The sequence below is a fragment of the Monodon monoceros genome, unplaced genomic scaffold (assembly GCF_005190385.1).
Source record: "Monodon monoceros isolate NGI ecotype Baffin Bay Population unplaced genomic scaffold, NGI_Narwhal_1 Super_Scaffold_8, whole genome shotgun sequence".
Taxonomy (NCBI): domain Eukaryota; kingdom Metazoa; phylum Chordata; class Mammalia; order Artiodactyla; family Monodontidae; genus Monodon; species Monodon monoceros.
Window position 1 is genome coordinate 33,982,083 of NW_021703785.1, and position 144,179 is coordinate 34,126,261.

Sequence of the window (144,179 nt, forward strand, 5' to 3'; positions counted from 1 at the left end):
GGAGCCTGTGCTCCGCAACGGGAGAGGCCACGTCAGTGAGAGGCCCGCATACCGCAAAAACAAACAAACAAACAAAAAACAGAAGATGGGAGATTGAGTCAAAATTCTCATGGCAGCCGGGTTTTGAATAAGCCTCAATAAGATCATAATTTAGGATAGTGATTATGGAAATGTGGATTTTAAAAGAAAATGAGATTTATGCCATGCACAGGGGCTGTTGTAGGCACATTAGTTCACTGCAACCTAAACTTGCAGAAAATCAAAAACAAACAATAAAAAATTATATATGTATACACTTTTATATATATACTTCCATATATATATATATATATATATATATACTTCCACATATGTTCTCCATAATGAAGGTATTTCCAATTGTACTACTTATTTTTGCTATCCAAATAGGTGTAAAATAATGGCAAGAGCACGAATCCTGGAATCTGAAAATTTGGGTTCTGAAGCTACGACTGTTCTGTAATGGGGTATATAACACTAATGAGGTTACTTAACCTCTCCAGGTCCTTTTTCTCAACAGGGAAATTTGTAACCGAAATTTTCCCTGAAATTTCTTTGTAAACTTGGAATCAGGATGTTCCCAGGCTTGTGTATACAGTGGTCTGTAAACTCTAAAATATTTTACAACTGCTTGGTATGGTGATGATAGTATGCTTTAGAAAGTGTTGATTTGCATCAGCCTAAAGGCGCCCTGTCCACCATAACTAACTGTAATTTTTACTTTTTGTGCATCAAAAGTAAAGAGCATCAGGCACTACACATTTTCTTTCTTTCTTTCTTTCTTTCTCTTTCTTTCTTTCTTTCTTTCTTTCTTTCTTTCTTTCTCTTTCTTCATTCCTTCCTATCTCTCTCTCTTTCTTTCTTTCTTTTTCTTTCTTTCTTCATTCCTTTCTCTCTCTCTCTCTCTCTCTCTCTCTCTTTCTTTCTTTCTTTCTTTTTTAATTCTTCTCAACAGCTTTCCACACATGGCAGAACTATATACGAGGGGGAAATCACCCCTTTGTGATCTCCAGCAATGTGTCTTCTGAAATGAATGGCTTAATTTTATAAAGGATTTACAAAATAATTCAAAATAAGTAGTGAAGAGAGAAACTCATTTAGTTATTCTTTGTCACATAATCACTCATGGAAGTGTGGTTTAGGTTACAGCCATATAAAATATCTAACTTTATTGAATGGTCTTAGAAAAAAAATATTTTTAAAGGTCTATTTTGTTCATGTCACTAAGTGATAAAAATCATCATGAATTAGACCCCAATCTTTTGTTACACCTAAAAGAGGAAAAGAATTCCGAGGGAGAAGTTCCTGAAAAAATTCAGATTTCCCTAAAACCATAAAAAGAAAAAGATTTTAACAGAAATTTAAGGATTTTTCAAAATGTCATTGATATTTCTCAAAATGATAATACAAAGGAGAAGCTTCCTTGTTTTGTTATTTCCATTTAAAATAAATAAGGGTTTCCCTGGTGGTGCAGTGGGTGAGAGTCCACCTGCCAATGCAGGTGACACGGGGTCATGCCCCGGTCCGGGAAGATACCACATGCCGTGGAGCGGCTGGGCCCGTGAGCCAGGGCCGCTGAGCCTGCGTGTCTGGAGCCTGTGCTCTGCAACAGGAGAGCCACAACAGTGAGAGGCCTGCGTACCACAAATAAATAAATAAATAAAATAATACTTGAAATGGGTTTACTCCTCATAGAGATTTGGGAGCAAGAAATTTTAAGGAAAGGGACATTTCCTGGGAGATTGAATTGATTTAAAAAAATTTTAAGAGTATTTAGGAAATTGTTATCCATAATTCTAAAGAAATTAAAACCTTTACCCTAGGTATATTAAGAAAAAGATTTAGAATTATATGGGGGAGTAAACAACTTCATGTACTGAGGTTACATTTATAATAGGAAAATTTGGCTAAGACACATATGTCTGTTACCATCTTTTTTTCAAAGCAATTTTAAGGACAGGGAAAAATGTTTTCAATTTTGTATATTAATAGAGGCAAAATATAAACTATTTGTAATATAAAAATATTTCTATATATAGTGTGAAAGATTAGAAAGATATACAATGTAATAACAAGGTTCTGTTTGAATGGTAGTATTGTGTACAATGAATATTTTAATTTTTTAATTTATACTTTTCCACACTTTAAAGAGTTCCTATATTTTACAAATCCAGTATTTTAAATTGAGTGCTTATTAAATGTCTAGCAATGCACTGGCAACTTCATTTAACATGGTGAAAGGGAACTAATTATATTTGGTAAGAAAATATACCTTTGTTAAATATTATACTAACAATTCTCTTTCGATGTAACTAAAATCTAGCTTGTGTTTCAGAAGTGTGTGTTGCTATTATGTTTTTTGCAATAATTGATCTGCATCCAGTTAGTTGTGACATAATCTAGTGCTTTTATAAATAATGATTGGTGGTGAGTATAAAGAATGACTTCCCACTTGCAGAAGTTCTCAAATGCAAAAGTTGCATTTTTATTATTATGAAATAACAGAATAATCCTCAAAATGTATAAAACTTTGGTATTACAGAAAGCAGCAGAGGTGAAATAAATATTTTAGGTTTTCTAAAAACCTATTTAATTGTGCACAATAATCTGAACCCAGCAAAACACATGTGTAAGGACCATTATGCATTTACCATACTTGCCTCATTAGACTCAGCATTCAAAAGAGATCAATGACTTGGCTGAATTGACAAAATATGCACTTTCCCTTTTGCTGATGTGTTACCTAAGACAGATAGGAAATATTGCTTTCTTTTTTTTTTTCATTCCTTTAAAGCATTTCAACTTTCATTTCTGTAAGTGTTATCACATTCAATGACTTCAACACACTCTCCATTTCACTAGCAATCTGTTAGTGATCTGTTCCTTTCATCTCTCCACAGATTTGTCCTAATGAAATCATTATGGCTGAACTGTTGTTTTTCATCTGCTTTTATTCCATCTTTCTATGATAATAATGATCTCATTTTATTTTCAGAAACACTGACACAACCACAGTTTTGAGTCGTTATTTTTGTTTCTTAAAAGAAAAGTAATTGATTCTCTAAATATTTTTGTTTTGTATATTTAAGGCAAATACAAGATTACATTTATTCTGAAAGGTGGTAGAATGGTGTGGTTAGTAGATGACTTTGCATTCAGAATGAACTGGGTTCAAATCTTCTCTCTGCTACTTAGAACTATGTGTTCTTAACATGTAGCTTAATTCATTAATCTTCAGCTAATTCATAGGCTTGCTGTGAGTATTAAATGAGACAATGCATAGAGAATAATTAGTTGAATCCCCAGTACGTAGATGTCAAGCTAAATGCTTTACAAGAATAGACCTGCTCTTATGACTCAAGGCCATTATCATAGATGCATGCATTTAAGTCATGCTCTAATACTGAGATACACATGCATTTTTATATGTCTTTACCTGTCAATATCAACTTATTTTTTTTAGATCTTCTGCCACAATACCTAATTAAGAGACTAAAGGATCTTCTAATCTGTTGCCATTGATCTTTAGTAAACTTAAAAACATACAATCACATTTACATAAAGGATACTTTAAATAAGTGTTATTACTATGTTGAATATGAGCTTGAGGATCTGGATTAAAGATGGAGGCATCAGGACATACAAAACTCTGTTCATGTAAATCTGATTTTTTCCCCTCAAATTTTCTTTTGCCTCTTTGTAAGCTTTCACTCCCACCCATCCCCACCCTACGTCTCTCCCTTTCCCCACACATTCACTCATAGGCTCCCTATCAAAATAGATTAGTTTGCATTTATAGAATTTTATACAAGTGGAATTATATAGTATGTACCATTTATCCGTCTCACCTCTATTGTATAATTATTTTGAGATTCATCCATGTATTATGATATAGCAATAGTTCATTTAATGGCTATATAGTATTCCTTTGTGAGATATAACCAAATTTGTTTATCCATTCAAGATTTAGGTTGTTTCCAGTTTTTGCCCATTGCAAATAAAGCTGCTATAAATGTTTGCAAACCAGTCTTTGTTTTAAAATTTGCTTTCTTTTCTTTTGAATAAAAAGAAATGGAGTGGGATGGCTAGGAATGGAAAGGCTGGATTACATGGCAATTTTAAAGAAACTATCAAACTGTTTCCACAGTGGTTATATAATTTTACATTCCCACTAGCCATGTATGAGAGTTTGTGTAGAATTGGTAATATTTCTTTCTTAAATGTTTGGTAGAATTTACCGGTAAAGCTTTCTGACCTTAAGAGTTTTCTCAGTATTCACGTGGGAAGGTTTTTAACTACGTATCAAATTCTTTAATAGTTAAAGGACTATTCAATTAATATATTTCTTCTTGAATGAGCTTTGGTAGTGTGTGTTTTTCAAGGATTTGTCCTTTACATATACGTTCATAGAGTTGTTGATGATACCCTCTTATTACCCTTTTAATAGCTGGGTCAGCTCTCTCATTTCTTATATTGGTAATTTGTGGCTTTTCTCTTCTTTTGAAGATCAATCTGACTAAAGGTTTATCAATTTAATTGATCTTCTAAAATAACCAGCTTTGATTTCATTGCTTTTTCCTGTTTTTCTGTTTTTAATTTTTGTTCTAAGCTTTATTTTTTGTCAGCTTATTTTAGATTTATTTTTTTATTTTAAATTTTTGTTTCTTAAAGTGGAATCAGATTACTGAATTGAGATATTCCTTTTCTAATATTAGCAGTTAGTGCTAAAACTTTGCCCATGGTGCTACTTTAGTAGCATCATCTCATCACACTACTTTTGATATATTTTTTTCTTTTCATTCAGTTCAAAATGCTGTTTAATTTCTTTTAAAAATGCCTTCTTTTGGGAGCTTCCCTGGTGGCGCAGTGGTTGAGAGTCTGCCTGCCGATGCAGGGCACACGGGTTCGTACCCTGGTCCAGGAGGATCCCGTGTGCCATGGAGCAGCTGGGCCCGTGAGCCATGGCCGCTGGGCCTGCGTGTCCGGAGCCTGTGCTCCGCAGCGGGAGAGGCCGCGGCAGTGAGAGGCCCACCTACTGCAAAAAAAAAAAAAAAAAGCCTTCTTTTACCAATGTATCATTTATAAGTGTTTTTTTTGTTTTTAGTGTCCACATATTTAGGGATTTTCAGATGTTTTTCTCCATTGTCTTCCAGCTTGCTCTATTCTGTTTTAATTTACATTGTTTATAATGAGTTATCTGCTGTCATCCTTATCTTTGCTGCTATTTGCATAACATGTATTTTTGTTTTCTGGTTGCTTTTAATATTTTCTGTTTTCACTGGTTTGGGGCAATTTTATTATGCTGTACTTTTTTTTTTTTAATGTTCCTTGTGCTTGGGGTTTGTTGAGTTTCTCAGATCTGTCTGTGTGATTATTTTATTTACTGGATTTTTGCAAATTGGAAAATTTTAGACATTATTTTTTCAAATATTTCTCTGTTCCTTTTCTCCCTTTTGGTATTGACAATTATATTTAGAGCAGACTGCGTAAAGTTGTTCCACATTTCACTGATGTCCTTTTCTTTATTATTATTTTTTTAAATTTTTTCTCTGTGTTTTAGTTTGGATAATTTCTATTGCTATGTACCCAAGTTCACTACCATTTTTATTGTGTTATGCCTAACCTGCCATTAGTCTTATCAATTGTATTTTTCAATCCAGACATTGCAGTTTTCTTCTCTAGAAGTTTGATTTGTGTCTTTTTAAACCTTCCATCTTAATTTTTGAACATATGGAGTTCATAATGACTGTTTTAATGCCCTTGTCTGTTAAGTTTATTATCTGTGTCTGTTCTGAGTTGATTATGACTGATTGATTTGTCTCCTTATTATGGTTTGTAGTTTCCTACTTCTTTGCGTTCCTTGTAATATTTGATTGGAAACCACACATTGTAAATTTTAACTTCTTAGGTGATCAATATTTTTGTATGCTGAATGTTTTTGTGTTCATATTAATATTCTTTAGCATTGTTCTGGGTCATAGTTCAGTTACGTGGAAACAGGTTGATCATTTTGGGTCTTGCTTTTAAGATTTGTTAGGTAGAACAAGAGCAGTGCTTAGTCTAAGGCTAATTGTTTCTCACTACTGAGACAAAATGATCTGGAATACCATCAATGCTTTGTGAATCAAGTTTCCCTATCAGATGGTGGGAAAAGACTGTTCCTAGACTTGTGTGACTGTTGTGAACTGTTCCTCTAATCTTTTTAGATGATTGTTTCCTTGGCCTGAAGCACTTTAGTTATACAAATGCACTGATTAATACTTAGTTGAATACACAAGGGGAACCCTCTGCAGTCACATTTCTATCTTCCTGCAGTGATTCTTCTCTCTGAATCTCTGTCCAGAAAACTCTAGACACCTTGATTTCCTCAGATCTCAACTCTGTTTTCTCAGTTCAGGCAGTGCACTGGCTCCTTCTGTGTTCCTCTTTCCTGCTCCTTAACATGGAAATTCTTTCAAAGAATTGATTGCTGGAGTAATCATAAGACTCAATGAGGTTTTTTCATGATTACAGATCATTTCATGATTACAGATCATTTTTCTGTTAGTGTTTTCAAAACAATTGTTTTATTTATTTTATCCTTCTTCTTCTTTTTTTTTTTTGTGGTGTTTCAGGTGGGAAGTTAAATCCAGTATCTATCACTCCATCTTCTAAGCCTGGTTTTGAATCTGTTTGTTTGCTCATTTGTTTGTTGCATTTGAAACCAGGACAAGTACAGTTGTATTACAGTTGTGGGTCATTCATATATGTTATAAATATTAGTATTTTCTAGAAACATTGCAAGCATTAGATTGTTTTCTGTGTTTTGAAGTATGGGCAGTACCTATATTTTAATTTTCTAATGGCCAATTTTTATAAATTGATAAATAAATGTAAAGTTAGATGTGGATATTATTAGGAAACATTAAATGACCCACAGAATATAAATAGAGCTGGAATTTTTAAAAATTAATTTTCTCAAATGTATCATAAACAAATCTGAACCTATAAATTTAAAGTATTAAACATTTAGAAAAAATGGAAACTTTAATCAAATTTTGTGATTCTTTTAAATACTTAAAGTGATATACAAATGTGAAAATAATTTACCAAATATTCTATTTCTATCCAGAAATTTGATATTAGCAACTGACAAAATAATTTTCAAGAAAACAGAAAATATCTGATACCAACTGAACTATTAATATTAGCCATTCTTGTTCTTTGATACAGGAAAAATGTTAGCTAGTCTTTGGAACTTAAGTTTAGAGACAGTGATGGGGAATCTGTAAATAGTGAACATAACCACAAACAGCAAAATAGTCCTTACACCTAATAAGAATTTTTTTTCATTAAACACAGATAATAACTGTAATTATAATATTTTAATATAAAGAAAAATATATTAGGGAATATATATGACTAATCTTCAAAAAAATAATGGCTTTTTCCCCCAAAAAGGAAATTTTTAGCCATTTCATTTATTTTTACTCTATTTGCTCATTCTTAAAAACAAGTACTCATCTGTATTTATTTAACAATATTATTTTAGAAGAGCACAGATGATGTTTGGTGCTCTAACTTTTTCAAGCCAAGAAGTAGTCTACTTAAAACTGGCTTCAGTTTTCTTTTCTGTTGTATATTTTTACTACATTTTCATGGTATGTTCTACTTAAAATACAAACACACAGATGGCAAGATACCGTTACCAGCCATAATGTTGAAGTATGTTTGTGTGTGTTGGTGGAAAATATCTATAAAATGAAGTACTTGTAGACGACAAACAAAATCCATTCCCTGTAGATATTTTATAATATAGCTACATATGGAGCACTTTAATGACCACAATAATATGCTTCTAAAATTAGGCTTGTTTACTTCAGTGAAAAATTATACAATCAGACCAAATCCAAAATTTGCCTCCAATTTTTCAGCAAGATCAAAGAAAAGATTTTGCTAAGTATAACCTAAGGAAATGAAAAGAAAAAAGGAAAGGGTTTAAAGTTGAAGTTATTTGACATAATCTGACATATATTTAAACTATTTGGTGTTGTTCATGTCTTTATGTAAATAAAGTGACTTTTAGGCAGACACATATTTTAAAAGGAATCCATTTTCTTTAACGTGATAACAATGAAACATTTTAAAACATCCACTGGCTTATTATGCTAATTTCTTTCCAATTCAACATTAATTATTGCCATACAAACAGAGCGAATTCTAATGGAGAAGCTATGTTTGTTCCTAAAACATAAAATTAATTAATTTAAGCATTTTTGGTTGCAAGATTGCAAACATCTGGATTGTTTCAAAATGATTTAACTTAAAGAAGAAAGAAGAGAGACAACCATACCATACAAAGGACATGGTTAACTTTCAGAGAAATCATCAGTATAAAATTTGGCCTCCAGATTTACAGTATTGGTAAATGATATATACAGAAATAATTGATTCAATAGCTGAGACAGAAACTAAACAGAAATGTAGTGGAAAATATAAGATTAATTTATTATTGGGGTAACAATGAAACATGAAGAAAAATCAAAGCAATCAGTTATATTTGCTAAAAATATTGCTATTATCAGTTTGCATTTAAACCTCTTATTGCTTGATGTGAGACCCATTAAAATTTTAATAGTGAACTTTTTATTTTTAATCCAAATATTTCTCTTTTTCTCAACAACAAACAACTTTAAATGAGTCATTGAGATTTTAACCATGATTTCAATTTCTTTGATTTTATCATTTATGCCTCTATGTTTAATGGTCAAGTTTCATCATAGAAATAGAAAATTATGTACCTCTTTATAATTAACTTTTTTCCTTGTTTATCTACTTTATCTCAGATTTTAGCTACATACAATACTTTGCATTTTAGCTTGTTTCCAGTAACAAAGAATAGTCAATATATAAATAACTAGATGTATTTTAGAACAAAAAATAAATACCTTGTTATTTTGATGGAGTCATTGGATAATTGCCTAATTGTGTCTGGAGGTAATCATTATATTTATTCAAGTGCATTTTATCCTTCTTTCCTTCGTGTTTTTTTATGGATTATATTAATCTTTAGAACTTGGAAAATGTATATATTAAACCTACTAATTGCTATTTCCCCACAGGTTTTTCTTTTTCTTAAACTCAATAACTGACTCTGTGGAAATTAGCTTGCAATTTGAATGATATATTGCTGTTGAATTACAATTCAATGATAAATGTTAATTGGTAACAAAAATCAAAGCCAAAAGTCATCAGTTTGCTTTTTGCTTAGTTTGGTTTATCTGTGACCTCTCAGAATCTGACAAGTAGATGGGACATATCATCTTTCTATTGCATTTCTTTTTTTTTTTTGTCTTATATTACTCCTCAGGCTCACCAACACAATCAAACCCTCAAAATATATTAATAGCCTTCCAAGTAAGTGAAATAGAAAGGCTTGGATATGAAATGATATGAAGGACACTGAGGAATTTCCCCCACAGCTCCTCAAATTCTACCTTTAGGCATTCATCGCTTTAGGTAAATCATTGCTTCTTCTCACCTCTCCTCACCAGAACTTTCCCAGGACTCCACTCAAAGGAATTGATTTCACTTTAGAGTGAATTCATTTATCATACCATTTTCTTTGTGATATAGGAAACCAAGAGAGCATAACAAGTTCAGATTGTTAAGAGGCAGAAAAAAGAATGTGCTGATAGCTGGAAAGAATAGGCTAAATTTGCTTTTTCATAATTTTGTGGAACTTTCTTAATATGACTTCAGTTTGGATTGGAATCATTTCCCACCTTGATGCTGTAAAACTGAGATTAACTTGTAGACACAATGGGGCTCTAAATAAAGGCAGATATACTCTGCAAGAGGGGAGTGAATCTCCTCTGGAGCTAGTAAACAGTCCTCACTTCTTTCTACCTTCTATAATTCTGAACCAAAAGGGAAAAACAGGCTGAATAAATTAATATGTTTATGTAACTTGTAGCATGTAAAATAACCTCAAATTAAATATCTTTCCTCATAATTACATGCATTTTCTCTTTTAAATAAACCTGTGCATCATTATTTCTATCATCATGATCATCCTCATTATTATTAATGAATTTTGCATCCATTTTTGGGACTAAACTCAGTGATGCGTTGGCCTCTGTACTGATCCATGGAGGCAGGTGGCCTGTCTGACAATGACTGTAACCCTCATAATACTCCCAGTCAATTGTGCAGGAAGTCATTCCCTCCCAATTTCTGCAATGAGCAACTTATTCCCTAAAGTGTGAGATTTGATTACATTTTCTCAGCATGCATTCAGACAAATGTTATTATTGGTCATAAAATTATCCAGCCCAGTGACCTATGGTGACAGTGAATTTCACAAGGTGACTGCCTGCTGAGTGAAGCATCTCCTTTCATTTCTTCTAAATATTTTATATTATGGAGCTTGAAAATAAAGGAAGAAACTTCAGATGTTTAAATACAGTGACTCTAGCATAGCAAGGTGGTGATATTTTAATATCTACATCTTTCATTTGCCTTCATTGAGTAGAGTTGTCAAATTTAGCAAATAAAAATACAAAATTCCCAGTTAAATTTGAATTTATGATAAAAAATGATTTTAGTAACAGTATGTTCCATGCAATATTTGGGACATATTTATACTAAAATACGAAATGTGTAGTTTATCTGAAATTCAAACTTAACAACTTCACTTAAGGTGTTCTGCAGTTTATTGGGTTTCATTTTAACATTTGCTTCACCAGATACCATTTGTATTTACTATAGGTTGTCTTTATGTAAATCACTGATTCAATTAACTGTTTAAAGTGTTGTATACAAAGAAATGTTATAATTTGTAATTTCCCTTTGAATAACTCAGAAATTAGATACGGTGGAATGCTTGCTAGAAATATTTTAAGTTCAAAACCCAAATCTATTTGTTAAAAAAAAAAGAGAATGGGCAAGAGCAAGTCAAATAAGATTTTTTTCTTTTAATAGATTCTTTCAGGCAGTCACTGAAACACTAGCTCTGAATTAAAATATCCACTTTCTTTTCCTCCCTTTTTGGAACTATTCTCATGCATGGCTTTGTATGTAAAATTCATAAATGATTGCATCACTGAATCCAGATTTAACTGTTGCCTGAATGAAATTGTCACCACAGGGAAATCCATGTAGCACTGGAAAGGTCATGAGAGCACCTGCCCAGATATCAGCACATTGTGATCCTTTGTGCTGCAACCTTGGTTAGTAGAGATTATCTGTGGAGAAAAACACTAATATTTACTCTCAGAGGAAGTTGCTGAACAAGACAGCTCACTTGGCGGGTACTCTGTTAGCAGTGGATAAACCAGTGTGCAAATATTTATTATCTCAACAGAAAAAGATGGGAATTTTCTACTTGAGCAAAATTCTGTAAGTGGGGCATTTGGAGTAATAGAATTCCATGCATACCTATGTGGGAGAAAATGTATTTCAATAACAGACCATAAACCTTTGGAAAAAAGCTAGAGGTCTTTCTATAGTGACTGCCAAGCTGTAGTAATTGCTTATGGCATTGTCAGCATAAAGTAAGAAAGTCACTATAGAACCTCTTTGGAACATGGCCAAGCAGATTCTCAAAATTCTCTAGAGAAATCCAGATGTCTCAGTGTAATTTTTGTCCGGTTTGTTCCCTATATCAACTTTAGCTATAAGTAAAGAAAACAGTAATTACTCTGAGCAGAGGATGTCAAGTACTTCATAAACATATAACATTGTATTTCCTAGTCCTGACTCAAAGTTAGACCCAAGGGAAGACACAGTTGGGTCTTTGATCACACCTTTTGCATGAGACTCAAGAATCTTACTTAGCTTTGAATCTATAGAATTCTATTTTATTTATTTTATTTATTTATTTATTTTTTATTGTGGTACGCGGGCCTCCCACTGTTGTGTCCTCTCCCATTGAGGAGCACAGGCTCCGGATGCGCAGGCTCAGCGGCCATGGCTCACGGGCCCAGCCGCTCCGTGGCATGTGGGATCTTCCCAGACCGGGGCACGTACCCGTGTCCCCTGCATTGGCAGGCGGACTCTCAACTACTGCGCCACCAGGAAGCCCTAGAATTCTATTTTAGAACAAAAAAATTTATAAAAATGAACAATGTATCATGCACAGTGGTGGATGTTACAGCAAAGAGGTGAAAAGCAGACCAACACCACTGCTGTCAGTGTAGCTGATGTTATGAAGAGGCCCATGAGCATATGATGTTGTATAGACTGTGTGCAAAAGATTTTCAATAATCGTACTTCTTTTTGGTAGGAGGTCACAATCTAAAACCAGGGAGTGGAGAACTGGACACTCAAAAGAAGGCCTTAGAAATAGATAACTAAATACCTCAAAAGTTTCAGCACAAATGAGGAAGGCAAAAAATCTTTTTTGGTGTATTTTCTCCTTTTTTTAGGAAGTATAATCAATGATGATGGTTACTGTTTGTTAAGGGCATACTGCAGGCTTTGTGTACATTATCTTTTTATCCCTATCATTGTTAGAGATAATGCAGGTAGAGATGAAGTAGTGGATTGTTATTTCTAATTTACAAATGGGTATCTTGTTTGAGTTCACACATTAAGTTATAGGATCAAGAGCAAAAGTAAGACTGAAGTAAAAAAAAAAAAAAAAAAGAATCAAACTAAGTAAAAGACACATTCTTTCTTCCATACCTTGTAACCAGTGGGTCTGGACAGGGGACTGTTTTGCCCCTGAAAGCCGATTTGGCACTGTCTGGAGATACTTTTGGTTGCCACAACTGTGGGGAGGGGAGAGGAAGGATGTTAGGCATCTATTGGGTAGGGGACAGGAAGATGCTAAACATCCTATAGTGTGCAGGAAAGTCCCCACAACAAACAGCATCTGGCCCAGATGCCAAGGTTGAGCAACGCTGGTTTAAAAGAAGCCTTCTATTAAGCTGCTTTGATACCTGTGTCAGTTTTATCATTTAAAAAAGAAAATTCTCTGTTATACTCCACAATTATTTAGGTAATGACCACAGAGACCAAGAACTCAAATATTCCTGCTATTCTACCTACTAGATGTGTGAATTTGGGTAAATATTCCTAAAGTACAGGTTTGGTGCTATTGTGATTCAACCATTTTTATGACCCAGTTGCTTTCACCAAGGAAATGGGTGAATTATAACTAATAAAATTGTTGCAATTCTAATAGCCGTCATAATCAGGTCATACACACACACACACACACACACACACACACACACACACACACCTCATTATTTTCCCAAACTTTTAGGCTCCAGTACTATTCTAGTCACCTAGACTCAAAACCATATATATATTCATCCTGTCCCTCAGGCATGAACCTTATTGTCACCGGTCTTGTTTTAGAGACTTACTTGTGTGTTTTTCAAAAGGATCTTTTTTAGTCCAGTCTGGTCTATGCACACAAACTCTTGACTATGTCATTCTCTGGTTTAACAAACAAAAAAAGAGGCAAACGAAAAACAGTTTGTCTCTGAATTACTTTTATCTGCAAGTGACACAAAACAACACAACAGTGGCTAAAACAGTTCAGAGCTCTGTTTCATGAAGTTCTCAGGGATCCAGACTACTTCCAATTCACTATTTTGTTCTTATAGTATAGCCTTTGTCTCAAGGAAAAAGATGGATAGTCCAGATCCAGATTTCTGATCCATGTACAGGCAACAAGGAGAGGAAAGGACAAAGAAGGACATAGCTCTTTCTTTGAGAACACTTCTTGGAATTTGCACACAAAACCTTTGCCTTTCTATCATTGGAAGTAATGTAGTCATATGATGGCATCCAGCTACAAGGGAGGCTAGGAAACGTAGTTTTTATTTTGGGTAGCCACACAACAGGGGCTCAGTTGTTAAAGGAAGAAGAGGAGCATGGAGAAGGAAAGGTATGTACACAAACAAAAAAGTAATTCCCCTTTGACAAGACGTAAGTGTCAAATTATCAACATGACTATGGAGGCTTCTAAAATAAGCCTTGCCTTAGCTTTTCAGCCTCCTTTTCCACAATTTACAGGTTTTACTACTGCTAAACCTTCTTTAAATGCACCATTATTACTAGAGTTCCTTCTTTTCAGCCTTTCAATTTTGTTACTTCTTGTTTTCCAAAGTCAGGCTATCCATATTTAGAAGCTGAGCTTAGATTTTTACCATTACCCTCTATGTCTTCCTGTTAGTCCCTTACGGAAAGAATCTCTTCTCCTCTGTGTTCCTCTAGCTCTTGGTGTTCCTATCATAGTTCTTCCATCATTTGTCAGAGCATTTTCTATTCTCTTATCCCTTCTACTCACCTGTAAACTTTAAGAGAGGTTAGTCCTGTTCAGTGTTTTCATGCTTGAATAGTCCTTTCTGAAAGCACTATTTACATTAAATATGACTGAACTACAAAACCTGGTAAAAAAAAGTCTTTACTAAGTTTTGACTATGGTGAAGAGAAGTTGAATACTTTGGAACAAAATAGTACTAAACCTTATCTGGCGTTCCCTCAGTTAATCAACCTAATATCTCTTTCTCCTTTGCTTTCCTTCAGTTTGATCACATTCCAAAAAAGCATTTTCCATGTCATCTTCACAGTTTTATTTTTGCTCTCCATCAACAGCTTTGTAAAAACCGTATATTTTTTAAACTTTTCCTTCTCAATCAGTAAAGGTAAACATTTTCTTCAAATTTGAATTCTAAACTCAATTTCTGACTTCAAAGAAAGTTTAGCTTAACTAATGTGGTGACAGTCAAACCTCGATTAGGAACTGCCTCAGTTCAGGCTGCTATAACAAAATGTAATAGACCCAGTGGATTAAACAAGTATTTATTTATTTATTTATTTACACTCTAGGCTGCTTTTACTTTTTTTAAAAAAAATTAGGTTAATTGTTTTATTGCACTATAGTTGATTTACAATGTTGTATTAGTTTCTTCTGTACACCAAAGTGAGTCAGTTATACATACACATATATCCACTCTTTCTTAGATTCTATTCCCATGTAGGTCATTACAGAGTATTGAATAGAGTTCCCTGTGCTATTCAGTAGGTTCTTATTAGTTATCTATTCTATATATAATAGTGTGTATATGTTAATCCCAGTCTCAGTTTCCTTCTACATGTTTGTTTTCTATATTTGTGACTCAACTTCTGTTCTGTAAATAGTTTCATTTGTACCATTTGCACTTATTTCTCACAGTTCTGGAGGCTCAAAAGTATAACATCAAGGTGCCAGCAATTCTTTGCCTGGTGAGGGCTCTCTTCCTGATTTGCAGATGTCTGTCTTCTGGCAATATTGTTCAGTGGCCTAGAAAGAGTTCTCAGGTCTCTTCTTCTTTTTACAAGAGAATTAATTTTATCACAATGGTCTCATTCTCATCACCTAATCTAAATGTAATTGCCTTCCAAAGGCCCCAAGTCCAAATACCACTGTACTGGGGATTAGGACTTCATTTTATGAAGTGGGCAGGTGGGAGGCAGCAAAAGCATTCAGTTCATAGCAGAAATATATCAGTTAGAACTGAAAGTGACCTCATGTGCCATAACAAATTGGCATTTGAAAGTCAGGGGTTCAGAGCAAGAAGTTTTGGGGTAGGAAGGCAAATAGATCAAAAGACATAATATCTTGATTCATGGGGTATGAAAAGAGAATGAGTCCAAAGAAATTTGTTCTTAGATCACGCCTAAAATTTTTAAACAGACAGAGGTTTTATTAATATATGATAGAAAGTTTATAAAATGCAGTTTGTTATTATAAATTTACATTTTTTTAGAGCAGTGGTTTTTTTTCAAACTTGTTTTCATTGTTGCACCCTAAGGAGAAGTTTTCCTTATTTTTTTCCTAATCATTCTCACCATCAAGAAAGCTTAATATCACAGATATACTATATATCTATTCATGTACTGTAACCCTTTGGAGGGCCACAGATTATTATAATATCTTTCTTCTCCCAAGAACCACTTTCCTCTCCTAGGTGACAATATCACTTCACTAAAGAATGCTTGTTGTTAAATGAAATAATTAAATTAAATAACTCATAAATATAACACTGTTTAAATTTAAACATCTTAACTTGTCATTGAAAAACTTTCAATTTCTTCCCCCAAGCTGTTGCCTATAAGGTAATATTTAGGTGACATTAAGTTTGAAATTTTAAAACTGGGAGGAATCAAGTTGGTATAACTTTGAAATCATTTTCAGGGTGCCCCTTCCATACCACTATCACCTTTGGTGACACTACTCTAGTGAGACTTGCCTCCTGGATCCCCCTAGGCCCTAATGAGCCAGGTACTTTTTAATCTAAAGCAGTTTCTCTCTCTTCTTTTTTCATGCCACTGACTTTAGGCAGAAACCGCGTTAGTTTTTCTATGGAATGTCCCACATTCTGCATTTGTGACTATGGTACTTTGTGGTATATTTACCTCATTTCTCTATCTTCCAAATTTAATAAAATGAAAAATTAAATCCAGAGGCTTGGTGTTGCTTCAGGTTTAACTTGCTTTTTTTCCGCAAGAACAACCTAAGGTGTGTGCTACATGTTGCCTCACATCAGAAAGTACATAGTATCTGATTATCTCACTTTTAGTGATAATTAATCAAAGGGTGTACTGATTGAGAATGAAGAGATAATACTGTCATTATTTGCAGATGAAGGAGTGTCTACGTAAAACATCCAAAAGCATCAACAACATCTCTTGGAACAAAGAAATGCTTAGAGCAGGACACACGGTTAATGTTACAAAAGTCAATCACTTTCCTATAAACCAGCAATGAACAAGTACAACTAAAACCATAATGCCATTTACATTAGCTAATGTAACCCCCCAAAAAGAAATACTTAAGTATAAATCTAACATAATATGTACAAAATCTACAAAAGGAAAACTACAAAACTCTGATGAAAGAAAGCAAAGAAGAACTAAATAATTGGAGAGATATTTCATGTTCATGGATAGGAAGACTCAATAATATCAAGATGTCAGTTCTTTCCAACTTTATCTGTAGATTCAGTGCAATCTCAGTCAAAATCCCAGTAAGTTATTTTGTGGTTACTGAGAAACAGATCAATGGAACATAATAAAGAGCCCAGAAATAGACCCACATAAACATAGTTAACTGATCTCTGACAAAGGAGCAAAGGCAATACAATGGAACAAGGACAGTATCTTCAAAAAATGGTGCTGGAGTAACTGGACATCCACATGTAATCAAATGAATCTAGATACATTCCTTATACCTTTCATGAAACCTAATTCAAAATGGATCACAAATCTAAATGTAAAATGAAAAACTATAAAACTCCTAGAAGATTAAATGAGAGAAAATCTAGATGGCCTTGGATTTAATGATGACTTTTTAGGTACAATGCCAAAGACATAATCCAAGAAAGAAAGAATTGATAAGCTAGATCTCATTAGAATTAAAAGCTTATGTGCTGTGAAAGACACTGGCAAGAGAATAAAAATGTCACAATTTTAGAGAAAACATTTACAAATATATATCTGATAAATAACTGATATATAATATATACATAAGAACTCTTAAAACAATAACAAAAAAGTAAACAAGCAATTAAAAATTGGCTAAAGACTTTAACAAACATCTCAACAAACAGTATATATAGATGACAAACATATGAAATGATGTTCCACATCATTTGTCATCAGAAATGCAAATTAAAACAACAATGAGATACTGTTATATACCTATTAGAATGAGGAAATCTGGAACACTGATGACACTTAAATGATGATGAGGACATAGAATAACAGAAACTCTCATTCATTGATGGCAAGAATGCAAAGTGGTACAGCCACTTTGGAAGACAATTTGGCAGTTCTTATAAAACTAAATATATTCTTACCATATGATACGACAGTTATGCTCCTTGATATTGCCCAAAAGAGTTGAAAATTTATGTTCACATAAAACCTGCACATGGAGGATTATAGCAGCTTTATTCATAATTGCCAAAACTTGGAAGCAACCAAAATGTCCTTCAGTAGGTGAATGAATAAATAAACTATGATACATCCTGACAATAGAATATTATTTAACACCATAAAGAAATGAACTAACAAGTCATGAAAAGACATAGAGGAAACTTAAATGCCTATTACTAAGAGAAAAGACACTAATCTCAAAAGACTATACACTGTATGACTCCAATTATATGACATTCTGTGAAAGGCAAAATTATGAAGACAGTAAAAAGAATAGCAGTTGCCAGGGATTGGGGGAAGGGTAGGGATGAATAGGCAAAAAACAGATGTTTAGGGCAGTGAAACTACTATGATAATATAATGGCATATACTTATTATATATTGGGTCAAACTCATAGAACATACAACATGAAGAGTGAATCCTGATGTAAACTATGGACTTTGAGTGATGATGTATCACTGTAGGTTCATCAGTAATAAATATACCACTCTGGTGTGGGATGTTAATAATAAGGGCAGTTATGCATGTGTGGGAAAAGAGGGGATATGGGAAACCCCTGTATCTTCTACTCAATCATGGTATAAATCTGAAAGTTTTCTAAAAAGTAAAATCTATTAAAAATTTGCCAGTGAGTCACTAGGGGTAATAGTAGGTGGTGCCACTCCCACTTGTACCCCCTGATTCCTGGTCCCATGAGTCCTGGCTGTAGGAGAAACAACACCGTATATTGGACACTGACTCAGAGCACATACAGCCTTCTGGAGAACCTTGCCCTCATCCTGCAAAGTAGTGCCACCTAGCTGTCAGTCTAACTGAGTCTCCCAAAAGCCATTCTGCCATTCTATCAAGCCAGCTGCCTCATGATGGGGAACATGATAAAGTCACCAGCAAAACTCATTAACAATTTCCAGGGAGTAAAAATAGATTCTGGGTAATAAAGTCCAACCATTTTTTCCTTTGTGCTTAGTCTAGTCTCACTTGCTCATAGGGTACCATGTGAAGAAGCTTTGCACCTGGCACTTCAGACCTGAGTTCCTAAGTGTGGAATGGCTGCACCTACAACTCAATTCATGATTGTGTACAGAAGAGCCAGCAGTGTGCCATACTCAATTCAAGATGACGGTGGTGGGCCTTGTGCAGAGACGCTGCACGGGGACTGCGATCTGGAGTGTGAGCGGCGCAGCCACGCCTGCGCCTGGCCCATGAGAGCTCCAGCCCTCCCCGCTGAGGAGAACCCTAAAAAGCAGCCCCGCCCAAGGCCTGTGAAAGAGAGCAGCTGCTAAAGAGAGGCCTGTGAAAGGAGCTTGAGCTCCTCTGCCTCTCCATTCTTTGATGCAAGAATAAAGATTTCCTTTGCTTCTGAACCGAACTTGGTCTCCTTCTATTTGTGCAGGAGGACTCTTGTTGAGGACTGACTCTGGAAGGTAAGTAACAATAAGACCAGTGAATTCCATGAGCATGGGCCGATTGCCATGTTAATTCACTATGAAGTGAATTACTTGATCAGAAGAAATGCTGTGTGGAATACCATGCTGATGGATAAGACGTTCTTTAAGTCCACAGCGATAGTTTGTGCAGAAGCAGTGCAGTTAGGGGAGGAAAATTCATAACCATAGTAACTATCTATTCCAGTAAGAACAAACCGTTACCGAACCAAACTTGGGTCTGCTTGCACACATGCAGTAAAGCCAATATACCGCCACCAAGTTTTGGTGAAGGAAGGCACAGCTTTTATTGTAAGGTGCCAGACAAGGAGTCTGGGGCAGCTAATGCTCAAAAAACTCAAACTTCCTGATGGGTTTCAGAGAAAAAGCTTCTATTGACAAAACTGGGGGGAGGGGTGGGTTTCAGAGTGTGTAACCCTTCTCCAATTGGTTGGTGGAGAGGTAACTGGGTGGTGTTTCAAGAAACTCAGTCGTCAGCCTTCTAGTTCCATCCAGCCTGGGGTCCACGTGCTTGTGCTCAGCCTGAAGATACTATCCTCCACCTGGGTAGGGGCCTTTGTTCCTGTAAAAGAACTCAGAGGTAAGTATCAAATTGTTATATACATCCCCTGAAGAGAAACCAGGACCAGGCCCCACTGCTGCACTCATTTTTTTCTGCATTTCCTCATGCCTCTAATTACTAACTGAATCTGCCCTTTGAAACTCAGAAAAGATCTAGAAGGCTAAAACCTTTTTCCTACAAACAAGAAATAGGGGACACATGAAAGGCCTTTTTATTTGGAAGGGCCCCACAGGGTCCTGCATGGCTTCAAGATTACTGCTCTCTCCATGATGGAAGCAGTCCAGTGTAATCGACTGATCACCAAGTTGCTGGCTAATCACCCAGGTAAGTAGTGCCCTATCAGAGACTCAGTGCTGAGTTCTAATGTTGACAGATTAGGCACTCAGTGGTAGTTGTAGTTAAGTCAGCCTTGGGGAGTGGAAGTCATGTTGCTGAATCCATGCATAACCTCCATCCCTGACATTATGGCCACTTTGTTCATAGGACTATTCGGTGATGACAAGGGTCACTGGGGAAGGGTGCTGACTGGTATCTACACAATGGGTCATCTTTCCACCTTATTATTAAAGTCATTCAGGTCTTTTCTTTCTCTATCAGTTGATTGTGGGAAACTCCTTATGAGGCCATAGGCACAGGCTAGGAGAGAGAAGGTAGTTTAGCAGGAGTGGGGACCATGGGCATTTGGGCCACTTCATGTAATTTACTTGTGCCTTTAGGGACTGCTTGGGCCAGATTTCATTTATACCTCATTATTTGATGATTGACTGCTACTATGTACACCCAACTTTATGGCTTGGTGAGTCATATAACACCTAGTTCCTTATGGGTAGCTCACTTCATATGGTAACTTGTTGGCTCATGGGTAAGCATTCCACTAAGGCCCAGTGGTAAGCCAAAAGCTATTTCTCAAAAAGAAAGTAGCTACCTGCAGAAAAAATGACAGGACCCTTTTCCAAAATTTTAAGGCCCTCCTGAAGGGTACTGCCAGAGGCTCCAAATCTGCCACTGACACTTTAAGCACCATTGTATCTGCTGAATCTTATGGCTCAAGTACCAGGGCAGTTTGCACAATAGCCTGGAACTGTTTCAGAGCTCTCTCTTCTTCTGGACCTCACTCAAAACTAGCATCTATTTTGGGTGATTTGTTAAATGAGCAAGAATAACACAACCAAACAAGGAGTATGCTGCCTCCAAAATCCAAGGAGGTCTCCTTTAGGGCACATAATAGCATTCCAGTCACTTATGCAGTACTTGAGCTAAGAATTTGAGTCACCAGTGATTTTAGGAGCAACCAGCCAATCTTATTATATTCATTATTTTGCCAAAAATGTTTGAGAGTATCATATACATGGTCACCCAGATCCTTCCTTCTTATAAATGTTTGATTAGTAGTATACAGTGGTGATATTTTGTCACATTCTATTACCAGATCACAGTATGGACTATCAGTGCTCTCTTTACAACTGAAAATAAAGTCATTAGCATATTTAAATTTTATCAGGTTAGAGAGCCAATTCCAGAGCCAATTCGTGGCTTTCTATACAAAGAGAGATTTATTTATTTATTATAAGAAATTGGTTCCCACAGTTATAGAGGTTGATGAGTCCTAATATTTGCAGTTCGCAAACTGGAGAGCCAGGTGAACCAATGATGTAGTCCCAGTATAAGTTCTGGAAGGCTTGAGACCCTGGAAGAGCTGATGTTTCAGATAGAGTACAAAAGCAGGAAGAAAAACTGACGTGCCAGCTCCAAGGCGGTCAAGCAGGAGTTCCTCTTACTCGTAGGAGGTTCAGCTTTTTGTTCTATTCAAACTTTCAATTGTTTAATTGAGGCTCATCCACATTAGTGAGGGTAATCTACTTTATTCAGTCTAAATCTACTGATGTATATGTGTAGCTGATTCACTTTGTTATAAAGCAGAAACTAACACACACTTGTAAAGCAATTATACTCCAATAAAGATGTTAAAAAGAAAGTCAAATGTTAATATCATCTGGAAACATCTTCATAGACACACCCAGAATAATGGTGGAGCAAATGTCTGAGCACTCTGATCTAGTCAAATTGACACATAAAATTGCCCCTCATACTCCCAGCCTAAAATTCTCTACTATAAACCTTTTATTTATTGTTTGTAACTATTTTTGCTCATTGACTGTGCTAATTATTTCTTTAAAGTTTGCAAAATAAATACTTGTTTACTTCAACATTCCTTCTCTAAAGAGAATTTTCCTTTATCATCTAGAGCTATTAGGTAACTCTTAAATGCAGTTCACTCAGAAAAGATAAGATAGATGTTTTTGTACTTTCTACTTGGTGTCTTAGCATAAGGAGTTTGTTCCCAAGTTATGTTCAGTTGTTGTTGCCTTTTTTGTTTCCTTTCTGTCTTTTTTAAAAAGCATATATATAAACTCCTGGGTTTTATTAATCATTGTTTCCATCACTTGTAATCATCAGTTTTTAATGCTTTAATTGTCTCATCTTTGGCTAGAGTGAGCCCTTTATGTTGAATTCTGTATTTTTTTGTATAACCAATTGGTTTTTGAATGCTTTCCATGCTTTCTTGAGCAACAATATTTAGAAGTCTTGTATTCTTCCAGCCCCAGAACTAAAATCGGCCACTCCTCAAGTAGTTCTGGTTCCCTGGTATTTAGAGACAATAATTTGGGTGTTGATGATGTTTATTACTATAAGGTAGTCATTGCTTTCAAGGTTTTTTAATCCATATTTTTAAAAGGAAATAAGTTCATAGTGGTATTTATGGGTTGGCCAAAAAGTTCATTCAGGTTCCTCTATAAGATGTTACAGAAAAAACCCAAATGGACTTTTTGGCCAACCCAAATACTATTCGAGTTCAGTATGATTATATTATAAGTATGTGTAAGAACAAATAGTTGCAAAATATCTTAAAACTAATTCAATATTCATATTTTAGTAGTAATATAGGTGTTTATATTTAAGACTATTTCATATATGGTAGGATAATTCATCATTTGAAACTGAACTCAATGTTATTTCCTCCTACAAAAGTGCCCCATGATCCTTGAAGCTGGCTTTTAGCAAAGTGCACCCAAAAGCTATGGAGTCAGGCTGCTTGGGTAAACTTCTAAGTATGCTATCAATAAGAGATACAATCTTGGACAAACAACTCAAGTATCAGAGTCCCAGTTTCTTCAGATGGAAAACTATAAAGAATAATAGTATCTATCCATCTTACATAATTGAGGTAAGGACTAAATGAGATAATATACAGTAAAATATTGGAGCAGAGCCTGGCAAACAATAAACATTGGGTAAAGGTTAGTAATTCTTAAGTATGAAACATTCTAAACTGAATTATATTCTAACTAAAATTATTTATGTGCATTAAAATCATTTTTAGTATACTTTAAGCTTCCTGATGGCAAAGTCTACATTTAAATCATCAATATATTCTTGCCTATAATCCCAAATAAGTTATCTGAGTTCCTTTGCAGGATACCTTGCACACAGTGCATACTCAGTAGTACATGAATGGGATTCTGTGTGTCTGTGAATACATATGTATATTTATGTGGGAAACAAAACACAAGAAACAGAAAGACAGAGTTGGGGGAAGAAAAGGAGGGGAGAATACAAGGGAAAAGAAAAGAAGGAGGAAGAAAGGGAGAGAGGGAGAGAAAGATCAACTTTGAAGTTTGCTTGCCCCTTTCCTTGTTAAAAGTTCACTAGAGTGCTATCCAATATTTACATGGAGATTAATCCACATAAAAATGCAGAATTTCAAAGCCATTTTTTGTAATGTTTCTTCAGGTAGATTGGTAGAATGTTTAGCTTACCTGCTGTGCAAAGAAGGGCAAATTCTCAGACAGCTCTCACAGCTGACCTTGAGCAACAAAACTCACTAAGGATAGCTCATGCAGACGTGGTCATCAAGACAGCTCATCAAGACATTATCTTGATTCTGAAATTGACATTTATAAATTTTATGGAGATTTTTATACTATTGCCACATGTCTCTGAGCCCCCAAATATACACATTTTTCTATAATAGTAACTTATGGTGTATATCTTTCTGCAACTTTAATTTGCCAAAAAAAAAAAAAAGCTGTGAGATTAAATTATGTTGATACACGTATCATTAGTGATTCATTTCCATTTTCCATACTGTTTTTCATTATATAAATATGTCACAATTTGTCAATCTATTTATATTCTGTTTGTAGACATTTAGGGTATTACCACATTTTGATATTAAATGCAATGCTCCAAAGAACATTCTTATATAAGTTTCTTTGTATACAAGTGTTTCTCTAGTATTTATACCTAATAATTGCTGAGCCCTAAAGTACATAAATTTTAACCTTTACTAGCTATTTCTAGATTACTTTCCAAGGTTGTTTTTAAATCAATTTACAACTACAAACCAACAGTGCATAAAGTTTTCTATCATTCTTCAGATTTATCAACAACATATTGTCATACTTTTAAAAATTTACCAATCTGATGAATCTGAAATAGTATATTTATTGTGGTTAACTTGAATTTCCACAATTACTATAAGACTGAGATTTTTGTACCTTTTCATTACCATATCATGTGCTTTATTTATTTTTACTATTAGGATGTCTGTCTTATTTAAATTATTATTATTATATATTTTTTTTTTTTGCAGTACGCAGGCCTCTCACTGTTGTGGCCTCTCCCGTTGCGGAGCACAGGCTCCAGACGCGCAGGCTCAGTGCCCATGGCTCACGGGCCCAGCTGCTCCGCAGCATGTGGGATCTTCCCGGACTGGGTCACGAACCCGTGTCCCCTGCATTGGCAGACGGACTCTCAATCACTGCGCTACCAGGGAAGCCCTTATTTAAATTATTTATGGGAATTCTTCATAAATTCAGATACCAATCTTTTATTTTATGCGTTGTGAATATCTGCCTCTGATTTTTTTTTGTATGATTTTATCACTAAGAAGTTTTAATTTCAAAGCAATCAAGTTTATCCATCTTTTTAATTGTTTGTACATTTTATATCTTGTTTAAGAATTTCTTTATCTCCTGAGGTTATCAAGATATTCTCCTGTTATTTGTACAAAAGTTTTTAAAGCTTAGTTTCACATTTAGGTCTTATAGTCCACACGGAATTTATTTTTGCCTATGGCTTGAAACAAGATTCCTAAGTTATTTAGTTCACATGGATAACTAAGATAATTGACTAGTGCATTATTTTCCCACTGATCTGTAACACTAAGTCTTTGATTTGTCAGGTGTCCCTATGGGCAAACACAAAAACGATCATTGTCAAATCAGACTTACTTAAATCATAGATCTGACCCAGGATTAAGCTTTACAAATAATTCTAAAACCACCAATAATTCAGTAACTCAAGTGAAACAAGCAACGGATATGTAAATGGTTCTTGTGACCATGAGTATTTATGAGGTCTCTCAAAGGGGTTGGCAGTCATGTCACTTACAAAGATGAGCTGTATCAGTCATGGAACAGCTCCATTTTATACTCAAAAAGTTACACTTCCTAGGGATCCAAGGCTTCTAAATCCATAGATTCCAAATTTATTGCCCATAAGTCACCTAGACAGATTAAGAAATAACATTTCCTCCCTCATGAGCTAATATCTTTCCTGTGTTTGCCAGAAGATTGTTCATTAAGCTGTTTATGAGGAAATTTGATAAGATCACTTTCCTTCTTTCCTTTCTCGGAGCATCAGCCTCATGAGTTTGATGATGAATCTCAGCCCTTTTCTTTCTATCCTTTTCTAACCTGCTGTTAACTTTTCTTTCTATCAGGCCTAAGTGAATGGGGTTTCTGTAGCTCTATTATCTTCTGACAATCTGTCAATTCCTGTACCAAAATTAATAAGGACACAAGAAAGTGTATGTTTCCTAATTTATTCTTGGTGCATAGGTATTAAATTTATTTTTGTATATTGTTATTATATCCATTGGTTGAACTCTCATTAATTTCTTAATTTGTCTATTTTCTTTGATTATTTCATGAAGACAACCATTATTTATGAACAATGATATCTTCTTCCATCCTTTCCAATTATTTTACATTTTATATATTTTCCTTATTTTGTTGAGTTATCTAGGATTTATAGTGCATTGTTGAATAAAGCTCTTTCTTCTTGACTGTAAAGACAACCCTTACATTGTTTTACTCTAAGGAATATATGCATTTGTTTGTTAACTCCTTCTGTCAGATTAAGAAGATTCTTTTTACTCATAGTTTGTAATGAGGTATGAATATGTTTTAAATTATTTCAAATACATTTTCTGTATATTCTGAGGTAATTCTTTAATTTGGTAATGTAGCAGATTTCATTAATAGATTTTCAATTAGATATTCTGTTATATTTCTAGATAAGCCAAAATTGGTCATGTCATGTTATTTTGTTTGATAATTCTGTTTGCTAATATTTAAGTTAGATTTTTGTATTTATGTTTATGACAGATTTTATTAATTTACATAGTATCCTCTAATTTTGTATCAAGGGTATAGTAGTGTCATAAAACAAATAGGGGAGCAATTTTATACCTGCATTATATGAAAGAATGTGTTTAAATTTGACACTGTCTACAACTTAAACATTTGACAGCACTTGTAAGAAACCTTGGCTCTTAAGTGTATATATGAAGATAGTAGATTATTGATTCAACATTTTAAAATTTCATGAGTTAATTTTAGGAAGGTACAGTGTTCTGAAGTTTGTCCATTTTATGTAAGCTCAAAAATTTACTGATAGAAAGTCCTTCAGGGGATTTCTCTAATTATGAACACTTGTCACTGGTCATATTATTTATTTCTGAAATCTATTAACCTACTATGGTATATGAATTTCATTTTCACTTGATTCAAGGGGCATTCTTGAATTGTTTTGGCTGAATTCATCCCATAAATATGCTTGCTCATTTTGAAAATCTTATTTACCAATTTTTAGCCTGATTTATATACAAATAAATAAGAAATTTATATTAAAATACCACACCATCATTATGGCTTTAAAACCTTTCCTTAATAATATTCTTGAGTTTTGGTTTCGCTTCACATTTTATGAGGCTTTTTAGTAGGTGCACCAAAGTTCAGAATTGTTTTTGTTTCTTTGTTTTTATCGGGGTATAGTTGTTTTACAATGTTCTGTTAGTTTCTACGGTACAGTGAAGTGGAGTTCCCTGTGCTATACAGTGTGTTCTCATTAGTTATCTATTTTATACCTATTAGTGTATATATGTCAGTCTCAATCTCCCAATGCATACCACCTCCCCTTCCCCCCATAGTGTCCATACATTTGTTCTCTACATCTGTGTCTCTATTTCTGCCTTGCAAATTGGTTCACCTCTACTATTTTCTAGATTCCACATATATGGGTTAATATATGATATTTGCTTTTCTCTTTCTGACTTGCTTCACTCTGTATGACAGTCCATAGGTCCATCCACATCTCTACAAATGACCCAATTTCTTTCTTTTTCATGGCTGAGTAATATTCCATTGTATATATGTACAACATCTTCTTTATCCATTCGTCTGTCCATACACATTTAGGTTGCTTCCATGACTTGGAATAGTGCTGCAATAAATATTGCGGTGCATGTTCCTTTTTAAATTATGGTTTTCTCTGGGTATATGCCCAGTAGTGGGATTGCAGGGTCATATGGTAATTCTGTTTTTAGTTTTTTAAGGAATCTCCATATTGTTCTCCATAGTGGCTGTATCAGGTTACATTCCCACCAACAGTGCAAAGAGGGTTCCGTTTTATCCACACCCTCTCTGGGATTTATTCTTTGTAGATTTTCTGATGATACCCATTTTAACTGGTGTGAGCTGATACCTCATTGTAGATTTGATTTGCATTTCTCTACTAATTAGTGATGTTGAGCAGCTTTCCATGTACTTCTTGACCATTGGTATGTCTGCTGTGGAGAAATGTCTATTTAGGTCTTCTGCCCATTTTTGGATTGGGTTGTTTGTTTTTTTGATATTGAGTTGCAGGAGCTGCTTGTACATTTTGGAGATTAATACTTTGTCAGTTGCTTCCTTGGCAACTATTTTCTCCAATTCTGAGGGTTGTCTTTTCGTCTTGCTTATGTTTTCCTTTGCTATGCAAAAGCTTTGAAGTTTCATTAGGTCCCATTTGTTTATTTTTGTTTTTATTTCCACTACTTTAGGAGGTGGGTCAAAAAAGATCTTGCTGTGATTTATGTCAAAGAGTGTTCTTCCTAAGTTTTCCTCTAAGAGTTTTATAATGTCCAGTCTTACATTTAGGTCTTTAATCCATTTTGAGTCTCTTTTTGTGTATGGTGTTACGGAGTATTCTAATTTCACTTTTTTACATGTAGCTGCCCAGTTTTCCCAGCATCACTTGCTGAAGATACTGTCTTTTCTCCATTGTATATCCTTGCCTCCTTTTTCACAGATTAGTTGACCATAGGTGTGGGTTTATCTCTGGGCTTTCCAGCCTGTTCCATTGATCCATAGTTTTGTTTTTGTGCCAGTACCATATTGTCTTGATTATTGTAGTTTTGCAGTACAGTCTGAAGTCAGGGAGTCTGATTCCTCCAGCTCCGTTTTTCTTTCTCAAGATTGCTTTGGTTATTCAGGGTCGTTTTTGTCTCCATACAGATTTTAAGATTTTTTTTTTTGTTCTAGTTCTGTGAAAAATGACATTGGTAATTTGATAGGGAGTGCATTGAATCTGTAGATTGCTTTAGGTAGCATAGAAAATTTCACAATATTGATTCTTCCAGTCCAAGAACATGGTATATCTCTCCATCTGTTGGTGTCATCTTTGATTTCTTTCATGAGTGTCTTATAGTTTTCTGAGTACAGGTCTTTTGCCTCCTTAGGTAGGTTTATTCCTAGGTATTTTATTCTTTTTGTTGCAGTGGTGAAGGGGATTGTTTCCTTAATTTCTCTTTCTGATCTTTCATTATTAGTGTATAGGAATGCAAGAGATTTTTGTGCCTTAACTTTGTATCCTGCAACTTTACCAAATTCATAGATTAGCTCTAGTTGTTTTCTGGTGGCATCTTTAGGATTTTCTATGTATAGTATCTTGTCATCTGCAAAGAGTGACAGTTTTACTTCTTCTTTTCCAATTTGGATTCCTTTTATATCTTTTTCTTCTCTGATTGCAGTGGCTAGGGCTTCCAAAATTATGTTCAATAATAGTGGTGAGAATGGGCATCCTTGTCTTGTTCCTGATCTTAGAGGAAATGCTTTCAGTTTTTCAACATTGAGAATGATGTTGGCTATGGGTTTGTCATTTATGGCCTTTATTATGTTGAGGTAGGTTTCCTCTATGCCCACTTTCTGGAGAGTTTTTATCATAAATGGATGTTAAATTTTGTCAAAAGATTTTCTGCATCTATTGAGATGATAGCATAGGTTTTATTCTTCAATTTGTTAATGTGGTGTATCACATTGATTGATTTGCATATATTGAAGAATCCTTGCATCCCTAGGATAAATCCCACTTGATCATGGTGCATGATCCTTTTAACATGTTGTTGGATTCATTTGCTAGTATTTTGTTGAGGATTTTTGCATTTATATTCATCAGTGATATTCTTCTGCAATCTTCTTTTTTTGTAATATCCTTGTCTGGTTTTGGTATCAGGGTGATGGTGGCCTTGTAGAATGAATTTGTGTAGTTTCCTTCCTCTGCAATTTCGTGGAAGAGTTTGAGAAGGATGGGTGTTAGCTCTTCTCTAAATGTTTGATAGAATTCACCTGGAAGCTATCTGTTCCTGGACTTTCGTTTGCTGGAAGATTTTTAATCACAGTTTCAATTTCATTACTTGTGATTGGTTTGTTCATATTTTCTATCTCTTCCTGGTTCAGTCTTGGAAGGTTATACCTTTCTAAGAATTCATCCATTTCTTCCAGGTTGTCCATTTTATTTGCATGGTGTTGCTTATAATAGTCTCTTATGATTCTTTGTGTTTCTGTGGTGCCCATTGTAACTTCTCCTTTTTCGTTTCTAATTTTATTGATTTGAGACCTCTCACTCTTTTTCTTGATGAGTCTGGCTAATGGTTTATAAATTTTGCTTATCTCCTCAGAAGAACTAGCTTTTAGTTTTATTGATCTTTGCTACTGTTTTCTTTGTTTCTATGTCATTTATTTCTGCTCTGATGCTTATGCTTCCGTTCCTTCTACTCACTTTGGGTTTTGTTTGTTCTTTAGTTCCTTTAGGTGTACTGTTAGATGGTTTATTTGAGATTCTGTTTGTTTCCTGAGGTAGGATTGTATTGCTATAAACTTCCCTCTTAGAACTGCTTTTGCTGCATCCCATAGGGTTGGGGTTGTCGTGTTTTCATTGCCATTTGTCTCTAGATGTTTATTGATCTCCTCTTTGATTTCTTCAGTGATCTCTTGGTTATTTAGTATTTAGCATATTGTTTAGCTTCTGTGTGTTTGTGTTTTTTACAGTTTTTTTTTCCTGTAACTGATTTCTAATCTCATAGTGTTGTGGTCAGAGAAGACACTTGTTATGATTTCAGTTTTCTTAAATTTACCAAGGCTTGATGTGATCTGTCTTGAAGAATATTCCATGTGTAGAATAAAGTAGAATCTGCTGTTTTCGGATGGAATGTTCTATAAATATTAATTAAATCTATCTGGTCCATTGTGTCATTTAAAGCTGTGTTTCCTTATTAATTTTCTGTCTGGATAACCTGTCCATTGGTGTAAGTAAGGTGTTAAAGTCCCCCACTATTATTGTGTTACTGTCAATTTCCCCTTTTATAGCTGTTAGCAGTTGCTTTATGTATTGAGGTGCTCCTATTTTGGGTGCATATATATATTTATAATTGTTATATCTTCTTCTTGGATTGATCCCTTGATCATTATGTAGTGTTCTCCTTGTCTCTTGTAACATTCTTTATTTTAAAGTCTTTATCTGATATGTGTTTTACTACTCCACCTTTCTTTTTTTTCCATTTGCATGGAATATTGTTCCATCCCCTCACTTTCAGCCTGTATGTGTCCCGAGGTCTGAAGTGGGTCTTTTGTAGACAGCATATATATGGTCTTGTTTTTGAATCCATTCACTCGGTCTGTGTCTTTTGGTTGAAGCATTTAATCTATTCACATTTAAGGTAATTATCAATATGTGTGTTCCTATTACCATTTCTTAATTGTTTTGGATTTGTTTTTGTAGGTCCTTTTCTTCTCTTGTGTTTTCTGCTTAGAGAAGTTCCTTTACCATTTGTTTTAGAGCTGGTTTTGTGGTGCTGAATTCTCTTAGCTTTTTCTTGTCTGTAATGCTTTTGATTTCTCTGTAGAATCTGAATGAGATCCTTGCCTGGTAGAGTAATCTTGGTTGTAGGTGTTTCCCTTTCATCACTTTAAATATATACTGCCACCCCCTTCTAGTTTGCAGAGTTTCTGTTGAAAAATCACCTGATAACCTTATAGGTATCCCCTTGTATAATGTTTGTTGCTTTTCCCTTGCTGCTTTTAATATTTTTTCTTTGTATTTAATTTCTGATAGTTTGATTAATATGTGTCTGACATGTTTCTCCTTGGATTTATCCTGGAGATAATCCAGGACTCTCTGCACTTCCTGGACTTTATTAATTATTTCCTTTCCCATGTTAGGGAAGTTTTTGACTATAATCTCTTCAAATATTTTCTCAGACCCATTCTCTTTCTCTTCTTCTTCTGGGACCCCTATAATTTGAAAGTTGGTGCATTTAATGTTGTCCCAGAGGTCTCTGAGACTGTCCTCAATTCTTTTCATTCTTTTTCTTATTTTTTCTTTATTCTGCTCCATGGCTGTTATTTTCACCATTCTATCTTCCAGCTCACTTATCGGTTCTTCTGCCTCAGTTATTCTGCTATTGATTCCTTCTAGAGTATTGTTAATTTCAATTATTATGTTGTTTATCACTGTTGGTTTGCTTTTTAGTTCTTCTAGGTCCCTGTTAAATGTTTCTTGTATTTTCCCCATCCTATTTCTGAGTTTGGATCATCTTTACTATCATTACTCTGAATTCATTTTCAGGTAGACTGCCTATTTCCTCTTCATTTGTTTGGTCTGGTGGGTTTTTGCCTTGCTCCTTCATTTGCTGCATGTTTCTCTGTCTTCTCATTTTGTTTAACTTACTGTTTGGGGTCTCCTTTCCACAGGCTGCAGGGTCGTTGTTACTTTTTCTTCTGGTGTCTGCCTCCAGTGGGTGAGGCTGGTCCAGTGGCTTGTGTAGGATTCTGGGTGAGGGGGACTTATGCCTATGTTCTGGTGGGTGGAGCTGGATTTTGTCCCTCTGATGGGCAGGGCCACATCCGGTGATGTATTTTGGGGTGTCTGTGAGCTTAGCATGATCTTAGGCAGTCTGTCTGTTAAGGGGTAGGTTTGAGTTCCTGTCTTGCTAGTTGTTTGGCATGAGGCATCCAGCACTGGAGCTTGTATGGGTGGAGCTGGGTGTTAGTGTTGAGATGGAGATCTCTGGGAGATTTCTGACCTGTTAATATTTCATGGTGCTGGGAGTTCTCCTTGGTCCAACATCCTCAACTTGGCTCTCCCATTTTGGAGGCTCAGGCCTGAGCCCAAGCTGGAGCACAAAGACCCCACAAGCCGCACAGCATGGAAGAAAAGGAGAAAAAAAAAAAAAAGAAAATGAACAGAGAAAACCACAAGAAAATGGTAAAAGCAAAACTAAACAGACAAAATTACACAAAGAAACACACACACTCTCTCACAAAAAGAAAAGAAAAAAAGAAGAAAAAAGAGAAAATAAAAAAAGGAGAGAGTAACTAAACAAACCCCCAAACCAAAACTAACACTAAAAACTAAAGTAACAAAAAAAAACCCCAAAAACAAATCACAGAAAGCAACTAGAAAAAGGAAAGAAAGCATAAAGCAAACACACAAAAACAATCCACAAAGGTATAAAAACGAAAGAAAGATGAAAACAAAAGGAAAAACTACAAAACAGCAAAGAAGTAAAAATAGAAAAATATAGTTTAAAATAAGACAAAACAAAGGAAGACCAAAATCAAAACAAAAACAAACCAAGTACAAAACACAATATAATGAAAAATTACAGTAGAACTAGGAAAAAATAAAATAAAAAATATATTAAAAATAAAAGCATAAAAAAGAAAAGTAAATTAAAATAAAAAGAATAAAAAAAGAACAACAACAGAACAAGACTAAAGTAGTAATAATAATAATATTTTCTTGAGGCCTCAGCTGTAAATTTCCTTGCCCCCAGAGTGAGCCACTGCCAATCCCTGCCTACCCAGCAAGTTCTTCAATACTTCTAGGTAGGTCTCTGGACCCGCTGTGGGCACTGTGGGACTGGCTCAGACTCTGATCTGGCCTTACTCCAGGGGGTACTTGTCCCCAAAGTCTGCATTTGTTCCCAAGGTCCACAGCCTCAATTGTGGGAACACTCGTTATCTATTCAGATAGTCTGCAGATGCAGGGTCTACCAAGCCAGTTGCAGGGATTTAATCTGCTCTTGTGGCTGCACGGAGAGATTTCCCTTCCTCTTCTTTGGTTTCATGACTCCTGGAGTTCAGCTTTGGTTTTGGCCCTACCTTTGTGTGTGGGTCACCCTCAGGCAGTCACCCTCAGGCATGTGTTCCCCACCCAGGCAAAAGGGGGTGAAAGCAACAGCTGATTAAGGCTCAGTTGCTTACTCAGGCCATGGAGAAGGAGGGATAGAGCAGTCACAATTTGGATGTGTGGGGAGTGCCTGTGGCTGAGGCTGACAAGTTGCAACAGCCTTAAGCACTCTGTGCTTTCTTCTGGAGAAGTTGGCCCCAGATCACAGGAGCCTCGGAAGTGGTGGGCTGCACAGGCTCCTGGATGGGCACTGATCCTGTGTTTGCTCACAGGATCCTTTGTGGCAGCAGCAGCAGCCATCACCTCCTCCTCTGGGGACCGAGATAACAGCCACCACGCATGCCCACCTCTGGAGCTCTTGTAGGCCATGCCCTGCTATCTGTGAGTGCATGGAGCAAGAAGCTCCTATGGAGGGCCCACCCCTCTGCTTGCACACCCCGCAACATTGGTCTCTTGCTTCTCCAGCAGGTCCAGACTTTTCCCCAGACTCCCTCCTGGCTAGCTGTAGTGCATTAGCCCCCTCAGGCTGTCTTCATGCAGCCAACCCCAGTCCTCTCCCTCAGTTCTGACCTCTGAAGCCTGAACCTCAGCACCCAGCCCCCACCCACCCCTGCGGGTGAGTATACAAGCCTCTCAGGCTGGTGAGTTCTGGTCGGCACCAATCCTCTGTGTGGGAATCTTTCTGCTTTGCCCTGCACACCCCTCATGCTGTCCTCTCCTCTGGGGCTTTGAAGCTCCCCCCCATTCCAGCCAGTGAGGAGCTTTCTAGTGTGTGTAAACCTTTCCCCCTTCATAGCTCCCTCCCAGAGGCACAGGTCCCACCCCAATTCCTTTGTCTCTCTCTCACTCTCTCTTTTTTTTTTCTTTTTACTTTTGCCCTACCCAATTACTTGGAGATTTTTCTAACTTTTTGGAAGTCTGAGGTCTTCTGCCAGCATTCAGGAGGTGTTCTGTAGGAGTTGTTCCACATGTAGATATATTTTTGATATATTTGTGGGGAGGAAGTTGATCTCACGTCTTATTCCTCTGCCATCTTAAAGGTCTTCCTCCAGAATTGTTTTTAAATACACAGTGAATTCCCCATTTTATCAGTATGAAGTAACTGTCTTCATTTCTAACAGTAATTTATACCTTAACATATATTTAGTTTGATGCTTGCCTGTATATCTCATTTGCCTGATTACATTTTCACATCCTTCTTTCTATTTCTTTGTGTTGTGGGAGTGTCCTTATGTATCATTTGTGTCTGTTATAACTATTATATTTATTTCTGCTCCTCATCTGAAATTTTTTCATTTTTCATTAACTGAGTTAATTTTTTTAAATAATCATTGTATGTAGGCTTTTGAATGCAATTTAAGCCCAAATTTCCTTCTTTATATGGGTCAAAGGCTATTAAATGCATGCTGATAAATGTTTAACAATAAGGTCTCAAAAAAAAAAGAAAAAAGAGAAGAAAAGAAATTGCCTCAATTTGTAGTATTTGCCAAATGCTGTAATGTAAATTCACTCTCATGACTGATTTCAAACTGCTATCATTAAAATGATGTATACTACTGACTCATAGCCTGTATGGACCAGTATATGTTTTGTCCACAACCATCTACCTAGTACTTAGTACGGTATTGAACATAGAGTAAGCAATTGGTAAAAAAATTTGTTGAACAATAGAAAAAAATTGTGGGATGATGTGAGAAGCAAGATAAAAGTGTAAAAGTACTTACAGGTAGACTTATTCCCTTGCATATCATCAAATTCCATTCCAAAGAAGAGAAGTGTCATTTTAAAAATGCCAGTTACAAAGTATCTAAAAATTAGTTTAAAAATTATTATGTATTTAATATCCACTTCCTCCCAGGAGCTTGTGCTATAATTCTAACAATAACAAGCATAAACTTTACCATCAGATTGGTATGCTATCATTTAATCCCTTTTTAAATTCTATGTACTAAGTCAATGAGCTACATTATCTCTCTAAGTCTCAATTTTAATATCCATAAAATAGGTTTTTTAACACCTACTCCATATATTTGTGACAGGGAGTAAGTGGATAGAAATGTAACTCTACACATCTTACTTAGCATATTACTAAGTAAGAAGCCAGCTCCCTTTGCTTATCATTGCCAACCAGTTTGTGAGTGTGTTGGAGCCAACTTTAAGCATAATATAGAAGGCATTCGTTCAATCCTCATTAAGTTTTGAACATGTGCAAAGTACTGTGAGGCTGCTGTGATTTGGTTCCAGGAATAGTGTATCAGTTGTCTAACTGCATAATAATTCTGTGTAAACACTATGTCAACACTTAGTGGCTCAAAACAATAAAATTTATCTGAATCACAAAATTACAGTTCAGTAATTTAAGTTGGACTATCCTGGTCTTGGCAGTGCTCACTCATATAAGTTGGGGTCCATTGGCTGCTACTTGGGAGCTGATGCATTTGGGAGTAGGCATGCTGTAGAACAGAGTTCTTGGCTCTGCTCACACATCCCTCTGTCAGGCTACATAGGCATGTTTTTATGGAGGTAGCAGGAATCTGGTATACTCAAACTACTCTATTGGCTACTGCCCCATTGGTCAAAGTTAAGTCACATGTCCAAGTCCAGAGTCAATATGGGAGGACACTAATGAAAGGCTTAAATGCAAGTAAGTGAACAATTGTGGCCATCAATGCTATCTGTATCCTGAAAGAAGGATTCAAAAATAAAGTTTTATGTATGACCTTTAGAAATTCAAACATCCTTAATATATGGGACATATGTGCAGATAACTAAAACACAAAGGAATAAAAAGAATGTAAAAAGAAAGGAAAGATCACTTCACCCACAAATAGTCAAGAAAAACTTCAACAGGAATTGCAGCTTGATGTGAAAAGTCGAAGAAGGGAAGAAACACTCATTGGAGGAAAATAATAAATTAACAAATCATGAAGCAAGAAAGAATATGGTATTTGGAGAGGGAGTGGGAAGCCTGGCTAAAGCAGATTTGTGTTGGAGTATGTAAAAAATATGGCTTCTATAAATGCTTTGGATTACGATACCTATTAATGCCTTATATCTGACCACAATTTACTGCTTTTTCTTTCAAGATAAATATAAATATGTAAGAAATACTTCAAGTACCTATGATATTTATAGAAGGTAATAAAATAAACAAAAAATAACATTTGTGAATGGACCTGTAATGTGTAAACACATTAATAAATGCTTCAGATAATTATAAGGGAAAGAGTATCATAAAATTAATGCTATAAAATCTCAAATATAGTGTATTTAAATTTTGAAATGTACCTAGATGCTCTATTTTCAGAGCATACTGAAGATTTGTTATCATATGTATGGTATCAAAATCAGGATAAATTAGATCAAGATTAATTTTTAAGTATCAACATAAAGGTACATTAAGGACACATGATGTCTAGCTGTTTACCTTGACTATTTTACTTTATTTTAAAATATAGATACAATATTAGAAAATTTGTTCAAATAATTTCTTATTTTATTTTAGTGCATTCTTTAGAATAATTTTATACTTTTTTCAGAAGTTCCATGAGACTGGTAAAATTTTCATCTAACAGATATTTTTCCTATCACTCAGTTAGGTAATTTTTGTCTAATGGAGACACAGGAGGAGTGGGGTATCAAAATGCATTATGCCATTTGTTTCCAGATTCATTCAGATTTTCCTATGTTCTCACAAGTATAGAATTTATATACTTTACTTTTAAGTACACTCTAATGTAAGTTAGAGATTGTCTTAAGGCTCAGGGTTTAATTTAAGCAAAACTATCAATCCCATTCTCCAATGAGACCCAAAGTTTGGGTCCCATTGGCAGACCCAAATGTTGTAGTATTTCACTATAGTAGTAAATTTTATTTAGTCTTTGTTTTATGTTAATTAATTTCACTCTTTAACATACAAATTATCTTCTCCTGTGCTATGTGTTCACATAAAGAATCACTGGTAAAGTAATACATTTCTACCTGTAAGGTGATCACATTTTTATTAGGTCAGTGCTCTAGGGCAAAAGGAAGCAATATGAAGTTTTGGGAAATTAAGTTCAAAACTATGTAATAATAAAATTCAATTGGAAGTGCCACATCATTTATGTTAATATGAATCATTAAGATAAGCTTCATACTGAAATATTAAATTATTGTTTTTCTTTATATCACTTTATTAGATCTACTTAAAATAGTATATGCATATTCTTGTGTGCATTTAGGGCACCCTAAATATATTCTCACAAAGCTAGGAACACTAGACAGAGATAAAGCATTATGATCAGGGATGACATTTCAGGATCAGTAAATAAATTCTATCAAACACCAAGCATTTATTCTTGAGTTACTTCAAGTACCCTTGACCTTGACTCTACACAGCTTCTTACATTTACTTGCATCTGTGACTTAAGCCACAGTTTGCTCTAACTAATACGTAGGAGTATTTTAAAGTTAGCCTTTTGCAGCATATTTCCTCCCTTCAATTTTATTTTTTGTTGTGAACAAATTAGTCCTGTTTTAAATAACCTTTGGAATCAGTTCTCAAGCTTTTGATCTGAGGACCTCTTTATACATTTAAAATTTATCAAGGACCTCGAAGAACTTTTGTTTATGTGGTTTACATATATTTATGTAAACCACATAACATATTTATATATATATATTTACCATAATAGAAACTAAAACTGCAATTTAAAAATACATATTTATTATTTTAAAGAGAAATAAACCCACTCGAGGTTAATATAAATAACATACTTTAATGGGCAATAATATTTCTAAAAAAGTTAGTGAGAAAAATAGCATTCTTTGGTAAATCCTTTTTAAAATCTGTCTTAATACAAGACAACTGGAATTTGGCCTGTCCGTTGCTTTCAACATATTGAGTTCTCTCTTTTTCTCTCTTTTTCTTGGGGGGGAGGGTTGAAGTATATGAAGAGAATCCTACCTCACACTGATATATGTATATATATATACCAATTCACATTCCCACCAGCAGTGCAAGAGTGTTCCCTTTTCTCCACACCCTCTCCAGCATTTATTGCTTCTAGATTTGTTGATGATGGCCATTCTGACTGGTGTGAGATGATATCTTATTGTAGTTTTGATTTGCATTTCTCTAATGATTAATGATGTTGAGCATTCTTTCATGTGTTTGTTGGCAGTCTGTATATCTTCTTTGGAGAAATGTCTATTTAGGTCTTCTTCCTATTTTTGGATTGGGTTGATTTTTTTTTGTTATTGAGCTGCATGAGCTGCTTGTAAATTTTGGAGATTAATCCTTTGTCAGTTGCTTCATTTGCAAATATTTTCTCCCATTCTGAGGGTTGTCTTTTCGTCTTCTTTATGGTTTCCTTTGCTGCGCAAAAGCTTTTAAGTTTCATTAGGTCCCATTTGTTTATTTTTGTTTTTCTTTCCATTTCTCTAGGAGGTGAGTCAAAAAAAATCTTGCTGTGATTTATGTCATAGAGTGTTCTGCCTATGTTTTCCTCTAAGAGTTTGATAGTTTCTGGCCTTACATTTAGGTCTTTAATCCACTTTGAACTTAATTTTGTGTATGGTGTTAGGGAGTCATATAATCTCATACTTTTATATGTACCTGTCCAGTTTTCCCAGCACCACTTATTGAAGAGGCTGTCCTTTCTCCACTGTACATTCCTTCCTCCTTTATCAAAGATAAGGTGACCATATGTGCATGGGTTTATCTCTGGGCTTTCTATCTCTATCCTGTTCCATTGATCTGTATTTCTGCTTTTGTGCCAGTACCATACTGTCTTGACTATTGTAGCTTTGTATTATAGTCTGAAGTCAGGGAGCCTGATTCCTCCAGCTCCATTTTTCGTTCTCAAGATTGCTTTGGCTATTCGGGGTCTTTTGTGTTTCCATACAAATTGTGAAATTTTTTGTTCTAGTTCTGTGAAAAATGCCAGTGGTAGTTTGATAGGGATTGCATTGAATCTGTAGATTGCTTTGGGTAGTAGAGTCATTTTCACAATGTTGATTCTTCCAATCCAAGAACATGGTATATCTCTCCATCTATTTGTATCATCTTTAATTTCTTTCATCAGTGTCTTCTAATTTTCTGCATACAGGTCTTTTGTCTCCTTAGGTAGGTTTATACCTAGATATTTTATTCTTTTTGTTGCAATGGTAAATGGGAGTGTTTTCTTGATTTCACTTTCAGATTTTTCATCATTAGTGTATAGGAATGCAAGTGATTTCTGCACATTAATTTTGTATCCTGCAACTTTACCAAATTCATTGATTAGCTCTAGTAGTTTTCTGGTAGCATCTTTAGGATTCTCTATGTATAGTATCATGTCATCTGCAAACAGTGACAGCTTACTTCTTCTTTTCTGATTTGGATTCCTTTTATTTCCTTTTCTACTCTTATTGCTGTGGCTAGAACTTCCAAAACTATGTTGAATAAGAGTGGTGAGAGTGGGCAACCTCGTCTTGTTCCTGATCTTAGTGGAAATGCTTTCAGTTTTTCACCATTGAGGATGATGTTGGCTGTGGGTTTGTCATATATGGCCTTTATTATGTTGAGGAAAGTTCCCTCTATGCCTACTTTCTGCAGGGTTTTTATCATAAATGGGTGTTGAATTTTGTCAAAAGCTTTCTCTGCATCTACTGAGATGATCATATGTTTTTTCTCCCTCAATTTGTTAATATGGTTCATCACATTGATTGATTTGCGTATATTGAAGAATCCTTGCATTCCTGGAATAAACCCCACTTGATCATGGTGTATGATCCGTTTAATGTGCTGTTGGATTCTGTTTGCTAGTATTTTGTTGAGGATTTTTGCATCTATGTTCATCAGTGATATTGGCCTGTAGTTTTCTTTCTTTGTGACATCCTTGTCTGGTTTTGGTATCAAGGTCATAGTGGCCTCGTAGAATGAATTTGGGAGTGTTCCACCGTCTGCTATATTTTCGAAGAGTTTGAGAAGGATAGGTGTTAACTCTTCTCTAAATGGTTGATAGAATTTGCCTGTGAAGCCATCTGGTCCTGGGATTTCGTTTGTTTGTAGATTTTTAATCACAGTTTCAATTTCAGTGCTTGTGATCTGTCTGTTCATATTTTCTATTTCTTCCTGATTCAGTCTTGGCAGGTTGTGCATTTCTAAGAATGTGTCCATTTCTTCCAGGTTGTCCATTTTATTGGCATAGTGTTTCTTGTAGTAATCTCTCATGATCTTTTGTATTTCTACAGTGTCAGTTGTTACTTCTCCTTTTTCATTTCTAATTCTATTGATTTGAGTCTTCTCCCTTTTTTTCTAGATGAGTCTGGCTAATGGTTTATCTATTTTGTTTACCTTCTCAAAGAACCAGCTTTTAGTTTTATTGATCTTTGCTATCATTTTCTTCATGTCTTTTTCATTTATTTCTGATCTGATTTTTATGATTTCTTTCCTTCTGCTAACTTTGGGGTTTTTTTGTTCTTCTTTCTCTAATTGCTTTAGGTGCAAGATTAGGTTGTTTATTCGAGATGTTTCCTGTTTCTTAAGGTAGGACTGTATTGCTATAAACTTCCCTCTTAGAACTGCTTTTGCTGCATCCCATAGGTTTTGGGTGGTCGTGTCTCCATTGTCATTTGTTTTAAGGTATTTTTTTATTTCCTCTTTGATTTCTTCAGTGATCACTTCGTTATTAAGTAGTGTATTGTTTAGCCTCCATGTGTTTGTACATTTTACAGATCTTTTCCTGTAATTGATATCTAGTCTCATAGCATTGTGGTCAGAAAAGATACTTGATACAATTTCAATTTTCTTAAATTTACCAATGCTTGATTTGTGACCCAAGATATGATCTGTCCTGGAGAATGTTCCATGAGCACTTGAGAAAATTATGTATTCTGTTGTTTTTGGATGGAGTGTCCTATAAATATCAATTAAGTCCATCTTGTTTAATATATCATTTAAAGCTTGTGTTTCCTTATTTAGTTTCATTTTGGATGATCTGTCCATTGGTGAAAGTGGGGTGTTGAAGTCCCCTGCTATGAATGTGTTACTGTCCATTTCCCCTTTTATGGCTGTTAGTATGTGCCTTATGTATTGAGGTGCTCCTATGTTGGGTGCATAAATATTTACAATTGTTATATCTTCTTCTTGGATCGATCCCTTGATCATTATGTAGTGTCCTTCTTTGTCTCTTCTAACAGTCTTTATGTTAAAGTCTGTTTTGTCTGATATAAGAATTACTACTCCAGCTTTCTTTTGGTTTCCATTTGCATGGAATATCTTTTTCCATCAGCTTACTTTCAGTCTGTATGTGTCTCTAGGTCTGAAGTGGGTCTCTTGTAGACAGCAAATATATAGGTCTTGTTTTTGTATCCATTCAGCCAACCTGTGCCTTTTGGTGGGAGCATTTAGTCCATTTACATTTAAGGTAATTATCGATATGTATGTTCCTATAAACATTTTCTTAATTGTTTTGGGTTTGTTATTGTAGGTCTTTTCCTTCTCTTGTGTTTTTTGCCTAGAGAAGACCCTTTCACATTTGTTGTAAAGCTGGTTGGGTGGTGCTGAACTCTCTCAGCTTTTGCTTGTTTGAAAAGGTTTTAATTTCTCCATCAAATCTGAATGAGATCCTTGCTGGATAGAGTACGCTTGGTTGTAGGTTTTTCTCCTTCATCACTTTAAATATGTCTTGCCAGTCCCTTCTGGCTTGCAGACTTTCTGCTGAAAGATCAGCTGCTAACCTTATGGGGATACCCTTGTGTGTTATTTGTTGTTTTTCCCTTGCTGCTTTTAATATGCTTTCTTTGTATTTAATTTTTGATTAATATGTGTCTTGGCATATTTTTCCTTCGATTTATCCTGTATGGGACTCTCTGTGCTTCCTGGACTTGATTAACTATTTCCTTTCCCATATTAGGGAAGTTTTCAACTATAATCTGTTCAAATATTTTCTCAGTCCCTTTCTTTTTCTCTTCTTCTTCTGGAACCCCTATAATTCGAATGTTGGTGCATTTAATGTTGTCCCTGAGGTCTCTGAGACTGTCCTTAGTTCTTTTCATTCTTTTTTCTTTATTCTGCTCTGCAGTAGTTATTTCCACTATTTTATCTTCCAGGTCACTTATCCATACTTCTACCTCAGTTATTCTGGTATTGATCCCATCTAGAGTATTTTTAATTTCATTTATTGTGTTGTTCATCATTGCTTGTTTCATCTTTAGTTCTTATAGGTCCTTGTTAAGTGTTTCTTGCATTTTGTCTATTCTATTTCCAAGATTTTGGATCATCTTTACTATCATTATTCTGAATTCTTTTTCAGGTAGACTGCTTATTTCCTCTTCATTTGTTAGGTCTGGTGGGTTTTTATCTTGCTCCTTCATCTGCTGTTTTTTTTTTTTTCTTCTCATTTTGCTTATCTTACTGTGTTTGTGGTCTCCTTTTTGCAGGCTTCAGGTTCATAGTTCCCTTTGTTTTTGGTGTCTGTCCCCAGTGGCTAAGGTTGGTTCAGTGGGTTGTGTAGGTTTCCTGGTGGAGGGGACTAGTGCCTGTGTTCTGGAGGATGAGACTGGATCTTGTATTTCTGGTGGGCAGGTCCATGTCTGGTGGTGTGTTTTGTGGTGTCTGTGGACTTACTATGATTTTAGGCAGCCTCTCTGCTAATGGGTGGGGTTGTGTTCCTGTCTTGCTAGTTGTTTGTCATAGGATGTCCAGTGCTGTAGCTTGGTGGTCGTTGACTGAAGCTGGGTGCTGGTGTTGAGATGGAGATCTCTGGGAGGTTTTCGCTGTTTGATATTATGTGAAGCTGGGATGTCTCTTGTGGACCAGTGTCCTGAAGTTGCCTCTCCCACCTCAAAGGCACAGTACTGACTCCTGGCTACAGCACCAAGAACATTTCATCCACATGGCTCAGAATAAAAGGGAGAAAAAGTATAAAGAAAGAATTAGTAGAAGTAGAAAGAAAGAAAGAAAGAAAGAAGGGAAGGAGGGAGGGAGGGTGGGAGTGAAGAAGGAAGGAAGGAAGGAAGGAGGGAAGGAAGGGAAAGTAGAAAGAAAGAAGATAAATGAAATAAAATAAAGTAAGTTAAAATATAATAAAGTTATTAAAATAAAAAATAATTATAAAAAAAGAAAAAAATTAAAAAAAACAAAAAACACATAGAAAAAGACAGAACTCTAGGACAAATGGTGGAAGCAAAGCTATATAGACAAAATCTCACACAAAAGCATACACATACACACTCACAAAAAGAGGAAAAGGGGAAAAAATCATAAATCTTGCTCTCAAAGTCCACCTCCTCAATTTGGGATGATTTGTTGTCTATTCATGTATTCCACAGATGCAGGGTACATCTAGTTGATTGTGGAGCTTTAATCTGCTGCTTCTGAGGCTGCTGGGAGAGATTTCCCTTTCTCTTCTTTGTTCTCACAGCTCCCAGGGGCTCAGCTTTGGATATGGCCCCGCCTCTGCATGTAGGTCGCCTGAGGGCTTCTGTTCTTCACTCAGACAGGACGGGGTTAAAGGAGCCGCTGATTCGGGGGCTCTGGCTCACTCAGGCTGGGGGGAGGGAGGGGCATGGAGTGCAGGGCGAGCCTGCGGTGGCAGAGGCCAGTGTGACGTTGCACCAGCCTGAGGTGCGCCGTGCGTTCTTCCAGGGGAGTTGTCCCTGGATCCAGGGACCCTGGCAGTGGCGGGCTGCACAGGCTCCCTGGAACGGGGGTGTGGAGAGTGACCTGTGCTCACACACAGACTTCTTCATGGCGGCAGCAGCAGCCGCCTTAGCGTCTCACGCCCGTCTCTGTGGTCCACGCTTTTAGCCACGGCTCGCACCCACCTCTGGAGCTCCTTTAAGCAGCGCTCTTTATCCCCTCTCATCGCGCACCAGGAAACAAAGAGGAAAGAAGAAGTCTGTTGCCTCTTTGGCAGCTCCAGACTTTTCCCCCGGACTCCCTCCTGGCTGGCCGTGGTGCACTAACACCCTGCATGCTGTGTTCACGCCGCCAACCCCAGTCCTGTCCTGGCGCTCCGACAGAAACCGGAGCCTCAACTCCCAGCCCCGCCCACCCCGGCGGATGAGCAGACAAGCCTCTCGAGCTGGTGAGTGCTGGTCGGCATCAATCCTCTGTGCGGGAATCTCTCCACTTTGCCCTCCGCACCCGTGTTGCTGTGCTCTCCTCTGCGGCGGCTCCGAAGCTTTCCCCCTCTGCCACCCGCAGTCTCCGCCCACGAAGGGGCTTCCTAGTGTGTGGAAACATTTCCTCCTTCACAGCTCCCTCCCACTGGTGCAGGTCCCATCCTTATCCTTTTGTCTCTGTTTATTATTTTTTCTTTTGCCCTACTCAGGTACGTGGGGGGTTTCTTGCCTTTTGGGAGGTCTGAGTTCTTCTGCCAGTGTTCAGTAGGTGTTCTTTATGAGTTGTTCCACGTGTAGATGTATTTCTGGTGTATCTGTGGGGAGGAAGGTGATCTCCGCGTCTTACTCTTCTGCCATCTTCCTGGAAGCTCTCCCCAACTTGTTTAATTTCAAGTAACATGATATATATATATGGGGAAAGGTGACTTATTTTGTCTTTTCTGAAAATTGTAGGTATTCTTCTTTGACACTGCACCAAACTACACCAAACTCATAAATGGTAATTTATTAAAAGTTGGTTGTGATCTGGAATCTGAAACATATTAATGAACTTTATATACTTACATTGAAGTCTATGGGTCTGTTTTGTACTTTGAACAGATATTTGCTCAAGCATAATTTGTAAACTATGCATTGGTGTTTTGGAAAATATTGGTTTATAGAGTTATGCATACCTTCCAAATGTTGAAACATTTGGAACATTCAACATTTCCAAATGTTGAAACATCTTATAATATAATGTAGAGAAATACTATTTATTAATAACAACAGTAATCTCATCACAGTTCTGAATCTGTTACGCTCTAGATGACAGGTACAAGTTTCTCAAATTTCTATTTTCACTTAAAAACTTGAACTTTTTCATAGGCAATAAATACTATCATTTGTTTTCCATGAATAGCAGACTCTTTTTGTTCATTGTCAAAAAACTATTAAATACCCAAGTCTGAATACCTATAGATTCCTTCTCAGTTCCTCTTTCAATTAACAATAGTGTTCTATAATAAAAGTGGCTAGTTAGGCTAATAACTCAAACAATTAAACAGCTACTTTTTCCCTCAAAACAATAATCATACTTTGGATTGCAGCAAAAGTATTTTAAAGGTACTTCTCATTTTATCACACAGAGTATTAGAAAGATGTAATTCAAGAGGATTTAATAAAATTAAGAATATTTACTACTCTATTAAGAAATTATTAGGTACAACTGGATTTTTCTTTCCTGCAAGTTTGTGGCAGTGAAGAAAATAGTAAGTACTATTAGAGTTTGGTGTCATTGCCTTGATTCATACTAAGGAGCCAGCAACTGAATCCACCATTGTTTTAGCATCATCTGCACAAATATCAACATGGAGAAAAGGCAAATAACATTATAATATTATTATGAAAACAGTTTTGTCCTCCAAGACTGCCTGAAATGGTCTCATATGTGTCTTCCTCCCCCTCTCAGGGGTACCAGGAAGTCCACAGACCATTCTTTGAGAAATGTTGATCTATAATAGAAAATCATTTACTTGGGGGCACAGATTCAATTATTAATTAAATGCTATCCCAAATTCAAATAATCTGCATAGTAATGTCTTCAAATGTGAAAACTGTATGAATCAATAGCATTTTCTATCGCAACTTTAAAAATTTTAATTGTCAACATTGAGTAAATATACATTATGAAATAAAGAATTAAAAAATAGCACAACCAAACTATTCCAACAAACTATCCATAAGTTTGCAAACACTGAATATTCAAAAATCATAAAAACTTAAGAAAAAAGAAAAATAAAATCTAATTTTCCATCTCAGCAAGTGTGTTTTCATAAATTTGGAAAATCTTCTTGGGTCTCTATTTTTTAATTCTATTATATAACAATATGATACAATAGAAAAAGCGTGACTTAAGTGCCAGGCATATATATATATATATACATATGTAATATAAATATTATATGTATCATATATATAATTATAGATATAAACAGAGTTCTCAGTCACATCATTGAAGAATTTTAATTCCAGTTGAATCAGATTTTTCCTTGAAGTGTGGGTTGAAACTCACATTGGAAAATAACAGTATTTCAGTTGACTTTTCCTCCTTCAAATTATCTTTTAAGCCTAAGAATTTTTTTCAATATTCAAATTTGGTGAGAGTTTATATTTTTTTAGTTATCTCTTTCACTTATGATTTCAAAACTTTTGTCATATTCCTATTATCTTTTATCTAGGATGGTAGTATTTATTCTTCTTAGGAAGCTTCACCATTCTCATGTCATTTTATTAATAATTTTGTGGCTCTTTTATCAAATTATTTTACATGTTATCATTGATGGGGTGTTTTCATAAATTCCATTAATGATTAAAACATTATTTATTGAGTACCCAGGATATGTCAGCACAGTGTAGTGACCAGGAGATCAAGTGGCACACAATTCAGCCATGGTCTCCCTTTTCACAGAATTTATAGTCTAGCATCAGAGATAACCAAGCAACAGGTAATTCTTTGTGGTGAGAAGAGGTAAAGCCAAATTCTCTTCCACTTGAGTTTGGGCTACATGAGTACTCATTTCCAGACAATAAAATAAAGTACAATTGACCTTTGAATAATGTGGGGGTTAGGTCCTCCGATCCTCTGCACAATTGAAAATCTGTGTATAACTTCACAGTTTGGCCCTCCAAGTGTGTTGTACCACATCTGTGGATTCAACCAACCTTAGATTATGTAGTCCTGTACTATGTAGGGCAAAGTAAGTCAGAATGAGAGACAAATACCATATGATATCACTTATATGTGGAAGCTAAACTATGACACAAATGAATTTATCTATGAGACAGAAACAGACTCATAGACATAGAGACCAGGCTTGTGGTTGCCAGGGAGAGTTGGATTGGGAGTTTGGGACTAGCAGATATAAACTATTATGTATAGAATGGATAAACAACAAAGTCCTACTGTATAGCACAGGGAACTATATTCAATATTCTGTGGTAAACCATAATGGAGAAGAATATTAAAATCTATCTATCTACCTATCTACCTACCTATCTATCTATCTATCTATCTATCTATCTATCTATCTATCTATATCTGAATAACTTTGTTGTACACCAGAAACTAACACAACATTGTAAACCTTCAATTAAAACAAAACAAAATAAAACATAAAAAAGTTCTGCACATAGGTGGAGCTGTGCAGTTCAAATTCCTGTTGTTCAAGGGTCAACTGTAGAAGTGATGGTATGAGACTTTGGAGAGTTGATGATAAAAGGCCCAGCAGCTTCATTCTTGCTTTCTTTCTGTGTTTGCTACTCTAGGGAAGATAATGGCTATGCCAAGAGAACGTTCAAGCAACTCAAGAGATCCATGTAGCAAGGACCTGAAGCCTTCTGCCAATAGCTATGTGAGTAAGCCATTTTGGAAGCAGATCCTCCAGCCTCAGCTGCTTTGAGCCAAAACTTAAGTAGACTACTCCTAAATTCCTGACCCATAGTGACTGTGAGATGATAAAAGTTTCCTGTTTTAAGACGCTGAAATTTGAAGTTTTTTTGTTTTGCACCAATAGACAACTAATACATTATCATAGAGTGGATAAGTTCTGTTGGAGAGGTAAGCATAGGATGCAATGAAAGCTTGGAAGTACAGTCTGATAATGTTTCTGACTGTAAGTAATGTTTAAGCTGAGACCTGCTGAAAGGACAGAAATTATACCATATGACTGATTTTTCCCTTTTTCCTCAAGCTCCTATATGGACCAGTTTATCCTGTCTCTAAAATTTTGATATGTTTTATCACAGATTTTTGCATTAATTTTGATTTTTGAAAATATGTCATTAAAATATTATTAGTCTGAAGTTTTTTTTGGAATTCCATTAAGATTTGTACCTGGGCAAGTGCTTTACTTGCCTCATTCCAGTCTCAGCAGCCCTGCTGGGAGCAGAGTAATATTTCAGGCAATGGAAAATACATGTGCAAAAACTGGGAGATAACATGGAATTTGTAATATTCTAATAAAGAGTTATAACTACATATTTCAAAGGATTCCCTAAGTACTGGTGACATTCTGTTACCCTGAGGAATAGCTGGAATTATTGTGATATAGATGATATAAATTTCTCTATTAATCCTAGGCTTGCTACTTCTAAATTTATGATCTTCAACAAGTCTCCTAAGCAATTTAAGCCTCAGTTTTCTGCAAGGTGGGAACCATAATGCCCATGTCATAGGTTAATAAAGTTGAAGTAGGATAATGAACATGATCCCACCTAGATAATTAGAGCTAGGTCAACATTTAATTGATGATAGTTCATTTAGCAGGTCTTGGCTTGACTCTTTTGGCTATTATAATTGAGAGCTGGGTACAAAATCTTTGTGTTGGAAAACAGTTTCATTCTTCCATTATAGATTTTTCTAAACATGGTCTATATATTTTTGCCTATACAGACAGTATTATAAAGCTATCTTGTGCTTATTTCTATTTTAATATCTCACATAGTATTTTTAAAAACTTAAGCAATAATATGAGTGATAAAAAGTTAACACTGGTTTGTGCTTCTTGCATGTCAAGCACTGTGCTCAGCACATTAAAGACACCCCTTTTCATTCTCACAAGAGAAATGCTATTATTATCCCCATTACACAGCTGTGAAAACTGAGATCCTGAGAGTTTAGTAAACCACCCAGGATTATGCCGCTGGCACATGATAGAACTTGGATTTCCATTAAGGCATTCTGGAGGGTCCACTCTGGGCCACTGCCTCTCAACATGTAGCTACACACCCACTATTTCATCTGATTTAGAAAGCTGTTAATAGACAGACACTGATTTCATCTTGAAATGTCTATTTTAATTTACTTTTTAAAGTCAGTTCTTTCACCATCTTAAATTTTCCTTTGTAATTCTATGTTAACTAATGTTTTGAAAATCTTTTTGGAAGTAAACTTATTGTAGAGGCTTCAAAATTTCTAAATGTATGAAATTTACTGGTGTTCATTTAGCATCATTATTCATCTACCTCAAAGAAATTGCTTAGATGTGCAAGACATGTTTGCAAGTTTTAAGGTAAGATAAGTACCCTTTGGAAATTTGCAAAAAAAAAAAAATGGATCATAGAGGACAGCACACTGGCTGGTGAATCACTTGTTCAGCTATTCTTTGTGGTAGGAGTTATTCTGTAACTGTAGCATCTGGACATTCTTCTTAAAAGTAATTTTAGTAAACTTTTCTTTATTATAAGATCAAAGATAATTTAGATTCACATATTTTAAGATAAGACTCTTTTGTATCATTTTTGCTTTCCTTTGGCCCAGTTCTATTTTATAAATAAATATAAATAAATTTTTACATATTTCCGTAGATACATCTTTTCTTTATTGAAAATTTAAAAATTATAATCTTGTATTGAGAGTTTCTTCTTAAGTTAACAAAAGTGCATTAATTTTTCATTATTTATCATACAATAATTTACATATATTGCACTGAAATGCTGTCAAAGGAATATATCTTCAGTTTACAACATCATTGACTATTGACCTAGGCTGTATTCAGCTGGCGACCTAAGGTTGATGGGCTCCACACATTGCTACCAGAATGATTATGAATATGTGAACGTAAAGAAATTTTACAGAAATAGGCATTTCCTCATGATCAAGAGTACTTGCTGTTATCATTGCTACAAATATTTGGGGGAACTTTCTTGATCAAAGTAAATATTAACTCTTATTTGTTATGAAGTTGCTTTTTCTTATGCTTGGATTTATATTATATCTAATAAATCTTAAACTCTTCAATGGTCTCCATAAAAGTCATGTTTTCTTTTTCTTATTTATTTTTATTTTCAATTGCTATCTGCAGGCAATTTTATTAATCAGGCTGTTGCAAAGTTTTCTATATTTCCATAAAAATTTAAGATTTTATGTCTGTAACTAACTTTCTTAACAGATCCTATCAATTTTTTTTTTCAATACATTGCATTTTCCCTAGAGCAGTAATGCCCTTTTGTGGAGTGGTAGCTAATACTGTACTATGCAGAATGAGAAGAACTGATTAATTGCTTTTAGAATAGTAAATGAAGCCTTTTAATTTAATGAATATTTCAACAGAATCAATTCACTTTGTCTCTCTAAGGCAAAATTCCATAGGGAGAATTTCTTTGGGGTGACCTAGAGAGCAAATTGGAACCTCTGTGAGGTTGGCATACAACCATATGTTTTCACAAGCACTTAGATTATTTGTATAATTCTAATAGATTACCCCTAACCTAAAATGCATTCAATTTCAAGAGTTTATATTTACAAATTATCCTTGGGTATTGTGATTTGTGAGTCTAGGGCATGAGCTCTCTATATCTGAGATCTGTCTGTTCTAAGTATATTGCTGAACTTGAATTGCTTAAAAGGCAGGGGAGTGTAATGGATAGGATGGTAGACTAAGAGCACATTTATGTGTGATAAAGGGAATGAACTGCAGCTTAAATCCTGGGAGCTTGACACAGTACAACTCATTTATGTGACATAGCTATTTGAATTTTTGAACTAGCTTGCTCTTATAATCGCAGTCTTAGATTTTAAGCCAAGCATCAAGGCATTTTTTTTCTACTTGCTTAAACATTTACTTATTCCTTTAACTTAGTCTGCCATGCCTCACTTTCTACTCATTTGAAAATGTAGTAACCACTTTGATTATTAAATACCTTTCTATGAACACCTATTTTTCTCTGATGGAAAATTGCATAATGACAACTGTTGATAATTATTTTATTTAATTTGAATAAAATATAATCGTGTTTTCATGAATGTATGTACATAAATATATATTCAGGAAAATTTTAAGACATTATAGATTACCCTCAGAGGTAAGGTCAGTATTTATTAAAAGCAGATGCAAAATTGGTCTTTCTGATGCTCTTGGAAATTTAGTTTTGCTGATTTTTACAGAAACTCCAGACACACGCCTCATAATTGCTTAATACAAACGTACTGAGAGTAAAGTAGAACAATGTAAAAATTGTAATATAATGGATGCTAGCATTCTACTACTCAAAAATAAGCCTTTTTTATTTCCACAGCATGTTAAAATAGATTGTAATTTCTTCATTTGAATATATTTATTTTAATATTTGCTTATGATTATATCTCTCCTTTGACTGGTTTGAAATTAACTGATACTTCTATTCTTCAATCCAATAAAGTGTTCTAAATATATTCATTACATTCAAATCAATGGAGATTTATAAAATGTAGTGAAGTACTTAAATTAAGAGGACTAGCCGACAGGGCATAAAGTTGAATGATAAAGCACAGTAGAAAAAGCAATTACAAAAACCGCCTTCAGAAATCCTGCTTAAAAAAAAACAAATCAAACTGCAAAGATGTGAAAACTAGAAAGGAAGACTTTATAAACATCTAATAAGCTATTTGATTCTTTGTACATTGGTATCAACAAAATTGGGAGATAATAAGATCTTATTCCTAATATTTAGATATACAAAAATTAGAACTTCAGAAAATATTTTCTTGAGGATAAGTAACAATATTTTTCAATTTTTTGGACCCAGAACCCATATTTAGAAGTAATTTTATAATACATTTCAGTTTACTGTATTAAAAAACTTTCCTATATTTGAAGCTTGAATGGGGTATTAGAACCTGTATGTTTGGGTTTCCTTTATCTTCACTCTTTCTCCCAAATAATCTTTGGGAGGTTTCCCAGACTGTCAGTTCAGAACACCTGAAAAAATTTGCTGAATAGATGTAGAAAAAATGAAAAGATCCAGTTAACATTGTTTCCAAATCGTTTACTTTCAATGTAGCAATATGATGACATTATGAAATGTTTATTCTCCACTGAGTGGCTTTACATTTAACTTCATCTCAAAATCTCTCTATAGTCTTTCACTACACATTCAAACACTCATTTTACAAGAGTCATCATTATCCATGAACTGTTCTAAGCTGGACAACTCATATTTTCTCTTTGGAAGGTAATTTGAACAGCTTGGAACAGAAGATTTATGGAGGACATGAATATACCAAGATACTGAAGAAGGCTAATGCACCACATTTATGTAGTCTGAAGTTTATAGCTGTCCTCATTGAACAGCTGGCTGGAACTAAGTTGAAAGAGTTTTTGTGATTGCTGTGAAAATGTGTTTGACCCTTTAGGGTCAATCCCAAAACTGGCTGGGAAGCATCATTCTATGCCACTGTTTCTTATATTTAATAACACAGAACTCATTTAAAAATGAATAGCTTCTGCAGTGTCGACTCTCTTAGTTTGTTTGGGCTGCTATAATAAAATGCCACAAATTGGGTAGTTTATGAATAGCAAGGCCTTCTCTCTCTCTCATTTATTGGTCTGTGTAGCCAAAGGTGTTTTAATTTTGTTGATATTTTCAAATAAACAGCTTTGGGTTTTATTAATTCTCTTTACTGCTTATCTCTTTATTGTTTTTTATTGCTGATCGCTTTTCTATTTAATTGATTTCCACTGTTTATATTTTTCTTTCCTCATACTTACTTTAGTCTTAAATTGCTCTTCTTTTTCTAGACTCCTGAGGCGTAAGCATAGATTTGTGGTTTTAGACTATTTTCTTTCTAGTAAAAACATTTAAGGTTGTAAATTACTCTCTAAGAATTTCTTCAGCTTAATACCACAAATTTTGATATGTTCTGGGTTTTTATACCATTCAAGATTTTGTCTAATTTTCCTTGACCTTTTTTATTTGACTCATGAGTTGTTTAGAAGGTCTTGATTAATTTGTAAATATTTAGAGCCCTTTTCAAATTGTTTCTGATCTCAAAATTAATTATGCTTTGCTCAAAGAACATATTCCACATTATTTCTATCTTTTAAAATTTATTAAAGCTTATTGATGGACTAAAATATGATCTATATTGATTAATATCCCATTTGCACTTAAAAATAATGTATATCTGCATGATATATATATACATAAATTGCATATTTATGTGGCAATTAGGTGAAGGTGTATTGTGTATTCCTGTGGAATTTTTTGGCATAGTTTTTCTAATAATTACTGAGCCAAATATGTTAAAATTTCCAACTCTAATTATATGTCTCCCTCAATTTCCATCAGTTTTTTAATGTATTTTAAAGCTCAGATGTAAGGTATATCTATGTTTATAATTATCATATCTTTGGGATATGTAGAAATTGTATCATGATTAAGTGTTCTGCCTCTAATAATATTCTTTGTATTTAAGATTTATTTTTTTGATATTCATTTAACCAGTCCACAGTTTTTATGCTTTTCTTCTTTGTTTGGTATTTTCCCCATTTTTACATTCAACTTACTTAAATATGTATACACACTTAAGAAGTGTGTATCTTGTAGACAGTGTATTATGTTCTTGTTTATTTTAAACCTCATCTCAGCCTTTTGAATGGAATGTCTAGTCCATTTACATTTAATGCAATCAATGATAGTGTTGTATTTATGTCTGACATTTTGATATTTGTTTTCCCTTTTGCCTTCAGTTTTGTTTTTTTTAATTGCTGCTCTGTTTCTTCTTTCTTTATTTTGTGTTAATCAAAAAATATAACACACTTTTTAAATTCCTTATCGGCATTCTAGTTGATAGAATGTGACTCAGATTCTGTTATCCTTTTCAAAGGAGTCTCAGGTTTTTGTTCTGGCAGGCTTTGACTTCCTACTCAAACTGTATACTCTAATTTTCTTGTATAGAAAATATATTTTTGTGATTGTTTTGGGGATTAAAATATGCTTTTTTAATTTGTTGCAATTTCCTTGCAGTTAATTTTGAATTACTTCTGCTAAAATGTTGGAAATGTGCTTGCAATGATATATTTCCATTTATACTCTTATTCTATTGCTAATATCTTCATAAATGTTATAGGCATAACAATATACTGCTATAATTTTTGCTTTAAACAATAACGTGGTTTTAAGGAAAAGACAAAAGTATGTTTGTGTTTTCTCACATACCATTTCCAACATTTAAGTCCTTTTTATTCACATTCATCTTGCCATCTAGGGTCATTTTTGCCAGCTTGGAGAACTTACTTTAGCAATTCCTATAACACTCTAGGAGACTGTAGGTCTGCTAATGATTAATTCTTTCAGTTTTTTGTTTATATAAATATGTCTTTATATCATTTTCATTATTTTAAAAAATAAACGTGCTGGATAAAGAAGTTTTTTTGGCAGATTTTATATATTTTTCTTTCAGTATATAGGATATCATGTTATAATTGTTTGTAATAAGAATCAGCCATTAAAAAAAAAAAGAATCAGCCATTAATCATATTGTTTTCTCCTGTATGTAAAGTGTTTTCCTCCATATATGAAGTGTTTATCTCTAGATGCTTTCAAGATGTTCCTATCATTGGTTTTCAGCTGTACCCAGGAGTGGTTTTCTTTGTTTTTATTCTGTTTAGGGTTTAATTATTTAGGAAAATTTTTGTCCTTATTTTTTCAATTTTTTTCTCTCTTTTCTGTCTTGTTTCATTCTGAGATTCAAAGTTCACTTGCTTTTTGTTTTTTTCTTTAATTACCTGATATTTTCACATGGGTCTCTCAAATTCATTTTAGTATCCTTAAATCTTTTCCCTCTGTTCTCCAGGTTAAAAAAATTCTTTTGATCTATCTTAAAATACTAATTCCTTCTATTGTTTCCAATCTCTGTTGAAACAATCTAATAAGTATTTTATTTCAGTTATTGAACTGATCAGCTTTAGCATTCCCAATTTTTATAGTTTCTATATCTCTGTTTACATCCTTTGTATCTCCCCTCACTATGGCCTTTTTTTCCCCTTAAATTATTTGAATATTCTTGTAAAAGCTGTTTTGAAGTCTTGATTTGTTATGTCCAATATCTGTGATGACTGACTTGGAATCAGTTTCTGTAGGCTGCTTTTTACCCTGAATACAGGTCTTGCTTCCATTTCTTTGGATCACTGTAAAATATTGGTGGTAGAGTGGACAATATAGATAAAGTGTAATAGTGACTCAGAGGCTGCTATCCTTTTCAAAGGATTCTCAACTTTTTGTTCTGGCAGGCTTTGACTTCCTAGACTCAAACTGTAGACTCTATTTTTCTTCCACAGTATATTGTAGGTGACATCGGCTCAGTTCTTGCCTTCTGCTTGTTTTAGTCTATTGTATTTTCATCCTGGCACTTTAGAATTTTCCTGTGTACCTGCAGAGTGTGGTGTTCAGCCAAGTATTTAGGTACAGTTTATATACATCTTTGGGGCTTTCCCTTTCTTTTGTCTGTTTGTTTCTATGCAATGCCTCATAAATTCCTAGCTACTTGTCTTCTTGGTCTGTCTTCTCATACCTCAAAGAGTGAGCATTTATCTTCCTGCTGCCCAAGCTCTGCAGAGACTGGAAATGTACTCACTTAAAAAACAAATAAAAGACAACAACAAACTCAAAAATCTCACTCAGTGAAGTTTTGTCTTGCAGGAATGCATTCTTCTCTGGTCCCTAACTATGGAAGAAGGCCTATAGTTGATAGAGAAAATATTTCAAGCCTGTAGTTACACAGCAAGGTGATCTCTTTATTAAATGTAAGGTTAGCTAAATACCATTTTCAGACATTTAAGATCTCAGAAAAATGTCCTTCCTATGCACCCTAAATTAGAAAGCTACTGGAAGAAGTGCTCCCCCCAAATGAGGAAGTAAATCAGGAAAAACAGTAAAAAGAGGATCTATTTCAAGAAAGTGGCAGAATAACTGCCAGGGTAATAATGAAGGAAGTATCTATACTGTATGCTGTGCATCAAAAATGGTAAAGGGGGCTCATCTCTAAGAAAGAAATATGATGGACTACTTGAGGCATATGAAGGAACTGAGAAGATTTAGGCTATTAAGGAAAGTTTTACTGTAAATTAGGTTTAAAATCTACCCAAAATACAGTTTCAGAGAAAACAGAATATTGCAGACAAAATATATTTGCAATAATCATTGCAAATATAAGGCTCATCTGTGAATACAGGGTTATAGTTGTATTCCCAATAAATGATGGTTTCATCAAACATTTATATAATGATAATTGAAAAGACTGTGGAAGGATAGGACTGCCAAATATAATATAGGATGACCTGTTAAATCTGAATTTCAGGTAAACAACATTTTTATATATTAAAAGTAAACAAGATTTAAGATATTTTTAGATTTACAGAATTCTCACACAAATTCTATTAAATAGGTTTCATTTTTCTCCTTTAGCAGATTGGAAAACAGAATCAAAGAATTTAAGTATCTTGTAGTTAAGTAATCTACAGGAGTCAAAGGTCTAGCCAGAGACAGATAGCTATATTCTAAAGTGCCTAACTTTACTTTTTTCTGGTAGGCTATGTTGTTCCCTCTGTTCTATTAAAGATTGTTGCTTTTGATTTAATTGCACTACTCTAATCACTTTTGAGTGAAAGTTTATATCACTGCATATCTCCTTCTGTTCAGTGTCAATTTTGTTAATTTCAGTGCATTCAGTATTTAATGAAAGTTTATCCTATGAAATTTTAAACAAAAATAAAAGAATATTTTAATGAAAAATATATATACTGAAATGTATATTTAATGTTCAATATCTGGTAAGAGCATTACTATCAATTCAAGTACCCTAAGGAAGTACAGAGTTCTGGGCCAATCTCTGGAATTACGTTTGTTTTGAATCTAACATGATTCTAAAAGCAGTTTCTTAAAGATGATTTTTTTTCTTATCTTCATTGAAATTTCCAAAGCTTTTAGCTGGCATAGAAGAGAATGTAGGAAGGTTAACTGCAAACACATTTATCATTTTTAAAACAAAATCACATACTGCAAAAGACACATGGTGAAGTACCAGCTCCTACATACCATGAGATTATCCATTCCAGGATGATAACCAAAAATGAATCAGTGTTGTATGTTTGGTTAACATCTGCCTTTTAAGTATTAGGAAATACTTCTCTCAACCACTCTTATTTACTTCATCTTTTCAGATGGGAAAACATTTTTCTCTGAATTGATGACTACTTATTTTTCAGCTAAAGTAAATACAGGTCTATATCTCTTCATTTTTGTAAGAAGCTGACACATTCTGTCACAACATCGCTTGAGTAAATGGGAAAGTGACAGCTTCCTGGAAAAATTTTAAAGAGATAAACATCTATTTTTGTTTAAACAGCCAGTAAAAAATCAGAAGCTTTCCAGATTGAAAGGGTAAAGAATGCACAAGTGTTGCAAATTGGTAAATGAATGCACTCTGGAAAAGTTCTGATGTTTGCCTGTATGTTTTTAACCACAGCTCAGTATTTTCTGGGATTAAAGAATAAGTTTTCAAAGAATAAATTCTATCAAGATGATAGAATTATCAACAATTTTGATTAACAGAATTTTAAAAAATCAAACAACAATACTCATAGAAACAATTTCTTCTAAATTGAAATATCAAATATTTGCTTTTTCCTGCATTTAAAGAGTATTCCAGTTTTAGTCAAATACTATTACTAAAAGTCATATTATTTGGTTTAAAAATAAATCTCCTAAAATTATTTTTACTTTGTTTTACATATCACATTTAAAATAACATATTTAAAAAATTTTTTTTCTTTATAGCTATTTTACAATTATATAAACATTACTACTTTCATCTGGCTTATTTCTCTTAAAATCTGTTCACACAGTATGTTAAATTATTGTTCAAATAACAATGTTACTTGCAAAATTTGTATTTTTCTCCTGCTTGCCATTAAGCCTTTAAACATAGAATCATATAATTCATTACTAATATATGTAAAATAGGGTAAGTGAACACCTTATGTTAAATTTAGTCTAAAGAATTTAGTAAATAAGAGAGGTTGTGCTAATTATTGAGACATAGGAATGTGAATGTCAGAGGTAGGTATTTAATGTATCTTTTTAAATTTTATGGCTCTCATATTTATAATTCCTATTGATATTAACCCCTTTTATATCACTGTATAATGTTCTTCAGAATTTCCTGGAGCAAATAAACTGATGTTTAATCTTGTGTATTCTATGTTGTTCCAGTAACACTCAGTAAGCCCAGCACTGAAACAACCATAATGTATTGTAGTCCTGCATTTTTGTCTCATCTCTTTCCACACCTCCCCAGCCAAACCGCTTCACAGTCCTTTGAAGATGAGAATGACAGGGTACTTTAATTTGCTCTTCAGTTACAAATCAGAGGTCAAGGGTACTAAATTTCACTTGTAGAGACTGCTACTGATTAAGTAGAATCATAGACTGATAACTGATAAATTCTATGATTAATACAGTGATTGGCAAATAAGCAAACAATAGGGTTCAAACTATTCCTACAGTTCAGTGAAAAATTGACTTTTTGTAGAAGATAATTGAAGAAGAGTCACAGATTATGAAATGCAGTTACTTTACCTTGTTTTATTGAACTATCAGGCAAATTTGAAATGCTTTATTCCTGTCTTAAAAAAAACACAACAAAGAAATAAAGAAACCTCTAAAACATTCACAAACTTCCTTTGAATCTTATTGTTCAGAAACTTTGGGAACATATGTTGTAAAGGTTTATGTGTGAGAAAAAAAATTTATTAGTTTACATGTATATAAGCATCTAAACATGAACTTCATCTTGGACTTTGTCACATGCCTCTGCTCTGATAGTCTTTCTGATTTACATACACAGGGAGAACTTGTGCATGCATTAAGATGTTCAGGAAAAAGCAGAAATGGGACAGCTAAAATACTATTGACTCTATATGATGACCAGAATCTCCAACATTCGGACCTTAGTATTGATCTACTCTAAAGCAATAAGTGAGAAAGGTGGGCTGGGATTTAAATAAACAGTGTATTCATTTCACATTGATGTCTCTTGATTAACAGTAGAAGACATCACTCCTGAAAGCATTTGCAGTGTGAGTAATTCCATTAACAAAGAAGCCACTTTATTATCAACATACTGTAGATTCATTTTAATGTGTCATTTGCACTTCAAAGTCACATAACTTTTATTATGGTAAATCAATTAAAACTATTTCTCATGATAATTTATCTTCTGCGGAGTTTATCATCTCAGAGAATGCAATATTTCCCAATTTAACTTCCAAGACAAAAGTGATGTAATTTGAATGCCTTTTACTGAGCTTATTAAGCATAAAGATCACAGAAATTTCAAACCCTGAAAGATAACTGTTTCATCTATGTGATAAAATGGAAGCCACATTTCTTGTAGTGTATTATAGGTGGTGGAGACAGTATGCTAATTAGTAATATAACCTCATTTACTGATTTTCTACGTCTCCCATTTTAATATATAATCTAGTAAAAGCAGATAGTTTCTCTGATATTAGTTTTAAAGAGAACGTAAAGGTTTATATAAAAAGCATTTTATCGAAGATTTGCAAATGAACGGAATTTCAGGATGATGTAGTCACCTGTTTTGTTAGTTTTAATGACTTTGTAACAATGTGCTTCAAAGATTTACATCCATTTCTTATCTTTGAAAACTGCCAATATTTTTCAACCTTTGTTGAATATTTCTAGAATAAGCAGCTTTAATATCCATTTGCAGCCTGAAAATGTTTGCATGGAAATGAGAAATTTTATGCTTTTCTAAATTGAGTATTTAAATTTAGAGGATATTTTCAAACATTTGCCATATATATATATGTATATATATATTTATATGTATATATATATATATATATATTTGCTTTATTGTCCAATTGAATTTAACTGAAAACTTCTGTCAGTAGAGATAGAAGAGAAAATACGTGTAATTACTTTATGTGTGGCAGTCAGAATATGTAATATAAGTACCATATAAAGAAGAGAAGTATAGGGGAGTTTACTTAATAATGCATTATTAAGTTTTGGTTTATTTCATGATAAAATTAAGCACCTTCAATGAAATTGTTTTCTGAGATTATATTTCTTAGAAAACCTCATTAGAGATGTATGCAATATTCATTTTATTATCAATATCTTTAGGTTTTCAATTTCTAAATACTGAGAAATGTGTGTGTAGCAAATGCTTTTTCTATCCATTCATTTAATTTTTGCAAGGAAGTTGTTTCTAGTGTATAGAGGAGGAGTAGGACTTGGAAAGAATTAAGTTACTATACACTATCAGAAACAGTACCCTTGATTTCAGCATTAGTAATGTGAAAATTACAATCTAATATCAAAGAGAATTATGCTAGTAAAAACGGCCAGAGAGTAAATCAAGTTAATTGTAATAGACTTACTTCCTCCCACCATCATAGCAGTGCCTAAAGGATTTCCTGATGACATCTGGGTCTTGGCAGGATAGTTAAGGCATTGGCTGGTGTTGTTGAAAATAATGAGGATCGAAGCTGGAGAGACTTAGTCTAAAACCCTGTGTATGTCATTTATCTGTATTACTTTAGACATTTTACAATATCCCATACCTGTTTTGTTGGTGGTGATAGTGGTAGTAATGGCCGTGGTGGTGATAGTGAAGATGATATCAATAACAGTTATTGGAAGGATAGTGTATGTAAAGCATTTTGAATCCAGTAGCATGCAAATTAAAGATAATACTGCCAGCTGTGGCTCTGATCCCTTTATCTAGTCTATACCACTAACCTAGAGGCTGGAAATGAGAAATTTTATGCTTTTCTATATTGAGTCTAAATATTCTAAATAGGTACCCACACTTTTAGATACCTCCACTATATTATGTGTATATTTGTTGTTGTATAAAGTATATATATGAACTTCTATAGTAATATATGATATTTCTAGGAAAGCACTCTCATATGTGTGAATTGATAAGATGTCTTCCTAATAATAATGGCTTAATATTATCAATAATTAATATCTCAAGGGAAAATATACACTTCGGGCAAGGCTATTAATGCATGTGGTAGATCTACTCTTTAGTTGGTATTCCTGATAATTCTGAATTATTTTGAACAACTTGTTAGATACGGTTATGTAACAAATGCTTTTGCTCAGAATGAGACAGATAAAGAGAGCACTGAACAGTAAACTGTCAAACCTTCTGTGATCCTGTTGCCCTCCTATGCTTAAATCATTGGGACTACCATCAACCCATATCATGTAGAAATCTTGATTAACCCATCTGTCCATTGTGCTTGGGTTAGTTCAGTTAAAACTGGATGATTAAGTAGCAAATCCATTTAATTGTGGAAATATCTTTGAAATATTCTGTCGTACACCAAACCCATGAGGATAGTTCCTTTAACTCTTCTGCCTTGTGGAAATCTGGCTCTTCTCTCAAACCTTCCATTATAAATGCAACAACTGACATGAAATAAGACTTGAGAAAGGTTGCCAGGTCAATTAGTCCACTAAAAGTTTAACACCTAAATGGGTTCATAATTTTTTAAAAAAAAATTTAAAAAACAGAAATCTTAACATATTCTTTATATATCTGTGTAGTTTGTCTTACATAGTTCCTGTGGTGTTTTAATTCTGATTTGGAACTAAAGCATCAGTTGCTGCTATTGAACCGCTATGATTCAGTTTTCTCCCTCCAGATACCAGAACACCTTACAGGAATTTCTCTCTCTGGGAAAATGATCTTACTCCTTCAATATTAAACATGGTCAAGAGTCTTAGGATTTCAGCTTTCTGTGTTCAGTTCTATCCATTCCCACTGTAACTATGTTCTAGAGAGTTTCCCAACCAGAGGATGTCTAAGTTAGAATTAGCTACTATTTGGAACCTTAAAAGCATCCCTTTCTCCCTTTGAGATCCACATCCAATGCTTTGACAAGTTTTACTTTAAAATCAAGGAAAAACAAAGAATCTTTTACCTCCAGTTCCACATCCATCCAGGACTGTGTGAAGACTCATTAAAGCACCAAAATCATGCAACCCATTCTTCCAGCGGGTTCTCCACCTCCCTCCTCAAGAGATTCTATTCTGTAAACTCAGTGGTTGCTTTTTGGTTTTGTTATTGTTCTAAGGAAGATCTTGTAAATGATTTTGAGATGCCAAATCTATTCTATCTGAAGGTGAGGTGAAGGATCAGTGGTCATTCTAAGACACTCTTCAAATACCCTCCCTGAGGGAAAAATGCCTCCAGTAAGCACAAAGTTATATTTAGCATATCCTTAATAATCAAGGGCAAATGCAATTTCTCAAGGGAATAGGATTCCAAATCAAAATAAATAATAAAAAATATTTTTCAACACTTCTAAACATTTTGGTATTATCAGTTTCTTTCCCCTTTATTGTGAATATAGAAAATAATTTTAAAATTCTTGAAAATAATTGTTCCCTTTCTTATTGACATATACCTAAGTTCTTGTTATCATCCTACAAAAATGATTCTTTGGAATGTCAACATTGGTTTCTCTTTCTTAGGAAATAAAACTGCACATCTTAATAACATTAAGGACCAAGAGAATGCCTTTATTTATATGACTTTAATATTCAACTGTCTTCATTAATTATTGATATGATATTGGTATGACTATTACAGGAAACACAATTATATTTATAGGTTACAGATAATGTTATCATTTATTTTAGGAACTTCCTGAAAATCCATTTATCTTACAATAGAACAAGTCCTCATCAAGGATCCTTACCAGATCAATAGATTGTTCAAAGGAATTCAGAGACAATGCTTCAAGAGTTCTTCAAAACACTTCATCAAAACCCCCTTACTTCATTCTATGTGCAATTCTACCATCATCTAAAAAATATTTCCCAATCTTGATCAAACCCCGAGTTAAAAAATTGACCTTATACTAGACTGTAACTATCCTACCTTTATCTTGCCACTTTCAAAAAGGCACTAAAACTCTAAGCTAGTGATTTCTTCTAGTCTAAGAAGCAATGACCTCAGCTTTGCTTTATTGACAAATTATTTGATAGGTTTTGCTTGTTTGTTTTTTAGGGATTTGTATATTTCACCTGCTCATCTGTCATCTGTTTAATTTGTGATATTTCAAAAACAAGACTATACATAATGTGCCTGTACATTCTAAAGAATAGTATTAATAATTAAATGTGCTTTTGCTTCCTGGTTATTTATGGTAGGATGTGGCAGCCCAATGTTCCTGCTGAAAACAATTAGAAAAAATCACTATTAATTACAAAAACTTTAAAAGCATCACAGAGAAATGAGGCTGAGAACTAGTTGGACTAACACTCCACAGAAGGGAGATTCATTCCAAAGTGAGGACATAGTTACCTCTTCTGGTTTAAAATAAAAATTAAGCATGACCTGGTCCAGGTGGAATCTCTTTAGGGGAAAGCAAAACCAACAGATTTTTTTAGTGGTCACATGGGGCTAAAGTGACAAACTAGAGAACCGAGTGTACTCAAAGGTCTGGTCCTTTCCTCCACAAGACATTCACTGTATTCTAAGGCTATGCTGAGGGTTAAAATGCTAGGTAGAAAGAAAACTTCTGAAAATTAGAGCAAAAATCTTATAAAGTTCACTGGTGTTTAAAAAACAGAGATCCATGGTGAGGGATAGAGTTGGGGTGGGTGAAGAACTTCAACAAAAAAGATTACAGTCCTAGAAGGAGAGTTGAATGGACTGAGGTTCTTCATTAATATGATGAAAAACATTTTTTTTTAACCAAACATAAACTTTTTTTTTTGTAGTTAAATGCAGTGGAGTTTTTTACACCCCTTTCCTCCTTTTACACAGAATATAAAGCTCACTGGCCTGGGAGTAGCCTCTATCTTGCAACTTTTGGCTAGTGAAAAGGATTCAGAGAAAATAATACAACTATCAATCACAAAAAGGAGGGATGACAAAGGAAAATAATTAAGCTGTGGCTTCAATCATGCATTCCTGTGCAAGGTGCCCTTGCCACACTTTCCTTGGCGGAACTTCCTGATTCTGGGTGTAGATGGAGACTTAGAATCTAGGCTTGCTCTTTAACAGAAGGCTTTTGTTGAGGAAAAAGGAAATCAGTAGAGATTTTGCATTCTCTCTGGCTTGCAGAGGTAAAACTGGATGGGTATGAAATATGTGGTGTGTCTATACATCAAGACATTTGTGTTTTGAAGCTGCGTGGTGCTGAAGAATGAAGAGCTCAGCTAAAAACTTCTGAAAGATAGAAGAGTCTCATTGTTACAAACACCTGCTGCTCATCACATGACAGGCCAATAAATCAAGAGATGAGATTTTGAGGCAAGTAATAGCAATTTTATTCAGGAAAGTCAGCAGACTGAGGAGATATTGGACTAGTGTCCCCAAAACCCATCTTACCCAGAGTTAGAATTCAGGCTTCTTTTATACTAAAAAGGGAGGTAATGTGGCTGGTTGTTGCAGACTACTTTGTGCCTGCCAGACCCCTGAGGGGATGTGATAATCCTTTGTTCTTTCAGCTACCCATCTATCTGGTCACAGAGTTCCTGAAAACCTCCAACAAGATAAATGTTATCTTCTGTTCTGCAACTATTTATCTCTATAGGAATGGAGGTCAAGCCCGGGAGACAGACCCTTGAGAAAGGGCTGTAATGTATATTTCAGGATATAGACAACATTTTTTTTACAACGATGCAGAGCCAGCATGACTAGGCACATGCAATAGAGTACAAAGTTTAGAGCTAAAGGAATAAATCCAATGTGGAGTCAGGTTTGGTCTTCTCTGTTACATTATTGCCTTTCCAGGCTGCAGGAACAAAGAATAGTCATGCTCTAGAAACAAGCATAAACTGATAATTGACTACCAAAACTGTCAATCCAGTCCCAAACCAACAAATGTTTTGACTAGATTGAGGATATCAATTAAGATTTTAAAAAGTCTTAACCTAAAGCGATAAGAATGGACTAGACATTTCTTTGATGATTTTAGTCTATTGTCTGAGTTAAGTGGGAGGTTGAATTGGAGACTCTTTAAAATAGCTCAATAGCTCAAATAGAAAAGGAAAAAAATTACCTGTATGGATAGTCATTGGAGATATTTGCTGGCTCACCCTTGGGTATAGGTGACTTTCTTAGAAAAATTCTATAATTATTAAATAAGTAAAAGCATAGTTAAATAGCTTTACCAAAAGTTTCCATTTATCACTTTTTTCTACCGCAATTTTTTGTTTATACATGTGAAATTTCAATGTGAGACTCTGAAATTTTACTTTCTGCTTGTATGTTTCCTTTTGAATTTCCTTATTCCTTTATTTTTTCCTGGATGATAATATCTTCACTTAACCCTCATTCTTTTTTTTTAACATATTTATTGTGGTATAGTTGCTTTACAATGGTGTGTTAGTTTGTGCTATAACAAAGTGAATCAGCTATACATATATTCCCATTTCTCCTCCCTCTTGCATCTCCCTCCCACCCTCCCTATCCCACCCCTCTAGGTGGACACAAAGCATCGTGCTGATCTCCCTGTGCCATGTGGCTGCTTCCCATAACTATCTATTTTACATTTGGTAGTGTATATATGTCCATGCCACTCTCTCACTTCCTCCCAGCTTACCCTTCCCCCACCCCATGTCCTCAAGTCCATTCTCTACATCTGCGTCTTTATTCCTGTCCTGCCTCTAGGTTCATCAGAACCATTTTTTTTTCTTTTTGTTAGATTCCATATATATAAGTGTTAGCATATGGAATTTGTTTTTCTCTTTCTGACTTATTTCACTCTGTATGACAGACTCTAGGTCCATCCACCTAACTACAAAAAACTCAATTTCATTTCTTTTTATGGCTGAGTAATATTCCATTGCAATATATGTGCCACGTCTTCTTTATCCATTCATCTGTCGATGGACACTTAGGTTGCTTCCATGTCCTGGCTATTGTAAATAGAGCTGCAGTGAGCATTGTGGTACATGACTCTTTTTGAATTATGGTTTTCTCAGGGTATATGCCCAGTAGTGGGATTGCTGGGTCATATGGTAGTTCTATTTTTAGTTTTTTAAGAAACCTCCATACTGTTCTCCATAGTGGCTGTGTCAATTAAGCCTCATTCTTAAACAATATTTTTACTGGGTATAAAATTCCAAGTTGATAATTATCTCTAACTTCTTTACAGGTATGAATTCTCTTTCTTCTCTTATTGTTGCTGATAAGATTTCAGCAATGTGTATAATCTCCATTCCTTTCAGGTATTTTGCTTTTTATTCTCTCTACTTTTAAGATATTCTATTTTTCTTCAGTGTCTTCACTATACTTTATCTAGGCATGGGTTTCTTTTTATGTTTCCTGCTTTAGAATGACTGGGCCTTCCAGGGTTGATATATTTTAACAATAATGGAAAGTTATAATCCATTGTCTCTGGATACTTCTATTTTCCTTCTTCTTTGTATTAGATGGTTTGGAATTTTTTATGGACCTTTTGATGTGTTGGTAAATGTTTAACAATTGTTTTTTCAAAATAAAAACCCTGATTGTAGCATTTGCAAATTTTCACAGTGTGAATACCCTCCTTATGGTCAGTTTCAAGCTATCACGGTGATGTTCTTAAATTCAGAGCTGGAAAAAGATATGCACAATCAGCTTTCATAAGTGAATCAGAGTTGGTCTTAGCACACCATTGTGTGAACTTAGTTATTCTCTCTTACTCTGTCTTCCATGTTACATATTTTACATTTATTCCTCTAGGTTTCTAACATTCTCCTTAGGTGTGATTAATCTGCTTGCTGATGCAAACCTAGAGTCTTACATTTCAATTAAAAAATTATCCATTTTGTGGTTATGTTGAATGGTTTTTAAATGTGCTGGTTTTCTGCTCTTATTTTCAAGACTTTATAATATTTATTTCAACTCTCTATATATGTATATGTTATATGTAACTGATATATACATTTATAAAATTTTATTTTTTGTCTAATGATTTCAGTAATAATGTATGTCTGCTTATGCTGATTTTGACTCTGAGAGCCTTATTTTCTCTCATGTTTTGTGATTTTTGACTGTGAACAGATCATTTCCCTAGAAACATTATTTTTGGAAACTTGAGTTGATGTTAAATTTCCCCAGAAGGATATACATTTGCTTATACCAGTCACATTTCTAAATTCTCTCTCAAGGTTTTAGACACATATAGCTATTATAATTTCATAAAACAAATATGTATGAAAGCCAGCTGTGGCTACAGATTTTCCAGAGATTTGTCCCTTTCCACCTTGCAATGAATTTTATTTATATTTAATTATCTTACTACTCTTTCAGGATTTTATTTGTTTCAATGTGGAAAGTAACATGAGATATCTAATCTCTCAAACTAGATTTCAAAACCTAAAGCCAGGATTTGTATCCAACGAAAATCTAAAGAACAAAATACAGCAGACTACATCAACACACACACACAAAAAATGCACTTTTAATCTCATTCAATGCATTTAAAATTTTATCCCCTAATCCTTTTTTAAGGAGCATTTTCAATTTCTCTATAATAATTCAAATTTAGCAAAATATCAGATTGTTAAATTAAACTCAACTTGCCTAATTAAATTGCCTCAGCTGATTTGTTTTACACACAAAAGTTTCTCCAAGTATGCAATGTAACAAGCCAGTCAAATTCCTGTTAGCTACAGATAACTGCATTTAACATGTATTAACCACATCAAAATAACTTCTGAAATGGAATTTTACTTTTTTAAAGTATTTAAGAAGCACCTGTTTTGGGGTTCTTTCTCTGGCATCTAAATTTTATTTCTCTGTTCTCTACAGTTTGTGGTAAACCAGGGTATTTCTCTACTTAATAAAAATAATTGTCTTCATCAATAGATTTAGATATAAGACAGTTAAACTTGAACAATCACATTTAATATAATATTTTTATTGTGCTTCCAAAATCATCTACCAACACACTGGTAATTTTCTTCTTTGGATATAGGCTATAGGAATCAGGAGTGAGATGTTTGTCATTAGTAATATATACCAGACATTTTCAAGTCTCTGCCCTGTGGCCACCTGGTTAGGATTGCATTTCCTTGTCTCCTTCCATGGGTGGAGAATTTTTTATAGTTTTGATGAATGAATTTTGATCAGGCATAATGTGTGTCACTTCTGAGACAGAGTTTTCATTCCCTGGCATGAGAAACTCACCTCCCAAGTACTTTTTTATTCTTGCCACGGCAACAAGCAAAGAATGAAATAATAACTGCTTTGTCAGACTGAGTCATAGAATGATACAGCGTTAGAATGAAATAAGCCTTTATTTTTGGTGTTTCTTTGGGATGGCAGCATATCCTGGCTGATACAGTGGCCATCATAGAGGTAGAAATCAAATTGCAAATCAAACAAATGGTTTTAACATTTTTGTTTGTGGTAGGCAGAACACTATCCCTCCCCCCACCCCAAATGCTCACATCCAATTCCCTGCAACTTTTGAACCTGGAAGCTAAAACTTTTAGGTTACATGGCAAATGGGAATTAACATAGCAGATGCAATTAATTTTGCTAATCAGCTAACCTTAGAAAAATAGAGTACCCTGAATTACCAAAGTGGGCCCAGTGCATTCTTAAAAGTGGAATTCTTAAAAGTGGAAGAGTAAAGCAGAAGAAGAGAATCAGAGAGAGACATTACCACAGGAGAGTGTTCAGGGAAATGCAGTGTTGGATTTGAAGATGGAGGAAAGGTACTACCTCCAAGGAATGGCTGGTAGAAGCTGGAAAAGGCAGGAAATGGAATCTCCCCTACAGCCTCCAGAAAGGAAAGCAGCTCTGTGGAGTTTAAGCCCTTGATACATGAGATAAGACTTCTGACCTCCAGAAAGGTAAGATAACACATTTAAATTGGTGTCGTTTTAAGCCACTTAGTTTGTGGTAATTTGTGTATGTCTTTTTTTTTTTAATTCCCAGCTTTATTGATGTATAATTGACATATAATATTGTGTAAGTTTAAGGTGAATAACATGATTTGTTACAAGTATATATTACAAAATGGTTAAAGTTAGTGGTGATTTGTTACAGAGAAAACTAATTCAGGGTACCTGTCAGTGTATTATGTGAAATGTTTACTCTCAATATTTATTACATTTCATCAGTATTGTCTAGAAATGTATTAATAAACATTGAGAAACTCTGATACCAGATTTAAAACACTTTGCTAGAAATTCAAGGTGCGATAATCAGACAGAAATACTACTCACGCTTATTGAATACATAATAACATAGAATTTCCTGCATATTAACTCTATTATTAAACATAAAAGCAAGTTCATTGGATATAGTACTTTATATAAAAGAATGAAAGTACAGTCCTGAAAATGTCATTTAATTTTGAAAATTTTGTTGATATAGAGGAAGATTTACTGGAACAAATCTGAGGATGTTGGGCAGAAAAATCTTTCAGTCACACTAAATTTCAATTGCACAATTGACCTATTTGTATAACTGTCACTCCCCTAAGTTTTATTCTATGTTCAAGCCAGGTTCTCCCAATAAGTGATGCTCCTTTGTGCCTCTGGGTCTTTACATGTACTGTTCCTTCTGTGTGATGTGCTCTTCCCTGTGCTTTTCACTTGGCAAACTCTTATGCGTTCTTCTTTTTCATTTCCCCTCAGATTTTACTGTGTCAGAGAAGCTTCTCTTATCCTCTTATGAGCCTAAGTTATCTAGTTGTGTTTATGCTCCCACTGTTTACAGTGCTTATTACTATCACATTTTAAACACACATTAAAATGAAAAATTTCATGAGCACATAATAGAAAACAGATGCAAAAATAAGTGTGAGACAGAAACAGGTATTTAGAACATTAAAAGGAAATATCAGAACAAGTTCATAACTAAGTCAAATATAAATAACATATAACTTTTTAAAGTATCATAACATAGTATAAAATATATTTGTATGATGAAAGTGGGATAATTAGATATCAGAACTCCCTTGAGAGAATGGTTGCCATTCTCTGATGCTGAGAGCATCCCCCATACCCAGGGAGAAGGAAGGAAGTTACTGTCTCCCTACCTCAAGAATAGTGAGAAATTGTGTGCCTATACTGTGGCTGAATGAGCATGTAGATGCTAAGTTTGGCTAGAGTACATTTCTATCAAATGATGAGTCAAAGGATGTGAATGTTTCCCATGGATCAGGAGAGTTGCTCTGGAGCCCTTGCAGGTTCTTCCCATAGTGACAGATATTTATTGTCTTTTGTCTTTACATCACACTCACTTGACTATAGGATCCTATAGATATTGTATATTTATACCTCCCACACGTGGCTGGCACATTGTGAATATGTAGTAAATTGGACACTGAATGATGAATGAATATATGAGAAGTTGAGAGATAGATTTAGATTCAGAAAAATAATGATAGATTTAGATTCAGAAAAATAACAACCTAAAATAAGCTAATCCAAAAACAATGGTTTAAAAAAAGGCAAGTTTAGGGACTTCCCTGGTGGCACAGTGGTTAAGAATCCACTTGCCATTGCAGGGGACATGGGTTCGATCCCTGGTCCAGGAAGATCCCACATGCCTCAAGGCAACTAAGCCTGTGCGCCACAACTATTGAGCCTGTGCTCTGGAGCCCATGTGCCACAACTACTGAGCCCACGTGCAGCAACTACTGAAACCCACATGTCTAGAGCCCGTGCTCCACAACAAGAGAGACCACTGCAACGAGAAGCCCAAGCACCACAGCAAAGAGTAGTCTCTGCTTGCCACAACTAGAGAAAGCCCTTGTGTAGCAATGAAGACTCAATGCAGCCAAAAACAAATTTTAAAAAAATAAAAAAATAGGCAAGATTATTTGCAAAGCAATAATAGATAATACTTTTTTCTCTAATTTTCTTAATATTTGCCTTATGTAGATAAGATATATTATTAGCTCTATCTTACAGATTAGGTAATCAGCTCAACAAGAAAGAACTAAATACATTGCCAGTAAGAACAGAATTTGCTTTTCAAAATCTTTGCCTTTTCCTCTCTTATTACACCATGCTGATTTTAAATATCCATTGAATTAAAATGGTAAAGATGTCACTATTTTGTGTACATGGTAACACTAGGTGAATTTTTTTTGAAAGTTGGCATTTTTCCATAATTATTATTATAATCAACTGATATGTTATCATCTGTTGGTTGAAAGTTGAAACCAGTGATCAAAAAACTGAGAACTTAATTTACCAGTCATCACAAAAATACACATGAATGATAAAATATCCCATTTCATGTATTGTTTCACATTGTTTTCATTAGCAACATTGCTAATTTAATAACCACAACTTGACCATGCAGCTTTTTTATAGAATCCACTTTCATTACTAGTCACAGTTTTGCCAAGTAAGCTTCAGGGGGAAGTAATTAAATTTAATAGAAGCCACCTTCATTTTGAATCTGCTGTCAATTTAAAGCCATGGGGAAAGGTAATTACATTTAATAGACACCATAGTTTCTAGACGAAGATGTACAGTATGTGACATTAATCATTAGCCCAACAGTCTGAAAAGTAAAATCTTACTTAGAACAAACTCCCTACAAGTAAACTAGACCCTCCTTTTTCCTTTCAACTTAACAGAAGTAAAAAATGATGCTTATTTGGTTCTTAAATATGTTATTGAAATTTTATTCAGATGATTCAGTTCATTGATTTCAAGAAATGAAATGTAGGTAGATGGCATTTATGAATCCCACTGCAGTATTATTAACTCTTAAGGAAATAGATATTGATAATACTCTTTATTAAATATTCCATAGGCTCAATAACATCTCTCTTTTTCTAATTTCTGAGGCTGGTACAATAAACTACTGCTTTTAGAATTCATTCTTATATTAGTTTTTTTTATGCTGTGGTTTATGTAAATTAAAAATGCTTACTGAGTTTCAGTATATGAGTCTTAAATCAGTGAATAATTATAATAAATTTGAAAGCAGAACATTCCTTTTTGGTAAACACATCTACAAGCCTGACTGCATTTCACTAGGTTCATTTTATAGGTTCATTATGCCATTTGGCTCACATTGAAGTCACCTTAGATTTAATTTTTATTTTCTTCTTCATGGTGTATGAATAATTTTTGGCTTCTGTTTAGACATTTGATTTTAGAAATAGTTTTGAATCAGATTTAGATAATGAGCTCACATACAGTTCCCATAAGATCAAAATGAATTTCCCGAGGGTTTATGAAATTAAAAGTGCATATAGAATTGGTAAAATTTACAACACTATTTTAAGAATATAGGATTATTACCCTTCAGTGATGTTTCTGTTCAAAACTTTTTTACTTGTATATATTCTGGCTAGCATAGTCATATACAGAGAGAGGCAAGGAGGAGAGAGACAAGGAAAGAAGCAGAGTGTGGATAAGAATGGTTTTTAGGATTGGAGACAACCAAAAATTTGTTAATCAAAAATGAAATTAATGCCATTAGCATTTTGCCACTTTAATGAATAGTAATAATGATAAATCTATATCAGTGACACAAATAAGACACAAAAGCATTCTTTTGTGAAGCTAAAGCACTATGGAAAGCATTTTGTAAGGAAATTTTAAGAAATTATGCATTTACTATTTGTGATAAGAAATGAAAGCACAATGCTGTCTTTGTTTGTCTGTTTACATCATTACTTTCCAGTGATACTTTAGCTAGCAATCTTTTAAGAAATACCAATGTTGAGTCTGTTGATTTTTCAAGTACATATTCAGCCTCTATTGGTTCATTTTCTTTAATAATATCATTCACAGTTCTCAAAGGATACCTTCGTCTTTCTTCTCTAAGACTGTAAGTATTTCTTAGTTTGTTGGCAGCAGATTTCACTGGATTTTTTTTTAAAAGATTCATCATCATGTTTAGTGAAGTAAAAAGTCAAAAGAGTTAAAATTAATCACATCAGGTACATTGGCTGTGAGCCTAGTGACATCGCTCACATTTTTAAAGACAATTTGTTTAATATTTTCAAAATTTTTAAATTTGCAGTAATTATTTACAGTTTATCTGAAAAAGTAAAACCTAAACAATTGAAAACAAATTCTATGGCTTTCTTTTTTAATTTAAACATTGTTTACTTTACATGTTTACAGCAGCCCAAAGAATGTTTAGAATTCATACATTTTTAATATTAGTAAAATTTTCTATTCAGCAACCTTTCTAAAAGTCATATCAAGTAGTCTATTTATTTAAGTTTAAAGAATTTTACACCACTAACACTTTTATAGTCCTTACAACTCTTCAGTATTAAAAAAAAAAAGCCTTGTATAAATCAAGAATTTTGAAGGGTACTGAAAAATATAATTGCATACTTTTATCAAATAAATCCATATCAACCACAAAAGAAGTAATCAGAGTGCACCTATTTTACACAGACTGTTCCAATGCTCAAGTATTAAAAAATAATACTCTTCGGTCAAATAATAGATAATTTAGAACTACCTTTTAAAACTTTGTCTTAACTTTTTTTTTTTGGTTTTGTTTTTCTCAAATACTGTATGTGAAGAAATGCCATAAAAGCTACTAGATAACCACAAAGAAATTTGTAAATCCCATGCACTTTTGAAATCCCTTTGATTTAAAATAAAGATGACAAAACAGACTAGTTCCACTAAAATTACACTATGGTGATTTCAGAATAATATAGTAATATTTTCAGAATAGTATTTTTGATAATTATTTGTGAGTATTGATGGAAGTTGCTTAAAAACCAACATAAGACATCATCATATAATAAAGAGCGATGTTACTTCTAGTACATTGTGTAGAGCCACATTACACCTAATGACAGTACATCCAAGAACATATGTTTCTAAGTTATAGAGTATATTGGGGTGGGATAGTAGAAAAGTATAAATTTACTAATGTGTATATCACAGTAATAAACAAACATTTATTGTTAAACATTTCCTGTTATTGCTTCATTATTCCCCCATAGAAACTTCCATGTTAAATATTTTCTGCTTCTCTAAGAAGTCTGCTTACCATCATGAAACTCTATTAAGTTCCATTAGTTAGTATGTGGCTTCAGCGGATACAACAAAGAGCTCCAAGAACATAATGTCAAACAAGACAGTGGCTTATTTCTCTGTTAAGTAATAATACAGAGAGGAAGATGGGAAATTCCTGGCAAATAGTAGATTTTGCTCCACAAAATTGCCCAGAGACTCAGGTTCTACTCATATTGTCACCACACCATTCTTTTGAGCAGCAATGCCCATCAGAAATACAATGCAAGCCATAAACAAAAGGAAATACATTTTAACATTTTCTAGTAACCATATTTTTTAAAAGTAGAGAGATAAAATTAATAGGGTATTTTATTTATCCCAGTATATTTAAGATATTATAATTTAACATGTAATAAAAACCAATTATTAATGAGATACTTAACTATTTTTTCATCCAATATCTTCAAAACTGGTTATATATTTTATCCTTACAGCTCATGTCAATTTGGACTAGACATTCAACTTGGACTAATGTCTGCCATATTGGCCTGTGCAGCTACAGAGTGCTGTACTTATCTGAGGGGTGGAAATCAGCTCATTACCACTGTATTTAGTGTCATCCTGAGACCTGGGCAAGAGGGACAACTTCCTTGGGTTCTATGCTTCAGAGCGTTCTGCTCTGGACCTCATCACTCTGTGCTTCTCAGCATACAGAGGCAAACCGAAGAACAGGGGTATATGCTGGCCTGAAATCTGTGCTCCTACTTTAAGACTACAGTCAGAGTACCAGGGACCTCAGAATTCCCTGTCTCCAAATCCCTTGCCTCCAGGTCATGACTGTACTTCTGAAGGTTGAGATGACATCAGTGTGGGCACCCATGAACCCAAAGGATGCCCATTTGCTTGGAGTATAGATGGAGCTTGGACTTGGGATCTGAAGTACCCATGCTTGTTTACAGCTGATCTCACTGTGCAGAATAGAACGTGAGGCTGGAATAGAGTGGTAATCAGTCATGGGCCTTGGGCTAGATGCCAGGTTTTCTAGTATTCCCAAGTTCTCACACAGAACTTAGATGATTCTGAAAATTCTAGATTTAAACCTGGTTTTCCAGGTTGTTAGGAAGGTGAAATCATCAAGTTAGAAGGATAGAGCACACTTTATATAACTGTTATCTTGACATGTATCTTTTAAATATTTATACATGTGGTATATGAATCTCCATGTACACTCTTACCTCAGTCCTTACAAATGTGAAGTGTTTGACCACATCTGCATTCAGCATGTAAGAGAAGGAGAGGAAAAGAAGGAAATGTATCCTTGATCATGTTAAGTGTAATATTCAGAAATTTCAGTCATAATACTTACAACACATGATAAGAGCTTAATTACGTAGATGTACTTAACTGTGAAAGAACCTAGGAAATATAGTGTTGAGCTGAGAATCCATGTGCCCAGTTAAATATTTGTAAATGTATTACTAAGTGTGTAAAAAGGAAAATGAATACAGGGGGACAATAAGAGGTATCAGACACAGCTCACCATGCACTTTACCTAGCACTGGGTGAACTGAGGTGGAAAAGGTATATTCCAGGGCCTCAAAGTTTAGAGTCCAATGTAGAATGACACAACTAAGTAAGCCATTATATCACTGTGTGATGAATTTTGTAATAGGGTTAACCTAACTCAAGCCGCTTCAAGGGGCCAATAAGAGTGGGAGCCAATGTGTTCTTTTGGCAGAGGGAAAAACTTGTCTAACCATGTAATGACATACAAATGTACTCAGTGAGTACTTGATGGATGAGTTAGCTCTGATTAGACCCATTAACAAGCATTCCATCCCTCTTTGCTTTTACATTGAATCATTTAATCCTAGATTCTCAGAACATGTAGAAAATTTAAGGTATATCTATTCAACTTCTTAACCAAAACATAATTCTTCTATATAATGTGTTATATGTCCATTGAATTCCTCAAGTTCTTTTAAAAATACATTCTTTTATTGATTATTCTAATCCCTTAGTGCATTTAATATATTCTTCTAATAGAGACACATGATACTGTGATATACTTAGCTCTCTGCATGTCTGTTTCCCTGGCTAGAGTGTGGACATCTTGAGGCCAGAGCTATATCATATTCGTCTTTATTTTCCCAACATATATGCCCATAGATAACATACAGCAAATACTGACTGACTAAAATGTTTAGACAGTTTATAAAGGATTGTTTTATCACATCTGCAAGTGTGAAGGATCTGACATGTTATCCTGTCTTCAAGCTAACAAATTAGCTTAGAGGAGCAGCAGACTGTTTTACAAGAGAAGAAAACTCAGAAAACAATCTTAGCAACACCAGTTCCTCTAATTCTCCAGGGAGCAACATGATGAGGGCTTGATATCTCCAGGGGTGGAAACAGGAGAGGAACCCCAAACTTATGAAACTCAAAGCTTGTATAGGGTGGCTAGCTTATCGGATCCTCTGACCCTCAGGAGAGTGAAAGGGAGAGCATTGCTCTGGAATGTAAAGGGGGAAGAGAACATCTTTCCAGCTTTCCTTCACCACCCTGGAATGTAAAAAATGGGCCTGGGCGCATGGATGCTTTAAATCCCTCCAGAGCAATACACAATCTCTGACTTTCAATCATCCTCTAACCCAGGTGCCAATGTTCTTTGCTCAGAAAGTTTTGACTATGCAGAAATGTGAAAAATATTAGTTCCCCAACCTAGTCTTTAAAGGTTCTTAATTTCATTTTTTGAACTTTCATAAAGCGTTTTGTGTTTGCTTTCTGAAGCTCTAGAAATTACATCAATTCATCATATATATTGGGCTATTAATTCATTAGAAAATATGTTCATGTTTTCCCACTTCCAGCTTCAAGATCTCCAGTTCCTTCCTCTACTTTCCAATTAAAGTGGTATCCAGACTTCTCCCTATTTTTGTAGTACTCCTTCTTATTATTGAGTTGTCCATATACATTTTTTAAAAAAGTAATTAGCCCATATCTAAATACATTTAACTTTAAGTTGCCCTCGAAAATGAATTTATTAAATCCCATAATATGGACAAGACATGGTATTAAAACCGGTTCAGAATGTTGTGGCAACTGGTTTAGCTGTGTGAAACGTATCTAGTTAGACTCTTTTCAGCCTGTATACTTATAACCTTTCTTTGACAGAGAGAGCTGTTACACATTTATTCCTTTTTATTTCATTTCTAAATTTATTTCCATTCTTACAAGAATGTTGAGCTCATGATCATCTTTTTTTTTTTATCTTATTATCTTACATACTTACTATTCTTCCCAATCTTAAGTTTTGAGCTAAGTAGTTTACAATATAGCACAGATGGAGCATGCAAATAAATCAGTCATACATTGCATAGCGATAAATGCTATTAATACATAGAAAAGGGGTTTCCCTATCAGACTGCAAGGTCACGGGTGGCTTCCTAGAAAGAGTGATGCTTGAGTAGAAGTTAGAAGGTGAATTAGGATTTAACATTAGGACACAGACACAATCCAGTTAAGTTCTATGGCACTGTATCACAAGGACTGCCTTTCCTCCAGTTTCCAATAGCATGTTTCTCATTTTCATCTGAGGTTCATCAGCATGGCCTTTACCATCCACATTTCTACCATCATTCCATTCATTATTAGTTAGGAATTTTCTAAGAAGACCAAGGCTTTCTCTATAGTTCTCCTTTTCTCTTGCTGAACCCTCATCAGAATCAACCATTGTGGTTCATTCAAGTCAATGTAGCCTTTCCCAATACACATCTCAAAACTCTTCCAGCTTCTACCCATTATAGCTTCAACATTTTTAGGTATTTGTTATAGCAACACCTCCACTTCTCAGTGTCAATTTCTTATAGTCCATTCAAGCTACAATAACAAAATATCATTGACTGGGTGGCTTAAAAACAATACATTTATTTCTCATAGTTCTAGAGATTGGGAAGTACAGACCAAGGTGCCAGCAGATTCAGTGTCTGGTGAGAGCCTGCTTCTTGGTTCATAGGTGTCTGTTTTTTCACTGGGTCCTCATAGGGTGGAAGAGGTGAGGGACCTCTCTGGAGTCTCCTTTCTAAGGCACTACTCCCATTCATGAGGGCTCTGCCCTTATGAGCGACCTACTCACCTCCCAAAGGTCCTACCTCGAAATACCACCATACTGGCGACTAGATTACAACATACAAATTTGAGGGGAACACAAGCATTGTCTATAGCAATGAAAAATTAGAGTAGTTTTGTATTTAAACAAAGAAGTTTTTTCATCAATTTTTACTTTTTTTTCTTTAAAAACTTCCTAACAATAACAGAGTACAGAAGGTACAATATTACAATTATGTTGTATAGTTGTTGCCAGTTATGGAATTAGTAAATAATGCATTTTAAAATATGAATGTATTATTGCATTATGATATTATAATCTTCTAAATTTTTTTTGTTTGTTTTTGTTTTTGTTTTTGTGGTACGCGGGCCTCTAACTGTTGTGGCCTCTCCCATCGCGGAGCCCAGCCTCCGGACGCAAATGCTCAGCCGCCGTGGCTCACGCGCCCAGCCGCTCCACGGCATGTAGGATCTTCCCGGACCAGGACACAAACCCATGTCCCCTGCATCGGCAGGCGGACTCTCAACCAATGCGCCACCAGGGAAGCCCTAATCTTCTAAATTTTTATGTTTGGGTCAAGAGGTCATCACAGGAACCATGGTTTAAAAATACAACTATTATTCAAGACAGACTCTAAACCGTATCAAGGAAGGTATAGTTATTACCACACACTGATACTGTAAAACCCCTCACTTTAGTAGCGTTTCCAGTATATTGGTATCCCTTCCTTTATCAATGTTCTTCAGTGGATCGAATACTCCATACAAAGAGTATCATTTCTTTACTATATGCCAGTTTTAAAACTGAGTTGAACTGAAATACTCAGAGATATTTTGATATGTTACATTTCTAATTTAAAATAAATATGGAGCTATAAGCTGACTTTAAACTTCTTGCCATTTTATTAGTTTAACAATACTAAATAATGCATTGTTTCTTTCTTTCATTTGTTCACCACTAGTGAAATAGGAAATGTGGTTGTGCAAATAGCTGCTAATTATATTATTGAAACATCAGGATTAGTAGGTGTAACTGTCCCCATTTGACCAAGTGAGATGACACTGAGCATTTTTTCTAAGAAACCTGTTTACTCAAAAATATGTATCATTTCACTTTGGGGAAAAATTCATTTGATGTACATTTTACAATTTCTTTCAGCAGGGAAGAAAAAGGGACTAGAACTCTATATAATTTTAAGACCATTCTTTAAAAGTTTCTGAATAATTTCACTTAGAGAAGAATAAACAATCATGTAATATTTATACATATATATTTATAATCCAAGCATCATCAGTATATCACATATGAGATCTCATAAAATGGGTTTCCTTATGTTAGGGATGTCTTTATATATTTTATATATACTTTTATGTAGTTGAATATATGTCATTGATTTATTAATAAAATATTAGTTTTTATAGAAAGAGAAGTCCTTTGGAATTCAAAATTGTTTAGGATTATTGTGAATCTTGCAAACTTTTGTTAAACAGATGAGTTTTGGGCAACTCAATTTACACTTGAAGGCCATTAAGACTTTAACTATTTAAAGCTGTAGTAATAGTAATAAACAAATAATCAATGGTTTTTACTACTAATTCTGAAGCACAGAATACATAGATTAAACTTCAGTTGTTTTCAGGGATACAAGTCACTCATGTTTAGCACTGATTCAAAAAGTAAAGCTTTTACAAACTGTTTTGTCATGAGGCCTCTACTTTGTGTGTGTGCATGTCTATGTGTATAAACATGCATACATATACATATTTACAAAAATATATAATACATAAATGTAAAGAAATGAAACAAATATATGTATATTAATACATGTATTCTTATATGTGTGTTCTTGTGTGTGTATTCCTATACAGTCCTATATAATATTTTCTTTACATGTGACCTTATGTAGCAGTGAAGAGAGTAAGACAAAGATAGTACCTTTATTTATGAAAAGAAACTTATGATATTAAAAATATATTTATCATTTGAAATGGCATTGGAGAGAAATCTGGGTAAAGAGAACAATGTAAGGAAGAAAAGTTATCTGAGCGGGAATGAGCCTTATATGTATCTAATATGTCCATAATCAGTCTCTCTAGAAGAAAGTAGAATGTTAGAAGATAAAGAGAAATGAGAAAGCAGTATAGAGTTGAAAAATGAATTCTGAAATCACGTGTTTTGAAATCAGACCCATCTTGATTTTAGCTCTTGCTTTTTCATTTACTAGCTGTGCACCCTTGGATAATTGGCTTAATCTGTTTAAAGATGTGTCTGTATATGTACAATGGAGCTTATAATGATACCTGCAACATAGTGATGTAGGGAGAATTAAATAGCATTATTTAACAAAGTGCTAGTTCACCTCTGGGTAGTCTTATGAAATAGCTTTTCCCTTCTCTTAGATGAGAATAGCCTCAGAAAATAAAGGAAGATGGCCACATATTTATAAAGGACAGCTAGTAACCATTGAGGTTCTCTCAGTATACCATTTAGTCTCACAGAAAATCCAGGCAAATGATTTTTAACAAAGTATTTGCAAAAGATTGTAAATATGTTGCTTCATTGAAGATGAAGATATCCTTGAAGATATCCTTGACACCTATATTTAAAGTACTTGGGTGATCTAGAAAGAGACTAACATTGCAAAGGCCAGATAGCTAATGGCCTAGGTTATTTCAGTCAAAGCAGGAGACTATGACAACTGGCAAGAGATGAATTTCATGGCTGATAGAGATTTGCAAAGTTTAGGGAAAAAAGATATTTCCAATGTATGCACCATTTTTACATTAGAGAGAAAATGAACAGACCCTCTTTTAAAATGCAATACTTTCCAAGTGACTTATTGACTTAGTCCTCCCAAATTAGCTTTTAACATTTTCGTATCATATCTTTTATTTCTTTTTCAGTTCTTTGTGTATGATTTCCTCAGTAAACTGGAGTGCAGGTTTTAAACATGAGGGAATTTGTCTGCATTTTCTCAATGGAAACTTATACATAATATACTGACAAAATGATTTTGTTTAGGCTGAAACTCTTGTGTTTTCTTCTTTCTTCTTGAAAAATAAAACATTTTACTTTTATTCATTTTCTCTCTTGACAAAATATCCTATATCAGCACCACATACCCATGTACAAATTGTATTAAACATTTTTTTTAGTCCTTATCAGCAGAACACATTTCATTCTTTCAGAATTGAAGGATATGTTAACTTCTAAATGAGATTCCTGACGTTAGCAGGAATGTACTGAACAGGTCCTGTCCCTCTCCACATTCTATTCTGTCAGAATATAATTAAGCAATTAGACCTGACAGTGTGTATTGTAATGTAGGAATAACACAGATCCTCAGATGTGTTATGCAGTACAAGACTGAATTCCATTAGGAATCTCCCCCAAAACAACTCATTTATAAGAATAAAACATATCCTTAACTGGGAACTTCAATGAAACAAGTCTATGGTGGGACAGTTTTGGTCTATGATGGTGAAGTTGCAAAGCAAAGGCTACATGGTATTCTTTTTGTTGTTGTTTTTTTACTATTATATATTTTATTTTACAAAAACATGAAATATGTTCATTTGCCTCCAGCTATTATGAAAATCAGCACACTAGAGATGCTGTTTTAATTCATTCTATATTAAAGTATGCATTTTCTAAAGTTTCACAGATTTCCAAGTGTACCTTTTAAGCATAATAACGTAAATTGCAGTTCTTAGATCCTAAAACATTGAACACTTTTCCTTGAATGCTTAAGTCTTGTTCCAGCATAAAAGTTATTAAAATACATATCATTGAATGTATCTGTTCCAAATACAAATCATAACTAAAAGAAAAGTATCTCTTGATTTCCTTATCATAAAGACATGTTGAGAATTTAAATTTATTAAAATGAATATGTACATTCTATAACTTTGGTAAGATTAGATATATTTTTTAAATGTATGAATGTATACATAAATATTTTTTAAATGTATGAATGTATACATATAGAAATTTTACCATACCTTGAAATATAACAGTGTGAAGGCTATGTAATATTAAATAGGAAGAAAAATGACAGAAGCTTAAAGTTTTACATATATAAAACTTTAATTTTAATTATTATGTTATTTAGTTGCAATAGAAACATACTGCATAAAGTATTGATAACATGACTTCTTTGAAGGGAAATATTCTCTTCTGAAACTTCTAAAGATTATTCCCAATCAATATATTTACAAGAATAAAATTTATAGATAAATTGCAAAGACATCCAACCAATTTATTACAGGATAATTTCCGGTGTGTGTGTGTGTGTGTGTGTATAAACGTGTGTATATATAAACATATATACACCTACTTGTGTATTTACAGATTATATATATACAAATTTACTTATACTTAAGGCGGAGATAGTGTGTGTATGTATATACACACATACACATATATATACACATACACACATATGTGTGGGTGCACATGCAATATACTACAGATAGAAAAATTAGTTAAATGTATTTAGGCTAAATCTAATGCAATGATTCATGTACGTAGACATTGTTCATACTTAAGGTGAAAATAATCCTCTGAGAATATTAGTAACTAGTTTTGAGACCTTAGGCCAATTATTAAATCTCATTGTGTCATAATATTTTCCTTTGGTTCTATGGGGATGAGAGTATCTACTTACTGAGCATAAGAACCAAGGCTACTTCAGGGGCATGCAACCAGTACAGTTGGTCAAATAGGCTTCACACCTAGGGTCTAATGTTCTGCATTTATGTCTTGAGATAGTAATTTTATCCTTGAAATGGTGCTTTTTAAGTGAAGTGGGACAATGGCGCATGAGGAATGGCAGGGGTTGGACCCAGGGATGGGGAACATCTCTTTCTCCTTCCAAACCTTCTGAGTCTGGCTTGTATTTGTCTCTTTTTGCCCAGCTTGAGGCACCCCTAGGGTTGAGCCAGGATATAAGAATAGGGTCATTTCAATAATTCCATGTATGAGAGAAATACCCTGATATTTCCATTTAAAACTGTCATTGACCAATATAAAGATGAAAGGTAAAATCCATTAATAATTTAAAATTTTAATTGTTATTTCCTTAGAACAATATTAAATAGCAAAAATCACCATGACAAGTTGAGGGAGGCAAGGGGAGGGAGAGGAGGTGGGGAAGGAATGGAGATACCAGGGACAAAAGGAAACAAGTATTATAAGTACCTTTTGTGGTACTTTTTCCCTGTTTTTTGAACAAAGCATTGGGCATATTCATTTTTGAACAGTGGCCTAAAATTTGTGTACCTGGCTCTGATACAAACCTCAAAATGCTATGTTTATATTATTATAAAGATTCTTCTCCTTCTCTAAGGTGCATTATGTGGCAAATTTGTACAATTACTACTACAATATTCCCAGTAAAATCAAACACATATTTTTCTCATTTTGATTATTTTTTCAAATTAAGAAAGCCTCCTTAGTTTTGTTTTTAATTTTGTAAAAATTAATAAATGCATTATTATATACCCAAATGTATGGTTGAAGTAATAGGATTTTCATTAATCTTTCTGATGAATGCTGAAAGTTGGTGATGAGAAAATAGAAGATAAATATGGAATAAAGCCATAAGTATGCTATGTAAATTATGAATAGTAAATTGGACACATTGATTAGATTCTTAGAAGGTGTAATAGATTGAAAAAAGAAGTCTGTCAACTAAATTTTTGACAGGTGTCAAATACACACAACTATTTTTTAAAATGAGATTAAGTAATTGACAGAGGGTGCTATGTGCACTTTTTATATTAAGTATTCAATATAATTCAGTTTACTTTTACTGATATGAAGACTACTTTAGCAATTGATAGTTTTTGAAAGGTAAGTGACCTTAAGAACTCATCTGTCTAGTTGTGGTGCAAATTTAGTATTATATTCAAGGTTTATTATAATGTAATCTATATTTTGTAAGATCATAGTATCATTTCATTCTTTTATAAGACTAACACATTCTTTGTAGGCTGAGCATACAATGCCATACTTCTGTATCTTGGTGTGGCCATTCAAAGGAATCAACTGTTTTGCTGTTTAGAACTTTAGTACCACAATAGAAAGATTTCTAGATATGGACTCAAAAGTGTCATGAATTCAAGTCACAAACCAGAGTTTTACTATCTGAGTGACTTTAGGCAGGAAACTAGTATTACTGAAACTCAGTTTTGTGATCTGTAAAATGGGGATAATAACAGTTTCTGTGTCTCATTCATAGGATATGGGAATCTGTAAAAGCAATGGTAAATATAAAAGTACTCTGTAAATCTTGATGGACTACATAAATGAGAGTTTCACTAACATTAATGGAATTACTTCCACTAGGGGCTCAATTTGCCCTTACCCAGAGAATAACGTTGGTAACCCATTATGTTTATGTAACAATCTAGTGTGTGCAAATCATTTTACTTTTACTTTTGCCAATGGTATGTGAGTTGCAGAACAGTTACCTATATTAGATCTGTGAGCAAACTGAGACAGAGAGTCTAAATACTTGCCCAAGATCATAAAATCATCGAGTTTGGTAACTGAAAAAAAAAATAGTGATTATTTACTCTATCTTTCTCATTTTCCATATGAGAAAACTGAAGCTTAGAGAAAATTGGTGAATTTTCCATGGTATGTATACAAGGACAATTCTATTACTTCATATATTTCTCCCGATAGTTCCTTTTTTATTTTTATTCAAACTTTGCTATTCCTGTAATGGCAATCATTTAATTTCTTCCTCAGTTGAAACAAATTTTATCAGTCACCATACATAAAATTTAATACATTTTGATAAAGCACAATATTAACATTCATAATTTTAAATATTGCACTCATTCACTTAGTCATTCAAAAATACATATGAAGTCATTCAGTGTGTCAGGCATTGTCAATTGCTCACAAGAGAATATTTCCCATTCTTTTCCTTAAACCTAGTGTTTAAAGAATAAGATAGACACCCCGCCGCGCAAAGTAAATGAACAAATAGAAGGTGAATTTTTAATTCTAAGAAGTACCACAAAGAAAACAAACCTGTTGTTCAGGCAGAATAAATTAAAGAGGAAAGAGCTGCTAATTAAAAATGAGTGGTCAGATAATGGTGCTTTGATGAGGGGGCATTTGAATTGAGAGTTAAACATGGCAAGTGAACTTAAGGCAGGAAGACAGCAAATACAAAATAAGGAACTTTAATTGCATATGAAATGCAATGGAAAGCTATTTGAAAGGCTTTAAATAGGAAAATATTATGGTGTATTGTACACTTTTAAAGTATCACTTTAGGGGCTTCCCTGGTGGCGCAGTGGTTGAGAGTCCGCCTGCCGATGCGGGGGGCACGAGTTCGTGCCCTGGTCCGGAAGGATCCCACATGCCGCGGAGCAGCTGGGCCCGTGAGCCATGGCCGCTGGGCCTGCGCGTCTGGAGCCTGTGCTCCGTAACGGGAGAGGCCACAGCAGTGAGAGGCCAGCATACCACAAAAAAAAAAAAAAAAAAAAAAGTATCACTTTAGCTTCACTGTAGACAGTGATTGGAGGAAGTAATAATGGAAGCAGATGAAATGGGAAACAATTGCAGTAGTCCCAATGAGAGAGGATGGTGACTTGGAAGCAGGGCTGCTGTGTGTGATTGTGCTGTTCTTGTACAGCTCACCTATAGGTGGCGCCATTCTCATAGACTGCAAAGTGAATGGTCTCTTTAGAGTTGCACAATGAAAAACTGTACAACTGTATACGATGATCCTTCTTGGAGTGGTATGGTAGTAGTGGAGAAGGAGAGACTTGGAAGAATCAATACATAGAGAGAATAGAATAAATTAAGCTTTTTAATTATATGGACATTCGTGGAGAGAAATGGGAGAATTCATATTGACAGATATTGGTGGTATTTCTTAATTCTTGACTGCTTCTATACTTTCTTTTTTTACATACACTATTGTCATGAACAGTAGAATAATTTCTTAAATTCATTTATTAAAATGGCTTTTAAATATTCTGGATCCCCTGGATTAATATTTGCCCTATGGATATGATGTGAGTTTGGTTTCTCAACATGAAAAAAATTCTGTGAAAGATTAGCTTAACAAATTGGAAATAATATGATCTTTCAAAAACTCAAGATATACACAGTAAGTGGTCAATAGCTATTTATTGATGGTGATGATGTTTTTTGCCCTTTGAAGAGCTGTTTATAATACAGTGCAAACCATGTGCTGTTGAAGTCACTTGAATGGGATATTTAATATGATTAGACAAATTTGCTGCAAGATTGAAATTCTTATCTGGTGTTAATGCAGACTATAGTGTAGGCCTAAAAGAGAGTCACAGTCACACACAGTGCCTCTTTAAAAAATACGCTTTTGTGTATTCAAGTATTTTGGTATTAAAATATTGATTTAACCTATTATTAAATTCCAAATGCTGAGATTTTAGACCTTCTCTACTTTTCCGTCTGCCCAAGAAGATACAAGATGTTGGTACTTTACAGGATTTAACGTATTAACTTGGTCTTAGAGGACTGGTAGTTTAAAAACAAACAAAAAAACAACAACAAGGAAAAAAAAAACACCCTTTCATTTTAAGGAGAATCTTCAAGTCTTGAGAGGACTGGCAATTCATTCAGTATTTCAGTGCTGTCACTCTGTAATCTGTTGATTGGTGTTCATAATTCTTCACAGAGATACTGCAAAGGTTAATGAAATAGAGTTTGTAAAGTATTTTATCTCTTCAAATGCAAGTTCTGTGAGCTGAAAGTTTAGAAGCCTCATTATACAGGCTATAGTGTGCCAGAACTCTTAAACTGTTAGTAAAGTCTCTAAAGTGTTGTACTTCATCATTGCTGTCTTGATAATGCGGGGCTGTGCCTATCATATCAGTTTTTGTCTCTTCAGCACTGTTTAAGCTTATACTATTGATACTTGCCATTTATCAGTGTAACAGTGATCCTTTTAAATTTGGAGAGTATAGAATTTTTGCTTGATCTATCTTATACTGTAGCCTAATAACGTCCAGCTGTATAGAAGCACAACCCAAAATTACACAAAAAACAATGTTATTTAAAGTCTAGCCTGTGTATAATGAACCTCCCAAAGCTGTGCTCTACAGTCTGATATGTTCTTCTCCCAAAAAAGCTTCAGGAAATTTTAAGATACCTAAAAGGTAGTGCCTCATATCAACAAAACTTCCTGCATCTTTACCATAAAATAACATCAATCCCAGAATGTAATTTCTTCTAGAAAAGACTTTAAATTCTAGAAGAAAGCAAAGATAAACTTGTTTTCAGTTTGATATTACCTCACTCTACCTTGAGGAAGAGAGAGGGGATGAGACATAGAGAGGTAAGGGAACTCTAAAATAGCCAAAGACACTTAGGTGGATGGAAGGGAAGTGGTTGGGTCCTCATTCACAGTCCCTCATAGGGTTCTGGGAACAGTCACTCTCAGGAAGGGAATACAGCTAAGGACATATCAAAAGAAAAACTGTTTCTAGTCACTTATATGATAACATTTCTTTAGAGGAGAAAACTTAAACTAATCTGTTAGAAATCTAATTTAGTTGTAAAATGTGTTTTTGTTTTTGTTCTTTTTGTTGATTATTTTTTTGCTGTAGTTAGAGAAGGAGTGTTACACTGATTACATATGTGGGGAAAATAAAAATTTTAATTTTGTTATACAATTCACATAAACCTATTTTAGCTCAATAATGTAAAAAGGGGTCACACTACTTAGAAAAAAGTATCTATGCAAACTTCTTAGTTTTCTGACTGATTATATACTTGGAGTATTTTGTAAGGTAAGAATTTCTGATCTAAATATATCAATAAAAGTACACTACTGAACTGAAGAAGAAAAGGTAGTGAAGACAAATGGATGAAATAAGAACAGAGACAGGTAAAAATAGGAATAAAATCTGAAAAAGATCTAGTCATCATAATTTTAGTATGCATTAAGAATATCTAGTGCCTTTATTTCACTCAAACATTTGTGTTTACTCAAGGTATAATATTTTTAAAACTTGAATGTTGTCATTTTAATCAGAAAGTGGTCACGTTGCTCCTATCTTAAACTACTTGTCACTGGTGTTCATCTTTTAAATAATAAAAGTGAGATTACATTTCTACAGTATATTGTCTAGATATATTGCTATATATTTATACATGACTCGATGGTTTATTGAATGGAAAGCAATTCAGAGACATGATTTTTAACATAAATTTAGATAAATGTCTGAAATATTTTTATAAATTCCTCCCTATTTCAAGTTATAAAAACTATTAACTACCATTGACAAAATCTTTGGATGGCTTTTAATCCTTAGGTTTACTTAAAAAAGACTCAGTGTAAAGAAATCAAATTCTTACACTCTATCAATATATAAAGATTTGTGTATTTTACCGTGTATCTCTTGCTGAATTTTTTGCTTATGTTTATCTTCGCTACATATTTAAGATGCATTTTATGATCATATAAATTCATGTTTTATTTTTGACAAATGTCCTATAAATCATAAATAAAGTATATTTATCATGACAGCAATATTTTAAGAGACCTTATATATCAGGTATTCCATATGCTACTTTCCAGAAATTTTCTACTTGGACAAGTAGGAAATAATTCAAAGATTAAAGAAACTGAGTGCTATTTTATGAATCTCTGAATAGTAAAAATAATGGAGAGCTCTCTTTAAATATGATTACTGGTAGCAAAATTTGATGATGCATCAAAAGATAATTTCAAAAAGCCTGCAATAATGTAAATCCTTGTAAACTTGCAAAGATTAAAAATTAACTTTCAACTAGTTGAAGTATTTGGTATTTTATAGGTAGTATTGAAAATTCACAACACTTTATAAAAAGTTGTACTTTACCAGAATTCTGTGTTCAAGCCTATCAGAAAGGGGGAAAGCGCCACCTATTGATCAGAATATGCAAATTATTTGTTGGTCTTTGAACCTTTAGCTTTGTAAACTGCATGGAGTAAAAGAATTTACTAGGTTGAAGACTTTATCTCCTCAATATAAAATTCTTTAAGTCCCTTTTATTCTGAAGAATATGATATTTCCATTTAAGTGTATATTCAGTACATCTCAAAACCTCGTTTCAACTGTCCTTTTCATCATATTGTCTTTATGAGCAGCAAATCACAACCCTCTCAGCAGTATGTTTGATGGACTGTCTCTGAAATAATGAAACATAAACATATTTCCTTTTTATTCAACAATGAACTTCGTAAGTAGAATAAAATGGGTCTTCATAAGTTTGGGGAATGGGTGTTTAAAAACTCAGATTTTAATCAGAGTCAGATATGGTCAAATAGGAATTGCTTGACATGACATCATGCATGTAGCTTAATAAATGTGTTTAATGTATGCAATTATAGTCATTTGTTACATATTTAACTTTAAAATCTGAGGACTTGATAATGAATAGTTAATTCACTGAGTGACATTTCAACAAATTGTATTAAAATTCATGGACCATGTAGGCTGAGTGAAAAGGTAACTGTTATTCTTTTAAAATAAGATTTTATGTCTTCATAGAATTGAGAAAGATTGACCTTCACATGAGATATCTCAGTACTTCTATTACATCCCCAATATCAATACAAAACTGTTTTTAATCTATACAAGAGTGTCTTTTATCCTTTCAATGCATGGGAGATTATCAGGCTTAAATCCTGAATTTACCTACAGGCAGGAACTGCCCTCAATCTCTGGAGTTATAGGGAAGAAATTCTGAGTAACATTTTAGAATATCCCTTGCTAAGCAAAATGTTAACCATGTAAAATCACTTAGCCTTCAAAAAAGAAACAATAGTCATGCAGTTGAAGGAGCTATATAACTGTGAATACAGCTAATTAGGTTAAAATGTGCTAAAATTTCCCCTAAACATTATTTCAAATATACAATATTCATTCAGAAAGAAGAAATCCAATGTCCAAATGCCCTTATTTTCTAAAGGTGATATATAACATTTATAATTTGTATCTGTTTTACTAAATAATTGTAACGCCTCTATTTTACTAGACTCCATGTGAAACTTTACAGGTTATCTTTGTTCTTTTCCAGGTCAATAAATTAACAGCAGATAACTATTAATATATTTCTTTGCATCTGCACAGTGAAAACTTTAAATATTAAAACGAAATATTGCAGCCCATATATCATCTACTCTTACAAGACAGGAATGACAGTATTAAGATGCACATTCAGGATAGCAGTCTTTCTACTTTGAACGCTGTCAAGAACAAAGTGCTTTACAGACTTAAAATAAATCTAGGTACTAATCCATTGAATTTCTGACAACAGGAGCCCAAGGTTTCCATGCACTTAGCTGAGTACTGCATAAGAGCTTGTGCATTATTTATGGCCACTAATGGTGTTGCAATGCGCTTTGTGTGAAGCAGTGACAGTGCAATCGGCTAAGATAGCTGCTGCTGTGGACAAAGCCATACATTTTCTTGAGCTTGAATTTTTGACAGAATACTCTATTAATGCCAATTCTGCTTAAGTAAATGCTGAGCAAGGGTCAGTTGTTCCTTTTTTTCCCCCTTTTCTTATTATTTAAGAAAACAGTGCCATAAAATTGAAATGATGTTCTGAGGTTTACTGAATTTTTCAGTACAACAGTAACCAATAAAGGTCACTCTACTTTTTAGTCTACTTTTATGATTTCGTGTGATGGTCTACAAACTCAATAGGAAAGCTCTTAGCACTAGGAAAGGGAGGTGCTATTAATTCCAGTTTCAGTGCCATTGTACTCTTCAGTGGATCAATAGAATTAAATGAGCTGAGATATTAGGAAAATATTGAAAAAGCAGGAGAGTTGTATTGTTTGACCAGGGTTGGGATGAGTTGAAAATAAAGAACCATCTACGGCAGCTGTCAATAAATCATGAAAACTATACTCTGAACCAAATGGAATACAGCATGAAGCCTCACACCTTAAATGCCCATAATATCTTTGTTGTGTATTTTTTAATTAAATATTTTATTTGAAATATCCACTGCAGTTATCTTTTATCAATCAAGTAAGTTTTTTTAAAAAAAGTGTTTCACTCACAAAGGGGATATTTCTGAAATGATATCTAGATGAGGGCAGTTCTGTTCACAAATTTCAAAAATATTTTAATGTACGAAGCACATCAAAAAAGAAGTGGGAAAATATTGCAAATTTTAAAAGTGAAAATCAAGATTCTATTTTTTTGAATATATGTATTTATCTGGATGGGCAACTTTTTGGATTATAGGTACGTGGTCGATATTCCCTTTATCGTGGTAAGGTTTTGCCATTTAATTAAGCTGTAAGAAGTCAATACAGTCTGGTCTTCTTTACAGCAAAAATAACTTGAAAGTGTTTCATCCTAGGCAATAAGAGATGCATATTAGATTGAACATTAATAATATAATTGTTTACTCTCTGAACAAATAAAAGCAGAAAAGACTCACCAGTCCCTAAAAGGGTGAAATTTTAAGCACAATTGAAGTAGTCACAAACCTGTGTTTACTTCTTTTGTTATTAAGCCTTACTGGAACTTGCCACATTTAAAAATTATCTCGCAGTGGTAAATTTAAGATATTATAATATCTTTATTTTCAAAACTAATATCAACAAAAAACTTTACTTGAGAAAAAAATTTTTTAATGTGTGTTTATGGCAGATACTGCAAACTGCTCAAGATATATTCATCTTGCTTATTGCAATACTGCATGTTCCTTCTGTCTTGTGATTAAGTGCAGCAATTTCTAGGTAAAGGAATGTGAGAGTAAGTGGTTTGTAGCATTTCTAGGCCAAGACATATAAGGAATGGCTGTGCCACCTCATGCCTTTTTTCCCTTCCTCTGAATGGATGTAGATGACATTAGGAAGAGTAAAGCTATAAAACAGAAGAAATAAAGACACTGGAATATATGTAAGGGGTCACTACAGATTGGGAACATGTACTTGTACTATTATGAAAGCAAGAATGATCATCAATTGTGTTTGAGTCATTATACCTATTGAGTCTATTTGCTACCACTTAGGCTTCCCAAAATGATAGAGCCAACATTAAATAAAGGTCAGTAATCATTGACACATAATGGTTGTGAAAGATAAAGATGTTACAAAGTATAGAACTCAAAAATTGTTTTTCACCGCTTAGAATTTTTCAGAGTGCCATATATAGCAATCTAATCTATGATCAGTTTTGCTTTTCATGACCTTGGAGATGGCATCTTACAAAATGGCAAATTCTATTTAAGTTAGCCAAAATAATGTGTTTAATTTGACAATATCCTCATTCAGGCCATATATATTACACATTGCTAACAGGATGAAATACAACTGGAAGATTATTTCATTTGACTGTCCTGAAAAACACAATATTTTTATTTTAATCAACTATTTTTCTGAAATAGAAATTATGGTTCTGACCTTTGAAGACAAGGGAAGATTTGATTTCTCTGAGAACAACCTTTGCATATTGAGCACAAGATTGTATATTGACAAGATTGAATAAGGATTTGGGGTTTCATTTTATCTTCCTGACTTCATGTAGATGCATTCTAATCTTTATTGATTTTTGATTGACTATTGACTTTAAAGATTCTTAAAGTTGATAAAGAGAAATTGGTTAGGGTAAATGATCTCAGAACTTGGCAATAACTCTCAGAGATCCATCTTATATTGAAGACCAAATTTTAAGAGGACAGACTGAACTTTTAAAAGAGAATAATCAATTAGGAAACTTAAAGAAGAATCATTGTTTAAAACAAATTTATTTTCCTTTTCAGTTTTACATGATAATTGTATGGAAGTAAAACATATCAGTTTCCTTCTCCCTAGCCTCTTCTCTCAAGCCCTAGTATGTTCATAGTATGTTCACACCCTTGATGTGAATCCATATATACTTTTTAACAAATGGTAGAAGTAATCTTTATTATGTACTTATATAATTTATCAGATGTTTTAAATTTATGTTTTTTAAAGTTTTAGTAGTAAGAATGTAATACACATTTGTAAAATGAGTAAGAATTAATATATAAAATAATGTTGGTGTCAACAAGTGTAAATGGGTCCAAAGTGATTGTCATTCCCCATGAACTATTTTTAACCCTTAAACTGCCATATCTCAAAGCACAGAGGCAGTTTAACAATTTATTAAATCTAATTGTTATCAAATGAAATACATTTCTAACAGCACATTTTTCAATCTAAAACTCTACAATTCAGTAAAAGCCAGTGATCCAAGCATTCCTCTTCTCCTAACTCTTAAGATGGTACACCAATAGCCCTAAGAGTGAGAGATTATTACTAACCTCCTTTATTTTATTTGAATTTCTCCGCTGATAAACACCTTTGGCAGATTCAAAAGAAAGAGGAAATTGAGGAAAATTAATAAGAGTCCTGAGAAGAGTTACGATCTGATTTGTGATCTGACTTGTGGGTGGGGAAAGCAGACTCTGATTGTCATAAATTAAAAGTGAAACTTGTTGGAAGTATACCAGACTATTTTACAAATGCAGGAAGAGTTGAGCAACCAAGATTTAAGAAGTGAAGGAGCCAGGGATGAGCAGGGTTTCAGGAACAAAAATGCATAGAGCTCTTTCCAAAGCTGTGTTTTTTTTTATGTCCATTAGTGGTTCCTGAATTCTGCTTAGTGAGCTATTATCAGTACTTAATATAATACAACTGTATGTCTTCTTTGGAGAAATATCTATTTAAGTCTTCTGCACATTTTTTGATTGGGTTGTTTGTTTTGATGATATTAAGCCGCATGAGCTGTTTGTAAATTTTGGGGGTTAATCCCTTGTCGGTTGCATCTCCAAAGAAGACATACAGATGGCCAAGAGGCACATGAAAAGATGTTCAACATCGCTAATTATTAGAAATGCCAATCAAAATTACAATGAGATATCACCTCATACCAGTCAAAATGGCTATCATCAAAAAATGCACAAACAATAAATGCTGGAGAGGGTGTCGAGAGAAGGGAACCTGTCTACACTGTTGGTGGAAATGTAAATTGGTACAGCCACCATGGAAAACAGTATGGAGGTTCCTTAAAAAACTAAAAATAGAGCTACCATATGACCCTGTAACCCCACTCCTGGGCATATATCCGGAGAAATTGAAACATGTATATGTATGGCTGAGTCACTTTGCTGTGTGCCTGAAGCTATCACAACATTGTTAATCAGCTATACTCCAATATAAAATAAAAAGTTTTAAAAAATAATAGAATAGAATAGAAAATAGGAAAACATATAATAACCAGGATAATTACTGTTCTGTAAAACTTGTTTTTCTTAACACATAGCTACATGTTCAAGGTCTGTTGTGTTATATATTTCTTACTGTAGTCCCGGTCTAAAAATTTAAAAGACTGATGCTTCAAAACACTGTATTTAACTTAACTGTATTTGAAGTACCAAATTTCAAGGAAAAACATTTGATTAGTTTATCCTAGGCAAAATGTCCACTCAAATGTATTCACTCAGCTACGACTGTAAATGCAAAATATGGACATGGGGGCGGCCCCTGTGTGTCCAACAAGGAAAGGTAAATTTTCTAAGACACCTAATTTACTATATTTGTTACATTAATGGACTTTCTTTTCTGAAGCACAGTGATGATTTTTTTTTGTTTGTTTGTTTGTTTTTTGTTTTTTAAACATCTTTATTGGGGTATAATTTCTTTACAATGGTGTGTTAGTTTCTGCTTTATAACAAAGTGAATTAGTTATACATATACATATGTTCCCATATGTCTTCCCTCTTGCGTCTCCCTCCCTCCCACTCTCCCTATCCCACCCCTCCAGGCTGTCACAAAGCACCGAGCTAATATCCCTGTGCCTTGCGGCTGCTTCCCCCTAGCTATCTACCTTACTACGTTTGTTAGTGTGTATATGTCCATGACTCTCTCTCGCCCTGTCAAAGCTCACCCTTCCCCCTCCCCATATCCTCAAGTCCGTTCTCCAGTAGGTCTGCGTCTTTATTCCTGTCTTACCCCTAGGTTCTTCATGACATTTTTTTCCCCTTAAATTCCATATATATGTGTTAGCATACGGTATTTGTCTTTTTCTTTCTGACTTACTTCACTCTGTATGACAGACTCTAGGTCTATCCATCTCATTACAAATAGCTCAATTTCGTTTCTTTTTATGGCTGAGTAATATTCCATTGTATATATGTGCCACATCTTCTTTATCCATTCATCCAATGATGGGCGCTTAGGTTGTTTCCATCTCCGGGCTATTGTAAATAGAGCTGCAATGAACATTTTGGTACATGACTCTTTTTGAATTATGGTCTTCTCAGGGTATATGCCCAGTAGTGGGATTGCTGGGTCATATGGTAATTCTATTTGTAGTTTTTTAAGGAACCTCCATACTGTTCTCCATAGTGGCTGAACCAATTCACATTCCCACCAGCAGTGCAAGAGTGTTCCCTTTTCTCCACACCCTCTCCAGCATTTATTGTTTCTAGATTTTTTGATGATGGCCATTCTGACTGGTGTGAGATGATATCTCATTGTAGTTTTGATTTGCATTTCTCTAATGATTAATGATGTTGAGCATTCTTTCATGTGTTTGTTGGCATTCTGTATATCTTCTTTGGAGAAATGTCTATTTAGGTCTTCTGCCCATTTTTGGATTGGGTTGTTTGTTTTTTTGTTATTGAGCTGCATGAGCTGCTTGTAAATTTTGGAGATTAACCCTTTGTCATTTGCTTCATTTGCAAATATTTTCTCCCATTCTGAGGGTTGTCTTTTGGTCTTGATTATGGTTTCCTTTGCTGTGCAAAAGCTTTGAAGTTTCATTAGGTCCCATTTGTTTATTTTTGTTTTTATTTCCATTACTCTAGGAGGTGGGTCAGAAAGGATCTTGCTGTGATTTATGTCATAGAGTGTTCTGCCTAAGTTTTCCTCTAAGAGTTTGATAGTTTCTGGCCTTACATTTAGGTCTTTAATCCATTTTGAGCTTATTTTTGTGTATGGTGTTAGGGAGTGATCTAATCTCATACTTTTACATGTACCTGTCCAGTTTTCCCAGCACCATTTATTGAAGAGGTTGTCCTTTCTCCACTGTACATTCCTGCCACCTTTATCAAAGATAAGGTGTCCATATGTGCGTGGGTTTATCTCTGGGCTTTCTATCCTGTTCCATTGATCTATCTTTCTGTTTTTGTGCCAGTACCATGCTGTCTTGATTACTGTAGCTTTGTAGTATAGTCTGAAGTCAGGGAGCCTGATTCCTCCAGCTCCTTTTTTCGTTCTCAAGATTGCTTTGGCTATTCGGGGTCTTTTGTGTTTCCATACAAATTGCGAAATTTTTTGTTCTAGTTCTGTGAAAAATGCCAGTGGTAGTTTGATAGGGATTGCATTGAATCTGTAGATTGCTTTGGGTAGTAGAGTCATTTTCACAATGTTGATTCTTCCCATCCAAGAACATGGTATACCTCTCCATCTATTTGTATCATCTTTAATTTCTTTCATCAGTGTCTTCTAATTTTCTGCATACAGGTCTTTCGTCTCCTTAGGTAGGTTTATTCCTAGATATTTTATTCTTTTTGTTGCAATGGTAAATGGGAGTGTTTTCTTGATTTCACTTTCAGATTTTTCATCATTAGTATATAGGAATGCCAGAGATTTCTGTGCATTAACTTTGTATCCTGCTACTTTACCAAATTCATTGATTAGCTCTAGTAGTTTTCTGGTAGCATCTTTAGGATTCTCTATGTATAGTATCATGTCATCTGCAAACAGTGAGAGCTTTACTTCTTCTTTTCCGATTTGGATTCCTTTTATTTCCTTTTCTTCTCTGATTGCTGTGGCTAAAACTTCCAAAACTATGTTGAATAAGAGTGGTGAGAGTGGGCAACCTTGTCTTGTTCCTGATCTTAGTGGAAATGCTTTCAGTTTTTCACCATTGAGGATGATGTTGGCTGTGGGCTTGTCATATATGGCCTTTATTATGTTGAGGAAAGTTCCCTCTATGCCTACTTTCTGCAGGGTTTTTATCATAAATGGGTGTTGAATTTTGTCAAAAGCTTTCTCTGCATCTATTGAGATGATCATATGGTTTTTCTCCCTCAATTTGTTAATATGGTTTATCACATTGATAGATTTGCGTATATTGAAGAATCCTTGCATTCCTGGAATAAACCCCACTTGATCATTGTGTATGATCCTTTTAATGTGCTGTTGGATTCTGTTTGCTGGTATTTTGTTGAGGATTTTTGCATCTATGTTCATCAGTGATATTGGCCTGTAGTTTTCTTTCTTTGTGACATCCTTGTCTGGTTTTGGTATCAAGGTGATGGTGGCCTCGTAGAAGGAATTTGGGAGTGTTCCTCCCTCTGCTATATTTTGGAAGAGTTTGAGAAGGATAGGTGTTAGCTCTTCTCTAAACGTTTGATAGAATTCACCTGTGAAGCCATCTGGTCCTGGGCTTTTGTTTGTTGGAAGATTTTTAATCACAGTTTCAATTTCAGTGCTTGTGATCTGTCTGTTCATATTTTCTATTTCTTCCTGATTCAGTCTTGGCAGGTTGTGCATTTCTAAGAATTTGTCCATTTCTTCCAGATTGTCCATTTTATTGGCATAGAGTTGCTTGCAGTAATCTCTCATGATTTTTTTTATTTCTGCAGTGTCAGTTGTTACTTCTCCTTTTTCATTTCTAATTCTATTGATTTGAGTCTTCTCCCTTTTTTTCTTGATGAGTCTGGCTAGTGGTTTATCTATTTTGTTTATCTTCTCAAAGGACCAGCTTTTAGTTTTATTGATTTTTGCTATCATTTCCTTCATTTCCTTTTCATTTATTTCTGATCTGATTTTTATGATTTCTTTCCTTCTGCTAGCTTTTGGTTTTTTTTGTTCTTCTTTCTCTAATTGCTTGAGGTGCAAGGTTAGGTTGTTTATTCGAGATGTTTCCTGCTTCTTACGGTGGGCTTGTATTGCTATAAACTTCCCCCTTAGAACTGCTTTTGCTGCATCCCATAGGTTTAGGGTCGTTGTGTCTCCATTGTCATTTGTTTCTAGGTATTTTTTTATTTCCTCTTTGATTTCTTCAGTGATCACTTCATTATTAAGTAGTGTATTGTTTAGCCTCCATGTGTTTGTATTCTTTACAGATCTTTTCCTGTAATTGATATCTAGTCTCATGGCGTTGTGGTCAGAAAAGATACTTGATACAATTTCAATTTTCTTAAATTTACCAAGGCTTGATTTGTGACCCAAGATATGATCTATCCTGGAGAATGTTCCATGAGCACTTGAGAAAAATGTGTATTCTGTTGTTTTTGGATGGAGTGTCCTATAAATATCAATTAAGTCCATCTTGTTTAATGTATCATTTAAAGCTTGTGTTTCTTTATTTATTTTCATTTTGGATGATCTGTCCATGGGTGAAAGTGGGGTGTTAAAGTCCCCTACTATGAATGTGTTACTGTCGATCTCCCCTTTTATGGCTGTTAGTATTTGCCTTATGTATTGAGGTGCTCCTATGTTGGGTGCATAAATATTTACAATTGTTATATCTTCTTCTTGGATCGATCCCTTGATCATTATGTAGTGTCCTTCTTTGTCTCTTGTAATAGTCCTTATTTTAAAGTCTATTTTGTCTGATATGAGAATTGCTACTCCAGCTTTCTTTTGGTTTCCATTTGCATGGAATATCTTTTTCCATCCCTTTATTTTCAGTCTGTATGTGTCTCTAGGTCTGAAGTGGGTCTCTTGTAGACAGCATATATAAGGGTCTTGTTTTTGTATCCATTCAGCCAGTCTGTGTCTTTTGGTGGGAGCATTTAGTCCATTTACATTTAAGGTAATTATCGATATGTATGTTCCTATTCCCATTTTCTATATTGTTTTGGGTTCATTATTATAGGTCTTTTCCTTCTCTTGTGTTCCTTGTCTAGAGAAGATCCTTTAGCATTTGTTGTAAAGCTGGTTTGGTGGTGCTGAACTCTCTCAGCTTTTGCTTGTCTGTAAAGGTTTTAATTTCTCCATCAAATCTGAATGAGATCCTTGCTGGGTAGAGTAGTCTTGGTTGCAGGTTTTTCTCCTTCATCACTTTCAGTATGTCCTGCCACTCCCTTCTGGCTTGTAGGGTTTCTGCTGAGAGATCAGCTGTTAACCTTATGGGGATTCCCTTGTGTGTTATTTGTTGTTTTTCCCTTGCTGCTTTTAATATGCTTTCTTTGTATTTAATTTTTGACAGTTTGATTAATATGTGTCTTGGCGTATTTCTCCTTGTATTTATCCTGTATGGGACTCTCTGTGCTTCCTGGACTTGATTAACTATTTCCTTTCCCATATTAGGGAAGTTTTCAACTATAATCTCTTCAAATATTTTCTCAGTCCCTTTCTTTTTCTCTTCTTCTTCTGGAACCCCTATAATTCGAATGTTGGTGCGTTTAATGTTGTCCCAGAGGTCTCTGAGACTGTCCTCAGTTCTTTTCATTCTTTTTTCTTTATTCTGCTCTACAGTAGTTATTTCCACTATTTTATCTTCCAGGTCACTTATCCGTTCTTCTGCCTCAGTTATTCTGTTATTGATCCCATCTAGAGTACTTTTAATTTCATTTATTGCGTTGTTCATCATTGCTTGTTTCATCTTTATTTCTTCTAGGTCCTTGTTAACTGTTTCTTGCATTTTGTCCATTCTACTTCCAAGATTTCGGATCATCCTTACTATCATTATTCTGAATTCTTTTTCAGGTAGACTGCCTATTTCCTCTTCATTTGTTAGGTCTGGTGCATTTTTATCTTGCTCCTTCATCTGCTGTGTGTTTTTCTGTCTTCTCATTTTGCTTATCTTACTGTGTTTGGGGTCTCCTTTTTGCAGGCTGCATGTTCGTAGTTCCTGTTGTTTTTGATGTCTGTCTCCAGTGGCTAAGGTTGTTTCAGTGGGTTGTGTAGGCTTCCTGGTGGAGGGGACTAGTGCCTGTGTTGTGGTGGATGAGGCTGGATCTTGTCTCTTTAGTGGGCAGGTTCACATCTGGTGGTGTGTTTTGGGGTGTCTGTGGCCTTATTATGATTTTAGGCAGCCTCTCTGCTAATGGGTGGGGTTGTGTTCCTGTTTTGCTAGTTGTTTGGCATAGGTTGTCTAGCACTGTGGCTTGCTGGTCGTTGAGTGAAGCTGGGTGCTGGTGTTAAGATGGAGGTCATTGGGAGATTTCCGCCGTTTAATATTATGTGGAGCTGGAAGGTCTCTTGTTGACCAGTGTCCTGAAGTTGGCTCTCCTACCTCAGAGGCAGAGCCCTGACTCCTGGCTGGAGCACCAAGAGCCTTTCATCCACACGGCTCAGAATAAAAGGGAGAAAAAGTAGAGAGAATTAGTAGAAGTATGAGGAAAGAAAGAAGGAAAGGAGGAAAGGAGGGAAGGAAGAAAGAAGCAAAGAAGGAAAGAAAGGAGGGAGGGAGGGAGGAAGGAAGGAAGGAAGGAAGGAGGGAAAGAAGGAAAAAAGACAGAAAGAAAGAAGATACGTAAAAATAAAATAAAGTATAATATAGTTATTGAATTGAAAAATATTTAGGAAAAAAAAAAAAAAGGGCCGGATAGAACCTTAGGACAAATGTTGGAAGCAAAGCTATACAGAGAAAATCTTACACAGAAGCATACATATACACCTTCACAAAAAGAGGTAAAGGGGGAAAAATCATAAATCTTGCTCTCAGAGACCACCTCCTCAATTTGGGGTGATTCGTTGTCTAAAGGAGGGAAGGAAGGAAGGAAAGAAAGAAAGAAAGAACGAAGGTAAAGTATAATAAAGTTATTACAATTAAAATTAATTATTGAGAAAAAAATTTTTTTTAAAAAACCATGGACGGATAGAGCCCTAGGACAAATGGTGGAAGCAAGAGTATACAGACAAGATCTCACACAGAAGCATACACGTACACATTCACAAAAAGAGGAAAAGGGAAAAAAATCATAGATCTCGCTCCTAAATTCCACCTCTTCAATTTGGGATGATTCGCTATTCAGGTATTCCACAGATGCAGGGTATATCAAGTTGATTGTGGAGCTTTAATCCGCTGCTTCTGAGGCTGCTGGGAGAGATTTCCCTTTCTCTTCTTTGTTCTCACAGCTCACAGGAGCTCAGCTTTGGATTTGGCCCTGCCTCTGCGTGTAGGTTGCTGGAGGGTGTCTGTTTTTTGCTCAGACAGGACAGGGTTAAAGGAGCCGCTGATTCGGGGGCTCTGGCTCACTCAGGCCGGGGGGGGGGGGAAGGAGGGGCACTGCGTGCGGGGCGGGCCTGCGGCGTCAGAGGCTGCGTGACGTTGCGGCAGAGGCCGGCGTGACATTGCACCAGCCTGAGGCCCGCCGTGCGTTCTCCCGGGGAAGTTGTCCCTGGTTCCCGGGAACCTGGCAGTGGCGGGCTGCACAGGCTCCGCGGAAGAGGGGTGTGGAGAGTGACCTGTGCTCGCACACAGGCCCCTTGGTGGCGGCAGCAGCAGCCTTAGCGTCTCCCGCCCGTCTCTGGGGTTCGCGCTTTTAGCCGCGGCTCGCGCCCGTCTCTGGAGTTCCTTTAAGCAGCGCTCTTAAACCCCTCTCCTCGCGCACCAGGAAACAAGGAGGGAAGAAAAAGTCTCTTGCCTCTTCGGCAGGTGCAGGCTTTTCCCCGAACTCCCTCCCGGCTAGTCGTGGTGCACTAACCCCTTCAGTCTATGTTCAAGCCGCCAACCCCGGTCCTCTCCCTGCGCTCCGTCCAAAACCGAAACCCGAGCCTCAGCTCGCAGCCCCGCCCACCCCGGCGGGTGAGCAGACAAGCCTCTCGGGCTGGTGAGTGCCGGTCGGCACCGATCCTCTGTGCGGGAATCTCCCTGCTTTGCCCTCCGCACCCGTCGCTGTGCACTACTCCGCGGTACCGAAGCTCCCCCCTCCGCCTCCCGCAGTCTCCGCCCGCGGAGGGGCTTCCTAGTGTGTGGAAACTTTTCCTCCTTCACAGCTCCCTCCCACTGGTGCAGGTTCCGTCCTTATTCTTTTGTCTCTGTTTTTTCTTTTTTTCTTTTGCCCTACCCAGGTACGTGGGGAGTTTCTTGCCTTTTGGGAGGTCTGAGGTCTTCTGCCAGCCTTCAGTAGGTGTTCTGTAGGAGTTGTTCCACGTGTAGATGTATTTCTGGTGTATCCGTGGGGAGGAAGGCAATCTCCGCGTCTTACTCTTCCGCCATCTTCAAGGTCCCCCCCAGTGATGATTTTTATTATAAAATCTATAATCTCTTTGGAACACCAAATCTGTGAAATAAAATGTGCTCTGTTCAAATGTGTATTTAATAATTAGAAAAATAGGACCACGGATATCTAACAATGGTTAGAGTGACTTATTCTAAAATTGCTGAGCTTATTTACAAAATAGAAATAGACTCATAGATATAGAAAATAAACTTATGGTTACCAAAGGGGAAAGGAGGAGAGGGATAAATTCAGAGTCTGGGATTAAAATATACACACTACTATGTATAAAATAGATAACCAACAAGGACCTCCTGTATAGCACAGGGAGCTCTACTCAATATCTTGTAATAATCTATAATAGAAAAGAACCTAAAAAAGAATATATATATTGTGACATTGTAAATCAACTATATTTCAAAAATATTTTTTTAAAGTTGCTGAACCACACCCTTCTTGTACTAAGTAAAATCAATGAAAATATATAAATGCATAGTCTCTATTCTGTTTTCTTGAGATGTTTTATTGTTTGGAACAAGCTATAAAAATATCCTTCCACAAACTATCTAAATGTAGTGTCAAAAACTCAGTTTCCTCTTCTATAAGTCTATATGTTGGAAATAAATTGTTATTGTTTTTGAGTGATTTGTTTCTCTCTAGTACTTAAAAATTGTAAACATAATTTTTGAAATTGGTAATTTAATTTCAGATAATTTTGCATGTAGCTACTACTATTATTTATTTATTATAATTTAATATCCCTATCTTATTGTATATATTTTTTCTAAAATCAATTCTTAAAAATTCATATAGGAGGAAATATTTCAACTTTTTCCATTGACAGTTTCTATCATAAGTAGATCTCCATGTTTTTGTCTTTGTCTATATGTGACTTGATGTGGTTATAGTTTAGAAATAACCTTCTACCAATGGGAAATTTTGTACTGATTGGAGAATTTTCCAGCAGTTTCTTAGAGGGGCACCTTCTGAAAGTGTGATATAGAAGATAACCTGTTGGTACTTTTAAGAATTCTTTTGAATTAATTCTAGTTCTACCTCCTGCTATTAATACACACACACAAACGCACACACACACACGCACACGCACACGCTCACACACACATATACATTCTTTTTTAGATTCTTTTCCATTATAGGTTATTACAAGGTATTGAGTAGAGTTCTCTGTGTCTTATTATTTAAAACATCATATGCAATTCATTTTGTAAAGTTTGGCTCTAAATTCATCTTTTCTTCCTTGGATCACATAGTCCCATCTTGACCAAAATTGGACAAAGTAGTTTTATTCATTTTTTATATATATACAGTATCTGTAGATGCACATAAATGTTTTATCATACACAAATCTTCCTCTCCTCATTTCTACCCACTTACAACCCCCTTCCTCACCCCACACCATCCCCCTTTCCTCCATACTTCCCCAGCCCCACCCTGTTCCAGCTGAAATAAAAGCACAAAGATATTTCACAACCATGAACAGGAATACACCTGAGAGTCAACAAAATCTGAAGCCAGACTCTTGGCTGTCAACAAAAGTCTCTTTCCATTCCCTTCATCTCCCTTTCTCTCCTTGCAAACCATTTCCCTTCACACATAAGGGTGAGAGCTTTGCATGTCTCAGCTTCAGAGCTTCTTTTCTGTAATACTCACACAGTCCTTTCTTGGTCAAGAACCCAGTCTGCACAAGAGCTTATTGTCCCACATTGAGTCAGGTACTCAAGCATGGCCAGATAACTATAGCTAGTGTCAGTGTCAGGAAGCTGTTATAATTATTATAATTACTATTTTGGTATTATGTGGCAGGAAATTACTTTGTCTGGTATAAGCACTGAAATAAATATATTGAGATGACATAGGGTTTTAGAATGTGCCTGAGCTCAAAAACATCTGGAAACTTGTGGTTGGAGAGAAGGAATAAAATCAAACTAAGTAGAGTTATAGGAAAGTGATTCTTATCTACTGGAAGATAATAGGGAATTCATTAAATCAGAGTCGTATCTGTATTGCTTAAATCTATATGGTGGAATAAACTGACATTATCAAAAATTATATTCTGGAAGAATGCATAAAAAGATAGAAAGTTTAAATGACTTAGAAATTCAAATGAAAAAGTCAACATGGTAGTCAACTTCATTTATATTTAAGTATAATTTACAAATAACATATAGTTTCAGGTGTATAATGTAATGAATTGATATTTGTATATATTTCAGAATGATCACCACAATAACTCTAGTTAGCATCTATCACCATATATGTTACATAGTTGCAGCATTTTTTTTTCTTGCAGTGGGGGCTTTTAAAATTTATTCTCTTAGCAACTTTCAAATATGCAATACCACATTGTTAACTATAGCCACTGAGCTGTGCATTATATTCCCATTGCATTTATTGTATAACCTGAAGTTTGTACTTTTGATTCCCTTCACCCATTTCATCCACCCTCCAATCCACTGCCTCTGGCAACCACCAACCTGTTCCCTGTATCTATTAGCTTTTTAGGTTATTTTTTGTTTTTGTTTTTAATTCCACACACAAGTGAGAGCATATGGTATTTGTCTTTCTCTGACTTAGTTCACTTAGCATAATAAACTCAAGGTCCCTCCATGTTGTATATATATACACTGCATCATTTTTATCCATTCATTTCTTGATGAACACAGGTCTTTCCCATATCTTCGATATTGTAAATAATGCTGCAGTGCACATGGTGGGGTGCATATATCTTTTGGAATTAGTGTTATTATTTTCTTAGGATAAATACCCAGAGGTGGAATTGCTGGATCTTATGATATTTCTATTTTTAAGGTTTTGAGGAACATCCATACTGTTTTCCATAGTGGCTGCACCAGTTTACATTCCCACTGACAGTGCACAAGGGTACCCTTTTCTCCACATCCTCACCAACACTTGTCATGTCTTGTCTTTTTGATAATAAACATTCTAACAGGTGTGAGGTACTACTTCATTGTGGTATTTGATTTGCATTTCCCTCATGATTAACGATCTTTAGCACTTTTTCAAATACCTATTGGCCATATGAAGATCTTCTTTGGAAAAATGTCTATCAGATCCTCTGCCCATTTTTCAATTAGATTTTTTTCTTTTTTTTTTTTTTTTTGCTGTGGAGCTCTTTGAGTTCTTTATATATTTTGGATATTAACTACTTATCATATATATGCTGTGCAAATATTTTCTCCCATTCAGTAGGCTGCCTTTTCATTTTGTTGATAATTTCCTTTGCTGTACAGAAACTTTTTAGTTTAATGTAGTCCCATCTGTTTATTTTTGTTTCTGTTGTCTTTGTTTTTGGAGTCAGATCTAAAAAAATTATTGGTGAGACCTACGTCAAGGAGCCTACTACCTGTTTCCTTCTAGGAGTTTTATGATTTCAGGTCTTACATTCAAGTATTTAATCAATTTTGAGTTAATTTTTGTGAATGGTATGAGATAGTTGTCTAGTTGCCTTATTTTATATATGATTGTCCAGTTTTCCTAACATCAGTTATTGAAGACACTGTCTTTTCTCCATTGTATATTCTTGGTTCCTCTGTTATAATAAAACCATAGGTGGGTTTATATTTGGGGTCCCTATTCTGTTCCATTATTCTGACTGTTTTTGTGTGAGTACCATACTGTTTTGATTACTATAGCTTTGTAACATAGTTTGAATTCATGAAGCAGGATGCCTCCAGCTTTGTTCTTCTTTCTCAAGATTTCTTTGGCTATTCAGGGTCATTTTGGTTCCATAGAAATTTTAGGATTCTTTGTTCTATTTCTGAGGAAAATGCCATTGGTATTTTGATAGGGATTGCACTGAATCTGTAGACTGGTTTGGGTAGTATCGATTTATTTTATCAGTGTCTTATAGTTTTCAGTGTGCAGGTCTTTCACCTCCTTAGTTAAATTTATTCCTAGATATTTTATCTTTTTTGATGCAATTGTAAATGAAATTATTTTCTTAATTTCTATTTTGGATAGTTCATTATGAGTGTATAGAGATACAACAGATTTTTGTATATTGATTTTATATTCTGGAACTTTACTGAATTTTTTGGTGGAATCTTTAGGGTTTTCTATACATATTGATAATATGTTATCAACAAACAATGGCAGTTTTACATCCTCTTTTCCAACTTGATTCCCTTTTAATTTCTTTCTGTTTTATTTATTTTATTTTATATTTTTCCCAATCACTCTGGCTAGGAATTCCAATACTATTTTAAACAATGTGGCAAAAGTGGGCATATTTGTCTTTTTCCTGGTCTTAGGGGAAAAGCTTTCAGCTTTTCACCACTGAGTATGGTGTTAGCTGTGGGCTTATCATATATGGCCCTTATTATGTTGAGGTGTGTTTCCTCTTATACAAACCTTGTTGAGAGTTTTTTAATCACAAATGGATATTGAATTTTGTCAAACATTTTTTCTGCATCTATTGAGATGATCATGTGGGGTTTTTTTGTTTTTTTACATCTTTATTGGAGTATAATTGCTTTACAATGGTGTGTTAGTTTCTGCTTTATAACAAAGTGAATCAGTTATACATATACATATGTTCCCATATCTCTTCCCTCTTGCGTCTCCCTCCCGCCCACCTTCCCTATCCCACCCCTCCAGGTGATCACAAAGCACCGAGCCGATATCCCTGTGCTATGCTGCTGCTTCCCACTAGCTATCTACCTCACGTTTGGTAGTGTATATATGTCCATGCCTCTCTCTCACTTTGTCACAGCTTACCGTTCCCCCTCCCCATATCCTCAAGTCCGTTCTCTAGTAGGTTAGTGTCTTTATTCCTGTCTTACCCTTAGGTTCTTCATGACATTTTTTTTCCTTAAATTCCATACATATGTGTTAGCATACAGTATTTGTCTTTCTCTTTCTGACTTACTTCACTCTGTATGACAGACTCTAGGTCTATCCACCTCATTACAAATAGCTCAATGTCATTTCTTTTTACGGCTGAGTAATATTCCATTGTATATATGCACCACATCTTCTTTATCCATTCATCTGATGATGGACACTTAGGTTGTTTCCATCTCCGGGCTATTGTAAATAGAGCTGCAATGAATATTTTGGTACATGGCTCTTTTTGAATTATGGTTTTCTCAGGGTATATGCCCAGTAGTGGGATTGCTGGGTCATATGGTAGTTCTATTTGTAGTTTTTTAACAGCTCCATACTGTTCTCCATAGTGGCTGTACCAATTCACATTCCTACCAGCAGTGCAAGAGTGTTCCCTTTTCTCCACATCCTCTCCAGCATTTATTGTTTCTAGATTTTTTGATGATGGCCATTCTGACTGGTGTGAGATGATATCTCATTGTAGTTTTGATTTGCATTTCTCTAATGATTAATGATGTTGAGCATTCTTTCATGTGTTTGTTGGCATTCTGTATATCTTCTTTGGAGAAGTGTCTATTTAGGTCTTCTGCCCATTTTTGGATTGGGTTGTTTGTTTTCTTGTTATTGAGCTGCATGAGCTGCTTGTAAATTTTGGAGATTAATCCTTTGTCAGTTGCTTCATTTGCAAATATTTTCTTCCATTCCGAAGGTTGTCTTTTTGTCCTGTTTATGGTTTCCTTTGCTGTGCAAAAGCTTTGAAGTTTCATTAGGTCCCATTTGTTTATTTTTGGTTTTATTTCCATTTCTCTAGGAGGTGGGTCAAAAAGGATCTTGCTGTGATTTATGTCATAGAGTGTTCTGCCTATGTTTTCCTCTAAGAGTTTGATAGTTTCTGGCCTTACATTTAGGTCTTTAATCCATTTTGAGCTTATTTTTGTGTATGGTGTTAGGGAGTGATCTAATCTCATACTTTTACATGTACCTCTCCAGTGATGAAAAATCTGAAAGTGAAATCAAGAAAACACTCCCATTTACCATTGCAACAAAAAGAATAAAATATCTAGGAATAAACCTACCTAAGGAGACAAAAGACCTGTATGCAGAAAATTATAAGAGTCTGATGAAAGCAATTAAAGATGATACAAATAGATGGAGAGATATACCATGTTTTTCGATTGAAAGAATCAACATCGTGAAAATGACTCTACTCCCCAAAGCAATATATAGATTCAATGCAATCCCTATCAAACTACCACTGGCATTTTTCACAGAACTAGAACAAAAAATTTCACAATTTGTATGGAAACACAAAAGACCCTGAATAACCAAGGCAATCTTGAGAATGAAAAATGGAGCTGGAGGAATCAGGCTGCCTAACTTCAGACTATACTACAAAGCTACAATAATCAAGACAGTATGGTACTGGCACAAAAACAGAAATATAGATCAATGGAACAGGATAGAAAGCCCAGAGATAAGCCCACGCACATATGGTCACCTTATCTTTGATAAAGGAGGCAGGAATGTACAGCGCATAAAGGACAGCCTCTTCAATAAGTGGATCATGTGGGTTTTATCCTTTATTACTTTAATTTGGTATATCACATTGCTTGATTTGTGGGTGTTGAACCATCCTTGCATCCCTGGAATAAATTCCACTTAATCATGGCACATGATTATTTTAATGTATTGTTGAATTTATTTTGTTAATTTTTTGTTGAAGATTTTTGCATCTATGTTTATGAGGGATATTGGCCTGTAATTTTCTTTTCTTAAAGTTTCCTTGTTTGGTTTTGGTATCAAAGTGATACTAGCCTCATAAAATGAGTTTGGAAGTGTTCTCTCCTCTTCTATTTTTGGGAGAGTTTTAGAAGGATTGGTAGTAATCCTTTGAATATTTGGTAGAATTCACCAGTGAAGCCTTCTGGTTCTGGACTTTTGTTTTGTGGGAGGTTTTTGATTACTGATTCAGTCTTCTTACTAGTGATATAATGATATAAACTTTTTGAGATATATGGATGTGTTATGCAGAAATATGACTAATATATACGTACAATCATCATTTCAAAGTGTTATTATATTTAAAACTTATTTTTCTTATGTCTGTTTTAACCCAATTTTCTGCAATTAACACATTTTTATAGAAAGAAAGTTAACTCTAATTAAAATTATATTTAAAATTAAAATACAGTTTACATATAAAAGTATGCATACGTATATGAGAGTATATGTATGAGTTTGTGTATGTGTGTATACATAGCTGAAGTGCCTCTTAGAAATCAACTAATTCAAATCTGTACATGGAGAAATTAAAAGACTTTCTCAAGGTCAAGCAGCCCAAAGTTGACAGACCCAATAATAAAAGTCTTTACCTTTAGATTTAAGTATAGCCCCTTTTCAATTCTACCACATGAGTAAAGTACATTTTTATTAATTTTGCCTACATGTATAATTTTTTCTTACAAAATGAGGTTGCTGGGTACTTGAGGGTAAGAACTCAAATAATTTTTTAAACAAACAGACAGTAAGTACAATAATATTTTACTTTTTAAAACTTAAATCTCATTTCTAATTGCCTTCAAGGTTTGATGTATACCCAATGGCCACAAGTCCAGTTTGTCCACATAACACTCCTCCTTTAGGGTTTGTAAAACTCAATTAGAAGAGTTATCAATCAGAGTGGTTAGTGGTTAGACTCAAACCCAAAATAATAACAACATGACAATATTATTTCAAAACAACATGATAATATTTTCTATTCTAAATATTCAACTTAAGGATCTTGGAATGAATTCACAGTTGAATCAGATTCCTAGTAAATTTTCATTGAAATGTATTTATTGCCATAACTCAGATATTATAACTTTGGTGTGATATACATAGGTCTGGGGAAAAAATATACATTTGGAATTATAACAATAAAACTTGTTCATATAAACATATATCTTTAGAAAATACATAACAGATGTGTTAATGTGTCCTAAGGTAAATGCATAATGGACAAAGATAATATTTTCTCCACAACAATATTTTATTTCTTTCATCTTTTCATCTTTGATGCACCTGTGTCTTGTTGGCAGTTTGCTCAGTTTCCATTTGGGAAACATAAGTATCAACAAGGTATAACTACTATTTTCTCTTGTGTGTTTTAAATTGTTCATAAAACATTTACACAGATTGTGTATGCCCTTATAGTTACATTGAGAGTCAAGGTTCTAGTTATATGTAGTTTTTCTTGACTTTCTCAATTTTTCATCAAAATGAAGGAAGAAAATTATCAGAATACTCTAAAATAAACTAGTATATTTTTAATATTTTTCAAATACTTTGTTTTTGGTGACTTTGCATTTTTTAAAGATTTGTTCCACATTTTTAACCTTGCTTGACCTCTGCAGCTGTGATTTCAGGGGACCTCTTTTGTTCATAGGAAGGGCGAGAACAAATATTCTTCTATTGATTTTAAATCTTGTTATTCACTCTCACAATTGTTATCCTTCTGTATGAGTAACATTTTCTGTCCAGCAGTCTGTGTTCAAGTTATTGAATTCTTAAAGAAAAGAAAAGTTTGGAAATGTATTGTATTTTCTCTAGTCACCATGAATTATGTCCTCTTAAGTCTAGATTAAATGTTTCCACTGGGCCCTACCTATTCCTTATTTACTGTTGCTACTCAAAATTTTCATATTAAAATTTGAACTACAAATGATAATAAAACTGTGCACAGAGAAACTATATTAACCATTTATTTTCATAGATATAGCATATATAATTTGAATCCTAGAAAGTAAATAGAATATAACTACCAAATTAAACTACCAAAAAGCAAGGCACCAAGTAAACTTCTAAACAGAGCAAAATAACATGTTGTTTATCATGGAAAAAAGATGTCAGAAGGTAACTTTATTGTTATTTTCTATTATATAATAGTATGTTGTGTGACACATCCATAAGCCATTTTCACATAGAATATGGAAAGACTGGAATTACATGATACTACACATGAAAGGGCTTATGTTAGCTAATAATAACACATTAAGTAAAGTATATAGAGAGGCCAACTTTTCTCTTCTATTTGGACAGCCTAAATGTAGCAAGGCCAAAAAAAGGGGATAATACCCATATAATTTGTCAAGTTTATTTTATCCCTTTTAAAGTTGCCTATTCTTCAAGCCCAAATGTGTCATCACAAACTACCTATATAAACATATATATCCAACATGTCATATAAATAATACAGCTCTTATGAATATTGTCTTTACCTCATCCTAAATCCTCATTATGAAATACAAATTTTAAATTTAAATTGGAGCCCATTTTAAAAAGTACTTTAAAATACACTATGTCATTTACATGGGAGTGCTTCAGGTTTTATTAAATTTGAGCATATTTAGCAGGAAAAAAATGATAGTGTCAAAAATGACAATCTTTAGTTTGTTAATGGAAAATTAATACTTTTTTACTCAGTAATGCCCTATCACCTTGAAATGTCAAGAGTATTTTACTACAATAAATCATATGTGGTCCTTTTACTCAATTTTCTATTTTTAAGGTTGCAGAGGCAATAGAATATTCTCACTACTCCAAAGGTTATTTTACTTATTAGAATAGGTATATAGCCTAATTGTTACTGCTCTAGATCAGTGCTGTATAATATAATACATGTGGCTATTTGCATTAAAATTAATTAAACTTTAATAGAATTTAAAGGTAAGTTTTTCAGTCTTACTTGAAATATTTCAAGTTCTCAATAGCCACATGTGGCTAGTGGCTACCATGTCAGACAGGGCCAAAATTTTCCATCACTTGCGAAGTTTTATTGGTCAGCACTGCTCTAGATTATTTACATCCATCTCTTAAATGTATGTACTTCAGGACAAGTTGTACAACTTCCATTTCATGCCTCATGTTGAAAAGAAGCAAATATAAATTTGGGTGGGGTATTAAAATTTAATAAGGATTAGTGCAATAGATAAGAGTTTGGTCTGTTTTTTACAATATGAATAACCTTTGTAATTTGCTATTTATAACTCACTTTCAATCTCCTACAAAATGAGACTGATAGAAGTAATATATCCTCCTTGGATTATTATTAAGTTTGTGTAACATAATCTAAATAAAGTGTACAACACATGGTCAGGCACCTAGTAGCATTCAGCCAGTTTTAGTTATTAAAGTGTCCATTGTATCAATAGTAATCAGTAGTTCCATCAAATGATGGAATCTTAAATGGTTTATATAAATTCATTATATTATCATATCTTCTTTTCTGCTTTATTCTGTTTTTAACTTTTGTTTTTACTTCTTTGGGACACATCAACAGGCACTGAGGGGGAAAAATTTTTCCATTTCAGCCCATTTTGGAATCTGAACAATATTATTCATATGTAAACCCACGGAGGGCATTTAAGCTAGAATAAGACAGTCAGAAAATTAAAACTAGTATTATAGTATTATGGAATTATTAGTTGGTCTCTAGATTATTCAACAGAAATTATAGAAAGTAGGTGAGGGATTTCTAAACAATCAACCTCACAGTTAATGTGAAATCATCTTAATCATATACCTTCTCAGCCCTTTACACCAGTGGCCTTTGATACACTGCACTTACCATGAATGTACAGTATATTTCCCTTGTATAATAATTTCTTGCATTCTCACTTAGGCAACCGAGCTTAGCACCAGATGTGTTGTTCTTTTCATGTTGAATCTTTTACTGCTTTTCCAAAGGCAGCAATTGATTGTCTGTGAGTGGACTGAGCGTAATTTTTAATTTTGTTCAAAAGCACACCACTCTAACTATAAAACTACAATGAAGTATTTGCTTTTATTTCATTAAATTCTACTGAATTATTTAGCAGTTTAGGATGTATTTATTCTATATGGAAAGGGTAAGTCTAGAAAGCTAATCTTATTCAGTTAAAGTAGGTATTAAATACTGGAGTTTGAATCATTCTACCATATTTAACTTACTGCCAAAATGTACCAGATCTGAACTGACAGTATGTCATATATGAAGACCTGGTATGGAGGTCTTCTGCTATGCATTCTTCAATGCAATTAATGAAAACAATCCAATTTAAAGAACAGTTGTTGGGATTAACATATACACACTACTATATATAAAATAGATAACAAACAAGGACCTACTGTATAGCAAAGGGAAATAACTATTTTGTAATAACCTATAAGGGAAAAGAATCTAAAAAAGAATCTATGTATGTATGTATGTATCTATCTATCTGTCTATATCTATCTTATAACTGAATCATTGTGCTGTACACCTGAAACTAATACGACATTATAAATCAACTGTACTTCAATTAAAAAAGTAAATAAATTAAAAAATAAAGGACAGTTGTTAAAACAAGAAGACATTTTCAAAAAGCATGTTTAATCTTCTATGGTATGATATTATTTGCAATATATATACATGTGTCACAAACTCCCACTTCAATTATATATCTCTAAATCATATTATCTTGATCCAATTAAAATACATGTTTATTCTCTATTTCTACTGTATATATTCCCTTTCACTTGCTGAATATTTTCTTAGAATTTCTTCTGACTTTCTTGGAGTTAAACTGAAGATGTCATTTTCTTTTGCTCCACTCAGGCTCCCATGATAGAGCCTTGGCCTAGAAATAGAGAGAGATGGGTTTGAGTCCCAGGCCTCACTCTCTAGGCGGTTCATGGGTCTCAGTTTCCTCATCCAAGATTCTTTCCAGAAATACTAGTATAGAAATATGTGATCATACTTCCAATTTGCTCACTATCCTGATTTCAGTCTCATGTTAGTATATCACAGTTGAACAGATACTTCACTGCAGATAGTTTGGAAATAGGATTTCTGGAAACTGATTTTCTTAGGGAATAGGGCTAGAAACGAAAGGGAAAGAAAGTGGAGGAACTCATCACAGAACAGAAACCATTTTTTTTTACTATGTGTAGAAAAATGTAGACTAAGTTCCAATACATTAGTGAAATCTTGGCTTTCATTTTTGTTTTCAAATAATCCTTACCAAAAGTAACCAATATACATGCACAAGAATTTCAAACCTGGGACTGATTAGCCTCTTTGCATTTGCCAATTAAAGATTTTTATATTTATTTATGAGGAAATATTTCTTTTCTCTCTGTATTTAATTTTTGATAAGGTATGACAATGTAGAAATTAAGTTAGTGTAGTTTATATCTATACTGAATGATTTTAACTCACTTAATTCTTTTTTTAAATTAATTAATTTATTTATTTAATTTTATTTTTGGCTTCGCTGGGTCTTTGTTGCTGCACAGGCTTTCTCTAGTTGTGGCGAGCAGGGGCTACTCTTCGTTGTGGTGCGCGGGCTTCTCATTGCAGTGGCTTCTCTTGTTATGGAGCACAGGGTCTAGGCTCGCGGGCTCAGTAGTTGTGGCACACAAGCTTAGTTGCTCCGTGACACGTGTGATCTTCCAAGACCAGGGCTCGAACCTGTGTCCCCTGCATTGGCAGGTGGATTCTTAACCACTGTGCCACCAGGGAAACCCTCACTTAATTCCTTCAGTAGTAAATTTGTTAATATCACATAGTGATATCACATCATATGGATGCAGTGATAATCCAGAATTAGATTTCAAAATCCAATAGGATTTTGGTAATATTACTATTACTCACGATAACTTTTCCAACTAAGTTTTACAAATAATCCAGATATTTTTTCCCACGGGCGAGAAAATTTAGTAAGTATAACATGGATCAAGATGTACTATTTGTCAAAATATTTTCCTTTATCCTTTTGGCTATTTGTACCCATTCACTTTGTATTACTTGTTAGCTCTAGGTTTCGTAACTGAAATTGGTTTCTAATTAAAGAAAAGAACAGCAAGTTTCTTGGAGGTGATGTTTAACTTTAAACCATCAATTAGAGAACCATCAGTGTCTTTCACTCAAATGACTAGTGTGAACTCCTCGACTTCTGCATTGTCCATCTGGAATTTTTTACTTTTAATACTTGCCCTGCCTTTGGATTTTGTGTTTCTGTGTAACCTGACTGTGTGATTTCTGGTTTTCTTGTTGGTCTGATATTCCAGTATTTATGTATCATGAATGCTTCCTGTCTTTAGCCAGTTCCTTGAAAGCATGAGTGGCATACTGGTATAAAGAGTAACAAATCATTAATATGCTCTACCAAAGGTGGGACCTAGTATTTTTTAGGATCTACCTCTTAGTATGTTTCCTTATGGCTGGAGAATCTGCGACTCTGGATTTAGATTCCTGTCTCTTTGGATGCATGGATTTCAATAACACTTTCTGCCTTCTAACATTAGACCACAAGCTCAATGAAGGCATGCATCTTGGTTTCTGCCTGCCTCACTCTAATCAAGCACCTATAAAAGTAAAACATGCTACTATACTGAGAGACTCTAATCAATATACATGTAGCCATTTTAGTTTCCCTAAAATGTCATAACCTCTATGAAAATCAAATATTAATCATTTACTCAAAACCATTCATCTAATAAGTACCATGGTCAGAGCAAAACTCCAATGGCCAATATTCTTACAGCATAACTTTGGTCAGTCAGGAAGAAGAAATAAGTACTTCTTACAAATATCTAAAATATAGGAAACTGGCCTATATGCCCAAACAAAATGATAATATTTAATTTTCCATTAGAAACATGCCATTGGTAGTTCTTAATATATTTAAGAGCTTGAAGTTTGAGGTCCAACAGATATGAGTTCAAATCCTACCTCTTCCTCCTCTTAGGTATGTTACTTTAAACCTAATAGCTTAACCTGTTTCTGCTCCAGTTTTCTCATTTGTAAAACTGCTATTAAATGAGAAAATAAACTTAGAGCACACAAAGTTTGACGTGTGCTAAATGTGTAAGAATTTCATCTTAGTATCATTATTATTTTACTTAGTTAAGACAGATTTCTCTTGTATTAAAAAAAGAAACTGATCAATATGCAAATATGTTTTGCTCTTCCCTTGTTCCATTATACATGTTTCTACCAGAAAAAAAAAAAGGAATGCTAAATTTTTGTAGTCATTGACTCACGCATTCCAATAAAAAGGATTTATTCTTTCTGAAGTATAGACAATTCTTTGTATATCTGAGACATTATAAACACTATAAAATGGATTACTATGTCTACACCCTTTAACTTCCTGGGAAAGCAAATTTGGAGACTTATGTGACATATTTTTATTCTTAGGTTTTACAGTCGCTCCCCTATTAATGACAATGTTTGAACCAATCAATTAGAGATGGTTGAATAAGCTGAATAATATAAGTGAAAAAGAAAAAAAAAAGTCTTCCTTAGTACTTGGACATTTTATTCAGATTTGCTTCTGGAAACACTCTAGTTTCAATAAAGTAAATACTAGCAGAAATCTAATTGTTCCCATAAGTGTAGTATTAAATCCTATCACAACATACTGTCTATAACATTTCATACTCTACCTTGGTAGAGTAAATTTGGCAAACAGCTCTGTTAGAAGTGGTTTTGTGTTTATCATGTTCATTTTTCATGAGGTTTCCGAGAAAAAAGGGGTTACAAGCTTGACTAACACAACCAGCAGAAATTTTATTGCCATTCTTCTTTAGTAGTCTTAACTGGTACTTATTCCAGAGGGATGTGTACTAAAAGACAGATGTTGCTTAAGTTTTTTCTTTACTTTTGTTTCCTTTTCCTTAGCTAGAAAATTTACTATGAGTCAAGAGTAACATATATGCTAAGTAATTACTACCTGGAGATTCTAAAACTGTATACCTTTTTTCTTTATCTTTTCCAATTCTGTCATATTTGAAAACAAGGGACAAAATGTATGGCTTTCATTACTTTAGTTTAGCATAAAATTGTTTATTGTTTCAACTAGTTAGCAGACAAAATACATATTTTCTCTTCAAATGTTTAGGTTTATAATTTTAAGATAAATGTCTTCTGAATTTATTTAGCATAAAATTCCCATTTGCTATTATAATTTCTCTTTTATAATCAAAAGAATTTTTGTGTAATTTAATTCAGAATATATAGGAATGTAAATAATAATGTTAAAATAATAACAAAGTAGATGTCCCTTTCTGCCTTTCTAATATTTTCAGAAGACAGAGTATTTATCCTTTGGAAGCAAACATAGTGTTTTTCATTTCTCAACCAAAGAATAGCTCTACATCAACATAGGCAACTTTTTTTTTTTTTTTTTTTTGTGTGTGTGTGTGTGTGTGGAAAGAAACATTCACATTATGGAACATTAAAACTCTGCATTAATGGAAAGTGGTATTCTAAATGATGCAGCTCAAACATTTTGGAATGATGTTAAATTCAAGAGTGTCTTAATAAATCAAAGTCAGCTCTCCTTTACCAGAATAAAGATAAAATTATTATTGATGTAAAGCCTAAACTAAACAACAGCAACAAACTTGTGCTTTAGTAAGAGAATCTCACTTACAAAATGTATATAAAAGCATGCTAATAACTAGGATAGTGAAAAATTATTTTGTTTTTGAATTTTAGAATTTTATTTTTTTTATACAGCAGGTTCTTATTAGTTATCCATTTGTTACATATTAGTGTATATATGTCAATCCCAATCTCCCAATTCATCCCACCACCACCTCCACCCTCAGCCACTTTCCCCCCTTGGTGTCCATACATTTGTTCTCTATATCTGTGTCATTATTTCTGCCCTTCAAACCAGTGCATCTGTACCATTTTTCTAGGTTCCACATATATGCGTTAATATGCAATATTTGTTTTTCTCTTTCTGACTTACTTCACTCTGTATGACAGTCTCCATATCCATCCACGTCTCTACAAATGACCCAATTTCATTCCTTTTAATGGCTGAGTAATATTCCATTGTATATACGTACCACATCTTCTTTATCCATTCGTCTGTTGATGGGCATTTAGGTGGCTTCCATGACCTGGCTATTGTAAATAGTGCTGCAATAAACATTGGGGTGCATGTGTCTTTTTGAATTATGGTTTTCTCTGGGTATGTGCCCAGTAGTGGGATTGCTGGGTCATATGGTGATTCTATTTATAGTTTTTTAAGGAAGCTCCATATTGTTCTCCATAGTGGTTGTGTCAGGTTACATTCCCACCAATGGTGCAAGAGGGTTCCCTTTTCTCCACACCCTCTGCAGCATTTATTCTTTGTAGGTTTTCTGATGATGCCCATTCTAACCAGTGTGAGGTTATACCTCATTATAGTTTGGATTTGCTTTCTCTAATAGTTAGTGATGTTGAGCAGCTTTTCATGTGCTTCTTGGCCATCTGTGTGTCTTCTTTGGAGAAATGTCAATTTAGGTCTTCTGCCCATTTTTTGATTTGTTTTTTTAAATATTGAGCTGCATGGGCTGTTTATATAATTTGGAGATTAATCCTTTGTCTGTTGATTCATCTGAAAATATTCTCTCCCATTCTGAGGGGTGTCTTTTCGTCTTGTCTGTAGTTTGCTTTGCTTTGCAAAAGGTTTTAAGTTTCATTAGGTCCCATTTGTTTATTTTTGTTTTTATTTCCATTACTCTAGGAGGTGGATCAAAAGAGATCTTGCTGTGATTTATGTCAAAGAGTGTTCTTCCCGTGCTTTCCTTTAAGAGTTTTATAGTTTTATAGTCTTATAGTTTTCTGCATACAGATCTTTTGTCTCCCTAGGTAGGTTTATTCTTTTTGTTGCAATGGTAAATGGGAGTGTTTCCCAAATTTCTCTTTCAGAGTTTTCATCATTAGTGTATAGGAATGCAATAGATTTCTGTGCATTAATTTTGTATCCTGCAACTTTACCAAATTCATTGATTAGCTCTGGTAATTTTCTGGTGGGATTTTTAGGATTCTCAATGTATAGTATCATGTCATCTGCAAACAGTGACAGTTTCACTTCTTCTTTTCCAATTTTTATCCCTTTTATTTCTTCTTCTTCTCTGCCATGGCTAGGACTTCCAAACTATGTTGAATAATAGTGGCGTTACTGGACATCCTTGTCTTGTTCCTGATCTTGGAGGAAATGCTTTCAGTTTTTCACCATTGAGAATGATGTGTGCTGTGGGTTTGTCATATATGGCCTTTATTATGTTGAGGTAGGTTCCCTCTATGCCCACTTTATGGAGAGTTTTTATCAGAATGCTTATAGAATTTTGTCAAAAGCTTTCCCTGCATCTATTGAGATGATCATATGGTTTTTCTTCTTCAATTTGTTAATATGGTGTATCACATTGATTGATTTGCGTATATTGAAGAATCCTTGCATCCCTGGGATAAATCCCGCTTGTTCACGGTGTATGATCCTTTTAATGTGTTATTGGATTCTGTTTGCTAGTATTTTGTTGAGGATTTTTGCATCTATGTTCATCAGTGATATTGGTCTGTAATTTTCTTTTTTTGTAGTATCTTTTTCTGGTTTTGGTATCAGGATGATGGCGGCCTCATAGAATGGGTTTGATAGTGTTCCTTCCTCTGCAATTTTTTGGAAGAGTTTGAGAAGGATTGGTGTTAGCTTTTCCCTAGATGTTTGATAGCATTCACCTGTGAAGCCACCTGGTTCTGGACTTCTGTTTGTTGGAAGATTTTTAATCACAGTTTTAATTTCAGTTCTTACGATTGGTCTGTTCGTATTTTCTATTTCTTCCTGGTTCAGTCTTGGAAGGGTATACCTTTCTAAGAATTTGTCCATTTCTTCCAGGTTGTCCACTTTATTGGCATAGAGTTACTTGTAGTAGTCTCTCAGGATGCCTTTTATTTCTGTGTTGTCCGTTGTAACTTCTAATTTTATTGATTTGAGTCCTCTCCCTCTTTTTCTTCATGAGTCTGGCTAATGGCTTATCAAATTATTTATCTTCTCAAAGAACCAGCTTTTACTTTTATTGATCTTTGCTATTATTTTCTTTGTTTTTATTTCATTTATTTGTGCTCTGATTTTTATGATTTCTTTCCTTCTAGTAACTTTGGATTTTGTTTGCCCTTCCTCCTCTAGTTACTTTAGGTGTAAGTTTAGTTTGTTTATTTGAGATTTTTCCTGTTTCTTGAGGAAGGCTTGTATTGCTATAAACTTCCCTCTTAGAACTGCTTTTGCTGAATCCCATAGGTTTCAGATTGTCGTGTTTTCATTGTAATTTTTCTCAAGGTATTTTTTGATTTCCTCTTTTATTTCTTCAGTGATCTCTTCGTTATTTAATAATGTATTGTTTGGCCTCCACGTGTTTGTGTTTCTTACAGTTTTTTCCCCCTGTAATTGATTTCTAATCTCAGAATTGTGGTCAGAAAAGATGCTTGATATGATTTCAATTTTCTTAATTTTACTGAGGCTTGATTTGTGACCCAAGATGTGGTCTATCCTGGAGAATGTTCCGTGTTCACTTGAAAAGAAAGTGTACTCTGCTGATTTTGGATGGGATGTCCTATAAATATCAATTAAATCTATCTGGTCTATTGTGTCATTTCAAGCTTGTGCTTCTTTATTAATTTTCTGTTTGGATGATGTGTCCATTGGTGTAAGTCCCCCACTATTACTGTGTTACTGTCGATTTCCTCTTTTAGAGCTGTTAGCAGTTGCCTTATGTATTGAGGTGCTCTTATGTTGGGTGCCTATATATTTATAATTGTTATATGTTCTTCTTGGACTGATCCCTTGATCATTATGTAGTGTCCTTCCTTGTCTCTTATAACATTCTTTATTTTAAAGTCTATTTTATCTGATATGAGTATTGCTACTCTAGCTTTCTTTTGATTTCCATTTGCATGGGATATCTTTTTCCATCCCTTTACTTTCAATCTGTATGTGTCCCTAGGTCTGAAGTCAGTCTCTTGTAGACAGCATGTATACGGTCTTGTTTTTGTATCCATTCACTTGGTCTGTGTCTTTTGGTTGGAGCATTTAATGCATTTACATTTAAGGTAATCATTGATATGTATCTTCCTATTATCATTTTCTTAATTTTTTTGTGTTTCTTTGTGTAGGTCACTTTCTCTTGTGTTTCCTGCTTAGAGAAGTTCCTTTACCATTTGTTTTAGAGCTTGTTTAGTGGTGCTGAATTCTCTTAGCTTTTGTTTTTCTGTAAAGGTTTTAATTTCTCTGTAGAATCTGAATGAGATCCTTGCCAGGTAAGGTAATCTTGGTTGTAGATTCTTCCCTTTCATCAGTTTAAGTATATTATGCCACTCCCTTCTGGCTTGTAAATTTTCTGCTGAGAAATCAGCTGTTAACCTTATGGGAGTTCCCTTGTATGTTATTTGTCATTTTTCCTTTGTTGCTTTCAATAATTTTTCTTTGTCTTTAATTTTTGTCAATTTGATTACTATGTGTCTTGGCATGTTTCTCCTGGGGTTTATCCTGCCTGATACTCTCTGCGCTTCCTGGACTTGGGTGGTTATTTCCTTTCCCATGTTAAGGAATTTTTCAACTATAATCTTTTCAAATATTTTCTCAGGTCCTTTCTCTCTCTCTTCTCCTTCTGGGACCTGTATAATGTGAATGTCGTTGCATTTAATGTTGTCCCAGAGGTCCCTTAGGCTGTCTTCATTTCTTTTCATTCTTTTTTCTTCATTCTGTTCCATGGAAGTGAATTCCACCATTCTATGTTCCAGGTCACTTATCCATTCTTCTGCCTCAGTTATTCTGCTATTGATTCCTTCTAGTGTATTTTTCATTTCAGTTATTGTATTGTTCATCTCTGTTTGTTTGTTCTTTAATTCTTCTAGGTGTTTGTTCTTTAATTCTTCTAGGTCTTTGTTAAACATTTCTACATGTTTTTGATCTTTGCCTCCATTCTTTTTCCATGGTCCTAGATCATCTTCACTATCATTATTCTGAATTCTTTTTCTGGAAGTTTGCCTATCTCCACTGCATTTAGTTGTTTTTCTGGGGTTTTATCTTGTTCCTTCATCTGGTATATAGCCCTCTGCCTTTTCATCTTATCTATCTTTCTGTTAATGTGATTTTTGTTCCACAAGCTGCAGGATTGTAGTTCTTCTTGCTTCTGCTCGAAAAATTATTTTTGTTCAGATAAATATTTGTCTTAAACTGAGGATTCTTTCCTTGGAAACATTTCCCTATTCCCCACTTATAATGAAATAAAGCAAGCAAAACCTTCTCAGGATTGTATCTATTTTATATTCAGTTACATATATATATATATATATATATATATATATAAAATATAGTAAATATTTTTATATATGTATATATATTTATTTTATATATACATATAATGCACTTGTTTTTGCCAAGCATGTTCATATTAAAATTTTTACGACAGTTTATGTTAACATTTGAAAGCAATTATTGATAAAAATTGTGCAGTGTCATTCTTTAGAATATAAATCCTAAAATATTTTCAGTGTTTAGATTACAAAAAAACAATGTGTACAATAGCTATATGCTTATAAAGGGTCATAATTTTTAGAAATTTAAAGTGGTTGATAACACTGGAAATTATGCAGTCATTTTCCACATTTGAGATTAAACTTCTGAGGATTAGTTAAAAATATTTTTATGGGGCTTCCATGCTGGTGCAGTGGTTGAGAGTCTGCCTGTCGATGCAGGGGACATGGGTTCGTGCCCCGGTCTGGGAGGATCCCACATGCCGTGAAGCGGCTGAGCCCATGAGCCATGGCTGCTGAGCCTGTGCATCCAGAGCCTGTGCTCCGCAATGGGAGAGGCCACTACAGTGAGAGGCCCACGCAGCACAAAAAAAAAATTTATGAAAAATATGACAATATGTAAAAAATATTTTCACCATGGGCTTAATATCTTGCCTTGAATGAAACAGAATTATACAGCAATACAGAGTAGAATTTCATAAGACAAAAATAATATGGGAAGTTCAATTAAATCTGGATGGCCTCCATGTGAATTCACTTACTTGAAGTTTTCTATGCTCTCATATTTTAACTCTTACCAACCTTTGAATTTAGATTATTTTTAAAACATTTTACAATCATTCACTATCAACATGCCATGGAAATTTTTTTGTTTTAGTTTTTGTTTGGGTTTTAATTTGTTGTTATATTTAGCACCATTTCCTGATAGGCCTCAAAAATATTGTATATTCTATTAATTTTTAGGATTAAACTTTTTTTCATAAAACTTTGAATAGAAAGATTAGTGATATTTCTAACTGAAGAAAATGATATTTTGAAATGTTTCTAAAAGTTGTGTTTTTCTAATTCTCCAAAGAGAGGCACACACAGAATTCTATGACTCACACATAGAACCCATTCTTGTTTTGCTAACAAATCCAACTTCTGTAGCATTAAAAAAGGGGAAAAAAAAGAAAGAATTAAACCTCAGCTACCTAAATGAGACCTGCCCTAAGAACAGAAGTATGAGAAGAAAGAACAAAAGAGATCTTAAGGAATTTCTCTGTGGGAAGCAGTGTCTTGCTGAATAGCCAACAAATCAAACACACAAACAAAGAGACTAGTCCAAAATCAATCACTAAGTTAGTCATGCACATCCTTACAGTCATGAGGAAAACCATATAAATGAGTAATATGCAAAATTTCAATTTGAGATGTCCTTTGATCGTTGGAGAAGCTAGTGTTTCCCAACCACTTAAGGAAAAGTCAGTGGTCTTCTGAAGCAAAGAGCTACTGGGAAAAGCCCCACCAAAATATGTGATAGGAGACAGAATACCAGGAAAGGCTTTATGCTGTCCCCAAACAGCAACCAGGTTAATATCTCAAGCAGCTGTCCTGATCTCTGTGGTCTACGCTTTTAACTAACTTTAATTAAGTGGAACCTTTGGTGTGCAAGGATACATATGCCTGGGATATGAATAAAAGAAACAAACAGCAGAGCCTGGCATATGGTTGCACACACATGTATCATTTGATATTTGATTTTTTGCAAGGATATTTTAACATTTCATGAGAGGTAAAAAAGATGAAAGCAGAAATAGAATTGTCTCTCTGGACTTCAACTTTTTGCCTGCTATTCCTACCATAACAGCTAGTATTAAAAAACACCACAAGCCTTAACTGTCAGGTGCAGTCTGCAATGTTTAAATGGACCCTGTGGATTTTGGTCCAAAACCAAACCAATTGGCTGCAAGCTATTTTTCTCTTTCGTTAGATGTTCTGCTGCAATATTTGCATAAATGTAACCGTGCTGTCCGTCTTTTAACTTTCACTCAATTAATTATGCTTCCAGCCCCCTGCTGATGGACAAAAATGAGACTTCATCTGCAAATAGCTTCAGCAGTTTACAGCTTATTAAATGCCAAAATCTAGTTAAGACAGTTTGAGAATTCTCATGTCAGGCATTTCAACATGCCATTTTTAACACAAAATTCTTATTAAAAAAATGAACCCACTACTCCAAGTCAGGGAAACATTTACTGGTATAAAAGTAATGAACAGATTAGAATTTTATACAAATTGTGTACTTAGCATATGTGGCTTACTCTGAGCACACTTAATTGGTTTGCCTAATAATGAAACTGCTATGAGAAAGTTGACAAGAAAATGGTCTCTACAAATTACAAACAGCTTTCATCTATGGAACCACCTTTTATAATTTATATAGAAGTCTGTGTATGATCTGAAAAAAAGCAGATGAATCGGAGTTATATACTCAAATATTCTTTTAAAAGTAACTTTTCTCCTACTTTGCATGACAGGTTTTACATATTGCATCAAACATCTGGTGCATTCACAAGCTAGTATTCTTTATACCATTTGAGTTTAGCTCCTCATTTAAGCCAGAAAGAGAAGGAAAGAATAATATATTCAGTAAAGCTAGACAAATAGATAAAACATACAACATTTTGCCTTCAACTATGAAAGGATTGAAATAATTCTTTCTGTAATTCTGTGTGATAATTGACCTCCCTACATTCCCATGAGTGCACCTATAAAATTAGATAAAATCAAACATCCTTGAGAAACATATTTTTTCATCAGGCGTCTAGCATAAAACACTTTACACGTTTCTGTACACACTGTATTCTCAATGTCTATTTTAGAATGATATTTTTAGTAATAAGATATATGCAATTAAATTTTCTTATTTTGGGGAAGAGAGAAAAAGCATTCTATTTATTCCACTTGAAGAAAGTAAAATATTTACTAAAGTATGTTTTCATTTAATTCAGCATTAAGAATAGTTACTGTCACAGAAAAGTCAGGTTAGGTTCTTATGGCAATTGGCCATCACTGTTTAATCTGAAGTTGTGGATTTCCTTCTTCGATCTTATGGCATATCATATGGTACTCTACTGTGTTAGATTTTATTGACAAATTGCATCATGTTTATGCTCTTTTCTTATAAACTACCATGATAGAGCTGAATGTGACATGATGATTTATGACAGAAATGTCAGGGATTATTTTAAAAGCAATTTCTGTCTGATCATATACCAATTAACAGCTTTCATAACAAATTCCTAAATATGTAGTTGGCATTTGATCAAAAGGAACATATTTCATTGCTTATAGTTGAATATTTGGGACATATTAAGGAAATTCATGTTTCCACTTAATGGCTATGAAACCATGTGGCTATGTAGAAACATTCAATGGCTACCAGTATTGCTCTGACAAAAAAAAGATATTATACATTACTTCAATAACATGTTATCACCCCCCTTTCTAGAGTTTCTGATAAAAGAGGGGAAAATACAATAAAAATAAGTCAGGTATTTTCTCTTAAATTTTTATGAATCCTTATGATTTCTTATATATGTTATTAGCAGCTGAAAAGGTAGCCTTCTAGAACTAAAAGGAACTTAGGTAATTTTGCTAACCCAGAAGAAAGAAAAATTTAAAGTTGGTGCAGGCTTATACAAACTTGCATACAAACTTTGTGAAAGTATATAAATTATGTTATAGATGTGGTTAAGCTGTTCTAGAATATCTTGAGATTTTATTTTCTGTGGGTAATTTGTAGGCAGCAAGTGGTAAATGGAACCAATTTTGCTTGATTGACTTTTTTGTTGTTTTTTGGCTAAAAATGTAAGAATTTTTCATTTTCTCAATCCTCAGAAAGACTTGAAGACTTTATAAGATTTAGTCATAGGCAGATGATTTGACCATTTTATCTGCTGCAGTTAAATTCTGAAATACTGTCCTGTGAGAGGGCCACAGATTCATAACTCTAGTGCTATGGATAGAACATAGAATTTATTAGGGGAAAAAAAAAACCTTATACACACAGAAGTAGCAGGATGCACACAGTCCTGTGAAGTTCTATTACTCCATAGCATAAACCAGGCATGGATGTTCTACATGTTAGGGCCAAAGTTCCAGCAGAGGAGACGTGCCTTAACCAGCAGCCTGGAGATGGAATGTGATGGAAGGAGGGGCACTCCCAGAAGGGACCAGCCTCTCTCTCACCCTTACCCCATTGTTTTATATATTTATAGATGAGCCTAAGAGGTTAGAGGACACTTGAGTAAAAGATATCTATCATCAAGGAGTCTCCATACCCAGAAACACCACTAAGGGTCTTGTAGATTTAGGGCACTTATCTTGCCTGCCAGGAATGATGAAATCAGTCCAAGGCCCTGACTCTCTGCAGACTGGCTTAGATCAACTGAGCCAGATCTCTGCTAAGAAACCAAAGAGGGTAGGAAATAGACTCTTAGGGCCATCCAGAATGGTCTCTAGTCAAATAGAAACTTACTCTCAGTCTTTTAATGAACTTTAAATGTTCTTTTAGCTCCTCTTTCCTGTTCAGGAACTTCACAAAATCCATTATATTTATAGTTTAAAAAGTTATATTTTGTCTTATACTCTTTCAACTTCCCGCTTTTTTCCCCCTGTATAGCCAAACTACTCTGAAGAGTTGGCTATAGTTACTCTTTCGCTCACCAGCCTCTAGACGAAACTGGCTTCTACTGTATCACTCCATTGAATCGGTTCTCACTAGGGCCACTGATTACTTCCATAACTCTAAATCCTGAGTATATTACTCAGGCTTCAACTATTTTTTTGTAAAGTAGTCTCTTCTCTTGGTTACTTTGACACTATACTCTCCAGGTTTTCCGAATTCTTCATGACTACAACATTGCACATTTCTTTGCAGATTCATTCTCTGTAACCTGACCAGTACATAGTGGAGATCTGTGAGGCTTGATTTTATTCCATATTTTCCTCTCTTCTAGATACTCTCTAGGCAATTTCATCATGCCCATGGTTTCAATTATTATCTATGTGTTCATAGCTTCCAAAGCCATAGTCTCATTCCATAGTACTCCTCTGAGCTCCAGAAATGGATATCTCCTGGCTAACAGATATTTCTACTTGGATTTCTCAAAAACATCTCAAACCTAACAAGTCTAAAACAAAAACCATGATTTTCATCCCAACACTGGTTTTCTGGTGCTCTTCTAAAACAGTGAGTGACAACACAAAATATCCAATTAGAACTAACTCCTAACACATACCTCTTCCATTCAATACCCAATATCTCAGCAAGTCCTGTCAATTTTACCTTTTAACTATCTCCTAAATTTACACATGTCTCTCCATCACCACATCCATTCCCATAGTCTTACCTAACAATAACATTTGCTTAGATTGTCCCTGTAGCTTGGCATTTTCTCTCTTCATCTAAGTACCTATGCTGCAGCTGGACTTAAATTTTCAAAATCAAAGCTTACCATTAAACCCCACACACATTAAATCCTTCAGTGACTTTCCATTTTTCATTGAATAAATTCCTTAACACAGGCGAGGATGACTTTTGTGATTATAACCATATTTATCTTTTTAGTCTTCTCTTGTGCCACTTCACTTATTCCTCTTTGCCATCTGGGCTCTAGGAATTCATTCTGATTTCTAGAAATATATAACATGTCTGCTTCCCACACCTTCTGCCAATACCAAGGTCTTCGCATATTGTTGGCAGACTCTGTCAGAATAGAAGTCAAGTGCTAACAACTGGTTTTGAGGCCATTTCTCTAGCTTCATGGAAGACTGAGGATACGACTCTTGAGCTAACCTTCAATGTAACATGAAATCAAGGCATCAATAAACAAGAAATGGGATCTTTGATAAATGAGAACCTGATTGAGAATACTATGTACAGAAGTAAGCACCTGTACCTTACTTGCAATTTATTGCAAAACCAGTACCTGTTATTAATGAGATGCATCTGCACTGGAGAATGGATTCTATTCACATTATCTCCGAGGGATACAGGACCAGTAGAACATAAAATCCAATGGAACTCATGACTTATTGATTCCCTATCAGGAGGTGGCTTGCACTCACCTATTCCTACTCTTTGGCACTGTAGGCATCCCCAGTGTAGAGTTCCTGAGGGCCATGAGGCCGCTACTATGCCTTTGTCATGAACTTTGTATGTTTGCCTACCTTGTTATCTCTCTTAAAGCAAAAAAATCGGTGTTGGGTGAAATCTATTGTATCTCATGTATTTTATTATCAATCCCAACTCAGGAACACAGGTGCTAGACAAGCAAAATAGATGTGCCACAAGGAGATAGACTCTTACCCGCACTGTACCACGTTACTTAAATATTCCTCCTCATCCTAATTTCATTTCCATTAATATTTCCTCTGTGAAAACATCTTTAAATGCCAATTTAGTTTACAAGTTCTCATGGAACTTTCCTTCAGATCAAAATATCTGTCTAAAATTAACATCTTTTTGTATGACTCTTTTAATATTACCTTCTCATAAGTCCCAGGAAAGTGGGCACCATATCTGTTACATCATATCCCCAAGTATCCCCAAACACAAACACTATGCCTGGTGCATGGGAGAAAGTTAGTAAGTACTTTTTAAATGGAAGAATGCAGAGCAGGTGCTGTGACATCTTATATCATAGGGATCTGCTCTAGTCTAATAACCTGGGGATTATTATTACATTCCTGGAGGAAGTAACATTAAGTTAAAACCTGAAGTTTGAGTAGTGACTGGGGAAATTAAGAATATTACATTTCAGGCAAGAAAATATCTATTAATGTTGTAATATATGGGGTGTGAGGACCATGTCACATTCAAGTAATTGAAAAAAAAATCCAGTGTGGTCAGATTATAACTAATAAAATTGTGAGGCAGGAAGAGACTGTAGAGTTAAGCAGGAGTCAAATCAGGAAAGCTTTTTTATTTTAAATTTTATTTTTTGGCCACACCACAGGGTATGTGGGATCCTAGTTCCCCAACCAGGAATTGACCCCACACCCCTTGTATTGCAAACATGGGGTCCTAACCACTGGATGCCAAGAAGTCTGAATCAGGAAAGTTTTAATGGCTATGTTAAAGACTTTGTTATACAATTTAGTTAATAGAATTCACTGAAGAAATGTAAAAATGAGATAATGAAATTTTTTTCCCCTTTCTATCCAACTTGGACCCTAATTGTTAGCCTAATTCTTAACACATTTCACTAGTAATATCCTTTACAACTTCTTAGAGTTATGTTTCCATGTCTGTTATTGGTACAAGTTTTACTTTAGGTAAGTTAGCATTTATAAGCCACAAAATCTGAGTGACTTAATACAATGGAATTTTATTTTCCAGTTACGTAAAGTTGGTGTAGCTGATGGGTGAGAAGCTTTCCTCCATATAATTTTTTAGAAAACTTAGTATCCTTTCATCTTGTGACTCTTCCAAATTTTTGGCCAACATAGACACAAATTTCTTCCACTCATATTTCACTGGCAACATCATGGCTACATTTAATACAGGGGGACTGGGAAATGTAATATAGTTGTGTTCCAGGAAGAAGGGAGAAATGCTGATCTTGACAGAGATTTAACAGTCTCTGTCACAGTTGCTCACAAATATCTGTGCAAACTATATTTTCCATAGACAGAAAATACTCATCCTCTCTCCAAAGGACACAATCAAAAATTGCATTGATTCTATGAATGCAGTTCAGTGTCAAGCATCACAGTTTTCTCCAAGAGATCTGAATATGGGTTCTCTTAAGTTAATTTAAAGATTTGTTATCTACTCCCAACCTTATACTCTCCAGCCCCTCTATACTCTTAAATGTCAACCAGGGACAAGAAAATACAACTAAAACTCTTTTTCAGGAAAGGGAAAGTTGTGGACCCAAAGAAGTCTCTGTCTGTTAGTAATAATGAAATGCTTCTGGGCAGACATTGTGAGGCAACTTCCCTGCCAGGGGGAGTTTCCTTGATCACCTCCCTCTGCTTATATTAATTTCCTGAGAGTGCTGGAGGCACAGGTGCATGAATCACGCATGTAGGAAACCTGCTTACTTGTCCTAAACACACCATTTGAATTGTTATATGAGAAAAAAAAAATAAACTACTGTTTGAGATGTACATTTTGGGGGTCTATAGGTTACAAGAGCTGGCATTTCTTAGGCTAATCATATGCATTGCAAAAGCAATGCCAGTTTGTGACCAAGGCCATGATGTAGGAAGGAGAAAGCATTTCCTATATGGGGGCATTGCAGCATATCAAGAAGAACCAAGAACATTAATGCTGTGACTAATTCTGTTGGCCAGTTTACAATAGATAATGTGGGGATTGATAAAGATTATAATTTAATTTATTCAAGGAATGCTGTGTGGTTTTAAAGAGAAAAACAGTTACTACTTACAAATAAAAGCTTTCCCTCAAAGAGAATCGGAAGTGACTTAATAAAAGTGATAAGTGTGCATTGATTAATCACTAGTCCATTGGGGGAAAATGATAAATATAGGCCCTGAAACTTATAATATTCTCAAGGTTAAGTTCAAGTTTATGGATTTGTACATTTCTTGAATTAATAAATATGAAATTAAAAATGTAAGAGCATTTGAAGAAAAATTAAATATTTATATAAAATAAAATTGCAAAAATACAGATTAGAAAGTCATGTATTGCAAAGTATTTTCTCCTAAATGAGTGCAGATTACCTGTTTGCTTGTTCATGGCACCATAGATGACTTTTGTCACAATAGCTCTGGGAAAATAAGCATATAAAACAAATATATATTTTGGGGACTAGTTACAATCAGGTTCAAATCCAATAATAAAGAAACCCAATCATTTCTTTGTGTCTTATTCCATCCTTTGTCCTCAATTTCTAGATATTCAGAGCTCACTGCTACCTACTCAGGCACACTTCAGTCTTATTGGGCTTTGGGAATATAGTTCATCAGTAGAACATTCCTAATGTCTTCCTTTCTCTTACCCTAATCAAACTATCTGCCGTATGTCTCCTTCCTTGAGAACCCTGCATTTTCTTATTTGAGAGTTAATTTGATAAATGTTCATTGTTAATTTTGAGTGTCTGTTCATAATTTAAAGTGTATTCTATGTTTTTATAGGTAGTATCTGTCAATCACACAGAGTTTTCCCGAAGACATGGCCTTAATTCACAAGAATAACATTAAATATAGAAAGAAAGGCAATCTTCAGGGACTTCAAATTTGCCTTCTTCTCTAGTCCACATATTCATTTGTTGAGCACTGTGTCATATACACAGGAGTGTGTATTAATATTATCTCTCTACACCTTCCTCTCTAGCCAATGTATGCTTTTGCAATCTCCAGAGTATGCCATGTTCTCTTACCTCTGAGTCTTTGGAGAAGATTTTTCTCCTAAGAAACATTCTCTGCAAGAAGTCTTGTGCTTGATCTTCAATAAATTTTTCAATACAACTCAAGATCACTTCTTTATGATGGCATCTTCCATTCCTGCCTGCTACCCATCAGATTACCTACTGAGCCCCATCTTCTAATATATCACTTACCACATTTTATTGTAACTGTTTTCTAATTCACCCTTCTTATCAGTAAAATTTGTAAGTTTACTGAGGGCAGGAATTTATCTTTGGATCTTTGTAGAAATCAGAACTTTATCTTGGTAATCAGTACAAAGAAATGTTTGTGGAATGGGTGAATGAATGAATACAAAGTTAAATCTGTGGTGGGAACATTGTGGTGGGTAAGTTCCTTATAATAAAATAGTCAAAGCCAATATGTGAATTAGTGAGAGGTGACATGTGCAAATTATAATGTTTGATCAATTGAAGGTAACTGAATTGTAATAGACTGCCTTTTCTTTCGTGATTATAGAGTGAAATATTCCAAAGAACACATTAGTTGACATTCATAATCTTTCTGATATTCACTGTGTAGCATTAACATTATTTCCCTTTGATAGACAGAATGTTTCTGAGCCATCATTATAACCCTATTTTTTTGTTTATTTTACCAGTGGCATGAGGAGCACAAATTGACCTTAGGCCAGCTTCAAGAAATCCCGAGTTCAGTGGAATTATTATTGGGCCCATCAAATTCTTCCTCCCTGGAACACTCAAATAAGTCTCAAAGCTTGTAACTAGATATAATCATGAGAGACATCACCCACACTTTCACCCCCTGTTATCTGTATCTGGAACAAATAAACATCATACGCTTTACTCTGTCACAAAGCATATATCATATGCTGTAAGAACACTTCAGCCTCATAAGATATTTTTCATCCTTAGCAGTAGCTGTATTGAATAGGCCTTTCTACTCTTCTGCAAGGCCTTTTGATTCTAAAATAGCCAAGATAACCATTAGATAATCAAGTGCATGCTAAGACCAGTGAATTACAAAGGAATTATCCCATTACCTCACACTGGGAAGTAATTTGGATACTGTGGTTTGCAGGATATCATTCAAGACAGGAAAAGAAATTCTCGTAAAAAATAAGTGCCTATTATAGTAAGGAAACATTGCTAACTGTGTCCTCCTCCTGATGGAAGGGTCTAGTATAATCAATCTGCTAAAGACTGGCAGTGTAGAACTATGTCATGAACTCTGGGGTTCTCAGTGTTTGGAACTCATCAATGAGTCTAGTGAACTCACCCTTGGCCATGAAATGTTTGTGTTTTTCAGATTATCCTTAACTACCAGCATATAATTTCTATGAGGACAAGCTTCTTTTTAGTTTTGTGTTTTTTATTACTTTCATTGCTGCATCATCAGAGCTTGGACCAGGGTCTGGCACATGATAGGAACTCAATAAATATTTGTTGAATTAATAATACTAATCTTTGTGTCCATAGGTGCTTTGTTTTTGAATCCAGTTTTTGGTATCAGTAGGCTGACAGAAAAGGCAAATAACAATCATTCTTAGTATGGGTTATCCTGATCTTTCTATCATTTAAAAAATATATATCATCCTTGGTGCATGTCTTTAGGTGAGAATTCACAACAGAAATGAATATTCTCAGACCCTGGGCCATTCCAAAGTGTCCAAACTATGGATCCCTTCCCCATCTTCCTTAAAACTAATCATCATACAATGCTGGCTATTGCCCAAGAATCTATGTATAGCTCTATCCCATCCTGTCTTTTTAAATAACTTAATAACTATATACACTTGCAGTTATGCTTATTTAGAAGATTTCTTCCTTCACTAGTCTGTACAGGCTCCAGAATCTGGGCTTTAATGCTGGTTTATCATTCAAAGACTTGATTTATTTATTTTTTTCATTATCAAGATTTTGGATAGAGGTAAATTCCTGATGTGACGATTGGAGAGAAAACTTCTAGAAGTTTATTGCTGTTTTTTCATGCCAGAGGAAACTCACCTGATAAGCTGGAACTAATATGGTTTCTTTAACTTAATGGAAGAACCTGGTTGTCAGAGATTAAGTGACATAGGACAGATTTTAACAATCACATTGCTGGGAATAAATTGATACTGAGATTTTTGGTTATGGCCAATGAATTATGGGGTTCCCAGAAATAAATCCAACAGACAGAGTACCAAGGCCTCATATGATTTACATAACAACCAAAATAAAAGGAAAAAAATAAAACGTCTTCCAGTTTTGGCAAACAGAAGACTTCAGACACCATATTAGAAATTCATGGTCTTTTTTCCAATTTTATGCACTTGAGTCACTTCACAATCCAGAGTTTTTGAACAAAGAGTAGGCAGGTTCCTTGAGGAAGGACTCTGTATTTATCTTTTAGACAAAAACAATAGGTGCTCCTCACTTTTTGCCTTATACCCTCTCCAGTAGCTCAGAGGAAATTTCAGCTCATTATTTCTGTATGATAAATAAACACTATTTCATTTCACTCTTTTTATATTGAATTTTTTCCTCTTCCTTTTAAGACTGTATATCACCCCCTGACACACACACACACACAATTATGAAGTCTTAGAAAGCTATGATCAAGTTTTATCCATTTTTCCACTTTACACCTTTCCATGTTTGCTGCATTGTATTGAATTGAAACTATAATTCCTTTCAAAGTTGTTTTCTCTGCCTAAAAAACAATGAACCACAATAAAGCCTATTTTAAAAATGTGTTTTCCCTCAATTTCAACATGCTTTTGTACTTAACCAGTTCCCAAATAATGATACAACTAAGGAAGAATATGTGGAAGGTCCCAAATCTTTGGATATGGTGAAATGGCATGTTATTTAACAATGGAAACAAATACTCTGCCTATGATTATATGCTTCATATCTTCTTTCTATATTGACACTGTTGAGCCATAGACATGTATATCTGCCAACTAACCACTGAGACCAACTATTAGTGTAGCAGAGAGGGCAAGTGTAGTGTAGCAGAGAGGGCAAGCAGAAAGAAGAAAGAAGCAACTGTATCACACTCGTGATTAGTAGAAGAGAAGGGAGTGTAGCATTACAAGAGAAGGGAATTTGAAAGCATTCAGTTTTGATACCCCAAAATATATCAATAAGTTTTTCATAATTTGGAAAATATAAATATATTTTATTAAAATTAGTAAGTTGACTTTCACATAAAACCAAAATTCTTAAGTATGAAATATGAAGTATATCATTATTTGGTCTGCACCCAAATTCTCTAGCTTCTTCATTACCATTTATATTGAATTACTTGAATTTTGAATCATTTTCTTTTTTCAATTCTATGCCTTTTGCAAAGGCATATGGCTTTCATACTTCTTCATCTTTTCAGCTTCTATTCTTCTCATCCTTTGTTTGGGTTTTCTAGAAGCAGATACAAGATGAGGTTTAGGAAAAACTGGTAGAGAAGTGGGAAAGCTGGAAAGGGAAGATATAAGAAAAAGCAAAATGTGTGCTGTCAAGCAAGTTGATACTGAAGGTAACTTGATATTAATGCTGTGGGAACTATGGTGATATGGAAGAAAGGAGCCTGGAGCTGTCTCACAAGAGAATTAATGGCACTAAGTATTAATTCACTTACTTCTGGCAATCATTGTCTAGTCAGTCACTCATTTATTTTTAAAACTTTGTTTGCCTAAATTATCTCTCTTATGCCAGAAATATTTATTGTCAGATTGTTATTTGACTTCTTTGTCCTATTTCACCTTGTGGACAAAAGCTCAGATTTCTGAAAATAATCATACTATGAAAAAATAGAACTCTACAATGCAGATTTGAAATGTAAATACATACTTCCAAATCTTTGTTTTTATGAAAAAAGGCATTATAAGAATATTCATAAGAAGCAAAATGAAAGTCTATATATTCAACCTTATCTTTCTTAGTTGTTTTCAAAGCTATTCTGGAAAATTAATTTGAAAACAAGGTAAGTGATTTTAGCAAAGGTGCTCTGCAAATTATGTTCTGCTTTGTTTGGGGTCTCCATGAGAGTGGAGAAAATTCTTCATTATTTTAGTTTTCATTTACTTTTTACTGTTATAATGCCAAATTATATACAGTATATCACAGTAAAAGCAAACATGTTAACCTTATGGTGCTTTTTTAGTGTTGATGATGATGTTTTTCATTGTTTGTTTTTGCAACAAATCATTATGGTAGCAATGGAAAAAATAAACCTTGTAAAACATTTTATCACCTATTCATCTTAAACAAAAATTTCATATATTTCAATGTGGTGCAATATTGCAGTACAGAATTATGCAAACTAAAAGACATTTCCACTTGCAGAAAAACTGATTGTTATTACAGAGACTGAGGAATGAAAGTAGACAAAGAAAGTCACCTGTGTTATGTTGCAGCAAAAAGTTTTACAGCACTCAAAATCTAGTTATGTTAATAACTCAGTCATGATCAAATACATATTTTCATTATGTGTACATTTGCAAGTCCATGCTGGCAATTAAATGTCATCGAAGGGGTGAAAATAAAACAAAGCTAAGAGCAAGTGACACACAAAAAATACAATAGAGTATTAGCCTATCCTAAAAATAGTTTGTAAATCATTTTGAAAAATATGAGCACCTGTTGATCCCAGAAGAATCTATGTAAAATAAAAGATCCAAATATCAAATCTAAGTGATGCTGCATAATATTTGCTCATTTGGACTATGATCATCATATTTAAAACTCTAGATTCCAATCTTTAATTCGAATAACTCTTACATATTTTTACCACCGTATAAGTGTACGCAATGTAAAAAATGAAAGCCCTCTCAAAGGGTTGTTGAGGCTCTTCTTAGCATCACTTCTCAAGGTGTACACTGTGGGCCACCTAACTCAGAAACAAACAGTTGCATGCTAGCTGACCATGACAGAGCCCCTCTGAGACCAATTAAATGAGAATCACAAAGGGGCAGTGGTGGGGAATCCACATTTTTAACAGGGTCTGCTGCTGATTCTTGCCACCTAATGGCTACAGTAGGGAAGATTTAGGTGGGACTTTAATTATTATAAATTTATTATATTCTGACATACTTTCTCAAGTATTTGAACATTAAAATTACAAAATATTTTGAAAGATCTTTCTCTAATCAAAATAAAGTATCTTTGCAAAATAATATTATATTAATAATAAACATATTTTCCATAAGATTTCAGCAAAAGAGAGAGTGTTTCAAACTAGTATGAAAGATAGTGGAATTTCAAAATATTTTAAGTTCTCTTTAAGGAATGCTCATTGTTTTTCATCTCTTCATATATATATATATATATATATATATATATATATAAATGAAGTATAGTTAATTTAAAATATTACATTAATTTCAAGTATACACATAGTGATTCAATATTTTCATAGATTACACTTTATTAAAAGTTATTACAAAATAATGACTATAATTCCCTGTGCTGAACAATATATCCTTGTTGCTTATCTATTTTATACACAGTAGTTTGTATCTCTTAAATCCATACCTCTTTCTTGCCCCTCCCCACTGGTAACCACTAGTTTGTTTTCGATACCTGTGAGTCTGTTTCTGTTTTGCTATGTACATTCGTTTTATCTTTTAGATTCCACAAATAAGTGATATCACATAATATTTGTCTTCTCTGTCTGACTTATTTCACTAAGCATATTTTCTAGGTCCATCCATATCGCTGCATAAGGCAGAAATTCGTTCTTCATTTTTTATAACTGAGTAATATTCCATTATATATGTATTCCACATCTTCTTTATCATTTGTCTATTGATAAACACTTGGTTTGCTTACATATATGGCTATTGTAAATAATGCTGCTATGAACATTGTAGAGCATGAATCTTTTTGAATTAGTGGTTTCATTTTTCCAGATATATACCCAGGATTGGAATTGCTGGATCATATGGTAGTTCTGTTTTATACAAGGGTCCCCTTTTCTCCACATCCTCTCTAGTTATTTATAGACTTTTTGATGATAGCCATTTTGACAGGTATGAGGTGGTATCTCATTCTTGTTTTGGTTTGCATTTCTCAAATAATTAGTGCTGTGGAGCACATTTTCATGTGTCTGTTAGCCATCTGGATGTCTTCTTTAGAAAAATGTCCATTCAGGTCTTCCATCAATATTTTATTGTTTTTTTTTTTTGATATTAAGTTGTATGAGCTGTTTGTATATTTCAGATATTAATCCCTTGTCAGTCATATCATTTGCCTATATTTTCTCCAATTTAGTAGAATGTCTTTTTGTTTCTTCAATGGTTTCCTTTGTTGTGCAAAAGGTTTTAGGTTTAATTGGGTTCCATTTATTTATTTTTGATCTTATTTCTGTTGCCTGGGAGATAGATAAAAAATATTGCTATGATTTATGTCAAAGAGTGTTCTGCCTATGTTTGCATCTAGGATTTTTATGATTTTGAGTATTACATTTAGTTTTTTAATAAATTTTGAGTTTATTTTTGTATATGGTGTGAGGAAACATTGTAATTTCATTCTTTTACATGTAGCTGTCCAATTTTCTGAACACCACTTATTGAAGAGACTGTCTTTTCTTCATTGTATATTCTTGCCTCTTTTGTTGTAGATTAATTGACCATAGGTGTGTGGGATTATTTCTGGGCTGTCTATTCTGTTCCATTGATCTATGTGTCTGTTTTTGTGCCAGTACTGTGCTGTTTTATTTAGCTTTGTAGTATAGTCTGAAGTCAGGGAGGGTGATGCCTCCAGCTTTATTCTTTTTCCTCAAGATTGTTTTGGCAACTTGGGGCCTATTCTTGTTCCCTGTAAATTTTGGGATTATTTGTTCTAGTTCTGTTAAAAATGTCATGGGTATTTTGATAAGGATTGCATTAAATCTGTGGATTGCTTTGAGTAGTTTGGCCATTTAAAAAATATTAGTTCTTTCAATCCAAGGGTATGAGATATATTTCAATTTCTTTGTATCATCTTCAATTTCCTTCTTCAATGTTTTACAGTTTTCAGAGTATAGGTATTTCACCTTCTTGGTTAAGTTTATTTCTTTGTTCTTTATGATGAGATTTTAAATGAGATTGGTTTTTCTTGGTTTTTTTCTTTCTGATAGTTCATTATTGGTGTGTAGAAAAGCAACATATTTCTGTGTATTAATGTTGTATCCTGCAACTTTACTAAATTCATTTGTTCTAATAGTTTTTTGGAAGATTTTAGGATTTTCTATACATAGGATCATGTCATCTGCAAATAGTGACAGTTTTATTTTCTCCTTTCCAATGTGGATTCGTTTTATTTCTTTTTCTTATCTGACTGCTGTGGCTAGGGCTTCCAATACTATGTTAAATAGAATTGTTGAAAGAAGGCATCCTTGTCTTATTCCTGAATTTAGAGGAAAGGCTTTCAGCTTTTCACCATTGAGCATGATGTTAGTTGCAGGTTTGTCATAAATGAACTTTATTATTTTGAGGTGTGTTCCCTGTATACCCACTTTGATAAGAGATTTTATCATGAATGGATATTGAATTTTGTCAAATGCTTTTTCTGTGTCTATTGAGATAATCAGGGTATTTTTATCCCTCTTTAATTAATGTAGTATATCACACTGATTGATTTGCAAATATTGAACAATTCTTGCGTCCCTGGAATAAATGCCACTTGATAATATCATATGATCCTTTTTATATATTGCTGGATTTTGTTTGCTAATATTTTGTTGAGGAATTTTGCATTTAAATTGATTAGAGTTATTGGCCTGTAATTTTCATTTTTTTGTCTAGTTTTGGTAACAGGGCAATGGTGGCCTTGTAGAATGTATTTGGGGATGTTCCATCCTCTTCAATTTTTTGGAATAGTTTGAAAAGTATAGGTGTTAGTTCTTCTCTATATGTTTGGTAGAACTTCTCGGTGACGCTGTTGAATCTTGGACTTTTGTTTGCTAGGAGTTATTTTTATTACAAATTGAATTTCACTACTAGTGATTGGTCTCTTCAAATTGTCTGTTTCTTCTTATTCAGTCTTGGCAGGTTGTATGCTTCTAGAAATGTGTGCATTTCTTCTTGGTTGTCCAATTTTTTGGCATGTAACTATTATAGTACCCTCTTATGACTTTTTTTTATCTCTGTGATATCGGTTGTTATTTCTCCACTCCCATTTCCTATTTTGTTTATTTGGGTTCTTTCTCTTTTCTTCTTGGTGAGTCAAGCTAAAGTTTTATCAATTTTGTTTATCTTTTCAAAAAACCAGCTCTCAGCTCTTAGTTTCACTGATCTTTTCTATTAAATTTGGTTATTTTTGGGTTTGTTTTTTCTGGTCTCTGCTTTATTTATTTCCTCTTGGATCTTTAGTATTTCCTTCTTTCTGCTGACTTTGGGCTTTGTTTGTTCTTCTTTTTCTAATTCTTTCAGATGGTAGCTTAAGTTGCTTGAGATTTTTCTTGTTTCTTGAGGAAGGCCTGTATTGCTATAAACTTCCCTCTTAGAACTGCTTTTGCTGCATCTTATAGATTTTGGAGAGTTTATTTCCATTTTCATTTCTCTCTAGTTATTTTCTGATTTCCTCTTTGATTTCTTAATTCACCCATTGTTACTTTAGCAGCAGAATATTTAGTCTCCACATGTTTGTTCTTTTCTCATTTTTCTTTCTGTAATTGATTTCTAGTTGCATATCATTGCAGTCAGAAAAAAATGCTTGATATAATCTCTACCCTCTTAAATTTGTTGAGACCTCTGTTGTGGCCTAGCATGTGATCCATCCTAGAGAACATTCCATGTGCACTTGAAAACAATTTGTATTTTGCTGCTTTTGGATGTAATATCCTCTATATATTTTTTAAGTATAACTGATCTATTGTGTCCTTAAAATCACTGTTGCCTTATTGATTTTCTGTCTGAATGATCTGTTCATTGATAAGTGGTTTGTTAAAGTACCATATTATTATTTTGTTATTGTCAGTTTTTTCCCTCTATGCCTGTTATATTTGTTTTATATATTTAGATGCTACTCTATTGGGCGCATATATGTTAATGAATGCAATATCCTCTTCTTTATTGATCCCTTTATCATTATATAATGCTCTTCTTTGCCTTTTGTTATAGCCATTATTTTAAAGTCTATTTTGTCTAAGTATTGCTTTCTTGTCAGTTCTGTTTACATAAAATATATATTTCCACCCCCTTACTTTTAGGCTGTTTGTGTCTTTAGCTCTGAAGTAAATCTCTTGTATGCAACATATAGATGAGTGTTGTCTTTTTTTTTTTTAATTGACTCCAGTCAGCCACCCTATGTCTTTTGATTAGAGAATTTAGTCCATTAACTTTTAAGTAATAATTGGTAGGTATGTACTTATTGCCATTTTATTCCTTGTTTTCCAGTTATTTTTGTAGTTCTTCTCTCTTTATTTTGCTTCTTTTTGCTTCTTTCCTTGTGATTTGATAATTTCCTTTAGTAGTTTGATTGTCCCTTTCTTTTTAGCTTTTGTGTGTCTGTTGTAGATTTTTTACTTGTGGTTATCATGGGGTTCATATATGTTGACCTATAAATGTATCTACTTTTTTTTTAAACTGGTAGTCATTCAAACACATTTTTAGTTCAAACACATTCCAAAAGATAGACATTTTTACTCTCCTCCCACACATTTTGTGCTTTTGATGTCATATTTTACATCTTTATGTTTATCCCTTAATTGTTTTGTAGTTATAGTTACCCTTACAATTTTTTAACTTTTAATCCTTCTTACTAGCTTATTTAAGTGCTTGATCCTCAGACCTTACTATATATTTGCTTTTCCTACTGAGATGTTCCCTTTCCTATAGATTACTCTTTTCCACATAGAGAAGACCCTCTAACATTTTTGGGGGGTAGGTTATTAATGAACTGTTTAATTTTTTGCTTGTCTGAGAAGTTCTTTATCTCTTCTTAAATTCTAACTGCTAATCTTGCTGGGTAGAGTATCCTAGCTTGCATGTTTTCCCTTTCACTACTTTGAATATGTCATGCCACTCCCTTCTGGCTTGCAAAGTTTCTGTAGAAAAACAGGTGATAGCCTTATTGGATTCCCTTGTATGTGACTCTTTGTTTTTCTTTTGCTGCCTTTAGAATGCTCTCTATCTTTAACATTTGCCATTTTAATTATGATGCGCCTTGATGTGAGTCTGTTTGGCCTCTCTGTGCTTCCTGTACCTGGATATCTGTTTCCTTCTTCAGGTTTGTGAAGCTTTCAGCCATAATTTTCTCAAACATATTTTCAAATACATTTTCAATCCCTTTCTCTCTCTCCTCTCCTTCTGGGACTCCTATAATGCAAATATTTGCACACTTAATGTTTTCCCAGAGATCTTTTAAACTGTTCTCATTTTTTAAAATTTGTTTTTCTTTTTGCTGTTTTGATTGGGTAATTTTCAGTATTCTAGCTTCTAGATCACTTTCTTCATTTCTGATTGAGTCTTTATATTTTCTAGTTTCTTGTTAAAATTCTCACGATGTTCATCTATTCTTTTCCTTAATTCAGTTAATATTCTTATTACTAATTCTTTGAATTCTTTATCTGGTAAATTGCTATTTCTGTTTCATTATTTTTTCAGGGGTTTTCTCTTGCCTTTCAATTGAGATTAATTCCTCTGCCTTTTCATTTTACTTAACTTCCTTTCCTCTATGAATTTAGGTAAAACAGTTACCTATTGCAGTCTTGAAGTGCTGTCCTTATGTGGGAGCATCTCTATACAGATTGCGTGTGCCCAATGCCTTTGTTGGGAGAATTGGATTTGATGTGAATTCAAGTCACATCTTTTATCAGGGTGTACTGGCAGCTATCACCTTGGTAAGAGGTGGGACTGGATGTGGAGTGGCTAGAGCTGGAGCTGGCATGAAGCAGGGCTTCCTCTCTACTCAGTGGCCATTGCTGCCCTATCAGGGGTGGTGTCTGATCCCGAGTTGCTGGAGCAGAAGCCCTGAGATTTAGCCTCGAGCTAGCTCTGTTCCCTTCAAGTGTGTGCTTTCCCTCTCCCAACACCAGGACCCTTGTCCCAGAGGTGGAGCGTGCTGAAGCAAGGGGGCATATGTGACCTCTCAGATCATGTCAGCCACAGACAGATGTCCAAGCTGCCTCTGATACACTACCTGTCCAGGCACCAGAAATTGTTTCCCTTACTCTGCTCAGATGCAGCTTTGGATCCAAGTCCCCTTTTTCTCTCACAGCCAATCACTCCCCACAGCCTCTGCTGCCCCTCCCTCATTGTGGATCTGCATCTCAAGGCAGGCAGGACATGCATGGACTCTTGGCATATATTGTGGGGTGAGCTGTTGACTGTGGGTTGACTGACTGCCGTCAGAGTTCTGCGGTGCTTCTGATACACTACTTGAATAAATGCCAACAATGGCCTTCACCACCCCACCCAGGTGTCACTCTGGCACCAGGTCACCTCTGTGTTCTACAGCTGAGTTTTCTCCCTGGTCATGGCAATCTTATATCCAGTGCCATGCTGTAATGTGGAGAAAGTGGGCCTGGAGCATTCACTTGGCTTGGGCTGGTGTGCATGCTGAGGCAGTTGGGAGAAACCTACAACCACTAGCATAGTCTTCAATCTGCTCTCTCCACCCTGCCTAGGGGCAGGCCAGCACACACATGCTCCTAACAAGTGGAGTCCAACAGACTTCCTGTTAGTCTCAGCAGTCCTCCAACCAGCCGAGGGGGCTCCTCTTTCCTGTGTAGGACCCCAGTGCTGGGGTGCCCTATCTGTGGTGCAAACTCCCTCCCCAAGGACAGTCTCTGCCCATGTAATCTCCCTTTTCCTCTGATTCCCCTCCCAGAAGCACAGGTCCTGAGTTTGTCACTTCTCTTCTCTTCCTACTTGATTATGTGTGGATAATCACATAATTATCCACATATAATCCACACATAATGTGTGGATCATTCTTACAGCCTTGGTTGTACAGGAGTCTTTCTGCCAGTTTCCAATTAGTTTTCAGTGAGGATTGTTCCACATGTAGATGTAATTTTGATGTTTTCATGGGAGGAAGTAAGTTCTGTGTCTTTCTCCTTCCCAACTTAATTGATCTCCTCTATTTATATATATTTTTAGTCTTTGTCTAAGATTGCTAATCTTCTTTTAAATTTTGGTTCTAAAGTCTCAGAACTGTTCATATTCAGATATTGTTCTAGTACAGATGTAAAATTTTTGGTCTTGCTATAAG